This window comes from Fringilla coelebs (assembly GCF_963513975.1).
Source record: "Fringilla coelebs genome assembly, chromosome: 1".
NCBI classification, from domain to species: Eukaryota; Metazoa; Chordata; class Aves; order Passeriformes; family Fringillidae; genus Fringilla; species Fringilla coelebs.
This window is the reverse complement of record NC_140028.1, coordinates 132,967,650-133,094,409: the sequence shown is the minus strand read 5'-3', so window position 1 is coordinate 133,094,409 and position 126,760 is coordinate 132,967,650. Positions and strand designations below refer to the sequence as shown.

General features: G+C 37.9%; 3 protein-coding genes across 3 annotated transcripts in view; all 3 read right to left on the bottom strand.

Annotated features, from left to right (window-relative positions):
- Positions 1-8,670: 8,670 nt before the first annotated feature.
- On the bottom strand, positions 8,671-39,450 carry LOC311163456 (macrophage mannose receptor 1-like). The gene is made up of 30 exons (XM_084222310.1): positions 39,316-39,450; positions 37,164-37,562; positions 35,741-35,914; positions 34,698-34,862; positions 34,284-34,400; positions 33,901-34,044; positions 32,373-32,555; positions 32,031-32,185; positions 31,148-31,261; positions 30,330-30,445; positions 29,406-29,554; positions 28,778-28,980; positions 28,282-28,403; positions 27,461-27,548; positions 26,650-26,794; positions 26,158-26,193; positions 25,900-26,069; positions 24,945-25,012; positions 23,478-23,578; positions 22,109-22,251; positions 21,064-21,178; positions 19,671-19,819; positions 18,012-18,114; positions 16,977-17,209; positions 15,759-15,924; positions 14,611-14,763; positions 14,218-14,334; positions 12,634-12,801; positions 10,630-10,671; positions 8,671-10,232 (listed from the first exon to the last, which is right to left on the bottom strand). The coding sequence occupies exons 1-30, from the start codon at positions 39,374-39,376 to the stop codon at positions 9,994-9,996; spliced, it is 4,338 nt and encodes a 1,445-aa protein (XP_084078436.1). The 5' UTR covers positions 39,377-39,450; the 3' UTR covers positions 8,671-9,993.
- A 4,747-nt stretch (positions 39,451-44,197) lies between these two features.
- LOC311163446 (macrophage mannose receptor 1-like) lies at positions 44,198-94,728 on the bottom strand. Its single transcript, XM_084222299.1, has 30 exons — positions 94,620-94,728; positions 90,469-90,870; positions 88,832-89,005; positions 84,885-85,046; positions 81,788-81,901; positions 79,267-79,413; positions 74,721-74,903; positions 71,530-71,687; positions 68,774-68,887; positions 67,368-67,483; positions 65,902-66,050; positions 65,095-65,294; positions 63,736-63,860; positions 62,504-62,591; positions 61,455-61,599; positions 60,252-60,293; positions 59,971-60,134; positions 59,000-59,067; positions 57,924-58,024; positions 57,362-57,504; positions 56,548-56,662; positions 54,706-54,875; positions 53,161-53,263; positions 52,042-52,271; positions 50,911-51,076; positions 50,415-50,567; positions 49,441-49,557; positions 47,820-47,987; positions 45,267-45,326; positions 44,198-44,880 (listed from the first exon to the last, which is right to left on the bottom strand). The coding sequence occupies exons 1-30, from the start codon at positions 94,678-94,680 to the stop codon at positions 44,630-44,632; spliced, it is 4,389 nt and encodes a 1,462-aa protein (XP_084078425.1). The 5' UTR covers positions 94,681-94,728; the 3' UTR covers positions 44,198-44,629.
- Positions 94,729-109,542: 14,814 nt separating this feature from the next.
- STAM (signal transducing adaptor molecule) overlaps positions 109,543-126,760 on the bottom strand; it is a 22,525-nt gene continuing 5,307 nt past the window's right edge. Inside the window, exons 2-13 of the mRNA XM_084226989.1 lie at positions 125,345-125,420; positions 125,164-125,259; positions 124,488-124,634; positions 124,118-124,208; positions 122,937-123,129; positions 122,511-122,605; positions 121,190-121,278; positions 119,510-119,597; positions 116,918-116,972; positions 116,422-116,575; positions 115,732-115,907; positions 109,543-114,589 (exon numbers count right to left, since the gene is read on the bottom strand). Of these exons, the coding sequence (XP_084083115.1) occupies positions 114,340-114,589; positions 115,732-115,907; positions 116,422-116,575; positions 116,918-116,972; positions 119,510-119,597; positions 121,190-121,278; positions 122,511-122,605; positions 122,937-123,129; positions 124,118-124,208; positions 124,488-124,634; positions 125,164-125,259; positions 125,345-125,420 (1,510 nt within the window). The 3' untranslated portion in view covers positions 109,543-114,339. The remainder of the gene's footprint in view (positions 114,590-115,731; positions 115,908-116,421; positions 116,576-116,917; positions 116,973-119,509; positions 119,598-121,189; positions 121,279-122,510; positions 122,606-122,936; positions 123,130-124,117; positions 124,209-124,487; positions 124,635-125,163; positions 125,260-125,344; positions 125,421-126,760) is intronic.

The window sequence follows — 126,760 nt, the reverse complement described above, 5'->3', positions numbered from 1 at the left end:
ATGTGGGAAAAAAAAAAATTATCTGTTCCCAGCTCTGCCCTTGTGCCACCTATCAGGTGCTCCTCCCTTGCACAGTCAAACCATAAATCCTCTAAGTTTTGCATCTGCATAAAATGATCGTGTTGTGAAGTCTATATGACAACTAGAAAAATGTTTTCAGTTTTTTAGATACAAGACCTTGTGTCATGGTACACTGCATTAGAAACTGCTAGGATGATCTGAATTGCCTCTAGAAGCTGGTGAGCCTTGGTCAAAGCTTCAAACTCAAGTCAGAGCCAGCTTCCAACTAAAGAATATCCAAGGCCACATTATCTGCAGCCAATGTCAGGATTTTTTCAGTCACTACTTTTCTCTAAATATTCGTCAAAGTAGGCACATCATCCATCAAAGTAGGTTTTTTTTGGATGCCATTCAGATCACTGCATGTACCCTTAATTTAGCTGATTTTCCATATTATGAAGCCAATGTGCATTTAAAATGAGTTGGAGTTCTTGCCCACATTTTCAATAATCTCACACTTTTACTTGGCAGCATCACAGTCTATCACACTTAAGTCTGCTCTGGAAAGCTTCAGTGCAAGAATACATTTTTCTCCTCATTTCACATGAGGCAGTGTTGCTGCACTCATGAGCTTAATGCTTCCTACCAAAACATAGCATGCAATGTTTAAACAATGGAAGATAAGGAAATATTTGCAAGACCTTTTCCTATACCAAGAGTGTTCAGTTTACACAAAATGTGCCCAACTCTGTGTTAAACAACTGGATAGATTAAAGATGAAAACCTAATGTGATGTTTGGGCTGCAAAGAAAGCCCATTTTTTGTTTTTTGAATTTGATTATTTTTAACTCTTAGAGACAAGCTGTAATACTTGGAGGAATTGGCAATACTCAGCAAACACTGGAGGAAGCTAGGCAAGGTTTAAATGTATCAAAACACCAAGGAATTATAACCCAGGCAGACTAACTTGAATTCCTGAAAAAGTAATAGAAAAAGCAGTACCATTTGCTAATCATGAGATGATGACTAGATAATAAGGAGTCACAGTCCTAAAAAAAGAACAGTAATTAGTAGCTTATGTTGAGTTGGCAGGTGTACTGACAAGGGTTTTATGGAAAGATTTGGTGCCATTCTGTATGTTAACAGCTCAAATAATGGGAAAGTGTACTTAATAAATTATTTAGCTTTATTTCATGGTTTAAACCCAGCAGGTAACTAGGTACCCTTAATTAATTTAAATTAAATAGTACTCAGGAAAAGGCAATATTGCAGGGCTGTCTGTTCTGTAAATGAGTGCAGGCATGTGTCCTTCACCCATGATAGTGAACACTTCCCCAAAGGGGTTTCAAAGTGCTGTTTGGCAGGTCCAGCATTCCAGGGACCCTTCCCAAGAAGCAGGTTGAACACAGCTGGTGCCAGCCTGCTCTGGGGCAACCAAGAGATTATTTGGGCCACTCTAGCCCAGCTGTGCTGAGGAACCAGTGACACAGCAAAGCACTCCAACATTATTAGTACAGAAATGTTGGCAAGGCTGCCCCAGAAAGAGGTGAAATCATGGTTGCTGTTGGAAATTTTAAAAGAGGTGCTGGATCTTTCAGCAGCTGATCAGTTTTAGCTGACACTGCTTTTGGGCAGGACCTTTTCAGTTCCCTATTTCTATTATGCATATGATTATAGGTTCCTATTCACAGGATATACAAAATTCAAAGACCTTCAAGCTTTAAATTACATCATGCCTTGTATTGTGTGCTTTAGCATTTGAAAAAAGAAATGGCATTCACCCTTCTCTTTCAGGGCCAGTCAGAACCATAGAGAGCACACTTTTTCAAGCATCTTCAAAATCCTTCCTAAATTAAAAATAAGGTATTTTGAAGCTTAAAGTTATGAAGTGACACATTGTTTCACAATACAATTAGTGTGACATGGAAGTAACACATTCCAGGAAGATAACACACTGTGTCTGTGGACTGGAGATTTATATAATGATTATTTTTATAAGAATGTAAATTAAAGTGCAAGATAGGAACTTGATAGTTGCAGCACAATGACAGATTGGCACAATGCTGTTTGTTAGGAATTATAATTGGGTTTTTTGCAATTGCCTTGCTGAACTTCACATTTTGAGTGTCTTGGAGAAAGGATGCTCCCACGTGATGCATCATCACCAACTTTTCTGCACTCACCAGGTGAAGCACCTTCTGTGCTTTCCTCTGCTTCCTCTGTCTATTCACACAAACAGAAATTATATGAAGGAAGAGACTGGATCCATATGGCAATTTGCTTTTGCAGAGACCAGTAGGGAGTGGGCACTCATTGAGGGGCCCTGCACATCAGTCTCTTCATGAAGAGATTGAGGAAAACAGTCACTTACAGGAGTTAAGGTACTAACAGGAAGCAGAATACTGAGAGGCAGATAGAAGTCTTGGAAGAGAATCTGATTCTGGGAGACAATATAAGTGACTGCAGAATGACAAACAGGTACCCACAGCCACTCAGAAATATGAGGAGGAGGAAAATAGCTGCTTTTAGCGCCTATTTCATTACTTTCTTTTCACAAATGATTTCTTTGGATTGTTTGATTGTTGTGGTTTAATTTCACACTTGCAATATAATTAATTTCTTGAAGAATTGGGACCCCAATTTCTTGAAAGCTCACATCTGGTTTGGACCTTGATTTGGAATGCAACTTTTACAACCTACTGGAAGCACTCATCTACTTGACCATGGGATTTAAATATATGGGAACATCAACCCAGCTTTCCAAATGGGTTAATGTAGTAAACACAGTGACAGGATGAGTATCTGACATAAGACATTGTCCAAAGAAAGGTCCAGTGAAATATAATGAGTAAAGATACACAAATTTTGAAATTAATATTGTTTTATAAGCATCTCTCTCAGCTGCTAAACAAACAAAACAAAAATCTGTATTTAATACTTGATAGAAACTGTATTTGCCAGTGGTGGAAAAGATAACCCTCTGTTTGTGGTACCCTGATGACAAGTCTAGCACTCACCTGTGCCCTGAGCAATCTGGCTGTGGTGCCAGGCACAGCTTCACTGCCAAGCTGCTCTGAGCAAAATGTCTCACAGCAGCTGGGGAATCCGGACTTGCACATCTGTAGTCTTGTTAAGGACTCCACTCAGTGGTAAATAAAAGATGTTGCATCTCTAAAGTGCAGCGGCATGTCAGGCAAGCTGCTTGGGGTCCACATGCCAGAGCCATTGACCCAAGCTGGCCTGGGATCACCACACTCCTGTCTGCAGCCAAAGCCTTGTGCCCAGGCTGACCTGCTTCAAAGGGCAAGGAAGGTGCCAGAGACCCTCTTGTGCTGTCCTTGCACCTGCTCTGCCTCTGGAGAGGCTGGGAATGTTTCTGGTTGATCCCGTGGGCATCTCAGAGCTACAGCAAAATCATTCACTCACTAATGCAGAGCAGACAGACAGCTCTCCCTGAACACAGTAAAAATCAGGAGAATATTTCAAAGCATAGAGTAAGGAATTCCTTTCTTTCCCTAGCATCTCCATCCCTATTTCAGCAATTGCAGGACTCTTCCTAAGCACTACCAGCGACACAGAACCTTTAGGTTGTGTTGTTTACAGTCACAAAATAGGATGGCTCTTCCAAATTTCTTTCATTCTTACTCTTTATCAGTAACTGTACTTAATAGTCATACCGGCATGAATGTGGCTTTTCATTTCAGGCATTTTCACATATGAAAATGTAAGTGGACTATTTTCACCACTGTTTAGAAGATGTCCAGTCCTGCAGTTTCTAGGCATGTAAACTTCCTGATAAAGTCCAAATAGTGGGGAACAGAGTGGCAGCAGGAAGCATCCAAAGACTAAAATACAGAATGAACTTCATAAAGAATGTACAGTAACTGACTTGAGTAATTAAATGCAAAATTGAAGATTCTGAAGTAAGGAAAGGAGTGAATCTACATTTTATTCCTCTGAACTAAATTATAATAGTCTACCACTAGGCTATTTAGAAAAAAGAAGTGTATTGTTCTTCAGAGATATTTCTTTTAGAAGTCATCAGTTGGAAAACTATGAGTCAAGCTGTGTTGGCATGAGAACAAGAGTAAAATGCCGTGTTATGTTGAACACACTAAATGTGAGAACAGGCAGAAACCATTTATGAAATTCTCTGAATGACACTTCAGTTGTCTGAACTATCAAACACCATTAGAATAATTGAGGAAAAAAATAACCTGTGAATAGTTGGAGTTATAAGAAAATACTAAACTTCTGGAATTGAAATTATTATAGTAGCCAATGCAGTTTTAGTCAAATTATAAAAATGCATAAGAAGCAATGGAAAATTATTAAAAGGAAGAAAATTCATAGACTGTGGTTTTCTCTTGTGATTCTTTAAGTCAATGCAAATGTCTTTCAAGCAAAATTTAGGATTTCCTTCCTTTTTATCTTGCTTCCTCATTTGTTTAAAAGCCCTTCCTGATTTGTGTCACTATGCTAAGATTCTATATCATTGTATTTCACATATGCAGTGAAGTAATTATAATGTAGCCATTTCTTTGTGGCATAATCAATTCCTTTTCATTTGTAATCCAACTAAGAGTAACAGTTTCACTGTTATATGAACTAAATGAACCTGCTTTGGCAACTAAACAGTCAAGAAGATAAATGGCCTCTTCTTTTCCCGGCTTTTGTTATCTTTGCAACCTATGGAGATCGCACATTTTTAATTTCCTACTTCCTGTTAAAATTTTGTTGCAAACAGATTTAACTCTGAATAGACCCTAAATTTTGTGCACTTTTAAATGTATGATTAAGCCAATGTACAAAGCAAATCGTGTCTTTGACAGAAGCTTACTTTCATAAGCAGCCTGAGAACCATGACCATCTCGTGGGGTAGCTCTGAAATGAAAAGGACTATTATTAGGAGAAGAGTTCTGTTCTGTACTATTCCCACTGCCCAGAATTTAAAAAAAAATATTTTCTTGAAACATGGAGTGGAGGAGAAATCCTTGGGCAGATGGGAGATGTGTAATCAAGCCTCATTTTTACTATTCAATTTGCCCTTTGACAGGTTATTCATACCCCTCTCTCCCACACTGATTACAGGCCAATATACTTTTTCTTTTGACTTTTGTTCTTGTTTCCCAGCACCCACTGAGAGTGAACCCCAAGGGGGACAGATCCAGCAGGTTGAAATATCAGCACCTTTTCTCCAAGCTGAACGTGTTGCAGAGGGAACGAACAGCAGGGGGTGTTTGTTCTCTAACAAGATGTTTATAAACAAATGTCTCCGCTTTTCGCAGTAACTTTGCAGAGAAAGTGCTTGCTGTAAGCTTTCTCTCAGTGGCTTCTTGGATTGCAAAACAACCCACACAGTTCCTCTGTAGCACTCTAACAAAACCCTCTTCCTTTCCACTGCCCCAGAGGCTTCCCCACAGGTCCACTTTCTGTTCCTCTCAGGAAAACCCCGGGTTCCCTCCCAACCTCTGCGTCTAGCAGGATGCTCTGAAGCATCAGTCACATCCTTTGCACACTCACCACTCTCAAGAAAGAAACCATCTCCTCATTTTTCTAGATGGCTCTGCCCTGTGAAAGACATCAGGAGCCAGGGCAAGGGGTGAGGCATCCTGCCTTCATCCCTGATCCCCAGCTGTGGCCTTTCCAAAGAACACCCAGGCAAATAGGAACAAACATACAAAGATCTTACACTCTCCAGCCCTTCCCCATCCTCACACACACTCTTTCCTGGTCTGAACAGTGCTCCTGAGGCAACAGTTCACTTTAGGCACATCAGCTTTTTTTCTCAATTCTCATATGCAAAGTATATTCAATCCTCTATTCCTTCCCCACCACCAGAAGTCTTATCCTCCTGCAGCATCTGCATCTCCCAGACCTCTGCTTTGCCATGCTCAGCCTTGCCTGTCTCTCCTAGGAATGGCCAGCCCTTCTGACTCAATTCAAACTCTTTCATTTCTAATTCAACCTTTCCCTTTCATCTCCTTTATTTGGACACTTTCCATTGCATTTTTGTTTGCCATCCTCTTACCAACCTCAGCCAACGTTTCTCACTGCAGAAATCCTTTTTTTCTCCTGATTACTGAATATCATTCCCTTCTATGTCTAGAGACTCTTTGTCATCATTCGCCTATTCTGGTGGCCAATAAAACAACTGCAAGTCCTCCACATATATTTCTGATTATCAACTATAAAGCAAAATTATATCAGTCAGTTCTAAAAGTAGGTGAGATAGATCTCATCTAGATGTCTAGATCTGGGTAAAAAGCCAGTATAATGGTTGCACTGTATGCATTCTCCAGAAATGAGAGTAAATATTTCCTCAGAGGAACCAGAACCACTAACCACATCCTTAAAACACTAACCAAATCCTTCAAAAGATTATATAACAGATAGTGAATAGTTGTGCACAGCAAAAACTTGTGCCCAGAAATCTGGATGTATTAGATAAGGACACAGCTGAGAAGAGACAAAACGAACACTAACTCTTCCTCTGTCAGGATGCAGGGACATCGGGACAACATTCTGTTTATGGAGCAGTTTACACCTTTCCTATTGACCCCGGAAAATCTGGCTCTTGCCCATTGGAATCTGGCCTGAAGGCACTAGCTCATTTCACAACTATCTATCTATTCTCTTTGTATTTATAGAACTTCCTTACATTTTGCTCCAAATTGCTCTTCACTTCCTTTTTCAGTCCCCTAGCTTCAGAAAATTAAATGACAAAAGTAAAGACTCATAGTTCAACAGTTTCTTTTTAGATTTTTTGTTTAGCCAGGGGCCTGAATCTAATAGGTACTGGTATTGATATTAGCAGATTTTCCCTGTAAACTGGTATTCTTTTGGAGGAGGAGGCTGCTCCATTCTTCTTTGTATGTGTTACCATGACGCTGTCCAACATTAGAGAAAGTCACAATGGTGAATTTTTCCACGGCTTTTTCCTTTCTTAAAGGCAGTTACATTATAATAAGTTCAAGCAGAGAATCAATTGCTTTTTCATCCTTGTGATAGGCTAGGGATATAATGAAAATAGGTGAGAAAAGGCAGGACATTCTCTCTAAAATACCATCCTAACATAGAGAAAGCAAGGGCAAGCAACTGAGAAAGCAGGCATCAACATCTTTGCAGAGGCATTTTGCAAATGGTATTTTATTGCATGTAAGGCCAAACCCAGAATCTATGGGGAAGCAGAACAAGTTGACAAATTGCGTTTTCCACATTTCTGTTTATAGCAGTGTAACACCAAAGGTTCCTAGACCTGGTAGAAAGAGTGCTTTTACCACTAATTTCTGTGTCCAAGCATTTGATGAGTATCTCTTTCCTACATCCACAAAAGTAGTCTGTAAACTAGGTACTGGACCTGTCTTGCCTGATGAGCATTCTTGGAGTTGGTCTATTAGCTAGGATTTGGTAGGAAATAGTGGCAATGGCAGCTTTCCTTCAGAAATCTAGCTGCAGGAGACTAATTTGTAATAAAAAAACCTACAAGTAACCATGAAGTTTGAGAAAAAAATCCATCCAATTAGGATGTATGGAAAACTAAACTTTCTTGTAAATTCCTGCTTCACTGGTAGGGAAGAAATGCAGATCATAAACTGTGTTTCTTAAAACAACTTGTTCTGTTTGTTTGGGTTTTTCTCTAACAAGCTGTTATTATTAATAGAATGAAGCTCCTCTAATAACAAGCAGGTAAGTATTCACACAGCACATTCACTTGTTCACTCCGAGAGTTCACTCACAGGCAATGATCAATATTGGTTGGACCAATATTCTGAAACTAATCCCAGCTGTACTCAGTTTCAAAGAGCCATACTGGCACTCCAGATAATTCTCAGGAGATGTCTGGATAGTTCCTCAGAGGGTCTTACTTTTCATCACCAAGCACCAGCCATGGCTGTCTCTAGTACAGTCCAAGAGACACAATCCTCTCTCTGCTGATGCTCGTGGGCATTAGAAACTCTGTACAGACCTGGTGAACTCTGGGTTCAAATCTCACAAATGCATCAGGACTGCTAAGGCTTATCAGTCCTTGGAAACATTCACTAATTAAATTCTCATTAGGCATATTTCCTGGGTTTGGCCTATTGTTTTCTGGTACCCACTTCTTTATCCAAAATTATGCATCCTGTGGAGCCAATTCAGACAAGCCAGACAGAAGGCTCCTTTATCCAAGGTGTTACAAGGGTGGATTAAATCTTTTTTATCTGCTCAGTGCAGCGAGGATCTCAGCTGAAATGCCTTATCTGCTGGTGCAGTGCACTGTCAGAAGGACCTACATACCACAGTACAGGGTCTAGAGGGGAACAGCACAAGGGATGAGAGACCTGGAAGATGCAGCCAGTGAAATGCAGAAGGAAGAGCCAGTGTTGCTATTAGCAAATATTGAGAGGAGATATGAAAGAGCTTTCAATATATAAAACCTGTCTCAGAAACTACTAGAGCAACCAGCTTAAATTACAACACTTTCATTAGAAAATAAAACCTTCAAATGTTACAGATAAAGAAGAAATGAGACATAGTTTCACAGATTGGTAAGGAGCATTTAAGAACATGCTAGACTAGGAAAAATGGATGCTCATTTGTGTATAAAAATTTAAGAGCCCCATCCCTCCTTTCTCTTTTTTCTGTTATGATAAATTGTTCTATTTAAGAAGAGACACACACTTTTACTTAGAATCAGCCTTTAATTCCCATTTAGTGAACCGATGCAGAATAAAAACTTATTTACATGTCTTTCATACACACAAAAAATATTTTAACTTAAACACAATTAAAACCTGTCAAAAGATTAAAATATCAAAAACTATCAAATTAAATAAGGACATCCACTGCACTAAGAGCTTTGAGCCATTTGGTTGTTTGCATTTGGCATAAAAGACACTCAGAAAGTGAAAATGAAAAACACCTGTATGCGAGCCTATTTTAAGGTTTATGAAGCCTGAGAATATACCAGTAGACCAGTAAAAGATGCAATGTCATAAGCTCCATCATGATGGAAGTCTAGAATGAGACTCAAAGGTTTAAAACAGACTTGGACAGGTAGAATTTGGTTAGAAATTAGAACAGACTTTCTAAAGGTAAGTTTCATTAGGCTTTGACAAAATAGCCTAAAAATTTACGAAATCTACACTGGCATTGGAGATATCAAGAATACTTTTTATGTCAATGTTCAGGTGTGAATTAATTATAATTTCTTTTTCCTTCCCACCCTTTTGCAGCATCCTTTAAAATCCCTACTTGACTGTTTAAACTACTTGACTGTTTGTGATAAACCACTATATTCACAATACCTTCCCACCTCTCATCACAGTTGATCTTTCAATGCATACGTTACAGAACTACAGCAGGAGGAATACAAGTTACACTTTGCTTTTCATCAGTCATAAACAGAGGAGGAAATTTTGTTAATTCTGATATTATGGGCAACAGAAAAAGTTTCTGTGGTACCTCAGTAGCAAAGAGAAGACGTGGACACACAGCAGCACTGGAGCACTTGCCTGGCTGAGGCTAGGACCTGGTCTTGCTTCAAACAGGGATCTGCACCAGGTGAGCTTGGACACCCTGTACAACCTGTGCAATTCTGCCAGTCTGTGCTGGACACCAACAGGACACTTTCAGGGTTCCTACAGGTCTGGATATACTTTTTGGAACATGCTAAGGACCACATTCTCACAACTGAATATGATGAACACAGTTCTTGTGCCTAAAGATGATGCTGGATGTGCGCAGTGGCTGGAGCTGCCTGGGTGTTGGCTGACAAAACATAGCTCCAGGTCTGTGTGAAAGCTCAGCAACCCTCCCAGGTGCTAAAGTTGGTGGGCAGATCTCTGCATCTGCCTTGCAAGTTTGCTTGTTCCTGCTAGTAGAGAAAGCAAGAAGCACCCCATGCAAAATTAAATAGAATTTCCATGGGAGAAAATTGCTTTCCTTAAGAATTCTTGTATGCCAACACTTTAATTCTTTTCAAAATCAAGCCCTAGATTACCCAGCCTATTAAATTGTTGCCTGCTCATTTTCTTCAATATTGGTCACAAGGCAATTTGATTCATGAGTTCCAATGTCACCACGGTATATGGCGTTGTCAAACCCAGCTGTAAACATCTGTCGATCACGTCTTCTTTTATAGAAACAATACAGTGTGAGGCCAGTGCCAGCCAGCAGAAGGAAGATCAGTACAAAAATCATCCCACCTAAACCACTTGATGATGAAGTAGGAGCTTTGTTTCTTGATGCTGCAGAAGACAAAACACAACAATTGCTACAAATGCCCAGAGAGTGCTGTTGCATACAACAAATATCTCCCTAAGTAAGCAACTGAGTTAAAACAAAAGTACTGAACAATCATAATAGCAGTTAAAATTGATGCATATTCCAGCTAAATAATGCAAAATTTGGTTCAATCTGTTCTAAGGAACATTACGTTGTACTACATAGACAACTTGTAAGGAAAAAAAAGACATCCAGTTTGAGAGAAGTGCTCTCATTTTAAACAGATATAAAATAAAATAATCATGACAGTTAAATGGGTATTTAAATGAAAATTTCTGGAGGAAATTCCACTTGTAAATAATGAATGCCTATAAACCTATTGAAATTTCTGTTTATTTGGCTTAAAAGAAACCAACTTACCATTATTGACAGGTGAATCATGGGTTGGCTCAACTTCAGCAACTTCAAAATTAAGAAATATGTATATTATACAGTTTGAAAGCAACAGTTCAATAAGTAATGCATACATAATTTTTACTTTGTGTTCATAACAAATTTTAAATAATCATAGAATCATAGAATGGTTTGGGTTGGAAAGAGCTTTAAAGACCATTGAGTTCCAGCCCCCCTGCCCTGGACAGGGACACATTCCGGAGACCAAGTTTCTCAGAAGCCCCTACCCAACCTGGCCTTGAACATTTCCAGGGCTGGGTATCCACAACTTCTCTGTCCCAGTTGCTCACCACCTTCACATTAAAGAATTTCCTCCTAATATGTAATCTAAACATAGTCATTTTTATTTTAAAGTCCCTTGTCTTGTCACTACATGCCCCTGAAAGAAGTCCCTCTCCAGCTCTCTTGTGGGCCCCCATTAGGAACTGGAAAGCGCTATAGGGTCTTCCTGGACTCTTCTCTATCCAGACTAAGCACAGATTTCATACGAGGTCTCTCAGCCTGTGCTCGTATGAGAGGTGCTCCAGCCCTCAGATCATCTTCAAAGTCCTTCTCTGAACCAAGCTGAGTCGGCTTTTAAAAGTAGGTTATTTCAAATAGTTTTAAAATTAGGTAATTTCTAATGGTTTTAAAATAATCTAGTTGAGTTTTTCTTGTGCTGGGGGCCCCAGAGCTGAACAAAGTATGTGCACATGAAAAAATATATGAAAATGTATTTTGACAAATGATGCTGAATCCATGAAATGTACTCGCTAAAAATATTTGTAAAAGAAGAAAACCTCAAGACATCATTCATTGCTTTGAACACTTTTTATGTAAGGCAGATTGTGTTCAAAGTTTTTACTCTTCCACAGTGTAAAGCTTAAGACTTCATAGTAAAGAATTCCAATTTTTACACTAGCAAAAATGAAAATCCCAGTTGTACTTAGCACTTTAGCTGTAGTTTTAGGCAGGTTCCTTTTCCTCCCTCCATTTGCTTGGGGGTTATGATTCAGTTAATTGCTTGCTGGACTGACTGGCTGGACCCTAAAAAGTTCATGGATGACTCCATTGCCAACTTGCCAACATGTGAAGATCCACAGGCAGAACTGGTCCCCACTACATCAATTACATTTGTGTGGTGGATCTGTTTGCCAGCAGCAAATGTGGCCTATTCCACACTGTCTCCCAGCTGATGTGTGCAAGCACAGCTGGGTCTGTGCACACACATTGACCCAGAACAGCTGCATGTGTGCAGATTTACATCCTGCATGTTTTATGCAGTGCTGCTGTGTGCACAAGCAGGACTTGCCCCAGCCTGTGACACTCAGATTTCTCATCAGCTGTGATCTAAAACACCACAGGCCCACAAGTAACCATTACAAATGAAAGCTGTTTGGTTGTCCTGACCTGTCTCACTGTGCCCCTGTCAGCAGAGAAACAAACTGGGCCCCACTGCCCACCCTCTGTTGCTTTCTCCTCGCTCACCCAGCAGATCCCAGCACAATTCACCGTGGTGGTAGTGTCCCCACCAGCAGCACCTACCTTCTCTCTGCAGGAGCTTTTGCACAGGTTTTTGCAGGTGACTTTGCACTGCTTCCCCTCAGCTTACCTACCAGGAGAGTATCTGCCTTTCTTCTCAGCACCCTCCAGTTTAATCATCTGCTCGTCATCTACTGCTCCTTGCACTCTAACCATAATATCCATGAATCTTCTCTGCACTCTCAACAGATGATATGTCCTTCCCTACCCCAGGGCCCAGTAAATGCCCAGAAGTCAATGCTTTTAAACTGAGGGAAGGGAGCAGTGACTCGGATTATTCTCCAATATTATTCCTCACCATTTTAAACAGAAATTACTCTTGGTTTTGATTCAAATGCACATGCATCAGCATCAATGCATGAAGTGTACCCAATGTCTAAACACCGATGGCCTGATGTATATCAACCACGTCTTTGAAAATAAACCAAAGCACAGAAATTCAAAACTTACTTTTGGGGATTTTGCAAATAAAATTCTGGTCAACAGAGCAGTAATAGGTCCTCCAGGTTCCGCTTGAGACATCCATGTCAACACAGTGTTCATCAAAAAGTACTGTAGGCTCTCCTTTCTCCCAGTTGACATATTCTACAGCACTTCTGTCCATCCATATCCATTCTCCTAAAATCAAATGTATTACCTAGTGAGTGAATGAAGTGGAGAATAACTTCTAGTCTACTGGTCACAATGACAGATCAGATCAGATCTGGGATTTTTTAATTGATTCAGCTGGTATCACAGAGCACTTATTTCTCATTCTAAAGAAGTTATTTCTCACTCTTTTAACACCCAGCATTTTTCAGGTGGGAGGGTACCAAATGCAAATGCTCACAAACTTCATTAGTGTTCTCAGCTGTCACTGATGTAAGGAAGACCTGTCCAGCTTCCCAGGGACCTTTAGCTGAGGCCTGCACCCAGGACTGTCCCTGGGAACCTTAAGAAAAGCAAACCACCTGTACAAGGCAGTATCAGCAGTGCCAGCACACAGAATGCTCAGGAAATTTTCTTTATGTGCATATTCAAGATCAGCAAATAACTACTTTATTAGAGCTGGATTAATTAATTATCTTTGCAAATTGAATTAGCTCTCTCTTTAATCATCTCATGTGCTGACTGTCATGCATCTCTCATCAAATAGGAATCATAGCTATCTTCCCTCCCTCTGTGTGTGCTTTTGTGGCAGCATATCCTGGTATACCCAGCGGCCTCAGTGCCACATCCTCTGTCCCTCCCCTGCAGCTGCACCTCCCTCCTGCCCCTGATTGCACTGTAGGGGACAGGTCAGGAACAAGTCACTGCTTTTGTAGTGCTCATTTTCAGCTAGAACAGATCAACCTGGCCCACCATTCCTGGTGGTGAGAGACACAGACTTGAGCAAAAGTTGGAGCCCAGTCTAGACTCAGTCTGGAGGTTTACCCTCAATGTCTGCCAAGAAAAACTGGATTCAGAGTTATGATGATATAGAATACAGTACCAAATTTGCAGTTACAGCAGTTAAAAAAAAACAAAAAACAAAAATCCAAACAACTCCATTAAATATATTTGGAAAAGAATGAAAGATTCCACCAAAAATTTATGGAAAAAACCACTGAAATTTAGATTAATAATTTTTTTCTAGGCAGCTCATATGAGATGCTATGCTCTATGTCATCTAGAAATAAATTTTAATTTCATTTAACTCAGCATTTAATGACAAGACAACGTCACAATACTACAGTGGTTAAATGTCAAGTAATTTGAGTTTAAAAAGGCAACAGGAAACATTTTTAGTAAACTACTGCAGTGCTAAGGTAAAACCTTTTACAGACAAGTATACTCTAATTGCAAAAAAGATACAGAAAACACAGACCTCTTGGTGGTTTATGTTTTACATATTTTAGCAGAAAAGCTATTGAATGTTTATAAGGTTTTTTTCACTGATTACTTATTAAATATTTTGCATATTTGTACTTTTATTTAGTGAGTTAGTAGTGCTCAGTATTCCCTCTGTTTACTCAGTATCTATTTTCATCTCAGTATGCATTGTGAAATAATTACCATCAATATTTTTGAACAATCCTATCCAAAACTTTCTGAAGTCACTTGCAAGTGGAGACAAGTAAAGTAAGAGAAAATTCATTTCAGCCGAATCTTCTATGGAAACCAGAGAGGCACCTAAAAGTATAAATTAAAGATTACATACAATTTCAGTGAGATTTTTCATTACAAATTAATTATATTTCATAATAAAATAATTATCTATTATAGTGAAAAAATCATTACATACTCCATAATCAGCATTGCCAAATAGCAAAAAGGCTTGATAATAAATTTAATTTAGGTGTAGCTTATAATTGATACACACATTAAGTATTATTATTTTGGTTCTGGATTAAAAATCCAAAAACACAAACAACCTGTAAAATATCCTATTTTAAAAAGGGCACTTACCCATTTGAATACACATCATGGAAGCATCAGGCCAACTTTCCTCAGAAGTGGTGTGAACATAGTAACAGTGCCCACGGAAGGGAATCCAAGATCTACCACGCTTTGGTTCAGGACACTTCCCAGGAAGCTGAGGTGGCTCACTAGGGATTAACTCTATTAAGAAGACACACTCTATTAAGAAGGTTTCAGGGGAGTTTTAAAACCTAAGGGAAATATGTACTCCTGAACCACACATCAACCCTACAAGTACGACTTTTATTCCAGGAAAAGGAATATCCCATAGATTTAACTCATTATGAAGTATTGAATTAAGCTTCACAAACTAGTAATAAACTATCCTCATTGGAGCTGGTTCCCCAGGCTGCTAAAGGAGGCTTACACCAGTCTAACTGCAATTGTCTTCAACACTGCAATTTTTACCTAAAATTTGTGAAGCAGAATGAGGAATGAGTCAGCATACATAAGGGATCTCAACACCACAACTCTTGTGGCTTGTATCTAGCCAGTTTCTAGAAAAGTCAGAGAACTTGTCTGTACCTGCCCTTGTACATCATACAGCCTAATCAATGAAAAATCAGAATTTATAGCCTATTTCATCACCTTAATAAAGACAAAACAGAGCTTAAATTAGTATAAAATTTCCTGTGAATTATGGTGCAGAAATGATGATTTTCGTATATAATTTGTAACATGTTTGAAAATTGCTTGCAATATTTGAGCACTGAAGTATTTGGGCAGAAGCAACAAACTAATTGATGTGGCTCCTACATTGACAGAAGTTTCTTAACTCACAATATTTCAAAAGATAGTTTTAAATGTGAAAGCATATCATTAATATATTTATAGTTAGGCTAAAGTTGATTGAGTCTGTAGTTCTTGACAGACATGGATGCAAAAAACCACTATGGCATGGGGCTTGAAATATTGCAGCTGTTTTTATGCTGTGCGTGTATTGACTGATCTGTGAAATGAAGTGTCTGGAAATCACACGAGACAGACTGGATCAGACTGGATCTACTCCTTAAAAAAAGTAAGAGTTTATCACAAGGCATACACAGTCTATCACAACCTTTGCATATGCGGAAAAACTAAATTCAAATAAAGACATTAACTCAAATTCCAACCTCCCAAATCACATTGGAACTTACCATTGGATTGCTTACAGAGGGATAGAAATGTTTCATTGCAAGATGCTGTCTTCCAAAAACCATCCAAATCTAAATAGACACAGGCTTTGTTTTTATTTGGTTCTCCACTGCCCCAGTTAAGATACCTGCTCCTCCTTCTGTCTGACCATACGTATTGGCCACCAGTCTAAAAGCAAATCACAGTTATGATTATGTCACTCACATACAAGAATTAGGTTGGAAGAACATTAAGATTGCACTTGAATGCATGCAAAAATTAGGAAAATATAAGAATCATGGTTTCTTGCACAAGATTATGTAATGAATATGTAAGAAACTGGTCCATACTCCCACTCTCCACAGCAGGTGGTAGGTGGACCACATCTGTGGTCCTACAGACGTTTAGCATGCAGCCTACACTATTCAATTCACACCATTTGTCTCATGGCCTAAGTGGGCAAAAGGTCTTGAGGTAATAAATGTGAATATACAGATGAAGATTTCATCAAATGAGTCCACATATGCACACAGATCAAACAAAGATTGCAGAGAAACTATTCCTCTAACACAGGCTTCTCTGGGTATTCAGAAAGCAAAGAGGAAAATCTGAGATTTCACTGGAGAGAGAAAACTGATGAGGTTTTCCTTGGGGCTGGACCCCAGAACTCTGCCACCAATATTGACTGGGCTTGTGGTAATTTTGTGGGTCTCACATGGGCCAGCTACCCAGAGATGAGCTAAGCACAAGGCACCGTCTTCAGCTCCAAAAGCCAGCCTAAGGAGTCCTCATTGCCACAGCCCTGCTCTCTCCACTATTGCCCAGCATGAGCTCTTGTACTGCTGGGCTGTGAATTGAAACAAAAACTTGAACTCACATTAAACGGACTATTTTAACCCATTTTTTTCCTTTCGTGTGTTCCACAGTGTGCCTTCAGAAACAGCACTGCTCCACCACAGGAGCATGTGGTAGACCATGGAGGAGGAAGTGAGAGCTTCATTGCTGCTTTTACCACTGGAGCCACTCAGGGCTGCAGCTACATCCTTGCTGGTCTTTGAAGTGTGGGCTGTGGCAGTTCTTGTTCACACAATGGACAAATATTGAGATGTGCAAATCCCCTCAAGTGGAGGGAAGTCAGGAACCTCTGCAAGACTTTGATTCCTGTCACACATCTATGGATCTGACTAATAGCTCATCTAAGGTAATGCTACAACTGTCACAAGCAATTGGATTGGACTCACTATGTTGCTGTTAAGGCCAATCCATACGGGCTCCCCGTGCTTTAATATTTGCAGCCACAGGAAAGATTCAGCATAAGGATCCAGGATACTGGCCAGTTCTGCAGACTGGTCCCTGCAATTCTTCTCTGCTTTTTCCCAGCTCATTTTGTAGTTGATGACTTCATAGCGGTCATCACCGTAATTGTTAAAGCCAAACTCCGGAACTGTGGGTTGGGAGTGCGGCAGTTTGGGGTCTGTAACAAGCAAAAGAACAACCAAAAATCTAACTTTGTATTGGCTCAGACTTATAACCCTGAGAGAATATCTAGTATACTGGAATTAAGAGAAACTGCAATATCAAATTCAAATATATCCAAAAATCCCTGCAGTGATGAAAGCCGCATGTTCATGTACTGTGACAAAATTTTCTAATACTTGTCAGAATGACTTTTTAGCATAAGCATCATGCCCAGAAATACAACTGTTAAGCACAGACCTACTTAAATCTTATTGTACCATATGTAGGGCATTAAAGAGAACAAGTCCTTCAATTTTTCCATTATATATTGGCATTTGTTGTATTTCTGACAAGGAACAGGGTATGAAAAACACACCATGAACAAGCAGAGTGATGTGACTGCTGCTGCTGAAACTGTCTGAGAAAGAATGTAAAGGAAATCAAGCAGGGCAGTTTTGAAAAATAAGGAACTTTCAGTGTTTTTAGTATACCATTAAAAAGTCCAGTTTTGAAGATGTAAAGACAATTCACTCAGCCACCTTTGATTGCTAAAAGTAGTAAACTACGTGATGATACATAGATCTATTTTTGCTGTTGTTGTTATTTACTGGTCTAGTTTTTGAAATAGAAAAAATTAAGATATTTTTTCCAAAGAAATAAAATGTGTGATCATCTTGTTAAAATGGTCCATAGTGCATGTGATACTGTCATTAATTTCAGTTAGGTTAGGGGAGCATTACAGGAAAGTCACTTTTAGCACCAGTTTGAAATTACCGCAATAAATCAGGTCTACTAGAAAGTGGCAAAAGAAAACTCACCAGAACTTTTTTGGCAGATGTAACTTTTGCTTGCTTTACACCCTTCATCTTTCCATTTCCCTGCCTGTTCAATGGGGTTCTTCATCAAAAAGACACAATCATCCTGCAAGACAAATGAGATTAACAAGAAAAAATATGTGGATAGGGAGGAAGCATTCCTGCTTCTGGAGACACAGACTCATGCATCACATGCAAACACATACAGGGGAATAACATGAAGTTCATAAAACTCATACATCCAATGGTCAGGCACATTGTATGGCAAGAAACCTTTGCAACTCAGCCCTGGGAAAGTCTGCCCTTGGATGATGGAGGGAGTTGCAGAGCACAGCACAGAGGCAGGAGGATGTGTCTGGGGGTGCCTGGGTGTGCATAGCTCTGTGCATGGCCCCGTATGTGTGTGCCTGCGTGCCGGCTCCCGTGGGTGCGCTGTGGCTGGCCCACAGGTCTGCTGCTGTTTTCCTGGAAGTTGTGGGGAATTGTCCTCAGCACTGAAGCTTACCTGGAGAGCTGAATTCCTCCTTCTGCCCCAGTTCAGGACTAGGAAGCAAAGTGGTCACCACAGTGCAGCAAGGTAGAGGTAGTTTGTCAGAAACAACCTTTTGTTGGGGAAACTCCCGCACCCTTTCTGCTGTGCTTCAGACCCTATACCTTCCTCCTGTCCTCCCACAGCTTGAGAAGGTGTGGCTTGGCCTCCTGCTGGGGGAGGCAGTAGCTGTGTCCCCCTTACCTCAGTATAACCCCCAAACCCCCTTCTGGCACTAGTCCAAGTCTTGTCTGCAAGAGACAGAAGTTGTATGTGCAGTGATTTCTGGAGGGGAATGGTCACAGCCTTCTGCAGAAAGCATAGGCATGTGTGAGATGGGGAAGCCCTGGAGATCGTAAAACACAGCTCTAGCCTGATGGAAGCTGGACCTCAGAGAACATTTTTCCATTTTTAATTGAATGTGAAGCAATACTCTTAATGAAAAGAGAAAAGCTTGGTAGAGCTAGAGCGGGGGTATAGAAACAATGCTATTGGGCAGTATTCTACACTGGCCATTTCACAATTACTGAGTAACACTATGTCTTACATTATTGTAACACTATGTCTTACAATTACATTATACAGTCTTACAATTACACACAAAAGGTATAGTGATGCCAGAATTTCAAAGCATAGAGAAAGCATTTTTCAAAATGAAGATTAGGGGAAGATAAAAATTAGAAAGCAAGACCCAGACTCCCTCTTTTGAGTATTTCATTCAATGCATTTATCTTGACAGGCTCAGTGCCAAGAACTGTCAATGCATGTAATTATCTAAGTATTTTCATCAAATCTAAATAACACTCACTGCATCCCAAAATTATATCGTTTATGCTATGGTTAATTTGAATATCCTGATGAGTCACAGTAAAGTGAGGGAAACTGCTCACATGTCTGAGTTTTGCATAATTCTTGCAGACCTCTGTCTGGACTCATATAGAACCATGACAAATACAGAAGCTGAAAAAAAGTGTGTAGCTACATCTCCCACACGGATACTCTGCTTTTAAAAAGCAATGAGACCAGTAAAAATCTTCATAAAGGAAAAGACAGAAATAAAATTGTAGCTACATACATTTTGTTCACCTACCAAAGTTTTAATGTTTAAGTGACAAAGAGAAATTGATGCTTACCATACTATAATAACTTCTGGAACCTTTTGCCCAATTTGTATAGTCTACTGGGCTTCCATCTGTCCACAAGTAGGTGTGCTCTTGATTTATGTCATTCAGTCCAATCCAAGCATCAGTTGCAGCATTTTTTAAGAGGGACATAAGGAAAGCTGAAGGGGAAAAAGAAAAATTGTATAAGGAAGGAAACTGAATGCACTCTTCCCCAATGCTGCAGACTTTGGAGTGCCTGAAACCAGGATGATGAGTTTTCTCTTTATAATAAGGTGCCAATCTCATGACAAAAATAAAATTTACATATATTAATGGATATTTAGCATCAGTCATCTGAAGTTAAAATTGGAAAAAAAAAGTGTATACAAATTCAAGGATGGGCAAATTTTTAATGAAACAGGAATTTATTTGTACACTCTTCTATGTTGTTCATCATCTGAGGAAGTATGGAAAATGTTCTAATATATTACAGAAATTAACATGAGTACACTAAGCCTTGGCACATAGAAATGCACTGAGTGTGCACTCCCTTTTCTTCTTTGGTTATTTTTTTTTATTCTGACTTAATAACTTAATTTCTAAACAGGCATAACATAAAATAAACCTTACTTAGTAACCAAGTACATATGAATCAAGTATGTATGAACTTGTGGAATACCAGATGCTGCTCTCCTTAGTTCCTACCAAGACTGACTTTCCACTGAAATAATCTCCTTCCTCTGCTGCAAAAAAGAAATTTAAACCACTGGCATTGATGAAGTGAGGTAGGAGATCCATGTACATTCCTTAGGACCTGATGCAGCACATCTCCCAAGCACGACATAAGGCCTCTTAAAACATTTGCAACATGCTGAGCAGCAAGACCAGCAGGAGCTGAGGTCCAGCAGAACAAGGGGAACAGGGGGAAGCTGGGACTCCAGCGCTGGAGCCTTCTGCTGCCTGAGGAGGTGTCCTGCACTGGCACCCACAGCATCTGGCTCAGCAGCTAGATGCCAAGTGATTCGGGTTTGGATATTACTCCTTTTGTGTGCCATTTTGGCATAGAATCATAGAATCATAGATTGACCAGAGTTGGATGTGACCTCAAGAATCAGCTAGTTTCTTAAAAAAACCCCAAAAAAACAAAGAGGACATTGAATTATATGACAAGCCTCTAACAAAAAATCTTATTATTTAAGCAGTATGTCCTATATTAACATCCAAACTATGATTTTAATATTTAATCAAGACACTAAAACGTGTGCAAGCATTCTTCCAAAGGTGCAATTTCTCATTCAGCATAAATTTGTATTAATATTGAATAAATAACTGCATATGTGGCAGAAGGTCTAACACATTTTTAAATCTTTTTATCAGAAATTACATAGTGTTTCATCGTTGTCAAAACATTGGCATGTTATACCTTGCTCTTCCTTTTTTGATATAGTAGCCAGATTTCCTCCAAGATCAATGCAGTTGTTTCGTGCAGCATGCCATGTCAATGTATCATTTTCATTAAAGCCAAAGACTTTAAAACACTGAAAAAGAGAAGTGTGCCAAATCTGAATCCAGATGCTGTTTTAATTTCTGATGAAAGCATCTCTGTTTGTAACAAACAAAATAAGCTGGATATTTTATGTAAAAGGGGAGGTTAGCTAATTTAACAATACTTTCTAGCTTGTCTTTAGATTTAAATGACTGATAAGACCTGTAGTAGAAAATTACTATAAAGGCCAATATTTTGGCATATATTTAAAAGAAGGCACATGTCAGTCTACTGATCTCAGCAGAAATTGCATTAAACCTTCTGAGCATAATTCTGAGATGTGACCATGACAGGAATGCTGAAGACCTCAGAAAACAAAAAAGGATAAGATATATTATTGAAGCAAAATATCTCATCTTCTGTTGCCCTATTTGTCAAACAGAATTTGGTTCTCACAGGAAAATCACAGAGAGAAAATTATTCTGACATTGTAAAGAAAGCCATGAATTTATCATTTCTTGTAATATGACCTTATGATCATTAGACAGATTTGTCAGAGTCAAGCAACCCAAATGTGCTATGTAAAGCATGTGCCCGAAAAGTTAAGCAGTTAATTTGTGGAAAAATTGAGGAAAATGGAAGGTGAGCAGAAGTGGTATATAAACACTAAGGGAAGAGTTAAGGGAAGAGACTTTTAAGCTCCTCTTCCAGGACGTGAGGAAGAGAGAGAGATTTTAGCTTGAGAGAGCATCATGAAATGGAAGACACCGAGTTTGTGACTTTTCCTCAGAACTGAGAGAGAGAAGGAAAAGGAAGACAACAATCAGTGGATCTCAAACAAAGGATCTTTATCAAACTGAAATATTTTTGCACAACCAAATTTGTGATAACTAAAAACCCTGCTACTATTGAAAAACTGATTCAAAGATTTTTTTCATTCTGCTCTTTTAAAAATACAATACATTGGCATTTCATACTGCACCTTGTTATCAAAGAGGAGCCAGTCTTCCATACACCCACCCTTTGGCGGTGGTGAAGTGGGAGCAACAGTTGGACGAACAGTATTGTTAAGCCTTTCACAGATGAATAACTCAACACTGCCACAGTTGATATCATTCCATGTACCTGAAAGCAACTTAGAATTAGAACAAAACAAAACAAAATGCAAACAAGACTGAGATAAAAAGTGTCCTTTGCTAAAGAAAATCCATTGTAGGAAGTAAAACTAGTTACAGCATTTATATTTCTCTCCCCCGGGAACAATAAATTATTGTATGTCTGTTTCTTCAAAATATTCATGTTTCCAGCAAAATTTAGAATATAAATAATTTGTGTAGAAACAGAGAAATTTCAATATTGCAAAACCATTGCATTGACAGAGGGGAGTTTCAGTTCAAATGCTTAAATCTCTTGAGATCTGTAAAGTCTCTGGAATCACTCTGTCCATATAAGGCACTCAGTCCTGGGTACCTTCCTACCTGAGCTTCTCACAGTCTTAGAGTTTACTGGTATATTTTCTGCCTATTGGAGTGGGGTTTAAGATGATAACATAAACATCATCATCCCCATTTTACAGATCAGGAATGAATAAGAAAATTACATATGTTTCATTGGCTGCAGGTAACTACCTACAGCAGAATTTTCCACCCCTAATGTTTAATGGGGGTACTGTCATTTTAATTCAGAAAAGTTAAGGACATGACTCATCTTATCTGGAAGAAGGTTTCCAAAACAGGACATTATATTTACTCCCCAAAAGTGTCCATATCCTTCCATTCACCTCTAAGAGAGCCTTGGAAAATCACCTAAGCTATAGATTTTGAGAACAGAAATATTTAAAACTAGAAGAGATTTACTGATCCAAAAAAGGACTAAGTTCTTGGCTAGTATAAACAAAATTGCTTCCAGTTCTCTGTATTAATGGATATTAAATAATATTTTCTTTAAATATTGTATAACATTGCTTAATAAAAATCCAAGCCATGGACAAACCCTCAATTATTAGGAACTGCAGAAATGAAAGCAGATAGCTAATATCCTGGGGACATGGGCATAAAATGGACAGAGGTTAGAGGAGAAAAAATACTGACTCTCTCTGCCAATTGTCTGACACTTACCTGATTTATTTATTCACTTCAAAATTTTCTTAAAAATTGCAAGTGTAATTCAATGTGTTAGCTACATTGAGTTCAATTTTTTTTAAAGCACATAAATAAAAGAAGAGGCTAGAGTTTATTTTCCTTTGCTTTTTGAACATTGTGAAACTGTTCAGTGTGTTAACCCACCCAGTCCACACAGCCCTCCCAGGCCTAAGGCACATTCTGCAGATTGAATGTTGTTACAGCACACACCTGTATGGGTATACATGACCACACAGTTTTCATCATTATTCGCAAAATTGGGTTCATTTGGAGCCCAGGCAACATAGTTCACTGATGTTCCATCCATCCACCTGAAAGAAGCAATTTGAGGAAATTATAATTCTAAGTTGAAGTAGTTAATATTTCTTTGCAAAGGATTCATTTGAGTTTTGTTTTTTAAGTTTCCTGCATCATAGCTTACAAACACATGGTTTTCTCTGTTAAAAGGAAACAAAGACATTCCACTTGGAATTTGAGAAAAATATTTTCCTATCAATTGCCTACAGTGTCAGACCAGACCAGGTCTGAACAAATTATCTTTACTGGTGGTCCCAACTAGTCTAGGTGTCTGAGCACTTAGAGTGTGCTGGAAATGTACCAGTCTAGGGCTGGATTTCTCTGGAGCGCAGAAACAGACACTTGAGCTTGTTCTAGCAATTTCCTGGGTCAAAAGCAATGATACAAGATCTTGTAGGGTAAGAAAGAGACTTCAACCACATACTGGGAACCACTTGGAACCATTTTGTTAAGCATAGGAAATCTTTCATGTTATTTACCTATTTGGTATTTTTTTTTCCAATTATGCATCAATCGTTTCCTAGCTTGGTGATTTACAAATTTATTTTCAAAAAATAGCCAAGAAAAAAGTGAAAAGGCCTCAGTGTGCTGGAAGTCAAGTGATGAATCAGACAAGACTGACAATCTTCAGGCAATAACACCTCCAGGACAATCCAATGTTTTTCCAGTTTTGGAGACCCAGTAAAGTGCATGCATGTTTTTGGAAATAAATTACAGATTAGGAGTTCATCAGGATGCCTAGATGCTTGCAAACCTCCTGTCAAATTAGAAAAACCAGTGCATAAAAAACCAGGAGAAAGAATACATCCAAGGCTCCAGGGGACATTCAAGATAATTCCAGCACACTTTGTTTCCAAAAATGTTTGTAGAAGAGTAACAACTCCATGTCATGTGAGTCAGTCCTGCCCTGAACTCCGAGAGTACAACTACCTGGAAAACCAGACAAGGGCTATCCAGGATTGTTATTTCACCTCTAAAAACCACTTTGGTGCCTCTCTCTGCAGGTTTCCAGGGTTCTTTTTCTTTGATCATTTCAACATGAATACCTACAAGTACTGTCTGGACTATGCTGGAGACCTCCAACCAAATTTTTCTTTCATCTAACAAAGAAAAGAGGATGACGCCTCACTTACAGTGATACAACATCTCAGCCTCAGAACAAAAGCAGGGTAAAGAACCAAAAGAGGTAGAAATAGATAGTGGAAATATGATGGGAGAAGTGCTCAGCTGAGGAGCAGAATCCCATTTTCAAACTTTATGTGAGGACATAAACCTGTCTACAGGTTGTGTTAGTCACTGGATTTCAATTGTCTCCTAGAGCCAACCATGTCAAATGTGAATACATTATGAGTCTGACAAAATTAATTTGTTTTTACGTACCGGAACGATCTGTCAAGGCTCACACTTAAGCCAATGTAGAAGTTGTTCCCCCAGTCTTTATAGAAAATCTAAAACAAACAAACAAATGTACTTAGTTGTAATAAAGCAGATTTCAAATAAAATTTTAAAAAAAGTTCCAAATATGCTGTAGTTTCTGTTGCTCAATTGCATAGTATGCATTTGCTGAAATTATGTGCTCAAACTGCAAAATGCAAAATTTTCCTCCAATTTTCAGTGTATAACTAAGGGAAAGGAAAAACAACTTAACACAAAAGCAAAAACGAAAACAAAAAAACCAAAACAAAACAATAACAACAACCAAAAAAAAAGGTGCAAATTGTCTGAAAAAGAAATTGAGAAAAAAAGCTATGTTAAGAAGGCAAAAATGACCTCTTAAACAGGCTTATAACAATATTTTTGAGAGTATTAGGAAAACATTATGAGAATTTGCTGAAACGCTCCCAGTTAATCATGGGGGTTTGTTCTTAGTCATGTGGAGGAAAGAATGTAATAAAATTGGATTTTATTTTATTCCAAAACAGTATATCATCACCAGGCCATTCCTTTGCTATAAGACAATATCCTAAGTTAAACCTTTTGCTGCAAATATGAGATCTAGTTTGACAAAGAGCTTTTATTGAATTCTGTGAAAAGAATGAGTTAGAAAAAAACATAATTAGTAATTGCAGTTTTCAGTTAAACAGAGCAAAGTCTTTGAAAGTTGAAACCTGAGAACATTCTTGAAAGGAAGCTGAGAATTTGTCTATGTATAGCAAGTTATTAAATAATTATTATAATAAAGCTTTTAAGTAGATAAGCCAATGAACGAATGAAAGGTGGAACTGATTTTTTTTTTTATGATGGGGACCACTTTCTAATATTTCACAAACCAGCTGAAAAAATGTGCCTCAATTCACAGGAAATGGTACATTTTTCAAGCAAACATGTTTCTTACATATTTCCAAAGAAAATTTTTTTCAGTTTCACTCTCAATGACAACAAGGTCACCACCATTCTTCTGGCAAAACCCTCTGGCTCTTTCCATAGACATCGCTTCTTTGCTGAAGTAGTATTCCTTGTGTTTGTATATTATCCAGTCATCTTCACCAACAACATATTCATAATCTGCAAATAAAAACATTAATTACCTATAATAGAAATTAACTTCATTACAGGTTAATTAATTTTTTTTCATTGGAAGCACAAGACTTACTGAATGTGGAATTAGGCTCTGGTTTCGGTGAGGTTCCTGCAATATAAATCAATATTTGAGTATATTATGTTTCTCAGCTCTCTCTCAATTACATTTTCACAGTAGTCAGCATTTTAATTACAATAATCTTAAGGGTTACTCAGTATATGCTTATTTTTGTCACAGAATTTCTCAGAGTATCTGAAAAAAAAAGGGCTACATTCAGCAAACAGCATGTTAGAGCTCATCATATGTTAAGCTTACAGAAACTGCCCAACTTTAGGCTGTTGTGGTCCTCTTCCCCAACATACTGCATATACCTTCCAAACTTGCCAGTGTATTTCATAGATTAATTAATAGTTTTCAACTGCCTTTACTGAAGTTATATATATAAACTGTTTCATTGAGATTGATGGCACAGCTGTCTCTAACACATGCAGATAGTGTGATCTGACCTGGGAAGGATGTTCTTATCTACCTCTAAAAGTTGCTAAAGAGAGAAAGTTATCTTACCTTTTTTAATTTGGCAAACAAAGTCCAGCATATGTTCACAAAATAAATCGTTCCAGTTCATATTGAGATAGCCAGTAAACACGCCACATTTTTCATTCCCATCATAATTGTTTGGTTCTCCATGTGACCATTTTTCAAAATTTACCTGTAGTGAAAACACAACTTTGTTACATTTTACTTTTAAAAGGAAACAATCATTCTGTTAAAGAACACACTTCATTCGATTTCATGGTTCATCTTGTTTTGTAACACCAGACCTTTTATGGAGAAGTCCACGACACTAGAATAGAACAATAATGAATCTGTGTGTTTTTAAGCCATGTTAGTAAACCAGAAGTTCTTGCCCCATTTGTTAACAGGAGAGTTGATGTTCTCCTGTCGAGCTCTAAAAAGAAATATGCTCTCTGATTTTTGGGTTGTTTGTCCTGCTCAGATGTTGCAACCCAAGACAATCTGTTGGCCTTGGGCCTGGCAGATCTTGATCTACTTAAGACAATGAGGACAGCAAAGCTGAGCTGGTGTAGATGTACCAAATTATTTATTGCAGCAAATGATGAATGGGAATATAGAGATTAGCACAATCAGACTTGCTTGAAACAGGAGCTAGACTCCATCACCTTTCATTACTGTAAATTCTGTATTTTTATCTATAACTATGAACTTTCAGAAGATTTAACGCTAATTCCTACAAAGGAATCAGGTACTAAAGACTTAAGGTTACTTGTATTTTATGTAGGAGTTATGAGAGCTTTCTGCCAGAAGAGACATAAAAAAAGAGTGAAAAAGCTGGAATAACAAATTATTTACTCACTGGTGAGCCATCACTCCATGTAAATCCACTATCAGAGTCCAAGGCACTTAAACCCATCCAGTAAGAATAGTGAATATAACCTCTGTCTCTGAATGATTACAAATAGAGAGAATTAGACACACCATGAACCAGAGAAGGGGAATGTATAGCACTATATTACTGTCAGCACACTTGATACTCTAAGTATAATTTGAGGGAATCATATAAAGTAATCATTCAATTGTCATATGGAGAAAAACAGCCTGGCACTATGTGTGCCAGGAAGCAGTGAAACACAGAACTTTATGGGAAAGGTCACAAATGCCATAAGTCCACAAAAACTGAGTGAAAAAAAATATATTTAAAGGTCTTGGTTCCACTAAGTACTTAGTCATTCAAATTCAGACCTGCCTGCACTCATGGATTTGATTTAAACATGTATACAAGCATATCAATAGGTCAGGCTTTTCTTAGTCTTTCAATTACTTAAGGTAGGAAACCAGCACAAAACATTCTTTTAATCAAGAGTATTTTATCTACTGATCAGCTACAAATGAGATAAGAAAATCTCTTTGAATTAACTTCAGTTAAAACCAATTTTGATGATACTTCTTTCAATTTTGTTTATGTTCAGGCAACTTTAGTGCATGGCACTACCTTCCCAGAGGTGTGTCAAGAAAACTCTTTGTTCACCACTTTTTAGCCCTTTTTTTCCTGCCAATATTTACACCATCTTTGTAAAGTAGAAATTGATCATCAGAAATCCTTTATGTCTTTCAGAGAGGCATTTTAAAATTTTTTTTTCTTTTTCTGTTTAAATGATGGACTTTGCAAATACTTACAGTCTAGCTATCAGGTTTTGTTCTTCTTCACTGTGGATACATGCGAGATCTCCTCCAATAGTTCTGCAAAAATCTCTTGCTTCAAACCACGTTTGCATTTTTTCCCTTCCTCCCTGAAAAATCTATAGGAAGTGGACAATTAAGTACTGTATTGTATATTACAGATATTTAAAAACACAAATATGGGCTTCCATCTTGCTTCTGATCTTCTGGTCTCATTCTATCACTAACTATTTAATGGTTTAACCATTCGACCTGTGGCTGTCTATCAAATTTGATTATTGCTTTTCCTGTCAGTTCAGAGTTCCTGTGGCTCCAAACTTCATACACATACAGTTTTTTCCAACATTTCCCAGCCATACCACTTGGGGATGGCTGGAGACATGTTACCACAGACTGTCTGTCCAATAGGCAGGTAAAATCCAACTTCCCCACATGAACAAAATATATTCTTATTTAAATGGCAAACATTTGCATTCAGAAATGAAACACCTACTTTGAAGCAGAAGCTGCTCTGAGAAACAGACTGCCATCCCTCTGGGCAAAACAGGACAGGGGATGTTGTTGGAGGAGGAGGAGGGGGAGTGATTCCCTCCACCAGCTGCTTGCAGAGAAACGTGTTTGTCTCTTCACAGTTCAAAATATCCCATAATCCAGCTGAACGCCCTGTTGCCATGGCCACGCAGCCTGACTCCTCTCCTTCATAAAACATAAAGTTGTTAAATCTTATTGATGACTACATCCTCTCAAAATATCTGCTGCTTATTTAGGAGTAACCTGTTCCCACTGTGTTTGGAAACCAGTAGCTCACAATAGCTCATATGCCTTCCTATTAATCATTAAATGATTTTTGTAATGTAAGTTTATTTTATGTTATGCTAGGAGTTACTTAAAAACACCCATCAAACAACAAAAACCTAATGATACCAACAGACATGTGCAGTCCCAAGTGATCTTCTAGAAGGAGTTACCACAATCCCTGATCTCTCCCTTTAGCACAAATAGAAAGCAGCATTATCCTTTCTGCTGCTTTAAGTCAGAGAGTTTCTAAACCCTTTTCAGCTTTTAAACCCTCACCTTGCCATTCCCCAGAGCAGGAACCCAATGGCCCCCATGGCACTTACCAGGCATTCCCACATTCCAGTGAGTGAAGCTGACGGGATCTCCATTAGCCCACCTGAATGTCCCCGGTTCTTCCACATCTGAAAGACCAATCCAGAAGTATTTTTCTGGTTTGAATCCAATTATGGAGGTCAGAAAAGCTTGTTCATATCTGTGAAGAGTAAGCACCAAATTGTTGTATCATATTTTATCAGAATTTATTCATTTCTTCAAATAGTTCATGGTAGCAAATCTGGTAAATTTAAGGTGATTTGTCAATACATAAAAAAATGAAGCAAGGGTAATTATCTTCTATAGTTCCAATTATCATAAAAAATAATTTTTCCTTGTATTTTGCCAATGTAAATTATATCTAGAATTCAGGATGATTCTATTCACCTTTTATACTGTGCAATGAACACAAGCCAAACAATATTTAAGGTAATGTGTGCATATTTCTCATTCTGTTTGAATAAGAGCTACATTATTTTACTGAGCTTTATGATAAGTTAAATCTTGTTACTGTGGGGAAAAAAATTTTATTCTAAATTTTATTCTAAAATTCTTTCAGATCTGGCTGTTGCAAAGAAAGAAATAAAAAGTTTGAACCCAAGAGAAATAAATAGTTCCATGTTTATCTGTCTATTTTAATTCAAAAAGTTTGAAAACAATCTGTCAATCTGGGGTTGTTGTGCAGGTGACCCAATTTTTTAATTCCCACAGGCAACAACAAAGTGTAGTAGCAATAGCCTGAATGTTTGTATTGATGACCTAAAAGCCCCTGATGTATTATGCAATACTTCATCAGCTCTACCTTAAATTTTGCTGGGAAAGAGTGGTCTTACACTAAACAGACATTATGAATAACTGCTAAGTAAGAGGAAATTTCTGTTTAACACTTCCATCCTGGTTACACACATTACAGGACAAGAATTATTTTTCCATACCTGTCTCTTACAGTAGCCAGGTAACCTTTGTTTTCTTCACAAACTTTTTTTGCATCTGAAAATGTTGTTGGCAGCTGCACCAAGGAGTAACAGTAAAAGCCATGCTTCATCCAGCCCTGTCAGTGTAGAAGCAGAGATGTGCAGAGAGGCTGTCAGATTGCCTGGCTTTGTGCACTTCCAAAAGCCACACTAGTACCACACCTCAAGTCAAAACTAATCCCAAAGGCCATGAAAGCAACCAAGAGGATCATCAAACATAGCTTTTGTGACCATGACTCCGTGTCTTGTCCCTTGATACAGGACACACAAGGGGTCTTTGCAAACAGTGAGCCATGGTTATGCCTTGGGGCTGGCAGCCACAGCCACTTTGCAGCTCCCTGTGTAAAGCTTGCTCTGCCTTCTCGGTGCATAAGTAGCTGTTACAAGAGTTTACAACCTGCAAAACAGTCAGCTCAAATATTCCTGATTCCTGTGGCAGACTGATAGGACTGAGGAGGCATGCAACCCTTGACACCTGTGTTAGACCCTGAAAAGATTGCTCTGCAGAGAGTGGCTTTTATGGGTGCAGTGATCAGTTCTGCAGCAGGAGAGAGCTGAGTGAAATACACTTGTAAGGGAATTAAAAAAAAGTCAATCTACATTTCAGTTAAATAAAGCAAAAGTTTCCCTATCTGTCTAAGAAGCATCAATACATATGAAATTAACAGCTTTCTAGGTTCCAGCAAGAACAGTCAAAATAATTTACTTCTGTCATGGTTATTATCATGGGACTGAAAGTAATACACAATCATCTTTTGCTGCTTTTGTTGTACACTTACTTTCTGGCAGCCTGGGTAAGTAACTTCAGCTTCCCCGGGTTCTTCAGCCAAAGCTTTCCTTTTACAGAGGTAGCCAAATTTCATATCACAAGCACTGTCAGCCCAGGATCCATCCTAAGTATGGTAAGAAGAAACCACAAAGAGAAGTGAAAGCTAGAGACAATTCAGGTCCAAGAAGAATACCCATCCTCAGAAAGAACCCTTCTGTCTTCCTATGGCTGAGACTGTTTCATCTCTCTTCCTTGCCTTGGTTTTTTTCTCCAAAACTCCCAAATACACAGAGTAAGGGCCACGTTCCTTCAGAGGTGTGAGAAAATATCTATTAAAGATTCAGGGACTGATGAGAGCAGGAAACATAAAGTTCCTCTCTATTCTCACCAGCATAGCATCTATTATGGTCATATAACCAAATGACTGTGGCAAGGAAATGCTTGATAAACCAAACATAAAATATGAAAAAATGCCTTGTGTCTTTTTCCACAACATTACCCTTTTCTTTTTATAATGAGTAGAAAACAAAATAAAATCTGGGTTTGTGCCTCCAAAGTAACTCTCAAACCCATATATTTTAGTAGTTTTAGAGAAAAAATAGGAAGTCCATGCTCCAAGAATCTATTAGTCTATGATCAGTCATGTTCCATGTGGATGATGAGTGATTTCAACCAATTTCAGATGGGAATTGTCTCAGAGAAGACAGTCTCCATGCAGTGCACAGCTTCTGGTGCATCAAACAGCTTCCTAGATATGGTCTCGAGTATCCCTCCACAGTAAGATATCCTAAATTAAACCAAATTCATATTTTTTTTTTTTTTAATCATGAAGATTTTCATTTCAGGAGGCAAAAGGCCAGAAGAAAGTAGGAGAGTGAGGAAGGGATTTTTACCTGTCCCTTCATAAGGACACAGTCTGCCTTATTCCAGGTGTGGGTTGGCTCTCCATGGTGCCATTTGGTGTAAGTCACAGGTGTGCCATCACTCCATTCAAAGTACATTTGAATCCTGAAGTCATTTAGACCAATCCAGAGTTCATCATCTGGCTCTGGGAACACAGAGTTAATTTTAGGTATGGATATATCTTATGATGGAATAATGACATCTCACACCCACTTTTCACTTAAGAACTTAAGAAAAAAAAAATAGACTGTGGTTACAATGATTAAATGAATAATAGAAACAGCATAATCCCAGATTAAAAAAAAAATAAAGTGATCTTCATGAATACTCACTGTACCCGAGCTGTGACAATGTAAAACTGTACTCTTCAATATTATGAATGCTTGCCAGCTCTCCATCCTCTTTTCTACAGGAAGACTGGGCTTCTTTCCATATTTTTGGTGTTCTATAAATTCTGTAGCAATGATCTGCATAGGCCACCCATTCCCTGGGGCATTTAAAATGCTTTGAATCACCTAAAAGAATTATGTTATTAATGAGAAGTTCTATTCAGTGTTTTATTCACATCTAAAATAAAATTACCTGTGCCGATATGAATTTGTAATACTGGAGCACATAGTGAAAGAGGAGAGGAGCCAAAGTCTGAGGGTACAAAGGTTAAAAAAAGAATTTTTCCCTCCTATTTGTGCTTGGAGCTCCCAAAAACCTGCTTTACAGGATTAAATAAATACTGAGTAATTTGGCATGTAAATGTACAGGGCACAGCTCCACATTAAACCCCTCACAGTGAGGCTCTGGGTACAGCCAAGTTCTACAGAAAAGAACCTCTTTTCCTACTCAGGGACTCTATCTTGGTGAATTTTGTAGCTTTTTATATTTTTTTCACTGGAAACAGCAGGTGCTCAGGAGCCAGTCAGAGCTCCTACACAGCCCAAACCATATATCAGAGAGTCCAGACACAACCACGTATATCAGAAGTGTTATACCAGGATTCCAGCTGCACAGAACTGCCACACGCTCTGCTCAACACTGACTTCTTTGGCATGAATTCAGTATGGCCAGCCCATTTCCCATTGCTGGGAAAGTTCCCATGCTCTGCACCCACAGAGCAAACTGAAGGAGGAGGATGTGTGGAGGTGTGTGCAGTGTGGGCAACTGCTTTGTCTGATGCTCCCTGGACATGGTTTGGACCTGGGCAAATTGCATTCCCCTGAGCAACATCCAGGCATGGTTCGAAGGTTAGCAGGGTCAGAGACTTTCCAAGTGAGCTGTCTGGATACAGCCGGAAGGTACAGCATGTGCATGCTCCCCTGAGCTGTATAATCCCATATACTCAAATATATCGGGGGAGGGAGGCACTGTGAAATCAGTTACATGCTGGGAATTCCCAGTTAAGCAACTGCACATCTTTTTCTTCAGCTAAGACCTAGTCTGCCTCAAGTAAAAAGAGCTCAACAGGGCAAAGGTTCCAGATGCATAGTCTGATTTTTTCCTTTCAGAGTAGAACAAAAAGGGTCACAGAGAGCAGGGGAGCATGAACTCTGGCTCACATCTTTTAGCAGGACATATGTTTAGAGTATATATGAGAGTAGAGGATGTTTATCAGTATTTCATGATCCGGGTAACATGGCTAAACACCTAACCCTGCCTTTTTCAGTACCCTGGGTTCTTTCCCAAATGATGAACAACATTTAGACATCATCTTTAAAATGAGCCAGATAATTAAAATCGTCTCAATATTTGACACAGGTCAACAAGTCTAAGCCTTTTGTTTTGACAATATATTGCCTTTTCATGTATGACATCATCCCAATATTTCTCACTGACTATAAAAGCAGCCTTAGCTTTTGACTAGTGTACCTGAAGGAATGGTGAAAGAATCCAAGGAGGTGTTTCTCTTTTGGCAGATATATCCCAGTTTCCGATCACACACCTGGTTTTCCCATTTGCCATTCCTACCTTGGAAGGTCCCACATATTTTTCCAGATTCCACAGAGGGATTTCCTTTAAAAAAAAAAGCAGCAGAATCCCTCTGTTAACAATGAAAATTTTCACCTCTTCACAGGAGGGAATGTGCAAGACCTTTGTAGCTGCAAAGCCACAGGGGTATTATTTTATAGAGTGATAAATCCCAAGAGGTGTGACAAGGGAGCAGCACTGTGATGGGGAAGGGAGAGGAGGAGAGAGAAGGGGAGGAAATTTTGTCCCAGATATTGATCATCATTTAAGAAAAGTGCACTTACCTGGAGCCCAGTTGAGGTATCTGAAAGGACTTCCCCCATTCCACTTCCAGCCACTGTCAAGTGCATCATAGAGACCAATCCAGAGCTTGGCATTAATGCCCAGGTCACTAGTGAGCCCTAAATGGCCAAAAAAACCAGCCAGGTTTACAATGATTCTGATTTTTTAATATTATTCAGTAAAACTGGAAATAATATTTCAAAGCATGAGGGATATGGTTTTTTAGTATAAGTTAGATTATTTCCATTATTTTAATACAGGGTTTTGTGAGAAAGGGAAAACTCTTTTAAGAATGTCACTGAGACCTATTTTTATGGGATAAATACAAATATCCATGTTAAAGCCTTGTATCTTACATTTTAAATAGTGGGGGTTTTTTGCCTTTTTTTTTTTTTTTGAGGGTATTTTTACTTTACCTAATAAATACATTTCTTCACGAAGGTCTGTGATGCTCAATAATTCTGCATCCTGCTGCTGGCAGCTTTTTCTTGCTTGGTGCCATGTCAAAAGTGACTCTGAGTTTATCTGATAGCGTGTTTCTGTCACAGGATTTGTTTTCCAAAAGTTATTGTGGGTGGTGTCTATAAAAGATGATACCAGCAATTTGACAAGATAATCATGTTTACTAACCCAGAAAATAAAATCTTTGATGCAGACAAAAACTATATAACTTCGTGATTTGATAATTTTTAAGTAGCTTTTGCCTCACATATACAGACTTTGTCCATTCAGTATTAAAAATATTTCAATCACATAAGGAATTATTTATCCTTACAAACATAATTTTTCTACATTGACCCTGTTCCTTTTTATTTATGTAGCTCACCTATTTCTCTCACATTTCAGTTCACATTAACCCACTCACTGATAAATTCTACATCTGCAAGCATTTCTCTCTTCACCATATAGAAGTTTTGGTCTCCACACTCATTTCTTATCTTCAGATCCATCTTATGCTCTTCCAGACCACCCAATAAAACAGAAATTGCCATTTCCACACAATCACATCTGAAGTGGGAATGAAGGGGCAGGGAATTTGTGTATGGAAGCACTGAAGGTCACTGCCTTTAGTGTGTTCTGCACCCTTCCCTTCACTAAAGCCTTCCTGTTCTCTCCTCCATCCTACACCCAGTCTCCTGATAAATCTCACCTTCCTCATTCCACTGCACTTTCTTTTGGCTTGAAACCCAGTCCTAGGGGGCTCCTCTTCCTTCATCCTCAGTCCCAGTCACCACCCTCAGAACACTCCCTATAAGTACCAGTCTTGGGGACACTGTAGGACAGTGGGAGTGCAGAGCAGATGCCTCATGTCCTCGTTGCACAGCTCACCAGTGAACTACGCAAGCCAGAATTCAGCTTGCTGTCCAATGCCTCTTCCACATCCCAAGAGCATCTTGACCAATGCAGGGGATGACACTTTCGCTTAACAGCTTTCCTGAGATTTTTATAAATAAATTACCTTTTAGTGGGCAGTTTCCAAACAACTGGTCTTTATCAAAATCTGGAGAAGTTGCACACCAGAGAGAGTGTGCATCATCCCTCCGAGGGATGCATTCAGCATACCATTTCCCCTGGTGCTTAAAAGGGAACACACAGGGTGCACCGAAGGCATTTCCTCCCAGGGTATAGATATCTATGGAGAAAAGCAGAGACCAATACTCAACAGTCAGCTGGCATCAGGTGCTCACCACAGTGACACTCATAGCCAGTTTTCCATGGACAAAGCTGAGTCATGCAGGGCTCAACACAGCAGTGCTTTGTTACCCTGAACCTCTAAAGGGCTGCTGTGCCAGTCAAGTATGACTATGGCAAAATATTCAAACCTTAGACTCTCAAACACTTAATTGAGCCTCAAACTAATTTCTGTTTAACTTTGTCATGCCATTGCTTTCTGGACTATTGTGTCAGACGTCCCTGTGACTCAGCTTCTCCCATGGCATACATACTTCTGTCCTTAGATAACGTATGCATTCTCTTTTTTTTCCCCTGAATGGTTGAAAAATACTTGGAAAGGAGGTATCACAAATATTTTTATTAGTCTTCATGAGAGGAACCTACATCTTAAATTTGCAAGGACTCTGCTAGGAAGTGACCCTTCCATCACTGTCCAGTCTAATTTGCTGTTGTCTGTACAAGATTATAACAAACTTCATTCCTGTGCAACAGCTGTAGTGTACAACAAAAATTTATTCAATTGTTATTTAAATTGCCAACATACCAGTGTCACAACAGAAAGGAGATTGATTACTTGATCCTGAATGCCCCCGCTACACACCCCAAGAGCCATAAAATTGTATGAAAAGGAGATCTTGCTCTCTCTTTTCAGGATGATAAAACATTGCATCCTAAACCATTATGCACCATTTTTCCTTTCATTTTTTCTACTTTTTTGTTTTTACTAGGCCTGGGAAACACTAGGTAAATAATGTTAATGGTGGATTCTGTCTATCTAAACTAGAAATTCACTTCTTAGAGATTATTAGTGGTCAAACCAAATAAAAACAATAATGAAAACAAAATATAACACAATCATCTCTTCTACAAATTGATCAGACATATTTTAAAACAGTCATAGATTTCCTTTTGCTGTTGTACAAACAAAATTCCCATTCTTCCTTATGTTTGTATCATGGGCCTTTGTAATTTTATGCTATCATTTGAAAGAATTGCACATCACAAGGTATGCAGAAACGTATACGGCTATATTTGCTGAAAAGTACACAGATATATTCACCTTTAATTTCCATATCCTATTTATAATTAGCTCCTCTGCTGATGTCACCCTAAGAAAATGGTTGCTGCCTGTCAAGCAGGCAGTGGCATGCTTTGTAGGAAGGGGCAGTCAAGTTACCAAGAAATAGAGGTGGAATTTCAGTACTCACCCTCATAGTGCTGAGAGCACAGGCTGTCTACACTTCCATGGATTTTCCACCTGCTTCCTTTGCTGGATACTTTGGACAACCTCATTTTCTTCCCCTTCCCCTTGCCATAGTTGAGAAATAAATCCTTTCCATATGTTGCAAGTGTCTCATTTCTGCACTCCCACCACTGGAGTTCGTTTGTCCTGTTGCAGGGTTCCAAGGTGATGGCAGCCTCGTCGTCCTTGGCGAGCACACCCAGGCACAGCTTGAGTGCCATGCTCAGCAGCTGTGTGGGAGAGACCCACTTGAACTTCTGAAACTCATCATGCTCATCACAAGTGGTGGTGATGACTGAGCTAGAGTTCTGAGCTTGGGCACAGAGCTTGTTATCTTCATTATAGATTGAAAATATTCCCCTACCTATGAAATTAAATGATAATGCAAACAGTTGAGGAGAGATTTCTTAGGAGATAAAGGCAATTAGTTGCTGTATGACAGTCTGCTACCCCCAAAAAAAACCAAAAACCAAACACCAAAATAAAAAAAAAACCAAAAAAAAACCAACCAACAAAACCAAACCAAACCAAAAAGACCCAAAACAGCATCTATAGTTCATAAAGAGATAAATCAAGGGAAGTTAATCATTGGTAGGAAAGATATTTATGAAAATTTTCTTAAAATGAGAAAACACAAAAGCAGAAAACAGAGCTCTTTCAAGAGAAATTTCTCTTCTTCATATCCCTCTTGAAACCACTGTGGTCTCAAAAAGCATGTCAAAAATAACCTTCATTACATTTCACCATTTCTTCCAAGTTCCAAAATATCATCTTTAAATGGGCTTTAATTCTGCAAGTAAGAGTATTTTTTGCTTTAGAGCTATTAAAAATCATTTACATACTCAAAATTAAAAAATTTTTATATTTGGCCTAGAACAATACTGTGGTTTTCAGGTCACGAAGAAAGTGGTGTATTTTTTATTTTTGGTTAATTATCTTGGAAAAATTTAGCAGCTGTGCAAGAATTAATTTCTACCCAGAGTTTTATTTGGAGGTTTCTCAGGAGGGAAGCTACAACTTGCAGCATCATCAGTTCTAAGAACAGTTAAACTACGCCAATATCCTAAGTGCTATTAATAACTGCATTTGTAAATAGAAATGTGAGACACTGGACATCAGGGGTTTTTTTTCTTAAGATCAGCTTCAACAAAAAGCCTCCTCCAAATCTTTACTCTTTTTGCATCTCAGCTTGCATTCCTTTGCTCCCTTTTAGGTGACAGGCAGCATCACCCAACTCACTCGGCAGTGCTTTGACTTATACCCAAGGTTTCTTGCCAAGGCCAGCCTACTTAACTGGGCCTTCATAACCCTCCCATCCCAAAGCTGACAGGGAATGGCTGAACAGCCTTGGTTCTGTTGATCTGAAAGGCTACAGACCAGAACAAGCCAGGTAATATTTTCCCTGACAGAGCTCTCTGGCTGCAGCTGTTCTTGGGCAGGTTAGCAGAGGATGGGTTAGAGCTGGCTTGGTCTCACCCAAAAGCATGCCCAAAAGAAATTGCCTGTGGTGGATTAGATCATTGGTGCATTGGATGGTCCCTGCTGCCATTCAAGCAATAGTACTGACTTCCAGAGCTCTCTAGCTGGGAACTTGCCATGGAAAAGACAGTGTCATTTCTTTTTTCTCTCAGCAGTAGGAGGGTGTGAAATCTCATGGACAGGGGGGATTTTAAAGTCCTTCCTAAAGTTCTCAGCTTGGAAATGAGTTTTCAATATGCACTGATCAGTATGCTATGGTCTATATGAGCTGCCAAGAAACTCAAAGCACACATCAGCCAGTAGTTCTGTGCATGCTGAGTTCTCTGCTCTGTACTGAACTCTTCTAGCCTCCGACGGAGTAAAGTGAAATCAGATTTTGTCTGTTTCCTCAAGAATCAGCACTGCCAAGGTTATGGCCACATCTGTTGGCATATACCTTTCACTCATATACCACACTGAAACCTGGGTTTAAGGAAAGAGAATGCCTATGCAGATATCACCAAACTTCATGCTGAACATAACATTTTCAAATCATATGCTGTGACTAGATCTAGATTCACTGCCCACTAAGGGAGATAACTAGAACACATGTTAAAGAACTTGAAAACCTCCACACTAAGGAGAGGACAAAGACTTACCAGACATTTGAAGAGATGTGCTAATGGAGAGAAGAAAAATCAGGGGCAAGTAGAGAGACATGGCAAATATTTCACTCCTTTCTTCCCTTCACCTCGTATTGATCCTAAAGACCAAATCAGTGCCTTGCACGAAAACCCCACTGCACTGAAGTGGATTAACAAACCCTTTTTAAGACCCAACAGATACAGGGAAGTTCTGAGCTTCAAATAAGGAACTGTGTCATGTCACATGAGTAATTTTGAAATAATACATTAATGAGTAAACTTTGCTTCCTAAGCTATTTTTTCTACGCATGAAAGTTTGCCATGGAAATATAAGATCTAACAGGTAAGATTTTAGTGTGGATTTTTTAAGGCATACCTTATAACTCAGAATCATTATTTTTACCAAAAGGTGAGATTACTGTCTCATTTGCAGAAATAAATAAAAGAAGTAAAAAAGAAGAGAAAGGTTTGTCTGTATCAATACATGATGAAAAAACCAGAGCGCACTGCAGTATTGTGAAAAATCTGCTGGGACACCACACAAATGAAGTAACTATGACCTTGGAGTCAGAGAGAAACAGAATTTTCCATGCCTGAAATTCCACAGAAGAGAAAAGAAAAAAGGTGAGAAAGTCAGATCTGTATTCTTCAGGAGACACCTATTCTTTCTTTTGCTCCATTCTTGGCTATATGCAGTAATAATTACCCAACTGACAGCAACAGCTGAAAAAAATGGGGACAGAAAAGACACAATTCTAGGAAGAAAAGAACGTGTACCTGGAAAATACTGGATTTTCAGTTATTGCTAGTGAGGAAAACTAAACTGATGAGGAATACTGCCTCATTTTTCATGCCACTAGTCTGTGAAAGTTTGCACCCCATAAAGTGTACACCATACAGGCATTCTGACAAATTCACATGTTTACTTTGATAAAGTTTTCTCCATGATAGTTTAAAGAGCTCAAAAATCTTAGAGCACAGGGACGAGAAAAGGGACTCTGGTGGAAGCTTTGCATCAGTTTGCACATAGACTTTGAAAAGTTTCATTTCCCATACCTCCAGGAGAGGCTGCTGTGGTATACCTTCCCCAATATTGCATCTTCAGCAAAATTGCTGCTGTTGAAGGTAGTGAAAACCCTGGACACCCACATGAAGTTCTGGGATTTTGCTTCTCTTACTCTGACTCAGATGTAGATGAACAGCTGGGTCTGATAATGTATGCAGGGAATTGGAGTAGAACAAAGCCACAACAGTGAGATAGAATGGTGGGACCTAAAGGCCAGCAGACACAGCTAGAGCAAAGCCATGCAAAGAAGGCAGCCTGGAAAGGATACTGAGACCTGAGCAAAGAGGAAAAAATGAGCACTGCTCCACAAAGCAGCAGAGTCCAATTACTCACTGAGTTATGATCAATATGTAAGGATGACTGCAGTCAAGCATTCTGGTACTCCCCAACACCAGAGTGTTTGAACATGCAACCTCAATTTTCCAACTTTCCATCCTTCCTTGGTCAGGAGCAAGACTAATGTGTCTTGTGGTTCGGCTGTGTAAAACATCTCAGAATATCCAAATCTACCAGGGCGTAACAAGGATAATTACAACAGAGAAAAGGAAACTGGTTCTGTTCTGAGCAAGGATCAGTGGTGGGTGAGGGGACTGGTATTGATAACTTGTAGTAAAACATACTAAAGTCAGCTTTACCTCAGGGTTTGTGTGTTTGAGCAGATTGCATCACAGCCCACAAAGCGGGAAAGAAAAGCAGAGGGCTGGGAAGACGTGCTCCAGGATCTGCCATTTGGCAAGGCACAGCCTGACGTTTTAAAAGTGGCGAGGAACAAAAGCTGCTGGGTTTGTGTGGAGTCAGCATTGTTCCCCTGGCAGTCTCTGCTCCCGGGCAGGAAGTTACACTCACAGTGTGCACCACCTTTCTTCTAAAGTCCAAACTTTTTCAGAGAAAAGGGGAAATGAGAATTAAACACAAGTGTATCAAGAAACACAGCAATGTGAAGAGACAAAACTATTGAATATTACCATCAAGTCATTCCTCAGGTGCTCACAGAAATGGATGGGTGAGGCCATCTGGATTCAACTGGAAGCTTCCCTACGTTCATTTTGAAAAATCCACTTACATTAAAATAAGAAAGTAATTTTGTGATCATTTAGCCTGCTATAACGATATAAGATTTCAATCCAGAATCCCCACACACAGGACAATCACAGTTTCCAAGCTATAAATATTTATTTCTTTCAAAAAAACCCCATTCTAAACTTCAGTAGGAACATTCTAGCTTAAAAAAATTTTAAAAAGGGAACAACCTTTCAATTTTTTCTATTTTCATGTTACATAATGAATGATTTTTTTCTGTTCATTTTTCTAAACAACCTGATCAAATGTAAGAAATCTTGGCAGCATCAGAGGATTATAGATATAAACTAATAGGGATCCATTAAAACATTTATTTACTTTTCTGTTCATATTCCCTTGTTCATACTATTAATCATCTTGTTTTTCAAGGAATTATTTTCCTTGTTTTTACAGCAAGTATGTTTCAGAAAAGCAAGAACCCAATTCCTCTGTGAATATAGATGATATAGAGATATATATGTATGCAAAATACAGCCTGAGACCTCCCCTAAGTAGTGTCGTCTACTTGGCAGATAAAGTAAGAGATCACAAGGGCAACAGTTTGATTCTAAGGCACCTGACCAGCCCCAATATGAGTAGCAGTCAGTAGCAGAAAATGGTAGAAAGATTTGGTGAAGGATCAGAATATGTAAAATATAAAATTAGAGTGTGTCCATATGAACATGACTCATTTCCGGTAAGATGCATTTCTTTTTTCCAGTCAAATAGAGAAGGATATTTTACTTATCTCTGTTCCTAGGTAAAAGCTTTCCATTTGATCTTATTTTAGTTAGATATTGTTTAAAGGGTTCACGTTGGTTTGTTTCTCGACCTTCTAATAAAAAATTTCTGTTATAGTTTGTGCATAAAGTATCAGCGCTCATCTTCTGCTTATGACATGGAACTGTAAGGATTTCCTGTGCTGTAAATGCTACTGTTTCTATATCAATCTTTTTAATGGGAAATTTGCTTCAATTCCATTGTCTTGAAATAGGAAATACTGTAAGCCATGAGGTTTAAATTTCCTCTTCTAAAAATCTTTCAAGTCTTTTTAACTTACACTCTTTATAAAATGAGCAGGCTAAGCAGCTCCATCTTCAGAGTTCCAAATAAGGGCTCCTTATTTGGAACCTTCTCTATTTTTTTGTATACCTGTTTGGACAGGAACACAGAACTGACGTAGAAGCACCTACATCTACTGCCAGCTATTAATGAGCATGGCATTTTTAATTCTCTTCCACTCAGACACGATGCTGGATTTCAGGAAAAAGAAATGAATGAATGATCTCAGAACTATCCAGGCTCCAGTGGCTGGATTCCCTCCTTGATATTTTTTAGTGATGTACTTTGTAAGTATGGCAAAGAACCAGAAATGAGATATCCCCTCTATTTTTGTCTTTGCAACCATACCTTTGCATACATCATGGGAACAAAGGTTGTCTGTAAGAATGACTCAGTGTACAGACACCATTTTAAGATTGTGCAGGGCCCAGAAGAGGATAGAGCTTCTTTTAGGTGAGACTGCACCTGTTTGTTGTTTGCTCAACAGCCAGCACAGTGAGGCTGGGATTTCAGTCAGCCTTTCGCTGTCTGTTTCACATAAATTTCTACCTGGCACCACTCCCCCATATAACTGAAACAACATGACCCTTGAGCCACATCAGATGGCATAAAAAACCATTAGAGGTACTGATCCTTGAAAAAACATGCTTAAACAACTGCGTATTAAAAATGGAAACAGCAGTAGGAACAGAGCAAGGAAACAGCTGGAAGAAAGAGAGCAGAGCCAGAGAAAAGGAGTTCCTGGACAAATTTTCCCATCTTACCTACATATGTATGTTATTTAAGACTTTAACTAAAGCCCCCAACTCACATTTTTGTTTTGTCTTTAAGCAGATTTAATCCTGGGACAGATTCAGGAAAATATGGTTAATATAATACTTGATAACAACTTTTGCCAGAATGTATCCCCTGTGGTATCATCTCCTTTTTCACTTTATCATGTTACAGTGTCTTATATAGACGAGACTATAAAATGCAAACCTATTTTAAAAATCAAAGATAGTTATTTTTATTTCACAGAGCAAAATCTGAAACCACAAAATCAATTCTTGCAAACCTTTGTAAGCAAGTGAGGAATCACGCATGATTTACATTTTACGGGAATTCCAAAAATTAGGATTATAACCTCCTTGGGGAATAGAAGATGTCCATAAATAGTAACTGATTTAACCATTTTAGAAAGCAAATAAAATCAGTAGTAACTATTATCTGGGTAAAGCTAAATTGTTCTTTACTTGCAGCACACATCCCACAAACCTATGCTACTTATTGAGAAGCTGTAGAGCAGTATTGTATTGAGAGCAGTACCAACATGTGATCACCATAAGAGCTATGCAGAAACCTTCTGCTCCTAGAAACCTTCAGAACATGCACAGACAATCTTCCTCCCTCTCCTCAGTAACTGCTGCTTGGTAAGAAGGAAGTTTTGCCATGACCTCCATCACCTCTCACCAACAAACCCCCTTGTGGCAGCTAATATCAACCCCATTTTTCCACTCCCGAGGTCTGCCTCCAGATTTCACCTGATGAAATCCTAGAATACATAAGCTGCAAGTACTACATTCTTGGTTTTCTGTCTTGTATGAAGTTGTGGAACTGAAATATCACAAAGGCCTTTTTGCCCATGTGGTCCAAAGGGGAAATGAGCCCAAAACCAGACCTATTCTCTAGTGACTACACCTGTACTTGAGTCCATGGCAATACATGAAAGATGGTAAAATTAGAAAATGTTTACTGAATAGCTTTGAGTATTTGTTCAATAGCATGGTTTGAAACAAATCAGATGCAGAAACATCAAATCTTGTGTGTGTTATTCAAGGGGCTCTTGGATTTTACTTTATTTTATCCATTTCTACTGTTCCATTTAATAATTAGTCAACATTGTCACTTTCCTTAAGACCCACATTCACCAGCGTGATCATCAAACCCTGAGACCTGAAATCTTTCACTTTATATAATGGCTACAAAATAAAATAACTGCAGTGTATGACATTACACACACACAGAAACAGGCTAGTACAGTAATTGCACATGAGAAAATACCTTTGGCTTCATTCTAATTGCATAATTTTAATAAAACAAGGCACATTTTATTACATTACATTTTATATTACATATTACATTACAGTTCCTTTTGTTACATTACAGTGTTGCGTGTTCATTCTGCTCTATGTTGGTCACAAGATCCTTTGTGTCACTAATTCCAGGAACTGCATCACCATTAAAATACAAATTATTCTCAAAGCTGTCATTTGTTGGCAAGCAATTCTTTCTTCTTTTGTAGAAGAGATATCCTGCAAGGCCACTTCCAACTAGGATGATGATACCAACAATAACTATAACTCCTGTTTTGCTGTGGTTTAGGGTAGAAGCCTTCTCATCTTTTGTCATTGCTGAAAAATAATAGGAAGAAATCAAGAGAATGCTACAGAAGTCTTTATCTGATTGCTGGAAGAAAGTTCTTTGAAATGCATGGTCTTCTGAGAAAAAGGGGTTAATTTGTTTTGATGTAATGAGAAGAAGAGGTAGCAACATAAAATAACATGATTTTAAATCACTAATATTGCATGCCATACCATAAATTATTATTTTTTTTACATCTGCATTTGGAGTTGCACCCAAATAGACTGTATTGTGTACTAATTGAAACAGTGTCATCCTAGGAAACAGGGACAGTACTTTGGTATGACAGAAAATTTAAGAGACATAATACAAAATATTTTTGGTTTATGATCTTACATGGGACTAGTTTTTTCTATTTGAAAGACAATATTCTTACCCATTGTAGGTATTTCAGCTGGTGGCATTTCAGATGCTGGTGGTATTTCAGTTGCTGGAACTTGAAAATATTTAAAAAAAAAAATTTGTATTATTATTTGTTATTTATTTTTATATCTTGGAACATACTGAAAATCATGCTCAGATAAATATATGGTAATACAAACCACTAAATACTGAAAACACCTGGGTTTAGTTCATACAAAATTATATACACCTAAGGCATAGCACAATGGTTTAGTGTAGTGTATTCTGGTCTCATATGTAGCTATTTACACAAACTAGCAAAAAAGGAATATCAAAAAGCTCCATGAAGACTGATCCAGACATCAGAATGAAATCAAAAGTAAATCTATACAGTATCTTGAGGATAGACATGGTCAAACATAATACTCAATATAAATAAAAATTCTTCCAGTACCTGTTATATAAACATTGAAAATATAATAAATCTGGTTTTCCAATAGACATTTATGGCTTACCAGCATAGACACTTGAAATCACTCATGAACTTCACAGTGCCCTAGCAGGTATCATAACTGAACTAAAAGGTTTGTAGCTCATTTAAATTTTAACATTAGAGCCATGAAATCTGGCTTGCTGGGTAAATGGGCCATCATTAAAGATGAAGGTCTTTATTTTCCCAGGTGGATTTAAAATCAATTTATTATTAAATCTTGAATCAATGCATCATGTTTCATTCTGATAAAGGTGAGCTCAGGAATTTAAATTATTTTTACCCGTCCCCACTTACATCTTTTCCATAGTTCCGCCCAGGGACAGAAGAGAGGGTGTGGGCACTACCACTGTGCAGCACAAAGATGCTCTCTCTGAATATTAGGAAACACTTTTTCACTGTGGGGGTGACTGAGCACTGGCACAGGCTGCCCAGGGAGGTTGTGAATTTCCATCCTTGGATTGTCACTAGCCCTTATAAGAAGTTCCTCTCCAGGTGTCTCATGACCCCCCTTTAGGTGCTTTAAGGTCTCCCTAGAGTCCTGTCTTCTCCAGACTGAGCATCTCCTCACTCATGAAATAAAGTTAGGTACTTTGTGGAATAGAACCGCTACAGAACTCTCAAATTACTGTGGTAAAAATTAGCTCAACAAATGAAACAGAAAACAACATCTATTCTATGGGAAGGCTTCTGTCATGTTTATGTGTTTCAGTCTCTTCAGAAAACAGCAAACATAGGCAGCAATAGCCAGTGCAACTCAGTAAAGCCATGCTTCTAATGCTCCATTTATTGGTCTGTAGCTATAACAGCTTGATTAAATTCTGCACATTGAGTGCTGCCACAGTTCTGAAAAACTGTGCCAAAAAAGCTGCATTTCTTTGACAATGTAGGTCGAGATTGTGTCCTGTTTTGGGGTGAGTGACTATACAATTCTTGCATTGACACTGGAATTAGGCTGAATCTGTGGCATTCCAGATTAGTAGACTAGACTGGCTAAAGCTTATCCTAGGAAAAAGTAACTAGCTTTCATCTGCTTCAGCTCTTTGGTCAGCATCAAAGGAGGTGAATGCCAGAAGCAGCACAAATAATTGAACTGAATGGTCAAAAAGGAGTAGTGGTGATTTATTTTAACACTTGGTACTCATGTCTATGAATTTTTGTAAATGACAGTACAAGAAGATTGATAAATGGACTCTGAAAGGGTGGATGTACTGATATGTTGCAGTACTTCCTGTAAAAGACACAGTCATCATTACAAGCATTTGAGTAAGTAAGAATAATTTTGCATGAGAACAAATTTACAGAAAGGATAGCAGAATTTCTCTCATTTCCAGTATCGTAGAGGAAGTCAGTATATTGCAGCTACACATTTCAACCTTCTTCTTACTCATAACTTAGAGATTTTGCTATTGCAATGTATGCTGAAAGAAATTATTATGATGACTTTTAGGAATACATATACACTAGATGTCCTTATTGTCAAATTTGCACATTCAGTTATTTCAGAACATGTCCAGTTTAGCAGATCCAAACTTTGCTTTGCTTTTCATTCATTCATCTTTTCACAACAGGAGGACACAGAGACAAAAGATCCCAAGCTGTTAAATAGGTCACGCTTTATAAACACTCAATTAATAGAAACACTATATCATACTCAGAAAACACGGGCACATGAGACTGGCAGAGGGAAATAAACAATGGCTACTCCATGGGCAGAGCAGAGGGGATACCCTGAGGAGTATCTCTGCATATAGATGAGACAGTTTTGTGTATACAAGGCATGGCCCTCACATTGTGATTTCTCAACCACTGTCAATAGAAAACACGCAAACTTGTCAAGTGTATACACTAGGTACAGCTAAGATATCAACAGAGTCTTCTAAAAGAAATTCTTAAGGAACTTTGCTACTGTCCAGAACTACTTTCTGAAGAGTCATTCTATCTTTTTGTTGTCAAGGAAATGTGCATCCTTTGGCATTTCCAAAAACTCAGAACTTCCAGCTGAAATGCATTGTGTGTAATGACCATCTACTAATACTAGCTTACAGAGAGCATATTCCATACATAAAACATAAAATTCATAAACGCAGCACTTACTTTTTGGCTTTTTACAAATATATCCTTTGTAGGAAGAGCAATAGAAATTATTCCAATACCCAGAGTCTGCATACATTTCAACACAGTGCTCATTTTGCTGAGAAGAAGGTTCTCCTACATTCCAGTTGACAAAATTCACTGCACTGCCGTCTAGCCACAACCATAGCCCTAATTGAAAAAACATTGAATTGGGAAAAAAAGATACTCATAATTTCCATACTTTCACATGTTCTATATGTATTGCCTTCCTGAGTAATTTACTTGTCACCACTTTTGGAGACAGACCCCAAAACTATTTACTTCTGACACAATATGTTGCCCCTAAGTTTTTATGTAAATGATATAATTATCAATGTTTGGAAAATAGCAGACAAATCTGGCTTATGGTGTTGCAAAGGCAAATTCCAAGAAGAATCTCCCACAAGTGATAGCAATGGTGTGATATCAATTATTTATTCCATTTATAGAAAAAAGTGGTGTTAAAATATAACTTCACCAGAATGCTCTTTATTTCAGTAATTTGTAGGAAGGTTTTGTGTTACTCTTTTCAAATCCCACACCGAAGTCTTTCTAGGTCCAGTTTTATTTCATTTGTTTTCCAGTTTCTACTCCTTTCCACAAGCTTTAAACAGGCTATTTTCCTTTTTATAGATCTCCTTCCAAAATCTTGTGATCACTGTTGCTCAGCTCTGCTTGGGACTTTCTGCTTCTTCCTTCCGGTTCCTTTTTTCTTTCTTTCTTTTAATAGTGCTATTTATTTAGAATAAATGTACTCCTTGTGACTGTAAGTTGTACTCAAGCAAATTCTTAGACTCAGCATGAAAATTGTATTTTGATTTTTATAAGATTCTACATATTTTGCATTTGTTTTGGTGTTTTTCTTATAATTCCTGACACCCTTTGTGTGAGGACTGGCAACTGAATACAATCTGGATACACACATAAAGGTATGAAATTTAGCTATGCAGTTATGCTGAAATTGCTATAATCACTATCTAGAGTGATAATGAAGAGCTGAAGAACTCTTGTGTTTATGATCACTGTGAGAAGTGTGCTGCTCTACACTGCTCTAGAACCACTTTAAGAAACCCTTTTTGACATCAACTGACCACGTGAGTAGACCTCAGCTTTCGTCTATGTGTCATGCATATAAATGACTACCCTCAAATTCTTTCCTTCACCAAAAATTTTCACTATTCCTGGTTAAGATTGAAGCAATGTAATTGGAAAGTTGTCTTATCCCTAAGAAGTTTGTCATTGAAGTGCTTGGGTAGGCAGTTGTAAAAATAATCTTCCAAAACTCAAGAAAACCCCACCTCAAGTCACCTGAACTATTTTGCCACCCTGCCACTGACAGTTATACTGGTATTTTTACCTGAACAGTACGAGACTGTACTTTAAAGTCTATCATAAGGATAGAAATGTCTATCTAATTGAATATTAATTTCATTAATGTGAAAGCAATAATCATTAAATATAGGATTCAATTCAAGCAGCCTCTTGCCTATTCTGTCTTGCTTTATCTTCCTTATCACAGAATTATAATATAATATAACACTGATGTCAAAAAGCTTGCAGTAATTATTCACTAAAAAGAAGACATTAAAAGTAGAGAAAGTACCATCCACATTTCTGTACATTCCTGTCCAAAATGTTGATGTTTTGCCTTCAAGTGGTTCAAGGTTGTAGGTCAGAAAGCTGGCTTCAGCTGAGTCTTCAACTGAGACCAAAGAGGCACCTAGAAGACACCGGGAAAGAAAAATCTCAAGATGTTTCACAGGGGAAAATATTCTCATTAAATATTCTCATTGACAGTTTGTCCTGTCAACAAACTGCTTCAACAAACTGCTTCAACCTGAGTATCAGAAAAGAGAGGGGGAATCTTCTCACCCAGTACCAGGTGTCTACATTTGCCATGGGTTTCACTGGTAGGTTCTTATTGACCACATGACAATATATACTTCCAGTGAAGATAAAGCCATAATAAATTCTGCTGGAGAGTGAATGAATCTCTGCATAATCTGATGGGAAACCAGACACCTATGTCACATTACCACCAATGCCATAAACAACAACGCTACAGACTTATGAAGTCCATCAAAATCAATTTTCATCGCTTTCCCAAAGAAGGAAGTTGAGAGAATGAAACGTCACAGCAGCCCTGGTTTATTCATATATTACCCAGACTAAAAAGCTTTCACTCCAGTGGTACAAAACTGCAATAATCAAGGGAGAAATTAGATCAAGAATACAAAAGATGTAAATTCCATTAAGCTTTAGTGACTGCTGTGGATGAAGCTGTTTATCTCCTATCAGGGTCTGAGTACAAGATTTCTATTTTCATGATCTTCACTCCAGGCCACACACCTCCTCTCATCCCTGCTCCCACATGCATGAGGCAGTGTGGGCCATAGGCTTTCCATTACCTCTCAAATTAAGGCAATAATTGGATGCAACTGTGTTGTCCAACACTTGGACCATCCTTGAACTCACAAAAACACATAACACATGTTCAGCTTTCCGCAGTTAGGAAAACAAGTAGGTTTTGTTACTTGATACTTTTGATACTTGTTTTAGGAGAAGTAGGATACTCACCTAGTCGAAGGCATTCTAAAGACGCCTGGGCCCAGTTTCTTGAAGATGAAGATTCAATGTAGTAGCAATGACCTCGGAAAGGGATCCAAGATCTGTGTCCTTCTGACTCAGGACACTTTCCTGGAAGCTGAGGGGGCTCAGTGGGAGCTTGAACTGGTTAAAAATAGTTTAAAAAAAACCACGTGACTACTTCTTTACAGTCACTGCCTTTTGATTTTTGCAGTTTTTGACATTGCAAGTTTATTCAATAGGAGAATAAACAGCAGAATAGTGTGAGTCTTAGCTTTGCAAAATTTGTCTAACACTACTGATATAAAGTGATAGCTATTCACAGTCACACTAGCTCTTTCTTACTATGTGTTTGCCCTAACTTTAAAGCAGCCCAATTCAACCTAAGTAAATTCTAATGATTTCATCTACTTAGCTCTGGAAATAAACCCCAGCATCTCTAATGAGATGTTTATTAAATTGCAATGGTCAGATTTCAAGTTCTTACCATCAGATTTTTTGCAAACAGAGAAGTAACTTTCATTGCAGAATCCTGTCTTCCAGACTCCAGTAATGTCCAGATAGACACAGCCCAGTTTTTGCTTTGGCTCCCCTTCAGCCCATTTCGTGTACTTCATTCTCCAGTTATCAATCCATTCATAATGGCCATTGGTCTAAGGAAACAAACCATCAGCTGGAATGATTAAACTCTATCAATCTACTCTATCTACATAGTACTTTGTGCTAAAAGGATTGGGGCTCTCTTAGAAACCAATAACAAATACAAATGGCTCAAACTTTGACATTTTTGTTGTGACAAACAGATATTTATTGAGAAATACAGCAGTGCAACAAGTACTTCTCAGCAAAATGAAATGCAATGTGACATTGAGTTAATGTTGAACTTAACAATACCTTTAATTTGGGACTAATAACAATTTCATTTAAAATAAATTGTGGGAGTGAAATTCTGATGACTAATTTTTGCACTACCTCTTTCCCCAGAAGTTTCAAGACATGAAGATTATTTTAACTTGAAATACATTTAAATCAGTAATCATTTCCCACCAAAACTGGGTAACTCAATGATTTATCCTGCTGATTAATGTTAGAGGCATCTTTTGATTTTTGGGAAGTGGTGTGCTATGTTCATGTATTTGGGTTTTTTTTCATTTGCTCAGCCAAATGGTGTGTGTGGGACAAGTGTCTTTGCCAAGAAGAAATCAAATACTGTATTTAGATATGCAAATACCAAACAACTGAGAAAGGGAGACAAATGCAATTAAACTTGGTAAACTAATTAATTATTTTGCTAAATATCCTCAAAAATGTTAAAATATTCATAGCAATAGCACCTTCTTATACTTCTCAAAATTAGGCATAATTTTTAAAATAGATGTTTTCTTCTGTAAATTCTAAAGTATTATTATTTTATATCACATATATATCACACTTATACCTGAAATATATAAAGAGATATTCCAAGATTCTAGACTAAAATGCCTTATTTGGACGTGCACAGGGTGGAATATCATATCAGAAACAGTGTGAAAAGCTAAAGAGAGATGATAACACTTTTCAGTTCCTGACATGCCCATGAGAAAAGCAGCATCATGTTCAATTAGTTTAATGCTCTTACCACATTACTGTTAAGACCAATCCACACAGGCACCCCATACTTTAATATCTTCAGCCACAGGAATGAATGACTGTAGGTGTCTAAGACACTGGAAAGGTCAAATTGATTTTGTTTGCAGTTTTTCCGTGCATCCTCCCACGTCATTTTGGTGCGGATGAACAAGTAACTACTGTTCCCAAAACGGATAATGTTGGATGGGGATGAAGTTGTGGAAGGCAGAAATTCAGCATCTGTAAAATAAAGGATGAAAAAAGACCCATGTACTTGTTCAAAAGGTGGGTATGAATTTACAGTGGTTGCAAAAAGAACGAAACAGAAGTCTTCCTTATTTCATATTCCCTGGTTTATAATCAGCATGGGTAATATGCACTATGCTTTAGGCCAGCAACAGTAGTAAAATTCAATTACAGAGCTGTAGAAAGGAAAAGAGCTGCTTAAAGCAACTTCTGATAAAGAGTAAAGGAGCATTCTGTATAATCATCAAGAATAGTATTACTGAAATTACTTAGGATTAGGTCACGATTTTTTTTTTCATAAAATCTTTTTTCATCAAATGAAAATGTTTGCAAAAACTGTTTGGTTTCCCAAAGATTTTTTCCCAAGGAAAAAAATGGTCACAACAACAGAGCAGTCCTTAAAAATTACTCAGATACTTAAACACAGGATAGATTTAAACACTTTCAATCTCTTTTTTGAAGGCAATTTTTCTCAAGTTCCATGTAGTCAGGTTACAGTCTCATTCCAGACAGTTTATGCTACATGTACAAACCAGTATTTTCCATAACATGTTTTGAAAGCCAATGTGCTCAGAAAATTAAAAAACTATGGAACAAATGTCATATCAAGGGTCATACTAGACACAAAGATGCAGATACAAATTCCAGTTCAGGAAAACAGCAACACAGCATTTGCTGGAAGGGTCAGATGAGAGCAGTGACTAACTGGACTTCTGACACATTCAACTATTTGACCCTTTTCTTCCTGCCTGAAGAACAATTTGTGCATTTATCTTTATTGGAAGCAAAATCATGTTTAAACCCACATATTTAAGCAATTTCCTGGGGGAAAAAAAAAAAAAGAATAAGAAAAGGGTTTGGTTTTAACTAAAAAGAAAATTACCTGCATTAATTTGGCATATATATCCTCTGCTGTTATCACAACTCTGATCAGCCCACTTCCCTGCTTCCTTGACAGATTTGTTTTTCATAGCAACACAATCAGCCTCGAGGCAAAGAGATACAACATCAGTTAAAAATAGCTAGAATAAGCATTTATGAAACTTTTGACCCCCATTTGCCTCTTCAGACACAAGTAATGCTGTAATTTTAGTCTCATATCTTTTTAAGAGCACAAGTTTTAAGCTACACAAATGATGTGGAAGTTCTATTCCTCTTACACTTCCCAAGTTTCTTTGTTACTTTCCATTGCACTACACTGGGGTGAGTAAGAGGACCAGAGGAATTCTAGTATTCTCAATCCCCAGGCGTACAGCATGGAGAGGAGTCACAGACAATTTAAAGAGAAATTAGATCAATCATTGCAGAAAAGACTGGATAACTTTGCCCCAGAAATAAAACAGAACTCCAAATTCTACCTAATTTTTTTCCTCCTTTAAAGATAAAAGGTGCTCACAGGTGCTCCTTTCAAAGACACAGAAAGGGATATTACACATAAAAATCAAATTTCTACATAAAAACATAATTCAAGAGAAATACAGGTAGCACAATCAAGTGCTGTAGTTCCAGAGTACACACACATGATCAGAGAGAAAGGAACTCTGTGACCTATCAGGCTTGACAGAGAAATAGAGAAAGTGATCTTCTGGTGGTTCAGGGTTTTTTCCCTTGTAAAAATTGAATGTCTGTCTTTTTTATATAGAGTTGTGTCCTTTCTGCAACTGTGACTGGCAGAATTTGCTGATGTGTAAGACACCTGTGTCAGGGGAGTGTTTGTAAATGCCCCCTTGCAAACTACAAGCCAGCTGGGAAGCCTGCCAAGTTCAGGCACAGCTGCCACCAGAGGACGAGGAGGATGTTCTCATTGTTGTGCTTTTGGGAAAATGCCATGGGGCAGGAGAACCACTTCCCTCTTTACACAGCCCATGAGAGAAGACAGGCTGAGCACAAAGGCTGTGTAGTCCTCACAAACTGAAAACTGAAACAAGTCTGTGTATGAGCACTCCACGGATCCTGCCACCAGCTGATACAGCAGCTGCACAAGGGCTCAAAAGCTTCACTCTACCTGGATTTATATCCAACATGTAGACAAGTATGAAGGTACTAAGTCCAGCAGTGACATACCTAAAATCCCCACAAATGCATGAATTCAGTCTTAGGCAAGGTGGGCACTGGTCTCTTTCCCCTTGTATAACAAGTGACAGGACAAGAGGAAATGGCCCAAAGTTGACATAAGATTGGATATTAAGAAAAGTTCCATCACCAAAAGAGTTTTCAGGCTTTGGAACAGGATGCCCAGGGAAAAGTGTTTCAGTCACCATCCCTGGAGGTATTTAAAAGATATGTAGATGCAGCACTTAGGGTCATGGTTTAGTGGTGGCCTTGGCAGTGCTGTATTAACAGTTCAACTAACCATCTTAGAAGCTTTTCCAACCTAAATTATTCTATAAAATCAAATTTCAGTGAACAATTTGTGATTGCTACTTACCTGGCCGCTGTACGCATATGAACCCACGTGTCCCGACGGGAAGCCTTTGGCCCAGTTTGTAAAGTAAACCCCTGTTCCATCTGTCCAGAGGAACCTCATTTCATGATTTATGTCATTTAGTCCAATCCATGTCTCAGAAGGAAAATCTTTTAAATGGAAGGTAAGGAAAGCTAAAATAAAAAAAAATGAAAAGAGGAATAATTTTAATATAGGACAGTTGAAATATTTGGTCTCACTGAAATTGGTGATATTAAATACTTTCTCTGAAATACAGAACATTCCACTGCTGATAACACAAGCAGGTGAGATGAGACTTAACAGAACTATTAAACACAAGCAAATCAATTATCAGTGCTTTGCACAGTCCAGGGGGGTGCTGATGTGTCTTAGCTAAGGTGGCAAGCTCACAAATAGAGCAGGCTAGGCCAGCTGATATTCATCCATTATGAACATTATGAATTATATTCAATCTGCTAGTCCATGATACATTGAATGTGGTGATAAAATGAATATACCATGGCTTTTGCCAACCAGTGCAGTCATGGTTATGAATGTTTTTTCCTCTGAAATGAGTGAATTAATTTCTGCCTGCTCTAATTAATTTCACCTTCCTTCAGCATTTTTAAATGTATGCAGCTTACTCCTCCAGGAATGAAACCTGTAGGTTTTTTGCCAAACATTTGCATTGCTGGTCTGCCAAAACTAACAGGAACTCGGGCCTTTATGCCTGCACTTCCTGCAATGATAATAGTTTTGTGCTAATAGCTCCATTCCTCATTTCTCTTTTACCTAGAATTCAAGTCCTGTACATGAATTAACCACTGCAGAAATTATATATTATATATTATACATTATATATTATATATTATATATTATATATTATATATTATATATTATATATTATATATTATATATTATATATTATATATTATGTTATATAAATATATAAATTATAAATTATATAAATATATAAATATATATTATATATTATAAGAATATAACTGTTTGAAAAATGAAAGTTTGATTCTTCAGCTCTTCACAAGTGGAAAACATAATTGGTACTAAGTTCTTATCAGCAGTTTAAATTAAAACTATTTAATTGCTCAGACTTCAATGCATTGTTTTACAATGGTTGAGTTTTCAAGGTGCTCTCTTGAGCTCACAGACAGTATGTGTTTTGCAGCATTTGTTTTTCATCACATTCATATGTAGGATAAAACACTATGGCTAAAAAAAGAGTCTATCTATCTAAGTCAGTCTAACATCTATCAAGGTCTTCTCCCATTTTTAGTTTGGACATGTGCCTTGTTTATTCAAGCAAGGGGTAGCTTTCCCCCTCTCATCTCCCTGGGGCATGGATGCAGCTCTTGGGTTCATTGCATTAAGCTCCTCCAGTGAAGAGAGTGGTATTTCTGTGTGGAGAGCTCTGGGTTTGGGTGTGAGCACTCAAGCCTGTTTCAAGCTGTCCACAGGCAGGTTCTCATCCTAAAGGTGTTCTACCTGGTTTAAAAGGAAAGCCATGCAGCAAGTTAATGCCACCTAGTGAAACCACATTGTTTGGATTAGAAATTGCAGGGTCCACCTGGCATCATGTGCAAGCAGAAAAAACCACTACTTTGGCTGCCAGGACAATATGCACGTATATATCTCCCTGAGCCAACACTAAAATTTGGTAGATTCAAGTGAAGACCTCATTGTAGATTTCTAAAAATTATATGTTTTGGAACAAAAATCAAATATTCAATCATTATTCAAATCTGTTTGTATTCAGAGAAAAACCCCAGCCAGCCTGTAAGGATTAAATGTCATTTCATCTAGCTGCTACAAAACTGTGCACAGTACCTTGCACTTGTTCATTAGGGATCGAGGCCAGGTTTCCTCCTAAATTCATGCAAGCTGTTCGTGCAGCATGCCAAGTAACACGTTCCTCTTCTGTAGATCCAAATATTTTGTAACACTAAAATATGAACAAATTATATATTATCTTCACTCCAATATCCCTCAATTGGTAATCACTGTTTTAAATAGAGCAGGATGGAAAAATGGCAGTAAAATAATGCATTTATCTGAAAAAATAAATTCAAAATACATTCAACTTTTGATGAACTTTTGTGTTGGTCCTAGTTCTATAGAAAATTAGAAGTCTCACTAAAGTGTTTTGCTCAAAAACTAGATTTGATATGAAATCCCTAGAAAATAAGCAAATCCTGACTTTTCTATAGACAGCTAACAGTGCTAAGTTATGCATGACTGATCTTAGTCTGCCTGATCATTAATTTTACCCTACAACACATACCATGTTAGTAAAGTTAAGGAAGACAAAATGTAGTCAGTAAAAGGGATTACAGTTTGGTTTAAAAACACCAAGATCAAGGCATCAATACTTTAGGAATTCTGACTAAAGGTGTACCAAAACATTTGAAGAGCTGACTAGAGAATTGTCTTTCATCAACTGCAACTGAATTTGCTTCATTAGAAACATCAGAAAAGCACTTTTCCTACAAAACAATGGATAGGCAAACAAAGAAAAGTGTGCATGTGTCATAGCTCTCTGAATAAAACTGTTTTACTAGGAAACAGTATGATTTAAAAATTCTCTTGTTTTCTGTTTAATGCTTTGCCAAACATCCAGCTCAGACCATATTTGTTATGGTACCTTGTTACGAAAAGAAAGCCAGGTTGGACGACATCCTCTTGGACTTGGAAATGTTGTTGGAGGAACAGTTGAATTGATGGAACTGTTGTGCCTTTCGCATATGTAGGGATTTGGATAGCCACAGTTTATATCATTCCAAAATCCTGGGTGTAAGATAAATGGGGAACTGTATGACACCACATCTCAAGCTGGTTAATGGAAATCCATTTCACACATGCTCACATATAGTGCTTTTGGTTGAAAGATAAGATCAAAGCTGTCTCTCAGTTTATTATCATTCAATATCAGTGTCTAGGAAAAAATCTGTCACTTTTTAGCTGCAATTGCATAAGGTTAGAAGCTTTGTAGAACCAGGTATTAGACATTTCATAGCGACACATTAGGTCAATTTTAATAAAAAACTATTAAGTCCTGTAAGTAATACTATGGTCTACTTAAATAAATTTTTGTAAAAGAGAAAAAAAAAAACAAAAACAGGAAGAAAGGATGCTTCACAGAAGAAAAAAAGTTGTGACACAAACACACAAATAATGAAATTCACGAAAGAACATACAAAACTCACCTAAATTCTTATACATAACGACACAGTTCTCATCATTATTTGCAAAGTTAGGTTCATGTGGTGCCCATGCCAAATAATTCACTGGAGTGCCATCCATCCAGCTTAAGAAAAACAATCCAACAAAATACTTCTTTAACATAAAATAGAACTTCTTCCATGTTAAAAAAGTAACTTTTTATTGTGCTTAATATAGCTGCTCATAGTAAAAGGTTTTTTGTCCAAATTGCCTCTTTACTAGTTGCAGTAAACTTACTCTCTGCTCAAAGACATACAAGGTAAAATATAAACAATGGAAAAGCTGAACATCCATGTAGATTAGGCAATGAGGAACAAAGCTGTAACCAGGAAAATTATTAGGACACATCTTTCTAGTGGTCTGCAAGTGACAGAGGTGCCCAGGCCCATCCTTCAGACACATGCACAAGGTACTTAAAAGTATATTCATCTTGGGGTCCCTAAAACACCTTTTCAGAGGCTCAACTAGCACCCTAATTATCCTCTGGAGGTCCCTCATCATTAGTGTGGACTATTAGGAGAACTGTTGTCACTGTGGACTGTAGGGAGGAGAACTACTAGGCATCTATCCAGGCACTTCAGGCGCAGACTGAACTGAATCCAGGCCTAAATAAACATCACATGCCAAAATCAATATGGTGCTGCATACTGACATTCAGAAAGGCTTGCAGAAAACCTGCTTGACCTCACAGCGTGACAGCTATCATTGTTCTACAAAAAGAAAATAGGCTTAATTTTGTTCCTCTATTAGAGTCTGTTCTCAACAGTTAAGGATGGGGTAAAAGAACATTTTTATCTACAAAAATCTTATATATTTACAGCTAGAACATCTACTTACATTTTCAGTATATAAATCACATAATAAAGGAAACTAAAATTCCTGAATAAAAATTCAAAATACATTAGCTGCAGTGTATTTTTTTTGTCTAGCTTTGAGTGAATTTTATTTAGGAAATCTGCAGCATTTCTTCTGGATAATCAAGAGCTAAATTAAGATGTAATTAAACCACTTGAGAATACAATCATTTTTAAATTATGACTCAAGACTGGGTGTGACCTACCTCGTACGTTGGTCAATACTCAGTTGTAAACCAATGAAATATGCATCCTCTTTGCCATTTTTCAAGATCTAGAATGAAAAAAATAAAATTGTACAAATGCCCTCTATTGTCATATAAACCTATTATGTTACTGGTGAGTAATATACCTCAAACTGACAGAGGATATGAACTGGATACATATCTAGCTACAACATTTAAGTTAAAGCAGCTCACACCTGACAGTCCACAGTCGAACTTCACCAGAAGGTGTGGTCACTGTATCAACACTTCTCACCTTTTACTTAAAAGCCACTTGAAATCAGCACCTATTGCAGAGTCTCTGCAGTGGACTTTATCTGACTCATTTCTTGCAAAGACCAGCCCCTTCTTACATTTTGGATATAAATTGATACATGTCCTTGTGTCCTCTCAATGTCACTCTTCAGCCAGCTCAGGAAATGTTCTATGTAGTTCAAATATAACTTTTAAGCATATTCCTGATTAAAAATAAGTTGACCTCAACCGGCATAAAAAGCAACAATTCCAGTTATATAGGAAATAAGATTTCAAAGTTCTTTCTCATGGCATAATCCATGTCCCAGTTTCTTCTCTCTCCAAATTATATTCTCACAAGAAGGAGACAAAGGAGCAAACTTGAGGACCAAAAACAGACTAGGTAGACAATAGCTCAGCTAAACGCATAAGATTTAAATCCAATGTTCTGAGTGTTGCATGTAAGTCAACTGCTGCTTTGATCCACTACTTAAGATATCCTACAAAATCATAAATCATCAGTGTAATACTTTTTTGCTAAAATGAAGCCACAGATCCCTTAAAAGTTAGCATTAGTTCGTTCTTCATACTAATCTGGCTTAGTACAACTGCAACTTCACTATCAAAACTTGTAGGGAGAACATCATGGTGAAAAGGACCTGAGCCCATGCTCACTTGCTTTGGATGGTTTATTCCATAGTATTAATGATTTTTCTTACATATCGCCAGAGGAACTTTCTTTCACTTTCACTGTCAATGACAGAAAGGTCTCCAAAGTTCTTTTTGCAGAACTCACGTCCCTCTTCCATAGGAACAGTCTCCGTGCTGAAATAGTACTGTTTGTCTTCGTGTATGATCCATCCATCCTCAGTAGTCCTGTATTCTGTAAGATAATTGCCAAGCTAACTGTTCTGCTCCTGAGATGCAAGAGTCCTCCTTAACAAACTTTTAATGCTTTTGAACACAAACACACACAATGAGCAACAGCAGTAGCACCTACCGGGTGTAGGAGATTCTGTTGGTTCAGGCTTCACACTCGCCCCTGTGACAAAAAAATATTTATTATGATTGTATACTTTCTGTCTGAAGAGAAGATATTTACTGTGTCTGACAGGCATGTTTTAATATTGACTATCATGGTTAGCAATGGATTTAACACCAAAAGGCAGAAGGAACTAAATAACCTAAATCTCTTTTTTTTGGTATAATATTCAATTTTAAATATGTAGTCTTATTCCCTGAGGCTATTCCTTACATGTAAAGTATTATAAATACCTTGAACTTTACCCAAATCAAGTAACTTTTTTACTCATTGGAAGCAGTAAACCTTATGTACCAAAGCATTAACTCTGTTAAGACAGTTGTCCTGGATCTCCATCTCTCTCTCTCTTCTCCAGGCCACAAATACTTGAATTCTGACTTAAACCAGAGGCAGCAGGAATGCAGGCTGGGTTATCATCTGATGGGGTGCCCTAACTACTACAGGGTGAGGTTCTTTCCATCTTTCTCTGGTTAAAAGTAACTTCTACCTTGATCTTACAAATTTCCCTAGATAAAATCTCACTGGAAAAAAAATCCCTTTTTTTATTTTTGCTATGGCATCATGGAGATGGGATCTTGAATGTCATCATTAGTATCTCAGGAAAGGAATTTATTATACAGAAAAACTGTCAGTTTAGGCTTACCAATTAGCTTTTTACTAAAATCTCACTAGTAATGACATTTATTAAGAAAATCTATGCCTAAGAAATTCTCTTACCAATAAAAGGCAGAGGTGATATTTGTCAATAATCTAATGCAACATCTTTATTTTTTGCTCATCTCCGTCCCACTATAAGAATGCAGTAAAACACTTAAATGTGCTGCACTTTCTAAAAAGGTGAAATTTAGATAGATGCACTGTTAGTGAAACTCAAGTGTTCCCTAAATTATAAATATTTTCTTGATATCTTCAGTAAATAAAAAGCATCCAAACACATATTTCATGAGCAAGTAATCAACATGTGAATATAGAAAAAAAGTATCTTGAAACAGGCTTCATCCTCGAACTACACATTCTTATCAAACAAAACAGCACCTGAGCCAAGTGAAGGAGGGAACTATTCTTATAAAGAGGTTTTGAAATTTTTTATTTCTTACAAGTAAGGTAAAAGTCAACCAAGACCATCTTCTTATTACACTAATACACAGGAGTAAGGAATACCTTTTCTTATTTGGCAAATCCATCCATACATATAATCACAGTGCCTGTCATTCCAAAGCATGCTGGAATCACCACTGATCTCTGTACAAAGTTCAACTCCTTGATAATTATTTGGTTCTCCAAAGCCCCAGTTTTCATACCTCACCTATGACAGAAGAAGTTTTGTGAAGATTCTGTTATATGGAAATAAAGTAAGGGAGAGAGGGAGGAGACAGCATCAAAGCACAGACCTACAAATTGTTCCTATTGTCAGGTCAAAAACTGAGGAGGAAACGAGAATCCTCCTGTGCAAATGCTGACACTTCAGATTGCAAATGGATTTCAGTTTAGGTAACAGTTGTTTTTGTACACACTTAGAAGAATATGAACATTTTTTATGGGACCTAAATTCTTTAAAATACATTTAATAACAATGTTGGGGCATGCTACATATTGATATTAAACTAGTTAAATATACAATACGAGTAGAAGAGGATATTATACAGATGCAATAAAAATGTTGGCGTTTTCCTCAGAAGAAGGCAAACTCCTATTACTGCTATTATAATTTTTCTGTATAAAATCCAGTTTCAGGTTTCTGTACCGTAAATACCCATCAATATATCTTGACCAACCTTGCATCAAGCACACCTACATCTCCAAAATCACTTTCATCTCTACAGTTTTATACTTTAGTTTAAAGTGCAATAAGTCAAACTGGCATTTAAAAAGCGTCTTCATCTCCATGGAATGTAAGCCATTGCAGAAAATGAGCAAAGAAAAGAACAACTAAAGAAGGACTATTTTACACAAAAAATCCTCACATTCATAAGAATATCCTTTCAGCCTGCATGTATTTAGTTTCCTTGTTGATTCAATGTGTATCTTCTTATCAAAAATCAGTATGTTTTAGCCAAAAATATCAAGCCATGAAATTGCTATTCATTAGCTTTCCTAAATAGTACACAATACAGAGGGTTATGATTGAGCGTAAAAATACACATAAACTACACATAAATAAGAAGCACAGGGAATGCAAAATAACAGCTGTGGAAAATTAAATTACTCACTGGAGATCCATCACTCCAAGCAAAGCCATCATCAGGATTCAAGTAATATAAGCCTATCCAGAAATTCTGGTGGTAATAGCCATTGTTTCTAAAAAAAAATAAAGTACCAATACTAATAAAGGCATTACAATCTTTTTAACAATCTATCATTTACTACAGTTAACATTTCTCTAAGGATAACATAATGCTGTTAAAAACAATAAAAACCAAGGTGGAAATAAATTAAACATAATGCTGTTAAAAACAATAAAAACCAAGGTGGAAATAAATTAAAATGCAGCTGCTTCTAGCTGTTATCATTATGCATTAACTCAGATTGAAATACAGATAAGAAAATTACCAGATACAGCTCCTGTACATAAAGTGGCTTAATGCCTTTGTATAATGGTTCACTGGCTACTGTTGCTCCATTTCTCAACTCCTCCTTTTTTCTGTAAAGGCACTTACAGCTTTCAAACAGAGAGTTACTTTATGTTTGCATTTGAATCGCATTTTAAAAATATCACCTTCAACTAATCCTTGTCTGCCAGAAGACACACTTTACTGATTAATCTGAATATATTCCGTTAATTTGTGGCAATGATGCATCTGAGCCTTCTTCCTTACTGTAAAAACACAGCAGGGATTCTAGTATGGTCATTGCATTTTGCAGGGCCATGATGTTTCAGTCTTGCTTCCTGGTTAGCCAGGTTAGTACAAGATCCTTGAGCCTGGTTTGTTCTGGGCATATTGCAAGTGTTAGCTTTTATCTTATCTAGAAATCTCACACCTGATTATTGCAGTTCTACGACTTATTAACCTTATTTTCCTTTCTAATGTAAGGAAAAAATAATCTGAAGTTGCCTCTGCTTTTTTATTAGTTCATAAAAGTGACAAAAATCAACATATTATCCAGATTTATTAAACTGTTACAATTTTTGTACACTTACGTGAAAACGACTGGCATCTGTAGTAATTTTATATTATCAACAACTCCACAGTAAATAGCTTTACTTCAGATGATAAGTGCTGCCTTAACTAGATGTCTTGCCAATGCCATTTCAGCACTAGGTTTTGAGGTTACTGCTGCTAGTCATACAACCACTTCATCAGCTCTACGCTTTTGCTGCGTGTTTGACACAGACAGGGATTGCAGAGCAGTTCATACAGCAGCAAACACAAAACCAGCTAAGCAGAAATATTTCAGGGCGCCCCGGAGGCGGCGGGGTGCCCCCGGCCCCGCGGACACTCACGCGATGGAGCGCCAGATCACGAACTGCTCCTCCTTGCCGTTCACCGAGGCCAGGTCTCCCCCGATGGAGCGGCAGAACGCCTGCGACTCCAGCCACGTCCTCTTGTGCTCTGCTCTGGAAAAAGGCTAAGGAGAACACTTTGCCATCAGACCATATAGAGCACAGGATCAAGAAATATTAGCTACCCAAATGCAATTGATTTACAAATGTATTCTGTGGGGGTTACAGAAATTCTGAGTACAGGGCTTAGGAGTGTTCTCTGTGAAACACAGGCTTGGGATGAACTCTTTAAGTCAACTTAGCACATTGCTGATAGGAGTGTCTACTGCAAGACAACAACCAGACCACAAACTTGCTAGAACTGGAATTTAAGAACAAAAGGTCAAACCTGAAGATTTGTTTTTAAAAAGAATAAACAAAACTGTGAGCATTTCAGTAGAAAGGAAGAAGACTTCTACATATAATCTGGAAAAAAGATTATGAAACAATAGGACACACATATGCCAATTTTTCTTGGGATCACAGAATATACTGTGTCGGAACTCAGGACATCCCTCTGGGTGTCCAGAGTTGCCGGGACCCCTGCCAGGGTGCTCAGAGACCTTGGCACAGAGCCTAGAACACCTGTGGATTCAATTTTGACCCATGGAGCGAATTGCCAGCTTTGTATGAAGACCTGCAAGCCACAGCAGTTTAAGTAGTGTAATAATAAAATTATCACTGGGTGAAAAAGTAGATTTTTGGGGTTTCTAGAAGGGAGGTTTCAGGGACAAGATGGAGGGATTTGGGCGTGTCCAGCCTTTCTTCTTCTTCTTCTTCCCTGCCTCCACCTTCTGCGGTGATGTTGGCACTTTTAGATTGGTTTAGAGTAGAAACTCACTGTCTAGTATAGGTGATAGGTATTGGAAATAGGTATTTAATTGTAGATTGTAGATAGGTATTTAATTGTAAACATGTTACACGCAGTTTTTAGTATAAAGAGATAACACCGCCCCGGGGGCAGGCAGCATGCCTGGAACTGTCCTGCTGGATGGACCTCGGCAGGGCAGGAGAAAATTTTTATAGATAAGAAGCAATAAACATCTTTGAGACCGAGAACTAAAGAACTCCCACTTCTTCAAGCATGTGGGCTGAAACAGAGACTTTTCATGGACAGGGTCACAGTAAATTGCACCTTTCGAGAATTCTGAGTTGTAAGAGACCCACAGGGATCATCAAGTCCAACTCTTAAGTGGGCCATAACGGGATCAAACCTGCAACCTTGGCATTATAAGCACTATGCTCTGGCAAACTGAGCTAACCACATGTATGTGAAGCAAACAGAAAGTACCTTAACACAGAAATATCCAACATACTTACTTTGAAACAGAAGCCAATACGATTGCTGGAGTCCCAGCCTTCTGGACAGCGGGGGATGGGAGTTGTGGTGGGAACAGGTGGAAGTGTCACTCCTTCTGCCCACACTTTGCATATGAACTTTGCCTTTTCTTCACATTTTATTACATCCCATAGTCCACCTGCTATTCCAGTCCTCATGGCAACACAGCCTGGCTTTCTTCCTGATTGTCAACAGGAATGCAAAAAAAATGCCATTTAGGGTCTTATAAGTGAGAAAATTTCATGTTCCATCCTGGCAGAAATAAAGTCGTGGTGCAGAGTCAAAAACGTTTCTGTCAGAGCAGGTCCCCTGGAGGACCTCAAAAATGAACAGAAGGCTGGAACACCTCTCCCACAAAGAGAGGCTCAGGGAGTGGGGCTGTTCAGCCTGGAAAACAGAAGACTCCAGGGAAACATTACTTTAACTACTCAATACTTAAAGAGTGCTTAAAAGGTGAAGAAAGACTTTTTACCAGAGCTTATAGTGACAGAACAAGAGACAATCATTTCAAAATGAAAGAAGGTAGATTCAGATTGGGCATAAGGAATGAATTTTTTTTAGTATGAATGTAGTGAGTAAGTTTCTTCCCAAACTCATACTAAGTATAAGCTCATTTCAGCACTAGGCGGGAACTTTCCAGCCATGCTGGATTCTTGGGGAGAGCAGTCTGATGTATTTGAAAGCCATTGGGCATTATGTCACCAAGAGAGAGCTAAAGAAAAATCTTCAAGCAGTGAGTGACTTATTTCGGGCCTTGGACCAATTAAAGAGCACAGAGTCATACCTACCAGGCATTTCAGAATTCCAGTGAGTAAATAAGACAGATTCACCATTAGACCACTTGAATGTTCCCTTTTCTTCCACATCTGAAAGCCCAATCCAAAAGTATTTTTCTGTTTTCAGTCCAACCAGGCTGGTCAGATAGGCTTGTTCATATCTGTTAAAAAGAAATTAGTCAATAAATTAATACTGGTTTTTTGGGTTTTTTTAAGCTGCAAAAGGCTTGTTATTTTCTCAGAATTAGAGCTGCATCTTCTTGAAAGCATAGCTGGAATGGATTTTCTTTAGCAAAGAACATAACAAAACCATTAAATATTAGATATTTTGTAAGCTTTGATATCAGAGTATTTTGCTTTTTCTCAGATGCCCAGTGAATAAGATGCCCTAATCTTGGACTGACAGGAAATTGATGGTAAAGAAGAAACCTGAAATGCCTTATGTTTTATACCACTTATTTTGTGAGTTTCTTGTACTCTTGTATTTTATTTCTTGCTTCAGACAAATCCAAAACTGGAAAAGGAATCTCAGCATTACTGAAGTTACAAAAAGTAGAGGCTAAAGTAGTATGATACTAAATTATAAAACTAAGGAACACTGCAAATTAGATCCAATGACTGGGCAAGACAAGTTATATTTAGCAAAGAAACCTATTTAGAGGCAAAGCCTGTCATAGTTCACTATGGTGTTTAAACAAACAGCTCTTAATAAATCAGAGGAAATAAAAAAGTCTCCTTCTAACAAGGTGTGGTCAGAAGGCCACATTAATGTTAAAACATTTTTATGGCAGCTGCCGTGCTGTGTTTATGGAGCAACCATTTGTGACAGCTGGAGCTTTCACAGTAGAATATACCAATTTTGATTACATAGAAACAAGAGATTGTGTAAAGCATCAAGTCATCTGCAAGAAAAATATTTTGTTTCTTAAACTTTTTATTTTTCCTGTATTTCACATACAGTAATGTGCACCACTTCTCCAGAAATTTTGCACACACTGAACCCTGGCTTCATTGTGACAGATTTTCGGGTACCAAGCACTTTACATCATTTGATTTCTCACTTAATTTTTAAAAGTTCCTCAATTCAAAGACCAGGTAGTTGAAAATGATATCCTCTTGCTCATTTTTACTACCTTTTGAAAGGAATTCAGAGCCATATCTCTTCATTTAGTACTCAAAATTGGATTCTGTATTCCTCACTCAAGTTAGCCACCACAATTAAGTAGAAGATATAGTTCTAGTTTTCATTTGACAAAACCATCTATATCAATACTGATTTCACAGCCATGACCTACTTTCAGTATAAACCAGATTCCTGGATTTAAATTTACATGTAGAATCTGTGAGAAGTTCTGTACTGACAGATAGCTGTCCTCTGAAGCTAGAGGCTTGCCCAACCAGAGTCTTTATTCTGATGTGCAGGTGCAGATGAGTTGAGTCCTCATGTGACCCCCTCAGACAATTAGACATTTACATACCTGTCTTCAACTGTTGCTAAAAAAGCCTGATGCCTTCCACAGGTTTGATTTGCTTGAGAAAATGTTACAAATGTATTTCCAATGAAGTAACAATAAAAACCATGTCTTTTCCAGCCCTGTCAAAATAAATGTGAAGTGATCACAAAGGGAAAGGGAAAAGGAAAGGGAACCAACAAAACAGAAAACTGATTTATCCCACCATCACCTAACCACTAGTCAAAGGAACAATGTAACTGAAAAAGTCAGAGTGGAAGTAGTTTTTTAAAATTTTGCTTTATAAAACAATTTTTCATATTTAATTATTTTCAATCAATGAATTCCACTCACAAAGGGATGAGAGGCTTTGCTGTGCACCTTTTGTGCTCAGAGCAGGACTGCAACCAGCACATAGGCATCATGAAATCACGAGGACAGTCTTGAAAAACAAACTTCAGCTTGAATTTTCAGAAAGGGGATGACACCTCAAACAAGTTTTTGTTAATTCTTAGCTAACATTAAAACTCACTCCCAAAGTTTTGTCATTCAAATATAGTTTACTCAGAAACATGCTCTCAGAGAAGGTTGTTGTGATCAGCCACAGTCCACAAAAAATTTCCTCTGGTGGTTTTTAATTTCTCACTTTTGAGAGACTTTTTTTTTCCTACAGGTATGAACTTCTTCTGTAGGCAATGGTAACATCTGTAATATGAGGAACCCTTTATTTCCTCCAGCACTTCTAAGGATTCCAGATCCTCTTTACAAATACTGGGAATAATCATCAAAGACTTTTTCTGAAGCTTTGTAAAACAGACTTGGAAGACCAGGCAATTTCTTCAAGGAAAACAAATAAGATTTCCTACGACATAATAAATTTCAGTAATTTTTTATAATTACTGGGTGTTATATCATTAGAAAACAAACATGTAAAAAATAGATCTGCTGGCAATTCAGAAGAAGCACAATAGATTCATTTTATTTGGCTGGTGGTAATGAGTTATTCAAAGTAGAGAGCACTGCTGAGACCACAGCAAAGCCCTGAGAACAGTATTTAGACAGGGACACCCTTTCTGCTATGAACAATTTTGTAGAAAACTGTAGCCAGAGCTGAAGTGAAGCTGATGATAGAGGCAAACTCTTTAGGGAAGCTTGAATGCCAATCAAGGATAAATGGTCTGCTGCAGGGATAAAAGGTTTGAGATTCGGTTTAAGTTCCGGAAAAAGAAAGTGGGTATCAAGAGCCAAATTACAGTCATAGATTAGTTTTAGTCATATTTAGTCATTCTGCCATAGAAATGAGAAGACAAACTCTTCTGATTATGATGAAACAGAACCTATTTTTCATGTTTTTTCTGCTACCTAGGTGACAGTTTCTCTTTTTTATCATTCTTAGCAGCCTATTCAGATCAAACAGCTTTTTCTTCACTTACTCTCTGGCAGCCCATGTCAATAGTTTCCTCTTCTGTAGGAGCATCTGACATAGGTTTCCTTTTACAGATGTAGCCAATTTTCTTTTCACAAGAATGGTCTGCCCAAAATCCATCCTGAACATACAAACAGAACATCAGTCAACTGTGCTTTATTCTCCAAAAGAAGCTGGTTTATGCTTCTAAGTATTTAATATTTTTTTGCTAGCTTTCAATGGAGAAAATCCTTCATCTAAGTTCAATACTTAATTCCAACATTTTATTCTTATCTCACTTCTTCTGGAGGTGATTTACGATTGACATACACGTCCTTTGATTATCTGCCCTGCTGAAAAGCAATCCCTTTGAGAGTGACTGCAATATACCATCTTTACAAAGACTGCTGATTTAATAATCCTGGAAAGGGAGATATCAGCTATCCCCAGAGAAATACAGCTCCAACAGCAAAAAAACAATACCAGAAGACTGCATTCCTTAGTTAATATTTACACAAAACTTTGTAGATGGGAAAAGTTTTTTGTCAAAGTTAGAAATAATATTTTTATTCCTCATACTGCAGGTCCTCAGAAGAAACAATGACATTCAGTGGGAGTTGTACTGGAAGTAAGGAACAACACACCATGTTCCCAAAATATTTTATGTATATTTGGCTGAACAGATGAACTAAGATATTAGGAGACAAAAGGAAACTTGTGCACCTTCACCTATTCACCTGTGCCTTGAAGGCTACACCTTTACAACCGTAATTTCAAAGCAGTTGATGGCAATTTCTTTTTAATTTTTTTCATTTGTTTTATTCTTTCAAACCTCCCTCCCCACCAAAAATGTAAAATAATGATCATGTTAATACACAGACGCTTGTGCCACAATATTCCAAATTCTCAAGACATTCAAAAAAACTGCTTCCAGCAAAAACTCTCCCAAAGCTCAACACTTTTGCCTATAACAACAAAGCCTTGGACGTCACCTGGTGCCTGTGTCTGTCCTGTGCTTAACTGCAAGGAAAGTCCATTGGTGGCTGTCACATCATTTCCTACCATGTCTTTCTCATAAGGTTGGCAGACCCTTCAAATAATCACCAAAATCTCCAACCTTCTCAGTCTGGGAGAAATCAGCTTTGCAAAACCTTCAGACTTCTTCAACACCGAAAAACGTTCTCTGGAGCTGTGTGTCTCTGTAGGCGCCCAGTTTGTGGTGATGGGATGGGGCTGCAGTGGAGCCTCATCCCCAGTGGGCACAGCTGTGAGCAGCAGGGGAGCAGCACTGAAGGCAATGAGCCATGGAGTGCCCAGGGGCACTGAGCAACCCCCAAAGGGAACAGAGGGCACTCAGGGGCAGGGCATCAACATGAGGGGGTAAAAGGCTGGGCTAAAGAACAGGGACAGATGCTTGAAGCCTTCTGGAGTGGTGGGCTGTTACTCTGTACAGGCAGATGCCTGGAGCCTTCTGATGAGGTGTGGTGTTACTCTGTGGGTTGAAGCTTTCTGATATTGTATGATGACACTCTGTGTATTGTGGCCATCTCAACTGTGACATGTGCTGTGACAGGTCTCTAGTTGCAGGAAGATCACTTGCTGCCATTCCATAACTCATAACTATATTTTCAGAGGAAAATCCATACAGTAATTTCTAGCTACTTTATACCATGTCTTATGAGCTGCCTTTTGTGACTATATCTCTGTTCTCTTACTTTCTCATTAACTAAACCCAAGCACTTCCTTGAAAAAGGTGGTGTTGCAGATGGGGCAGGCTTTGTTCCATAAAAATAAGTGATAGATTCAGATGGCTTCCACCTAGAACTGATCAACCCAAAAATATCAATAATGGAAACATAAATATACTTAGGTAGGTAAATGTCAACAAACGGAGAAGGTCCTCTTATAGTTATGCATTGTTAATTTTGCAAAATAAGAAAATACCTTTGGTATGTGTGCATGCTTTTTTCCCTCCTGATAAAATAGGCAAGCTCTAAAGAAGGTGGTTAGTTTAATTATTTTTTTAACTCTCATAAAAAGGAAAAATGTAACATCAACACAGACTGATTTCTATGCCCACTATTATCTCTCTTCCTGTAATATCCCTAGGTCACTGATCATTGCTAGACTCCAGCAGACAGCCCTTTCAAAGCAGCCTTTAAATTGTAGGGATACAGTCACTTCAGGAAAGGCTTCCACTAAATACTTTACTACTTTTCTCACAGCTCTTCATGTGCAGTGGAGATACATGCATAGCAATTAAACCACCTAGATCCAAGATTTATAAGATCTAGATATATAGAAAAACAAAATTAAGATTTTTATTTTCTTCTAAAGCGATTACTTCTCTCTGCCATCAATAAAAATTTGCTAGTGCAATTTTTTAAGGTAAATCCCACATTCAGTCAAAACATACAAAAGCCAAACATATCCAAAATGTCTTTTTAGCTTGCCGAAGAAACACATTTACATGTTTGCCTGCTTCCCGGTGTAATTATATGATTCTTTTAAAAGTCCACATCCACCAGCTGAAATCCAGAACTAAGGCTCTTGAGGGGCAGTTGCCACTACTTGTCTGTTTTTCAGGGAAGACAGTGAAATTTTGTGGAAACCTCAAACAGAGATCCTTCCTCAAAAAACTAATTCCTGACTCCAAAGTAGGCTGCTTCAAGCAGTAATATCCCCATTTTTGAAATTATTTTTTATTATTTGCTCTTGCATGGAAAAAGCTCAAAACATAAGGGAAATCATAAGACAATTTAATCAACAGCTGTGTGACTTTACCTTTCCCTTCATAACGACACAGTCCTCTTGCCTGTTGTTTTGGTGAGTGGGTTCTCCACGGAGCCACTTCGTGTAGGTGACAGGTGTTCCATCACTCCATTCAAAATACATCTGAACCTTGAGGTCATTCAACCCAATCCACAGCTCATCAGATGGTTCTGAAACATGCAATTAAAAATCCTGTCACATAATGGGAAATTTCTTCTTTGTGGAAATGAAAAAAAATTTATTCTCAGGAAGTTGAAAAGGCAGCCAGGAAATCAGGGTTCTCAGCCTCATAGAGGACTGATTCTCATATACCCACTCCAGTCATCAGGAAAGGCCACTCCCCAAAGTGGCAATAAAATAAGGGTGTTCAACTTCATAGAAAACTACCAAAATACTCCCTTTTGTGAATTATGTTCTGATTCAAAACTCTTTTAACAAGATATGAATAAAAACATAAATTGAATATTACCTCCCCTTTTCCTCCTACTTATAGTATAGTGAAGAAAGAAATGTCCTATTTCCTGATGCTAAGACACTCAGTGATGTCTTTTTGGGCTGAAAACCAGAGTACTTGCAAGTTTTTCCATTATATGTGTCCTATATTTTATTTCATTTCAGAGTAAAGTGAAATTAATGTGGTTGTTGGATTTTTTTCACTTTACAGTTAAAGGAGTTATCTGTTGGCTTTTGGCTTGAAGGAAACGGCAGGACTGGCCAAGGAATTTACTTCACAATATCTGTTTCTGAGGGGGTTCCCATTCTGGCCAACGGAGATACTGCAAATACACCCTCCCATCTGGTCACTTGAGTGACAGAGACAGTCATTCAGAGTTGTCTGTCCTTTCTCCTTCCCTCCCTTGACTCTCTTGCCTTAATTACACCTAAATGTGATCAGCCCTCACAGCTCATCCACAGTTTCCTACTGTCTCTCCACCCCTAAGCCCTCAAATTCACAGGCTCTTAGGCTCCACTTTCAAATACACACCTTCACCCTTTCTTGCAGACTGTGTTTTATGCTCAAAAGTCTCCCAAAATTATATTTCAGTACCCTTGTTTAAACTCTTCTGCTAACACATTGAAAGCTGATTCAATTCCACTGCCCATCATGCTCTCATTCCTTCCTTGCTCGTTGCCATTCATGCTCTTTATTTATTATTTGTTCAGTTACCTCTTAAAATCTTTGTCTGTGTTTACTGAGCATTTAGCACAGGAGAGGCATCATCCTACAGTGAGCTCCTACAGTGGTGGGCTCACACCATGGCAATATGAGCAATAAACAACATTCTTCAATAAAATAACTGCATCAAAGCCATCTAAAAAAGCCATGTGAATCTATGGAGTCTCTTCCTACACAACATTTTTTCCCTCACTAGAAGAACAGCTGCTTTTTTGCAATCATCTCTACAGCTGCATGACTAAATACCGAGAGGTTTTTTTTTCCAGCAATTTGTAAAAGCTGCTTCCCATTCTCAGTCATGCACTGGGCCACATTTGTGCCATGTCACATGCTGGACTTCCGTGTAAACATCCAGAATGCACTTCTTTATTCTTCATGTTCCTCTCTAAAGTTCTCCTTTGTGGGTGATGCCAACAAAAGCTCAGCTACCATGACAATATTCATCTCCTTGTACCCCTTCTTCCTTTGTTTTATCATGGGACTGTGAATTGTTTGGCACAAAGATAGACTTTTGTTCTTTCTGTGCAGCACTGCTCTGATGCAGACAAGATTCTTCTAGGCACTGCAATACACGGTGTTCTCCTCTCAGTGCTGAACAAGGGTAATCTGACACAGTCATAAATTGTCGCAAAAGGCTCCTTTAGCTGTTCCAATTTTACTCCTCTGAAAAGAACGCTTTCAAAATAGTCTGTTGCAGCTAGTGTGTCATTTGTGAGAAGCCTGGTTTCCTTCAGGATTATTTGCCTTTCAAAAACACTCAGTTTTACAAAAACAGAAGAGCAGTCAGTTCAGGAAAGGTCTTTGGAGGAGGTATCAAACTATGAGATAACCTAGTTTATATATGTAAGGTGAAAATACAACTGGTTTCCTTTAGAATCTAACTTCTATTAAATGTCCTGATGCCTCATCAAGAGGTGCCACCTTTTCTAAGAATATCTTCTGAAAGAGTAAAAGTTTCATGAGAGAACAAGTCACTCTTTCAGGAATGTGAAGATAAGCACAAGTTGCTGTGGAGGTAGCTAGGATACAAAAGTAAAGCATATCAGCTGTTTTGTGGCTTCTGCTCCAGGACTGCTGCTATGCTGCAGCTCAAAGTTCACGGCTACATTTTAAGTGAAGGATAAATTAACCCATATTTACCTGGCACTGAAAGCACACACAGGATCAGTCACTGCCAAGAAGCATGTATAGATGTGAACCTGCTTCTTCCATCAAAAAGCAGTTAAGTGTTCCTTCATGCAAGAGCAGGTTCATGTGAAGCAATAGCAACCATGAAATTGCCTCAGAGTCAGCATGGCTGCAATCTCCTAATAAACACATCTTGCACCTGCTGATTAACTTGCCTTGCAATGTGTGCTCAAATGTGCTAACGTGCTCAAATATGGGCTCACAAACCAAGCACATAAATACTGTATTTGATATGGGACACATCTGAATCCAGGTACTGGGACAGATGGATTCTTTTTTCAGGAGAGACACAACCAGCATGACTTGAAATGTAAGGACATGGCAGTGCTAATAACAGGACACAGAGTTTCCCAAATTGTCTTGGACCACTTCCCCCCCATTAATTTTTGAACATTGATTGTAAAATCCTTTTATCTTATGAAGAAGTTTTAAATTGCGTTTACCTGTGTAAAAGGAGAGAGGAGAAGCAGACCCTAAGAAACAGGAGTATGAAGATAATGCAATTTGCATCACTGACCACAGCTTTGTAGTGGCAGTAAAGCCTTTTTGGGGTTTGTGCTCCTATTTTGTGTTCTTGTTTTCTCTAATTTTTTAGTTTAAAACTTAAGTCCTTTTGCGCCCTGTGGTCAGGACAATTATAGGATATTATTGTATCCTATTCTGTGTTTTTTCTTCCTCTGATTTTTTTTAATTTAAAATTTAATTCCTTCTGCACCCTGTGATCAGGACAATTAATATTTTTAAACAGTCTCCCCATTTTATTAACAGGTAAGACACGTTCAAAACACCTTCTTTACTTAGTATACAAAGATACATGTTATTGTGAAAAAATACTCACGGTACCCAAGTTGAGAAATAACAAAGCTGTATTCTTCAACATTATGGATGCTTGCCAGATCTCCATCCTCCTTCCTGCAGGATGTTAAAGCATCTTTCCATATTTTGGGGTCCCTATGAATTATGTAACAGTGACCAGCATATGACATCCATTGGTGAGGACACCTAATAGGCACATTAGTCTCTGAAAAGAAAAATTGCCGTGAAGAGTTTCAGAATTCTGTTCTCAACTAAAGACTAAACATCAGATCAGAAAATATTTTTTAAAAATATTTAATCGCATATTTTCTTCACAAAGAACAGCAGAGATCAAAAATATGTACAGTGATGCATAAATAATTGAAGGTTGAAACTTTCACACTTAAAGAGCACTACAGCTGCAAACAAGTGTTTGCGATTTGAGAAAAGACAATTAAAGACAGTTTTGTCTTTTATACTCATGTGTATATGCATACTAAAATGCAAGGTCTGCAGAATGGTGCTTTATAAATTTTCTACACTGATGTCAGCACCTCTCTTTAACCCCCATGCTATATGTTAAGAACCTGACTTTACAATACCTATTTATGAGAGTAATTATTTTTCAAAAAAACTTAAGCACTTCTGCTAGACTACTGAAAGAAATAACTGATTATACATAATCCTAAGAGAACCCAAATGAGACTACTGCATTTAGGAATCCTTTTTAGAAGCTTAACTGAGGAAATTATGTTGTCAAAGTAATTATTTAGGCTTAAAACTTGCTTTCAGTAGAAGAGCACCAGGGTATTGCCAACAGACACATTACTGTTCAGCAAACAATTCAACCTTGGGAGGAGTGCCACACAAACATGTAACAAACAGAGTATTGCTGTTGTAGAAACAAATTATGATTCTTGCAGCTCTTTATTTATAATCAGCAGATGGGTTTAGCAAACACCAATATATAGAGTAGAACAAGGACAGCAGGTTTTCAGAAATTCTGCTGGCAAAAAAACTTGTATCTATCAGAAAAAGGAGCAATGTGTTTGTTTAACAGTGCAATGTATCCTGTAGAAATGTTTAAATAGGTGCCCAAACCCATGACCAGTCAGGCCCCTGTTGCAGGCACATATCCTGTTTCAACTGGATGACACTGATGATCAATAGATACTTAGCTTCATAACACACATTTCTATTATAAACAGTACCTGCTCTTTCAGACCTGCAACTAAAAAGTGCCGTCACCTTCTCACAAAGTTCGAGTAAAACTAAACTTTATTCCCCAGGACAAGGGGTTCAGTGCTTGGTCAGAAACTTCTCAAGTCTGCCAAAGGGGAGGAAAAGGTGAAATAGAGGGTGGGAGAACCCCAGGAAAACAAACTGAACGTGGGTGGTGATGTTGGGAGAAGCAAGCGAGCGCAGAGGGGACACACGCTGTTGTAGGAGTTGGTCTGACGCTTCAGAGAGCCGCCTAATCCATCTAATGCCTGCTCTCAGCTCTGAGCAAATGCACTTTACAGTGCTTTGCCATAAACCAGAGAACACTCCACACACCCTTCTGCAAACTACAAACACTGCAAAGAACAGGATTCAGCAGTTCAGACATAGCCACAGAGAGCCACAAAGGTATTTATGTCTCAGTGAGTTCATCTCTTTTTCGATTGGATGCCGACTGTGACAATACTATTCACTAAACACTAAGCAGCTATGGCAGGGCAGCAAAACTTTTTCTTGTAGACCCAGTAACAAGAGGGAACTTGTTGCAGGCCACAGAAAAGAAAAAAAAAAAGCTGTTGATGGTCTAGTTTCTTTGGTGTAAGTCTTATTGAATTACATTGCTGGGGATTTCTTAGTACAAGAAACTCTTCAGTTCTTCATTTCAGCTACTCAGCAAAAATTAACTCTGTGCTTCCCCATTCTACTTTTAAAGAGACTTCTAGACAACTCATAGCTATCCAGTTTACTTGTCCATCCTAATGGAAACAAGTACTACACCCTGGACATCATTTCACTTAAACAAAAGAAGCAATCCAAATTATCTCAAATAAAAGGTAAAAGATAACATTACATTAACATTCAAACAATATTATTCCAAATGTCAATGATAAATGTATTGGCCTGTAACTGTAGAATAGTTATTCCTCAAATATAGAGCACGTACTCTTGTGAAGCTGACTTTCTTGTAAGCTTGACTTTCTGAGGTCTGAAAACTCTCACAGTGCTTGACTTGTGTGCCTAAAAGGGTGAAAGCACTAGCTGAAGTCAGTCTCATGATTCTGAAATTCAAATTTCTCTCTTAGACCCATCCTGTGTGTTCTGATAAGACAGATGTACAGCATCTCAGCAATAACAGTAAGAGCATTTATTTTTTTCCAACTGAATATTTAAAGAACTATTTGTAAACAGTACTTTAGGATTGCCACACTTTGTTGACTTGGGATAAAATCTATGTTGGCAGTCACTTGGTAGAGTGATTGGTTGATAGATAGACAGACAGCCTCTCCTTTCAGCATTTTGAATTTGAAGTTAATACACTTCTATTAATATACTTTGCTGGGTCACAGAACAAACGCTCTGTAGCCCAAAGATACTTTGATGTACAACTTGATGTGGCCCCCTGCTGGAAAAAATATTTTGTTACAAGAAGGAAAAACAAAAACAAAACAATCCTGCAGATGTTTGCTTTGTGAAAATCCATCTGTAATGAAAACAAATACTTTGTAAAGATTTTTCCCAACTTTTTTTGAACACAAGCATGATTACCTTCGGTTGTAAAATGGTCCTCTGTCCCACATACTTCCCTGTTAGACACAATTATAATTTCTAGGGTCAAAATTTCAAAGGCTTTTCTTTGTGTTTAATGTCAGGTGAACAACTAAAGTGCACGTAAGAATTTGCAATTAATGTATTTCTTAACTCAGGAAAGCATAACCTGCCATGAGTTTTCCTCCACACCTTTAGAAGCTGAGGGCACCAAACACCTTCCATGATTCCATGCTTACTCCTTTTATTACTTCCCCCCATGGGACATTTTGGAAAATATTTTAGCAAGTGAACTACTGCCAATCTCTGGTTAATTTGTCACAGTGTTTACTCAGCAATTTCTGTTTAATTGAAAACTTTTTTCTCTTCCTTCAAACTGGAGGGTGGAGGTTAGGAACAAAAGCCAAATGCAAAAGACGGTAATGACCATTAGACACACACCTCCGTCCAAAAAAAACCCCTGAATTTAAATATAAATAATATAGCTGCCAGTCTAAAACTATTATATTTATAGGCATCAGTGTTTCAGAACTGATGCATGAAACCTGAAAAGCTGAGCAGTAGCCAGCAAAACAACCTAAAACAACCTATATAATTGAAACTATTTGGCTCTCACCTGTATACAAATACTAACAAAACTTTGCATCTTAAATGAAGAAATAATTTTAACATGCATTGAAGTCTTTCTCAGCTAAGGCAATGAACATGCTTGGTTTCAATACCAAACTATCAATTTAATTAATTAATTAATTTGTATTTCAATATCTAACTAACGAGACACCAGCTAACTCTTGTGGTTTTTTCTGTTTGCAACAAAGCAAAAAAAAAAGAGGCAAAATTCTCTGTCCTAAGTGTTTTTAACAGGACTGATTCTCTATTGGCAAAAGCAGGAAAAATATTTAAAAACATGAACTGTTTTTTAAGCCAAATGTCAAACACTGATTTTCCAAAACTCTGCTTTGCAAGTAGTGATGCATATTATAAATGACCTGGAAATCTAGTTCCAGTTGAGCCTTGTGCTTCTAAAGCCTACACAAAATAATATCAATGAATTTAAGAGACGCAGGTATGACCTGGAAAAAGAAAGGAACTTGGAAAGAACAGAAGGAAGGAGTGATGAAACAAAGGAGTAAGTGACAAGATGTTTATAGTACACAGAGAGATGACAAAGAAAGAGGTCAAAATAAATCCTATCACTCTTCTGTCTTTCTTAAGTATGTGAGGCAAGTTCCAGAGTTACATTTCTTCTGAAAAAATGTATATTAATATATATTTTAAATAATTTCTTAAATAATTGTATATGCTTTTATATGTATACAAATAAATATTTTTATATTTCTAGATAAAGATTTCTATATTTATAAGGCATGTAGATACATTAAAAATATCTAATTCAAAAGAATTTTAAAACATTGTTCTACTCCCCTACTGACTTGCACCAACTTATAAGAAGTAAAAATTACAGGAAGTGGATTAGTTTCATTGTGTACATGGGTTTTCAGACAATTACATCATTTTAAAAACATTAAATTCTTTTTTTATTATTTTATAATCAAAATCAGACAGTTCTGCTTGTTTTTGGAAAAGAGTTCTAAATTGCAAAATTGTGGAGTTCTCAAGATGATTGAAGATTATTACACAGGAAATAGGGAGGCCAGAGCAAAAAGAAAGTACACACTGTTTACTTTTAGAGGGAATCTTGGTCAAACCACGGTCTCCTGAGTCCTTTGCTTGGTTTTACCTCATGCAATAACACCTATTCCAGTTACAGATACAAAACATTGGTCACAAAGAATTTCTTCAGGGTTTATTACCAAACCTACCTCTAGGAATAATGAAAGATTCTAAAGTAGCATTTCCTCGTTTACAAATGTAGCCAAGTTTCTTATCACATTCCCAGTTCTCCCACTTAGCACCTTTGCCAGGATTCAATGCACCACAGATTCTTCCAGGTTCTGGAGAGGGATGGCCTTAAAAAACAAAACAAAAAAAAAAAAAAAAAACACCAAACAAAACAAAAAATTACCACCATAAATCTCATCCACAACAGAGTATAAGCACAGCATGGTTACCCTCCCAACTCTCACATTCCCTTCCTGGTCCATACTTCCACCATAAAATGCATGAACACAAAGACAACTGTGGCACATGAAAGTCCTTTAGCCTGAAGGGGGAAGTTCATTCCCTTAAGAGAAAATTTTTCCACAGCAGCCACAAGTTGCAAATTTATAATTTAACAGACTTTTTACATATTCAAACTCCTGGTAGAAGGTATTACAGAGTATGCATTTATTTTCTTTGGGATTTTTTCCTTTTCTAAATAGAGAATGTCTAAGCTCCAGAGGACAGTCTTCAGGTAAAAAAACTGTTCCATAAGCTGGTCAAATTCTGTACTCAATATAAGAAAAATAATAAGCAATTATTTTGCTGATGTGAACTTCATGTGTCTAAACAACATGACAATATCAGGATATTGGTATATTTTTGTTATAGCTGGTTAGCATTAACACTAACAAAAACACCTAGAAGAAAAGTAAAAGCTGTAGAACAGAATAAATTTCAGCAATAAACCAGATGAACTTTTCAAGACCTGACATACTGCTATTAAACTTTGCATGTTTTTTCTTTAATTTCTGACCATACACCACTATACTACATGACGAGCATTGGTACTAAACAGAATAAACACAACAGAACAATATTTTTAGAGTCCAATATTGTTCACTGAAATTTTCTTATATCATTATGATTTCATTACTTTAGATTAAATATAGTCTTATATTTGCAGTCGTGTTCTATCTTCTTCCCATCAGAGAAATAAATATTATTACTTCAAAAATACAATTTTAAATTGTTTTATTGCGCAAAGAAGTACAACTATCAGCAGTTAGACATTTTGGGGACCTAAGCAAAATCAGTTTTGTTTAAACGCTGATAACAGTTCAATTTTTTTCTATTAATTTAGGGCTAGTGTGATGGAAAAATATGAAGTTTCCACAAATTCCCTTAAAATGTGTTAGTGAAAAAACAGCCAGTTCTCAAGCATTCAGTGTAATGGGGTGAGACAGGGAGGCAGTGCCAACATAAAGTCATGAAGGAGATAGCACAAATATAAAATATGTTATATGGACATAAGAGCAGAGTGTTACCTTTGAATGAAATTAAGGACTGTAAAGAGTTAAGGATAAATGGAGTCCATTACATCAAACCCCATCTAAACAATTTAATTCTTTACAGTACCACTGAGGGTTGTCTGCAGTTTTAACAACCATGAAGAGCTCCTCTTGCTGCTTTGGCTCCATCTCACAGCTGTGTTTGCCCCAGCCCTCCTTGTGTGCAGATCATCATCAGTGCACTCGGATGACAGACCTGTAAATACCTCCACAGCAACCTGCAGCTCGTCTGTTGGCCTGTGTGCTCACCCCACTGGAAAGCTATTTATAAAGTGGCTCAATTCACTCTTCAGAGCTTGACTGCTCAAGAAGTTTGTCCACCTAAAACGTGCTTTTGGCCTTATCTCCAAAAGGAAGGCCCTGGGTGAGACACTGGAGCGTGCACTTATAGTTACTGGTGATTAAACACTCAGTGAAGATAAAGAGCATTTACACTGCAGAACTTCAGACACCTACTTTAAATTAGTCTCCAAAAGATCCCTGAATAGCCAGTGCAAAGGTACAAGGCAAGGGTCCTGCAAAAAACCACTTTTCCATAGGCACTCTGAATAGTCAACTGGAGATGCAGCCCTTCACCATGTGCACAGATGGCACAGAAACTTTCTAATGATGGCACCAGAGTTCAGCACTGCAGCCACAGCTGTGGACTAGCTGGGCTTCTGTCAAAGTAGTCTAGCCTCAAATGTTCCTTTTGATAAGTGTTACTCTTGAGGGTAGGTTAATCCCAAATGAAAATTAAAAGCTATTCTTGAAGCAAATAAAAAAAAAAATTAAAACAAATTGGAAAGGAATTTGAAGAAAAGGAACAAACAAACAACCCCCACCACCACCACTGATCACTCTAATCTCACAAATTAAGACTTCTACAACACTTGATTTGTTCTGAATTAAAAAATAAAATAAATCAGAAAGATAAGAAAATGAAGTGTCAACAGATGACTTAAAACTTTCCTATGGATTTTGAGCCTACCATTTCCATTATGAATGATAAATTAAGCCTGGGGCAGATGCCTAGCATAAGGGTCATTACTCACAGTGTTTATAATGACAATCAGAATCTTTCAGCATCAAAACAAGCTCAATAATTGGAGGAGAATAGAGAAAAGATACTTTTTACACAATGACCAAAGTTGTTGCCTTTTGCACTGAGTAGCAATGCATTTAACCTTACCTGGAACCCAGTTTAAGTACCGAAAAGGAGCACCACCAACCCACTGCCATCCACTGTTGAAATTCAAACTGTTGAGGCCAAACCAGAGAGCTGAACTCAGTGTGCGAGTCAGACCTGGGTAACAGAGACAGAGAGAGACATTGCAAGTCCACAGCAAGAGAAAACACTCCTCAAAACTTGAGAGCTGAATCCTTGTTAATCCTTCTCCTTTTTCCTAGTACAAGTTTTAACAGTTTTTAACAGTCTAGATAAGGTGGTTATGCTAAACCTGATAAACCAGTCATCTTACATTGGTCAGTTTAGTTTTAGAGTTTTGACATATTTATGTTTGGAGAATTTTATTACAACAGAAAACGACTCTGCTACCATTAATAACAAACATGAAACTTGTTTTTTTTCAGAACTATAAAATATTAAATGGGTAAAGTTGCAGAAAAGGTCACAAAACGAAAAATCAGTTTTCTAAAATGAAAGATAAAGTTTCCCAGTGTGTATTTTCTCTTCCATAAAATTAACAAGAGTGAATTCCACAGTGTAAAAACCTGTTCTTATTTATCAAAATGTAATCACTGCAAACACCATCTTTTTAACAGCATATCTTGTATATTTTTCAGACTGATCTGATTTCAGTTCTTTAGCCAATGTTAAGTCAGGCTTCAAAAAAAAACAGTTCAAACTTATTCCTCAAGCTCTGAAAAGCACTTAGAAATATCATGCTCATGTATGGCCCTGCTGAACATTATAGTATAAGGCTTGGAAGAGCAGCTGGATGCTTGCTGTTTTTTTAATTGAAGTGTGTTTCTGCATAATTCACAGAAAATCATTGTGCAATATGTATCATTTGTTTCTGCTTCTATTGATGGCATCATGCCAGGATGTTGCAATTTCTTTGACACCACAATGATGGGCAGCACTTGAAGCACGGCAGACTTAAAAGGAGAGCTGACTGGAAAGAATTGGAATCTCAGACCTGGTTTTGCACCATTAACATGCTCTATTACTTCTCCTGGACAAACAATTTATGGTTAGGAGAACTGAGAACTAAGCATGACAGGAAATCCTAGTACTGCTGGGGTATCTGTAAAATGAAAAACTGATCTTCACATACACTGAACAGCCATATCTATCAATTTGCAATTAAAACACATCAACTAATAATTATCTTCTGTGCCAGCACCAGTTTGCTCCCTTGAGCATTAATTTCAACAAAAATTTTCACAGTCATTTAAAAAGCAACCCATGTTTTGACCAAATCTTTAAATTGAAAACAGAAGTTTAGACAGAACAAACTGTTCATAGCATTAAAAATACATTTCTCATTCCTCCAAAATGGAGAAATATGGATTTGATTAATGCACTACTAGATGGATAAGGAATTGTCTGGGTGCCTGCATCTAAAGAGCTACAGTCAATGGCTTAGAATCCAAATGGAAACCAGCGAAAAGTGTTGTCCCTCTAGGGTCTGTGTTGGGACCAGTGTTATCAACACCTACATCACTGACAGAGCAGTGGGACTGGGTGCCCCCTCAGCAGTTTGCAGCTGACACCCAGCTGAGAGGTGTGCTTGGCTCACTGGAGGGAAGCAATGGAACCAGAGGGGCCCTGACAGGCTTGGGGACTGCGCCCATGCCAGCCACAGCAGGTACAACACGGCCAAGCCCAGGTCCTACCCCTGGGTCATGGAAATTCCCAATGTCAATATGGCCTAGGGGATGAATGGATGGAGAGCAGCATGGCACACAGAAGGACCTCATGGATGAAAAGCTGGACATGACCATGTGCACTCACAGCCCAGAAAGCCAAACGTGTCCTGGGCTGCCTCCAAAGCAGCGGGGCCAGCAGGGCAAGGGAAAGGATTCTGACCCTCAGCCCTTCTCTGGGGGATCCACTCGGAGTGCTGTGCTCTACTCTGGGGTCCCCAGCGCAAGAAAGGCATGGAGCAAGTCCAGAGGAGGCAGGAAAAGTCATCAGAGGGCTGAAACATCCCTCCTGTGAAGAATGGCTGAGAGAGCTGGGTTTGTTCAGCCTGGAGAGGAGAAAGCTCTGGGGAGACCTTATCACAGCTTTTCAATAAATTCAAAGGACTTCTATAAATTTGGAGGAAGACTTTTTACCAGGGCTTGCAGTGACAGGACAAGGGGGTAATAGTTTAAAAATGAAAGAGGGCAGATTTAGATTGGCTATAATGAAGGCATTTTTACAATGTTGATGGAACAGGTTGCTCTGAGAAATTGTGGATCCTCATCATTGAAAGTGTTCAGGGTCAGGTTAGATGAGACTTTGAGCAACCTAGTTGAATCCATGATGTCCCATACCATGGCAGAGAGGTTGGACTAGATGATCTTTAAATGTTCCTTCCTACCCAGACTATTCTCTAATCCCCTTATTCTACAAATTTAGAGATCACAACATATAGCTTATGGTATAGAATATTTTATCTTTCAACTGATGTACCATATTCAAAATATTTTCCAATCTATTTAATAGATGATTCAGTGAACTATTTCATGTTTGTACACAGGCTGAGGAGGTAATAAAGAGGAATTTCTTAATGAAGTATGTAAATATATTCAAGTAAAATTTAAGAAATTTCTCATAGGAGAAGTGTGGAAACTCTTTCCAAAAACATTGAAGGAGATGGAAACTAAAAGAGAATATTTATGAGTCCTTTTGTTTATTATTTCTTTTTCTTTTCATATTTTAGGATATACTGAAGATGCAACAGTTTTAGTGAAAAAAGCAAAACTGCTGACTAATACACACTACAAGAAGGGTGCAAAAAGGATGCAATCTTGGTGTCTACATCTTCAGTTTACAAACTACTTTGCATTTTTCTGCATTCCAAAATTCATTCTTTGTTGCCTACATTACTTTATTGTTGTAGTTTTTATGTCATTATTAGTTTATGGACATATTTAATCATGATAAAATAAATAATATCTGTCCTATATTTCCAGATTAATCATTCAATATAACTATTTTAATTTACTAATTACCAGAATTGAACAAATACAACTTCAAGATGGAACATGCCATATTAGTGTCACTGTTGCAATAATACACTTTTTTAAGGAAACGATGGATAATATTAACCTACCTGTCAGGTATGTTTGTTCATGTAACTCCGTGATGCTTAATAACTCTGCCTTCTGCTGCTGACAGCTTTTTCTTGCCTGATGCCACTTCAGAGCTGTCTCAGAGTTTATCTGGTACTGGACATTTGTTAAAGGGTCCGTGTTCCACAAATCATTACTAGTAACTACAGGGAGAAATGAAAATGCTGTAACTCATCATAAAGATAGAGCCAGATAAAATATACCAAAAAAATTGCATAGCAAAAGACAAAAAATGCCTGAATGCTGCTACAGGCAAATGGTTTGAAAGGAATCCTGAGGTTCTCTAATGTAATAGTAGATCCAGGACAGTAGACAGGGTATGAAACAAGGTCACTGTTTTCTCTGATGCAAAAGGATCTGCTGGTTAAGGTAAACAGTAAGGGGTTAAAAACGTGCTAAAAGAGTGGATTTGTGAAATGGGAGAAAAAATAAAAACTTTCAGGCTGATTCTAGCTAAGGTGTATATCAAGCTGACCTTTTTTCTGAGATAAACCCCAATTTTTTTTTACTAATTTGGGTCACTGTGTAAAGCGGCAATGGATTTTCTTACTCTGATTGTGGTAATCTGACCAAGTGCTGAATGCAAAGCTGACATCATCAGTATCCATCTCACATTCCCCTGCAATTCCTGATTTCTTAAGCATGTGTCTGACATGACCTGACTTTCTCCCCTGCCACAAAGCCTGACTGAGCTCCTTGAATGCCTGAATTGGCACTTTCAGGCAATGCCAGTGAAAGCATCCCCCAAAAGGACCCAGCAGCAGGAGCTGCCTCAGAAGGTACCACACTCTTTACACTGCTGCAGTCTCTCCTGGCTCATCTCAACTGTTTCTCCACAAACAACAAAAAACAGTGTGATCTTGATCTGCCAAAAATGGAACCCACGTGAGGTCCCAGCACTGAGCTAAATATCACATAAAGGGAATAAAGTTGCATGAGTAAAGCAGAACACAGCAGAGATCAGTGCATGTCTGCCAACAAGAAAAAAAAACCTGAATTCCTGAAGCCTTTATCAGCTTCTCAAGTTGCAATCTGAAAAAATTGAGAGAAAGAGGTCTTATCTAAATTCAGAATGCTCAGAATACTTCAGTCTGCAAATAGAGGGAAACAGTACAATAAACAAAACTCAAAACAAAGCATGATACATGTTAAATACCAGGAGGTCACTTACCAGTTCCACTTTTTCCTGTATTAAATCTGACTATTTAAATCTGACTATCTATAGATAATATAAAGTGCTTCTTTTCACATTATCTTTATTTTTAAAAGAAATAAAATATAACCTATTGTAATAATGACATTTCAGTAAAAATGCTAACTTCCATGTGATTATCATTACCCACAAATCAGCTTCTGTCCAAAATATTTATAACTACCAAAATCAAAACTCCTTTGCCTCACTATGTTCTAAAAGACCATAAATCCCTGTACACAAGCCTGGGATAAAATTAACATTGCAAAAATAGTAAAATCTATAATTCAGTAAAGAAAACTGGTTCTGATTTGTGAGTAAGGGGTTTATAAATCTTGTGCAATTATTACAGAGAAGAGGTAAACAAGTCTTGGGCATTCATCCAACCTTCCACCTCAGTTCCCCTGTCTCACAATTTATAGCTGACTTCCATATGGTGCTCTCTTGTCGAATTTTGGCCTTTCATAAAATTGAAACTCATTTCTAAGTCTTGGAAAACTTCCTTTTGAGATGCCTGACTTTTGAGAGCTCAAATGCAGGATTGCAGAGCAGGATTTTGGAAAATCTGTATGCTATTGTTTAAAGCTCAGTTCCCCCAGAGAAACATAAAGATGAAACACTTTCCTGGAATAACATATTTTAGTGCCTAAGCTAAATTAATGTTAAAAAACACCTGTCCTCAGTACATAAGTGGAAAATTAATAAAAATCTGAATTCTATCCCTACACAGATGAATTCAGCATGCATTTCTTTTCTGCAGGTTTTGTTTCTCTCCTAGTCACCTGTATTTTTATGCATTGCTTAATGCATAAAAAACCCTTCAGAAGGGTTTCTGAATCCTTCATCCATCAAGAGAGGCCTCAATGGAATAGACTTATAGGTACACACTGAGTACCTCTCCTGATGGTTTTACACTGTGCAACTTGTTTTCTTCCCAGCACCTTCTCTGAAGTGCAGCATAGAGTTCAAAGACATGGTGTAACCTATAAAGAAGCAGCATTTCCCAGGCTACTAAAAATTGTTTGCTCTAGCAACACTGCTCAGTTCCTTTCCTTAGGGTTTAAGCTTCTGCTGTTACTGTCTCAGCATCTCTTTGTAAATCACCAAATAAAGGTTCATAATCTCAATTATGTCACCACCACTGATAAAATTTCTCCACCTCTATTGATTATAATTACTGCTGCAGGAGCAGCCTCATGCCCTCTTCATTTTGGAGAACATCTGAAGTGGTTTTGGTCACAATGAGAAGTGACTGGGTCAGCCACAGACATTTCACTGAAGGTCCTGGCCCCAGTAGGAGCAGCTGCAAGACTTTTCATCACATATTTGCATGCTTGCACCCTTGATCCGTTTAAGAAGACAGTTTAGGAAACAACATTTTATTCTTAGTAAATAAACTTTAACACACACAAACTTAAACTTCCTATTTTGAAAGGTGTTGCTGAAGTTTATTAACTTATCACACTCTCATATCTCATTCATTTCTCTTTCATAGGGATGACTAAAACTTCTGCTACTATGGCCTGTCTCTCACTAAAATATATGACCCAAACCTGAATATTTTATAGCTAGTACTGAAGAATCAGGAAGGAAACATGCAGGCAGTCAGCATAAAGCAGCTTTTTCCAAAAACAATCACTGCCATCTGAATGGATTTCCTTGAATTATGCCAAAGAATTAAACAAAATTTTAATGATGCCTCCTATTTGTTGCACTCAAATAATACTAAGCAGGGAGTATTCTTAAGTCAGCTTTGCATGTGCTTTATTAATGGGATTGATATTCCCAGCATGTTTTTATTGTCCAGAAAATGATACCATAGAAGAAAAAAAAAAATGCAGTTTTTATTTTCTGAAATACTGAATGCAACATTTATGGAAATCAGGCAAGGACACCAGTATTTTGTCATCAAACCAGTTAAGATCAACCCAAACAATTTTCTTCACATCAAAGGAAAGGCGTATTTTTCTCCTTATCTCTGCTTGCAGTCAGTTGGAGCTTTACAGCAAAGCACAATAATAAAGAAGAAAGGAGGGAAAAGTGCTACCCTTCTCAGCATGACAGAAGAAGCAGCTTGCAGATAAAGTGTTTAGTACATATTTTACAGAGGTCCAGAGAAAATTCATTAAAATCTAAAAGAGTTCAAATACATGCAGGCATAAAGTACTCCCATTTACTTAAAGTAAAATCAACATTTCTAAATAAAGTTCTGCATTTTGATAGTGCTGCATTTTAAACACCAAGTATATGCAAACCAGGGAACTTAGAATACAAATACTTCTAACTGAGTTAAAAGACAGAACTGAAATATAGTACACAGATTTGGGAAACACTGGGATGTACTAAAGAGTTCATGAAAGCTCCCTCATGTCTAAAAGGCAACTCATTCTCCAAAGTAATTTTAATTTTCAATTAAACTGTATTCTAGCTTTCAGTTCCACTTAATAGATTTCTACTTTTTGACCTTTAATATACACTACTTATGCTAATGTAAGCATCTAATTCATTTTCTATTTAAGTAAATGGTGTACATAGAGATTCCAAGATTAAAATACTTTCACCCAAAAATAATTGGGCAATGTTTTTTATTCTGGGTCCTATATTTGGATATTTATGTTGCTCTTAAAAGAAAAGCAGGCTCAACAGAGACATTTCAGACTATAAAGCACATGTTATGGGCATATTTTCAGGCAGCTGAGTAACAGCACAGCAGAACTGTGAATGTAAAAAGCTTACTTTTCATTGGGCAAAATCCATACTTCCTGTCAACATCATAGTCTGAAGTGGTTCCACACCAGAACCAGCCATCTGATCTGCCAGCATTTGTGCAGTCAGCATACCATTTACCACCAAACTTAAAAGGAAATACACAGGGGGCTCCATTGTCATTTCCTTTCACTGTGTAGGTATCTAAGGAGACACAACAATTCAAAAGTGTACAAAAATTAATAAGCATGATATATAGGAGTTTGTCTTTAAGATCCTATTACAAATATTATAGCAAGGAAAGCTTGCTAGCTTAGTATACAACTGACCTAGAATTGGAACACTGCTCATTTTACTCTTGTCTAAGCTGATACACATGTTCACAGTGAGACAAATTTTTGTGGCTAAGGGAAACAACAGACCACAACTGACTGAGCTAAGAGAAGTACATTCCCATGCTAAATTTCCCATGCATAACAATCAAAAGTACAAAACACACACACTTTATGCCATTTTTTAAAGTGCAAAAGACTGTTGAATTGTCTGTCAATAACCCAAAAAACTGCTGACCATTTTGGACATGGAAGAGCATGTCCTTGTAAACTACAAAGATATATGCCATAGAGTAACTCCAACACATTATGGCCAAATAAATTTCATATTTGCATGTAAAGATACTTTTTGTTTTATCAGAAACCTGCCTCAATGGAACTTATGAAAGTAACTGAAGCAGCTTTCTGTGTGTGCACGTGTAATGTACATTCATTGATGGAAGGACATACAGGGGAACTGGGCTTGACAAGGATTTTTGGAGAGGTGACAGACCAGGGTCACTGTCTCACAGAGCTGCTAAAAAACAGAGGAGGAAGGAATAGCAGAACATTATTACATCTCCTCCCTGCCTTCTTTCACATAATTTGCTTTGCTAGGGTTCTTCTATTCTGGCTTCTGGCCAAGGACTAATACTGTAATCAGCCATAGTGTAAACGACAGAACCTGCATCCTCTGTGACCATTTCTGTTAATCAAAGAATACTAAATGGGAAGTCAAATATATTTCCAGATACTTATCATTAATATATATATGGAGATGAATGAATATATAGAGAGATATATTATACATAACTTTTTCAAATTTAACTATGTAAAATATCTCTCTTCTTTGTCTAACATTTTAGCACCAACTCTGAGACTCCCTTCAAACACATAGGAAGACATCTGCAATACAGTGGAAATTAACATATCAAGAGTTAACTAATATCTTACTGCCAGTTAATATTTACACCCCAAGGAAAAAAAAATATAACCAACAGACTAAACACACTATGTCTTTCTGTACACATGTCATAAATAATAAAAGCTATCATCAACTGTTGTGTAATAGTTATACACATGCTTTGAATAACCACAGAATTTTTTATTCTCTCCAAATGAATCACTACCATGGATGGTTAATCATCTATCAGCACTTTAAAAAGTTGACAAAAAACAAACTGAAGTACTCAAAAAACAAAAGGCACAGCCACTCAAGTATTGTTTATTTCACCTGAATTCACACTCACTGATCATTAATAAAATTAAGGAAATTCTTCTACACTTATAAAATATTTTAAATATCTACACATAAAAACGAGTTTGAAATACAGAAATTAATTTTCAGAACTTTACCTTCATAGCCTCGAGAACACAGATCGTCTGTGGTTCCGTAGACTTTCCACCTACTCCATAAACCAGATCCCTTGTACAGCATAATATTCCTTTCCTGTTTGTTTCCATAGTTGAAAAACAAATCTTCCCCTTGGATTGCAAAGAGAGTCTCATTTCTGCATTCCCATCGCTGAAGTTCGCTAGCCTTGTCACAAGGATACAGAGTGATGGGAACCCAGTCTTTCTTCGAAGGCACTCCCAAGCACAATTTGAATGCTATGCTCATAAGCTGGTGATCTGAGACCCACCTGAATTTTTGTGACTCATTTTCTTGAATGCAAGGAGCAGTAGTCACTGAATTAGAACTTTGAGCCAGTACACAGCGTTTGTGATCTTCATTGTATATTAAGAAGATGCTAGTATCTGTACCAAAAAAAAAACAACAAAAAAAAACCCCACTGGAATGACTTGGTTTGAAGTAACCTTACCTGCTATCTAAATGAAATATGAATCTGGACATCTTGGTGTGAAAATCTCATCATCTGTGCAGCAAAAGCAGGTGTGGATTACACCTAGTCCTGTTGAAGTGGCTGTATGATGCAACTAGTTCATGTGAAATGTGAGGGCATTTCACCTGGTTTGTGTCAGTGACACACACAAGAGCATAAGGCAGCAGAGGTGTAGACCTCGTGTCTCCTGTAGGTTTAAAGCATGGGTTAAAGTGAAGAGAGAAAACACACTCATGGTGTTAGTCCAAGCTGCACCCACGGGAATTACTGAAATGAGGGAGCATGGACACTGTAGAGAGCAGATCCTGACACTGAACTCCCCTGCAGCACTGGCTCCCAGGTGTGGGGAGATGACAACAGTCACTAAGGTCTTCCATTTCCTCACAGTGGAGAGCTCTATTCCCAAAAGCCCTGCAAAAATCTTTAAGGCATTAACTGAGGAGAAGAACATGTTTTTAAGGTTTATACTCAAGCTTCTTGTAGAACATGTTTTTCAATTCAGTAATCAGTGACTTCTCTCTTGCATCTCTCCATTATGAATGAAATACCAACAGCAATGGGATTTGCCATCACCAGTTATGCCTCTTCATGACTTATGAAAACAAACAAAGCTCTTCAGAGCTTCCCAGGTAATTTCTCCCTCTTAATAAACAGCACTTCACAGCATGCATTTTCACATATTCAAGGTTGGTTTCAAAGCTGTAGCCACTTGAAAAGTTTTAGCATCTTTTGCATGTGGATGTGCTATGAGTGCAACATTTCTGAGCCAGTCGTGCTGAAAGACTGTAAATTTCTCCTCCCTGATCCACCTGAGATACCTTTTGGCACAGTAACTTTATCATGCTCTTTCGCATAAGATAACAGGATGCACAACATTTTAAAGCTTTCTTTTAACTGGGCTATGAGATAGGAAGGAGAAATATTAATTTATGTGACTCTGGGGATGGAAGCTGATTAAAATACTATTTATTTTAGCGTATGATTACCAAACTAAACAAATTCTATTATGGAGAAATAGTTAAGGGGAAAACAGGTTAACCACAGAAAGTCTTCCCTTCTCTGCTGAGGCTCTAATGTGGAAATGATCATATTTTTCTGCAAAAGAACAATCTGGGAACAAATAACCTCTCTCTCAGAGAAACAGCTGACCTAGACGTATCTCATCTATAGTTCAGCTTCCTTCTCTTGTCCTTTGGCTTCCAACTCACTGGGAAGTAATGTAAAACTGATGAGCACTGGAGGCAGAAATTGTTGTCTTTTGCCAATCTGTTTTACTCACAGACAATACAAGGAAATGTATAATTATCACTGCTGGTGACAACTTCTTTTTATTCTGCTTTTCTACTAGCATTTAGTACAATGTTATTGTAAACTGATATATGCAGTGCTTGCAACTCTCCTTTTCCTGAAATCATGTTTAAAGTTTCTGGATAAAAGAGATGTCAAACAATTTCACATTTGTAGAAAACACCGCCTGATTTTTCAAACAGCTAAAATTGTATCTCTGGCCTAAAATAACAGTCCTTATTTCATGGTTCTTGTGGTGTTCAAGAGAAGATGCTATTTCACATGAAAAAAGTATCTCTAAGTCAAAGGCTTGGATTACTGCATCCAACCATGAGAGGGTGCAGAGTTTTGGTTTCAAAAATGAAGTTAAAAAGCTGAACAAAGTAGTGTGGCCAGTGGGGGTGGAGAGGGGCACAAAACTTAGGATCTCTACTATTCCGACGGTGCCTTTACAAAGCCTTAGAAGTGTGCAAACCCAACCCACCTGCTTATGCAAGGGCACATTCCCAAGGCAGGCAATAGTACATATGCGAGCAGCTAAAAGGCCAACTCAGCCAAGGAGGCATTGAAATAAGCTGACACCAAAACAGGAGAATGGAACAAGAGGGAGAAGGATGCTGGAGCAACTGTGGCTGAGGCTGAAATGGCAGGATTTCCTTTCCCCCGGGGTTGCTCTTCTCTCATCCATGGCCATTGAGCAGCCTCGTAACTTAGTGCTGTATTGCTCAAGTTTACAGCTTTATTTCTGTTTATTCTGCCATCCTGCTCATCGATGGGGATTCCCATATAACAGTATCTGAGTGAGTAATTAGATAGTCTAGAAGAAACCAGCCAGGTATCCGTGCAGCACTTCCTCTGTCCTGCCAAGTCCTCTCTGTAAACACTGGATACCACTCTTGCCAGCATGATGAGCTGTATCTGTAAAATGGGCTGAGCAGAAGCACACATAGCACCATTAGCTGTGTTCACTGTTCTGCAGTGGCATTTGTTATAGAGCTCTGTAACAGGTGCCATTCTTCACCACAGATGAACCGTGGGCGGAACACTGCGAGGTCCACCACAGTGTGCTCATGAGTACCACAACGTTAGAACTTTGAATTAAACATTTTCTAACAGTAATTCATATTTTGAAATTTACTCCTGGGAGGAAGGTCTTTAAAAGGCATAAGAACATGCCAGGCTAAGGAAACAACTTTGCCACGACCAGTGCACAAGCAGCCATTGAAGGACATCTAGCATCTTTTCCCTCAAATGTCCCAAGTAGATCCCCAAAAAAATTTTCTCACAGACCTTCATTTTTCATTACTCACCACACTGTGACTATTTGCCATCTATCTCTGGCCACAAGTTGTGTTTGAGCATTGTGCCAAGTACTGCAGAATCTCACTGGACAGTATCATTTCCATGGTAGAGATTCCAGAATGTCAAACTGACTTCACACTCTGCAGCATCCCCAAACCATCACAGATTATGCGATTGTAAATAAGGAAGTAATTTGAGCAGCCAGTGAAGTGCTACCAGTGTTAAACACTAATGGAGAGCACCAGAAAAACAGACCCAAAGACAGAAGCCAAAGAGGAAAGAGCAAGGAGGCAGATGGAGGTAGGACGACTGTTTTCCTACACAGGCTCTTGCCTACCAGATGGCCTAAACTGATTGCTGCTAGTTGCACAAAGAAAGGTTACAAGGCAGTGTTACAAAGATCTGCATCGCTAGATCTCAATCCAGAGAGCAGAGGATGCTGAAAGGTTTTCAGAAAGGGCAGGTGCAAAACATCCGCTGAAAAGTAGCTGTGAGCTGGAAATCATAGTAAATCTCAGAGTAAGCGGGTACAAACTCCAGGTATCACCAAGCAACACAACTTCCCTCTGTTCTCGCGCCTCTATCCATCCCAGCACCTCAGCTACCCTAACATTTCCCCGTGAAAGCCATCTGTCAAAAGCAGGGCCCTTCCAGGAGGGCTGCGGGACAGGCAGAGCCCCAGTACCTTCTGCAAACCTCTGCCGTGAGCAGGTCTGCGAGGGAAAGCTGGTGATGGCGTTAAATCAATCAGGGACTGATCGGAGCGGTGGGGGAAACTGAGGCAGCGCCGGTGACAGCCCTGTTCGGCGTCCACAGCGCGACGGGCACCCACAAGTCAGCCCTGCCAGGCAGCTTTGCCCGCCGGGCACCTCTGGATGCGGGCGAAGAAGGGGTCCCGAGGGCGGCCGCCTCCATCAGCCGCCCGCCCGCCGCAGAGAGGCTTTAAATGGTCGTGGGCTTCACCTGCACCGCGGCTCCTCCGCACGCCCCCCGCCAGCCCGAGAGCAGGTTCGGCTCTGTGTGACCCCTCGATTTTCGGCTGGCCTCGCCCGCACAGCCCCTGCCGGCACTTACCCAGCAGCGGAAAAGCCCGGGGGAGAAGTCCGAGGAGCAGCAGGAGCAGGGACGGAGCCATGGCCGCGCTCCCGCGGGCTGAGAGCAGAGCGCGTCCCGCCGGGCAGCTCCGCCGCGCCTGGGGAGGGCTGGTGGATCAGGGGAAAACTCTGGGCTCCAAATGATAAGGAAATATCCTGTCACATGGGGCGTTTTGAAATAACAGGAATTCGCTGTTCAAACTTTGCTTTCCTAAGCTGATTTTTTTCCCTTAGTGGAGGAAAGAGCCTTCTTCCAGGCATGTGCAGGTGATAAAGCGGTGATAGCTGAGAGGAGCGCTGGATTTTTTGTTGTTGCCGTGGTGCGTGGCGTTTGTTTTCTTTCTTTTATCCCCTTTGCGACTCTGACAGCGTTGCATCTGGGTCAGTGGTTCGTCTTTCAAGAAAATTACCCAACCCCGCTCGGAGGGAGGAGAATATCCCTCTCCTTTTCTTCTGGGGTAAGGAAAGGAGAAGGATAAGGGGTAAGAAACTCAAGTCTCAAAGAAAAACCCCGCTCGAACGCCCGGCTTGCTCCTCAGAGCGGGGACTGCAGAAGGAGCCGAGACCTACTTTGGGCAGCGCGGGATCTGGGCTGCGCCCCGTGCCCATCCCTCCTCCCCCGGGCACCAGCAGGTCGCTCCGCCGGGAGCGGAGCGCGGGGTCGGGGCTGCCCAGAAGGGGACGAGGGGGTTTAAGGACCCTTAGAGGCATTTTCTGAAGCCAAATAAATGAACTTCAGCTTGTTTGTTTGTTTGTTTGTTTGTTTGTTCTGCCGACAGTGATGGCACTATCTGCTGTTAACGGGACTCAAATCTTGCTCGTGAATTAGTGCGGGAAAGGCAAAACCTTGCCCGCTAGCTGGGTTTCACAAGCTAAGCACCTGCCTGGAGTTAAATGACTTTTCTGAAAAGGTGCCTTTAGAGCATAGTCATCCTCGGTGATTTTACAGCTTCTTGCTGTGATGGATACAGACCAGCATGCTACTTCTTTGAGATCACTATCAATGTACAGGCTGAAGAGTCCCGAATGGATTGAAAACACCAGTCCTACTGTTGCTTTACACAGAGAGGTTTTATAACCCATGGGACTTACTGGGTATTTTGATGGGGCACACATGAGGCTCAGGGAGAACCTTGCTGCTCTCTACAGCTCCCTGGAAGAAGGGCTTAGTGAGCTGGGGGTTGGGCTCTCTCCCAGGTGACAGGACAAGAGGAAATGACCCGAAATCGCACCAGGACAGGTTTAGACTGGATATTAGGAAAAAATTATTTGCTGAAAGAGTGGCCAAGCACTGCAACAGGCTGCTCAGGGAAATGGTGGAATAACCATCCCTGAAAGAGTTTAAAAATGAGGAGATGTGGTGCCTAGAGGCATGGTTTATTGGTAGGCTTGGAAGAGCTGGATTAATGGTTGGACTCAATGATCATAGAGGTCTTTTCCAACCTTAAAAGTTCTATGGTTCTGTGAACCATCAAACCCACAATGTGTATAAAGTCTGTTGTGCAGCAGGCTGTACCCCTGTGTTGTCACGAACTTGGAAAGCTCTGATAAGTATTAAAAACTCACCAAAATCCTCCTTGATGGAAGTTCTGTGTGGGAAAGTACAGCACATCCAGGGAAACATCAATATCAGGTTAGTATGGAAAGAGGCAGAGCCGAGTAAGAAGGTACTTTGACACTATTATAAGAGAAGAAGAAACAATGGAGATGAAAAACAAGCTCATTTGAAGTCAATGAAACTCCTGTTAACATTGGAAAGGATTCCAGCTGGGCACTTCAGCTGTGCTGGGTCGTCTTGGGGGCTACATGAGGGGAGCAAAGAGGAAGGGCTTCATAATTTCTCTCAGCATCTGTAGAACCACAGAAAGGTCGGGAACAGCCTGGCCCAGGGACAGGAGGTGGGAAGTATTTCAGCCATAATCAGCAATGTTCTGTATTGTTGTGTTGATGAATTGTCATGTAGGAAACTTAATCTCTTGCTGCAGTGTATGGGAGATATTTATTTTTCCCTAATTATTTGCAAACCCCAAAAGCCCAGGAAAACATCTAGTGTTAAAAGGAATAAGTCAGAAGACTCAGAAAAGTGCTGCTGCCCTAATAGAACACTTCAATTTCTAAGACAATCACTGAAAGTTTGGGTATTTGTGGATTCTTCTGGCTCAAGATAAACAGAGAAGGGAGATGCTGCTTGAAGTTCAGTCCCAATGTAAAAAAAAAAAACTGCCACCAAAGTCTTTACATGGTTGTGTAAGACTGATTATATGATGATTATGTGCAACAAAGGCTGCATGTAACTTAAGTGAATATATGTGTTGCACAAATAGGCAGAAAAAGGGAATTAAGTAGATGAGAAGTGATACCTCTAGCTGTCAGTGGCTTTATCAGGAATGATCTATTCCTCTAAGTGACAGAAGAAACTGTTTTAGGCTATTCTTGGAGTTTCTCAGAACTGAACTGGACAAGATACTGAGCAACCTGATCCAAGTCAGCCCTTCTTTAGAGAGGAGGCCGTGCTAGATCACCTCCCAAGGTCTCTTCCAACCAAAATGAGATTTCAGAAGAATTACTTCCAAGTGAAGTATTGCAGCCTCCCTTCCTGATCTTAAAACCTTTTTCTCATTGTCCCTTACACCCACTGGATATATAGACTGGAGATAATACCAGTTCAAAGCCATTTTGACCCAGATACATGTGATACAGACCTATATGTCTATGTGTGTGTACATATGTTTACACATAGCCCCTGTCTAGGGCAGCACAGCCTTGATGAGCTTATCCACGTAGCCTCTGTGTCTCATCTGCAGCACACTCATCAGTAATTATATCTGGATCTGGCTCCCTCTTTCATCATGAATCATGTATGCTGATCTAATATAGTCAAAGGGAAAGATTTCTCTCTTCTGAGACAAAAGTATTCAGCAAAGTCTCAGGCTGCAGTGATTTGAAGGCAAAAAGTTACCAAAAGCTCAATCTGCTAAATAACTAATGACAGGGTACATGTCCTAGATAGACATATGTTTCCATCTTTCCCGTGGGTAGGAAGCCAGCTGACATTCCCACAGAGCAGAAAGGTTTGAATTCCTGAGACAGGTCAGACCCTCTCTTCTTGTGGCACATCCAGTTCCAGTTCCAGGTCATTCTTCCTGGCAAAATATGTTGAAATCCTGGAGCCACAGTGGCCCTTGACTTTCATAGCAGACTGGAAAATGGAAAGTTCAGTGCTAAATGAAATCATATCCAAACTTGAAGCATAATATGTGTGGAATAATTGTATGTGTGGAAGGAAACCAAGTGGATTACTATCCATGCTTTTACATTTGCATCCAAGAAGTTTTTTGATTTTTCCTGCGGGAATCTGTATCTTTCAGATAGTATTCAATAGTTATCTACACATTACTAATATTTGCATGGGTGCTGCAGTGGGTTACCTGCAATGGAAGCCTAAAACCATTTTTGTATTTTGTTAGTCAGAGTGTTTAAACAACCTTCTCACGCTACTGAATGATTTGGGAGAGAGAGCTTTCTAGAAGACTGTACTGTTGTAAGAAGATAATTAAAATATAACACTATACTGGTTTTGACTGGGATGGAGTAAATTTTCTTTGCAGCAGCTCAGATGGTGATATGTTTTGGGTTTATGACCAAAGCATGCTGATAACACAGGGATGTTTTAGTTATTACTGAACAGTTTTGCCCAGCCTGAAGGCATTTTCTGCTTCTCATGCTACTCCATCAGCAAGCAGGCTAGGATGGGCAGAAGTTGGGAGAGGACACAGCCAGGACAGTGATCCCAGTGGATCAAAGAGATATTCCACACTCTATGATGTCATGCTCACCCAGAAAAGCTGGGGAAAAGGAAGGGGTGTTATGGTTTGGAATGGGAGGAAATTTAGGGAAGTGATGTAAAGTTTTTTGACCTTTTGGTTTTGGTTAGGTTGGGTGGTTTTGTTGTGGGTCGGGTTCCTGTTTTTCTTTTCAGGTTGTTCATCAGTTCCTTTTATTGGTTTTGTTGTGGGTTGGATAAAAGATGGGGAGGTTGTGGAGTCTTGGTCGGAATAGCGTAGGTTGTGGTTGTGAAGACTTTGTCATCAGGCCCTTTTTTTAGTGTGGTTGAGACAAGGGACTTTTGTAGTTTGTGTAGAAAACTAAAGATTCATTACCAGGTTGATTTTGATATAGTCTGGTTGTAGCTTTTTGTTATAAATTATTGGTGGGTTAGGTAGGCTTTAGGTGTGATGTTAATCGTTTTTTGTGTTGTAATTTTTTTGAGTGAGAGAAAGGAATAAGATGTAAGTATGTAAAGCAATAATATGAAGATATTGAGGTTAGTGAGGAAGAAGCTGTCTTGGATGGGAGGGAGTGAGGAGATATTTGGATTTTGGGGTTGAAATTTTTTTGTAAGTTATGGAGAAAAGACTTTTTTTCTTAAAATGTACTGATATTATGGGGAGATCAAAGTGTTCAAATTAATATTGAACAAAGGTTTTTATGTTAAGTAGATGCTGAAATAGTTGTGATTTTATGAGAAGTTTGAATAGAGAAAGAGAGAAGAGTAGTTTTGTGTTTTTAGGAGGAGAAGAAGATTTTTGTTTTTAGGGATGAATATGATAATGAAAATTTTTACTTTAAAATAACTTATCTTTAAAATAACATTTTATAAGTTGACATAGTTTATTGATAAGTTGTGGGAAGGCTTGTGGAAATGGGAAGGACTTTATGATAATAGGGTTCTTTGGGTGGCTGTTATTCTTGATGAAATAGAGATTTACAAGAGAACTGTTTTCTTTGCTCTTATGGAGAAGTCTCCATAACCTTAACAAGAGGAACTTCTCTCCCTAAGTGAGCTGAAAAAGACTATTATAAAAGTAGTAAACTGACTGGAAATTTTAGGTTTAGTTTCTTTACATTGTCAATAGGAATAAAAAGGTTGTAGTGGGAGGAGAAATGTTCAGAGGGGTTTGTTTTGATTGTTTCCCTTTCTTTTAGTTACTTTTAATAAAATTTTCCTTATACCCTTTTAAATTTTTGAGCCTACTTTACCTTTCTCCTAATCCTGTCTCACAACAAGGAGTGTATTAGTGATTAACCAACACCCAACCTGCCACAAGGGGGGACGTTCAGAGTCATGGTGTCTGTCATCCCGTCATCCCGAGGCCCTGATTTCCTTGGGAAGTAGCTGGACACCTGCCTGCCACCGAAATGTAGTGGAAAAAATCCTTTTTTTGTTGTTTTGTTCATGTAGCCTTTTGCTTTCTCTATTAAAATATCTTCATCTCAGCCTACGTGTTTTCTCACTTTCACCCTTCTGTTCTCTCCTGCTGCAGGAGAGTGAGTGAGCAGCTGTGTGGGGCTGAGCTGCCAGCTGGGGTAAAACTACAACACACAGATTAAAACATTACTTATTAAAATGGTTTCAATAACTTTAAAATTCTATACATTCTCATTAGTATTTAGGAGTGATTTTGTTTTTCATTTAAACCAGAATCTTTCAGGATCAAAAGGAGTTAAAAGCTAAGAGGAAAATGCCAGAAAACGGACAGAAATCTTAAATTTTCTCAAAGAATTTTCAATGACAGTCAAACTAAATGTATCTATCAAGCAATTGTTTGAGGTAAAATTGTTTAGCTCTTACAGCGTTGTGTATAAGCTAACAGAGCCAGGACACAAACCTGTGATGCTGGGTGTGGATCAACAGCCACCACAGTTGAGTTCAAGCGCAGCTAAAGCTGAATCAGACACATTTCCTCCATTCAGGAGCGAGTAGAAGGAAGAGCTATGAACACTTTGAGAACTTTTCCATCTCATTTCTGGCTTTGCAAGGCTTAAGCTCATCTTGTTGATTTCAGCAAGCACACAACACAGCTAATAGGAACAATGAACAAAACAACACATAAGGAGGACCCAGTCCAGCACTGGTTTTACAATACCATTATCTTAACAACAAATTGTGACCACTGGTGAGAAAAAAAAAATGCAGTAATACACTGACAAAAAATCAAATTCATCTATAATCACTCTAAATCCCACCAAAAGAAAAACTAAAAAAAAAAAAAGAGAGAAGGAAAATACACAAATATATTCAGCTCCTACATGTCCTAAAACTGCAGCACACTCATCCTAACCTCCCTTTGCTGTCAGTAGATGGAGCAATAAATAGAGAACCAATTTAGATGTCACACTTATGCTTGGTCTTACCTAACTTGAGCATGAGCCTGCGTTCCTGAACAGGATATATACATAATTGTGCTAAGTAGTATAAAAAAATAAATATTAAATCAGAACATCTTTTCATTTTTTTTCCTCAAGACAACACCTCAAGGCTTTATTGTGAAACCCTACATGTCTTCCTTTTTTAAAAATACCTTTTCAAAATTATTATAAATCCATACTACAAATTCCCTACAGCCAGAGGGCAGAAAGGCAATTCTTACAGTAGAAGCATTTGTTGATTTTCACAGCCTATTCCACTTCCTTTCTCATTCTGTCGTAATAAGTCACTCTTAACTATCACTGTGGGAATTTTTCTTTAATTATAGTGTTCTACATGCAAGAACAATGGGACCCATGGCTCTGTTACCTACACAAGAGACAAATACTGGACTGCCATGTCTTTTTCGTCTAGGTACAATAAGCCTTCTGATCAGACTACTTCTCTAAGGTCATAAATTTGTGAGAGCACCAGTGGTCTATATGATTTCTCCAAGCATAAAAACCACAAAGAATCAACAAGTTTGGAAGAGACCTTAAATATCATCAAGTCCAGCCATCAAAGTAACACCACTACAATCTCCACTAAACCAAATCTCCAAATCCAGACATCTCTTGAATTCTTCCAGAGTTCGTGGAAGAGTCCATCACATCCTTGGCCAATTATACCAACGCCTAACCACTCTTCCAGGGAAAAAAATAATTCTAATATCTAAAATTTGGAACTCAGTGAGAGTAGAGCAGGACACACTTGAAATTAAAATAATGCCATAACCTACTTATAACAGTTACTGCCTTGAGTTGTATGTTCATTTCCAGTTGTTTACCATGGTTAAAAGGAGATACAGGAGAAGTGTTGCAGTAACTAGGTGAAACAGTGTTTTCTAAAGCTTGAAGAGGAATAGGTATTTTAGAAATGGATGGCAAAAGATGATACATGATAGAAAAAAGTATCAGATAAGAGGAAAAGGTCCAGAGCTGATTTGTATTTTCTATTTGCCATATCACAAAGAAAATATGCCAAAGAAAATCCATTTTAATTCAGAAACAACAGTCTTCACATCCGCTGTCATTATCAACTCAAAATGGAGCCATGACATGAGCACAGAGGTCCTTCAAGAACCTCTGTGAGAGAAATAAAGCAGTAGGAGAAAGCATTTGAGAAGAAACATCCAAGAGGGAGGTTAAGGGATCAACAGGCAGAACATCTGGGCTTTCTTTGCAGAGAAGAGAGTTACTTAGACATTTGTTTGCTTGGGCTTTTTAACTTCAGATAATCAAATTTTGGATTAAATTATAGACCACATTTCTTAACCACGGATTTGATCCTGTCTCACAAGAATAGTAATACTCTGGCATCCCTGTAAGTATTAAGAGGACACCAAGAAATCTTTAAATCATTCTTTTGGCAAATCTTCTGTTGAGCTGTTGTTGAGCAATGGTTTAATACCCTGTACTATAAATAATAGTCTACAACCATGATCAGTATGCCAGTAAGTCTATGCCAGCCTGAATACTCATTCAGGATGGACACAGTAGCAAAATACCACACACCTGACTTAAGACAAGGAAACAGGTTTCAGTGTAATTTCCCAAAGGACTATGAAATTAAACAATAATATGAATTTTAAAAAGCATGCATTTTTAAAACAGATTATACCATCCCTAATGTCAGTCAGATAATTTTTACAAATTGCTGCTAGCCCCAAATTCATGAAATGTTACCCATTGTATAGGATTTACCCATAGTCAGTATATCACATTTTTTAATGGAAATTTACCTAATTTCAGTAAAGGCACTGAGAGATGCAGTTTCATATATGATTTAATATTCAAGCATGTCTGATTCAAGAATTCTTTACATTTACGCTGTCTGCATTTTATAATTTTTTGCAGAATTTTTTTTCTCAGAAAGTTAGCAAAGACTGAAATATCATGACTTATAATGTGAACTAAACAGTCACTGAGTACACATTATTGAAGCTTCAGCATAGTAGGAGGGGAAATTAAATTTTATTTCACAGATCATGTTTATATTTCATTCTAATTTTAGCAACAGGATTTTCATTTTGGCAATATCTCCTGCAGAACAGAATAGAATTCCCATGCCTCAGTGACTTCCCTTTAGGCCAGCCACTACAGCTCACCTTCTGCTTTACTCATAAATGCACTGGGTTTGTCTCTCCTGTGGCCAAGACTGACAATGATGTTTTTATTTGACATTGTTTAGTCACCAAATAATGTCACTTTGTTTAGTCCAAAATTGTTTATGCCCCCAGATGCAGCTCATCAGAGCTGTTTGGAGAGTGATTGTCGTGCTGGCTTCATAAGCAGGGGTGATCCTTAGAGCACAGCAGGCTGCATCAGGACTGTGCAGAGCCAGGAGTGCCTCTCACAGAGCATTTCAGACCTGCAGCACGAGTCCTGTCACTGCAGCATCACCCAGGAACATCAGCAGCCCCAAGAACACCCAGAGCTGAGCATAAAGCCCAGTCCAGGTACCCAACCTTGTGATCCCATGTTTAACTCATCCCTCAAATGACACAGTTACTACCTCCTTTCCCTTACTAGAGAAGCATATGGGGTGAAATGTATATTGACTACTCAGTATAATGAAACTTATGAGCCAAAGTAGTTGAGAATCCCAAATCTGTTCTCCCCCAGCCTAATTCCAGTGAAATAAAGGCCATGTAAAAACCTGCAGCTTGTAGCCTAAAGAGGCATGTGTGAAGGAGAGTGACCTGTGAGACAAGGCTGGAGGGAGGGAGGCTGGTTCCACCTGGTGTGTGGAGAAGCTCTGGTAGGGGGAGCAGAGCTGCTGGAGGTGAGGAGGAGCTATGGTGCTGCTGAGTGCTGCTGTGAGAAGGCACGTGCTGAAACATGAAGCTGGAGCTGGTATAAAGCAATTTTAGGGCTTAATCCTTCCCTGGATGTCAGGAGTTGCAATAATAAGCCTTTTCACTTTTTCCTCCATCTATTCCTCTGTAACTGAACTTCAGGGCAGTGTGTGTCCAAGAGATAGACAGTTTAGCACTTCTTCTTGATGTAGTGTGTCCTGCACAAGGCTTAGTGGGACAAGATAAAGAGAAAACAGAAGGTTAAGCTGCTCTCTTCCTCTTTTGGTAACATGGAAGGGGTGAGTCTAAGTCTGTCGATAATAATTTCTGTGAAATTCAGCAGTCTTGCCTTGAATTTTTTTTTTTTTTTTTTTTGCTCCAAAGTTAGTTAAAAATGTAGCAGTATGTTAAATACAGGTAAGCACTACACCACCCTGAAACACTTGCCACCTGAAAAGTGCTGGGTGAGCCAGTACTGAAATGACTCAGGCCAGAAGCACCCAAGTAAGGGACTCAGGTTCCATTTCCCTGCATGTTCATGGTACATGGCAGTCACCACATGCCTACATGCCTCGTTTCTCCAGTATAAGACATGCCGATGCAGTATCCTGTGAAGGTCTATCAATACTTGCAGGATGATGGTGACTCCTGGGTGAGACAGTTCCATCATGATAAATCTTGTTTGCAGATGGAGCAATTAAGTACAATCATGAAAGCTTCCCTCAGAAGAGCAGCGAGCCAAAGACCAAAACAGAAGGCAGCAGCACCTGGATCCTACTTGAAAAATGTCTTGTCCAATAAAACTATTCAGGATACCATATTTCCACAGTATTTTCTGTGATTATTATATCCTTTTCTGCACCAGCAGTGGAGACCAGCCCTCACACATGGGGATATTGACAGCACTACAGGGCTGAGGAGCCTCATACAATCTCCCCATCTCTCCTACACAATAGTCCTGTACCTCCTCCTTGACTAAATAGCAGCAGTTCTGTTACCAGGAGAGCTTCATCTCCTGTTTTCATACAGATACAGGTTGTCTACAGTGGGCTAAACTCCAATTTCTGTTGGTATTTCCATAGAAAGGATCCCGAACCAGACAAATTTTGGATTTGGCATCTGCCTTTCAGGGTGCCTTGGCTAATAGCAAGAGATCAGACACAGTTGTGGCAAATTTATTTTGATGCCTCATTTCAGTGGGAGTTAGGTATAATAACTTTGAAATTATGAAACCTAGATGTTAGTTTAATCCTGAATGTGAAGTTGCAAGACTGATTAAATGGCAGTTAAATAAGAAAAAAAAAATCAAATGAAAATAATTACTCTGGTAGGTTAAGAATAGTTTCCTGATAGGGTAGGTATTTGCCTTTTTTGAGATTTATTTTGTCAATAGCTTTGTCAATTTTCCATGTCCACTATTTCATATAAGAAACTTTTAAATATTTCAAATTACTCCTAAATAAAACAAACCAGATTTTCACTGATTAGTAGCCAGCTATGCTATCTGCATTTAAACCCAAGCTGGGTTACCTCCACCAGAAATTAGATATCTGCAGCATTCAGTCCAGTACAAGAGAATCTCAGTCTGTTTCTGAAGGTACAGCAGGAACTGTGCCATTTGTTGTTTCCCCCAGCACAGTGTGTAGCCACTCAGGCAGCCCCACGGTGGCAGCCTGCCAAGCAACCCAGACAGCCACGAGACAGCAGCTTCATCCTCTCTGTGTTTCATTCTGACATTGTCACCTTATCTAAGATTTCTGTAGAGTAATGGGTTTGAAATCATGAACAACTCAAAGTATCTGTATTTTCTGAGAACAGCTTCCTTCTGCAGTATCAAAACATGACATTTGCTTTTTCTTCCTAAAATAAAAATACTCACTTCAGCTCTGTTCTGCATGCAGGATTTTAATGGACTATTCTTCTTAGGGGCCCTAGCAGCTCTTCCTGCCTGTTATCTATAACCAGAAGTGAGCTGATCCATCAGTTTTCACAGGAAACCAAATCAGCAAATGTCACACAGGCAGCAAAGCAGGATATAGTAAACCATGCTCCACATATACATCCTGAGCTTCCATACAATTTTAAAACTGAGACCCAAGTAGCAAACAGAAAACATAACTATAGGGGGGGAAGAAAGCTGAAGAGCTTCATAAATCATAAAATCTGATTCTCTCTACAAACTAATCAGTGCAAATATAAACAACTGAAGGTGAACATTAAGTGCTCAAGATACCGTATGCCATTGGAGTCAAAACAAGGTCCAAAAGGCTTGCCCTAAACATCCTTAAATTTTGTTTGTTTTAATAATTCTTCTGGGTAAGATGTTCAACTAGTCCACCCAAAGTACAAAACTTCTGTAAATCTCTTGAAATTACAGAACATGCCAATCAGAACTTTGATTTCACTCAGAGGCCTGATTTATTTTTGACACAGACTTAAAATACTGCTTGGTTTACAGAAATTGAGGGTTTCTGTGGATGAGTCCTTTCTGTACAAAGCATGTGTATCCTCCTGCTAACCAAGCTTTATTGCTAAAGATTATTTGCACAAAGTCTTCTTCCTTCTTTGTCTCTCCTAATATCATCATTCCCCTCAAGTTCTTTCTTACTTGTTTTCTTTCACCTTCTCCACCTTTCTCAGTTCCTAGATACCCTGCCCCACATGTCATGCTCAAAGTGAAGCCACATTTGGAAGTAAAGCACTAATGATAGGGACTAAAACCATTTCATTATGGTCTCTTGCTTGTCATTGCTATTCCAAAGTAGAACCTTACCCAAAAATATTGACTAGTACATTCCATATTTTGCCAGAGTTACCTTCAACAGCTGCCTCTTCTGTTCCTTTCTGCAAGACAAACAAATGTTACAAAGAAAAGAAAAGACTGAAAACCTGCAACAAGCTGTGGAAAGCCTGTCAAGCCAAGTTCAGCTGAGAAATTCAAAGTATTTCTGGGTAATTATGACAGACTGAAGCTGTAGTCAAGAACCACTTAACAGCACAACGTCCCTTACAGTTTCGTATTGGGAGTCACAATCACTGAAAGATTGAAAAATCAGTGAGGGAAAGATTACTATCCATGCAAAGCATATGCCAAAAGGTGACATCTGTATCAATACCTCAATACAGCATTCTCCTACCAAAGACAAAGATCCTTTCTTACCCCTAAATTAAAATCACCTACCTTAGCAGGAAGAGGTTTAAAAATTACGGATGCAATATCCCAGTGGATATAGTGGAGTGTCATTAGCCACACAATCAGATAATATAAATACTACTCCAGAGATGCTGCAAGAAACTGACTAAAAAGTGAGATTGTGGACTTGAATAAAGCAAAAAATTCTTCACTAATTGTTTTGCCTCACTCCACCAGGAGGAAAGAGAGTTCTCTAAACAAACACGCCCCTAACAAGAGTTTTTTAGACACCACCCATAATTCTCTAAAAAACAACACCAACCAACTTCTTAGAAAGTTTCAATAGCACATTTCAGTGAGATGCTTGCTCCTGACCCTGCGTTCAAACTCAGGTTCAGAGAACCATGACTTCTCTGCCATTCTTTGGAGACTTCCATTTGTTCTTATGTAAACCAACATATTTTTATGAAAATTATTGTATTACCTATAAATCATCAGGCCATATGATTTTTGCTGAAGGATTTGCATAACCATTCTACAGCATACACTACGACAGTGTTTCACAAGGCAAAGAAAAAGTCTAATTTGGGGAATTTTTTACAAGTCTAAAAGCCATTAAAACAAAGGGAACTAAGTGTTCACACCCCTTTAAAAGGCACAGCAATTTGGGACAGTCTGGCACACTGACTGCAAAATAATACACATCTGCATAATCAACTAACACCTGAGGATGCATGAGTCAACAGGGGTGAGCCATCACAAGGGGCCAGAAATAGTGTGATTTCAGTAGCAGTCAGTGTCATTAGCAAATCAAGATTCAAAACCGTGAGTGGTCCAGGTATGTATGTATTGAAGGCTTCCATTCTTTCAGATGTATTCTTCCTGTACCAGACAGTGATCAACAGAGACACTGACCAGCCAGTTTTTGGTACTGAGCAGTGTCCCAGTGACAACTGCCAAGCACCCTCCACCTTCCTGCTGCGCTCTGTCCCTCTGCGAGGCTCCGAAGCACAGCTGCTAAGGCAGGGGATGTCACCAGCATGGGAACATGGGGAGTAGGCACCAAGCTGCACTCTTTGTTAGCAACCACAGCTGCATGCAGAAGGCCTCAAACCCATGCTGAACAGTGTTGAGCAAAGCCAAAGCAAAATATTAGGTGACAAAATTACCATATTCTATATATTATAACAGAAGATTGTATGCTAAAAAAACATGGGTATTTTAGCCGTATATGATTATCTTCATTAGTGTGTGTTGTCCATGTACACTCCCAGGGTTGATGTGAATTTTAAAAAGTAAAAATCAGCCTTAATCAGTGGAAGTTCTCCCACAGGTTGTCTCATAATGGCTTAATTCTCATTTCTCACAGAGATCACAATCAGTATCAACAAAAACTTGACTTAAAAAAAAACTTGACTTAAAAAAATCTAGAAATTTAAATTTAAAAATATTGTGAGAGAGAAAAATCTTTATCCTGCAACAGGGTAGAATTAGATTTCAAAAACTAGTTAGATTAATAAGACAATTCATTAAGGTCTCCAGCTTCATAAATATGATATGAACTGAGTGCTATGAAGAGATGAACCAGTTCTTCAAATGTTTAAGAGCTGGTTCCAGCTCCTTAAATACACTCATGCTTATCTCTTGTCCAGGTTCATGGCAACAGATTTTACAATAAATTTTAAATGCTATGAAACAAACTCTAAAAATCTATTTTTATCATAGGCATCTCAACAAAAATGCTTTCTATCTAAAAGAGATAGGCAGTAAAGCAAACTCAACATTAATTACCTCTCCCTGATCCAAAACAGAATGAGTTTCATTTCTACACAATCTGCAGAACTTTTAATTCTGTCAACTGAATAGATATTCTCTTGAAAGACACAAATTATCCTACTGAACTAACCCACAATCAACATAACCTATTGTCCTAACAGGTTTGGCTCACATTTTTAGGAAGAGATCCTAAGAATAGGCCAAACTGATACTGCTCACTGCTCCCAAAGTCCCATGCATGGTGCCTACATCAATTTAAGCAAGAAATTTATGCTTAACATTGTTTTAAGAACACAGCGTACAGCTGTCAAGTCTATTAAGCTTCAATTCTGACAGCACTTTAAGATTCATAAACCAGGTTTTAGCCTGATCTTCAAGACATTTCACATCGATCAAAAACCAGGCTCTACACTACTTTGTGTTGCTGTCATCAGAAATTGAATGAACTGTCAAGCTACCATAGAATCAGCTTATTCATCTGTAACCAAGTATATATATCAGACAGTACAGACACAGTTGTTTCCATTTGTTCTTTAAAATCCCTTTAAAATACTGATGCTGTATTTAGCAAAAGATAGAGGACATGCAGCATACTTGAAATAAGGTCTACAATGAATTATCTGGGTCAGCTGATGGAAATCAATGACAGATTGTGTTTAAAAAGATAATTTAATTTATGTGTAAGCATCAATCAAGAACAAAAAACCTTCAAGTCCTCCCCAACCAGAACAAAAACCCCACCTCCACCCCATCTGAAACCAGAAAATGTAAGTACTTCTAACAAACCTTGCTTATTGTAGCTCTAACTCTTTCCAGCAAAAGAAGTCCTTTTCAGATTATTCTTCCATAAAATTTATAAATTGACTTTGCAACATAATGAACTAAATACTCCAACTTTAATATTTTGCATTCATACCAAAAACAATTAACAGTTTTTACAAATAGTGTTATTTACTAAAACAATTCTTGTACAATAGTGCAGTATATCTAAATATATACATATGCCAACATCAAAGGGAGCAACAAAACAAAGCCAAACAAAAATGCACTTTGCTACTGTGTACACTTTATTAAAACCAAAGCAGACTGCAGCAGGATTTTCTTTTTCATGACACAGACAAAAATTATTTGGATTCCAGAAGAACATGCAGGATAGAACAAAAACTGCTACCACCTTTTTGCCAAGGAAGCAGCATGAAAAGGGAATTTTAGATCTGCAATTTACATAGTAGCAAATGGAATGTTTTTAAACACAACCATCCTAATTTAAGAAACAAGGCTTCAAATGCATGTAGTGTTTTTTACATACTGAAACAATAAGTTCAAATGTCAAGGCCTTCTCCATGTTTTCCTACAGTGTTGGACAGTGTATGTATGAAGGTCAATATTCCTCACTGCAGCTGAAAATCAGAAAGGAGTAGCTGTAGTGTGGAGTTGATCAGCTCTACTAATGCTGAATAACAGAGTAAAAAATGATTCTGCGTGCTGTTGGCAATGGTTTTTGTAACTTTTATTCTACCTTGATCTTTAAAAATATCGCTTCCAGTTCTTAACTGGAAAAATTATGCTCCCTTGTTCTTCAAAACAGATACATACATGTTCTCCAAAGGAAGGTGCAGTTGTGTAATTCAAAGTGCCAGTAGCTGCTCTAACTAGAGATGCCTTTTTTCATTCTGTGAACCCCAGCAGAGAAGGAATAAGACAAGACCTTTGTATATAAAGACTGCACAGATATCTTTGAAATACAAGTGAAAAATAAAGTAAGTGATATTAGAGAAAAAAATTGGAGAATGAGGTATTAAGCAGTTCTCCAGTGTAAATCTGATGTTCCTGCCATCTAGAGGAAATCAGAGAACTATAGCAGCAGCCTAGAGTTGATCAGCAAAATATGCATATGGTATTAAAAGCAAATCTCTCTGTTACATCTAACCATTTGCAATTTGGCAGAATTTTCCGAAGTTCAAATTTATTTCAGTTCTCCCTGCCTCAAAATTCATGAACAGTATTTTGACATCAACATACTGTGACATGAGGGCAGTATGCTGCTCCACACCTCTTGAGAAGCATGCAGGAGTTCTTACATTTTGCTCCTTTTTACTGCTGTCTCTATGTGCTTTGGCCAACGACATTACAGACACATCTACACAGAACCAGTTACTAAACAGAGTTGGACAAATCTATTGTGACTGTTCCTGCAGCTGCACACTCTGGAGAACACTGCCATGATGTCAATAAAGAAAATTTTAACACAGTGCCCCAGTATTTTTCTTGAGAGGTATTACAGTAAATCTTGACCCCTTTGTTGTGCCCACATAAATTGAGATGATACATATGGCTAAAAAAATTTTGCTCATAGAAGTGAAATGCACAGAAGGCACTTTCCAGAGTTTGCTCCAGTTCATGCGCACCAAGACACGGAAATGCCCCTTCTGAAGTTAATTAGCATTTTTGTATTCCTCAATGAAAGGGGTAAGTAAAAAAGTGTTCTACAAACTATCTGGAAGACATTTTAGCCTTAAACTGACAATTTACATTTAAAGAAACAAGACATTCAAAAATCAGGTCTTCTATTGGAATATGAATAACATTTCCAACGATTCCTTACTTTCAAACATTTTACATTCTGACACTTTATTTAATTGCTAAAAAGCTTTTCCACACAGTAGCTGTACGTGTGCTTTCCCCTGCTCACTAACATTTCAGTGTTCAACACCATAAAAAGGTAAAACATAAGTGAACTTGGTCAAAACAATGCATGAACAAGGAATCTGAGAAGAAATCATGGCAGAGAAGCACCAGCAATGGCATCTCCAGGTTCATGATAACAAACCAGCAGAGAGGAGGTGAACTGAAGTATCATTTTGAAGCTGTAAGAGTATGAGAGGATGACTGTATGAATTCATGCAGTGACATCTAGCAAAGTAGGAGAAGGTATCACTTCAGTGTATCAAGCATACAGGGCACAACAAAGCAGAAAGACATTTTCTGATTTAAAAAAATCAACATGAAGTAATACAGCTCCAAATTCAATTTAATCCAAAAATTGCACGTGAAATGGAAAATGTAGGTTGCAACAGAAACACTAAGACTTGGAACCTAAAATTATAGTGACCTACTCCACCAGTTATAGACAATGAACTCTGATTCAAAGTCAACTAAAATTCCCAGCCTGCTATAGGAGATACCTTAGAGCAGTGACTTTAATAAAAGTATGAAGGAAAATAGAAAATGTCTATCTTTTTTCACAACTTTCATTATATTGAATTTAAAGGGGCACAGAATTTTAGCAAGTGGGTTTTTTGTCATGATGAACATGAAAGGTGATTATTTTAATTTTCATAAAAATGGATGAATGACCAAAATAAGCAAGTTGGAGAGCAGAAAAACTGTGATGCACATAAGGGTTCAGTGTTCAAATGAGAAACCAGGATCCAGCATTTCTGTAAATCAGGGAAAAACTTCAATAGTTTTAAAAACAAAGATAAATTACTAACAAAATGTATTTTTTCTGGGTCATTTCTGTAGGGAAGTTCTACATGCCCTTATTAGGGAACATGTGATACAACATGTGAAAACCTAAGAATACAATTGTTAATATCAAAAAGACTATCTTGATGCTTCAAGCTTCTCCTTGAATCAGGAACTAAGAACAATGGAATAAAAAAATTATTTTCACTTTTGTGTATAAATTATACATTTCTACACATTGACTATCTGATTTTGGAATAAGATACCTAATGCACACAGAAAACACTATCTAAATTATACTACAAGTCCTTTCTAAAGACATCACTTCTTCAATCCGTAAAAAGTCATCCATGACACAGTATGTCAGATTATTATTTTTTTCTTTAGTAGTTCCTTTCAAATTCCACAACCTTTTGTGATGACACCAAGTACTGAAATAATTATTGACAGTTTGCAAGGATGCTTAAAAATTTTAGAGAAAACAAATATGTGAAAATCCTAGCATTAGATCAAGCAGCTGGCTAGAACATCCCCAACTGGAACAGATCAACCATGGGCACATTTTGTAACCACCCCAGTCAGAAGTTATGCAAAGCAGTCATCTGAAAGTATCTGGCAAAACACTGATGTCAATTAAAATAGTGAAACAAAGGCATGTTAGGTAACTGTGAACAGATGCAGGAGTACATGGGACAACAGAGTTCATTTTATAGTATAGTGTACAATTGCAACATTTAATTCCAGAAGCATCACACTAAAATATAGTACAGAAAACAAACAATTTCTGACATACACACAGGACTAAAACCAGATCTGATGTTAAAGCCACCCAGTATTGCTCTAGTTGAATTAGAGCTGCTGGAAAAGATGAAACAAGGATACATTACAAGATGGAATACTAACACAAAGTAACAACAGTCTTTGTACAAGAAACTCTGCTCAAGCACACCTGAAATGCTGCCTTCCATTACCACATTTCTTTTGCAGCACTTCATCCACAGAAAGAAAATACCTTGCTTTACAAAGCCATGTGGCTGAGTTACTGAGGAGCACAAGGGTTTGAAACACGCTAATGCATGTTGCTGCAGAAGAGAATTTAAAGTAACCTAGAAGTGGATTTAGATGAGATGCCCATGAACTATTCAAATTATAGAAGGGCTAAGAAACTCAAATGGTACAACTGGAAATTGAAGACATTTAAGGCAGAAGTGTTTGTGTTAGAACAGTAAACAGAACAAATTGTTAAGCAAGGCCACAAGAGATATAATGAAGCCCTGAAGGTTTGTTCAGCAAAGTGATTTACATGTCCATAATTCTCCATGTTCTAATTAAGAAGACTTGAATAAAATAGTGTAATTCATGTTGTGTGTTCCAGTTTAAAATTCCATTGTTTCACTTTCAAATCAATTCCTCTGTCTTTCTTTGGTGTAATCTCTACCAACACACATAGAATACAGTTCTGGTTCTCATTTTAAAAAACAACTTGGAAAAATAAATTACATGCTTCTCATGATAAAATGCTGTTCTGTTTCATGGTCCCATGATATATTTAGCAGCCTCTGAATAGTAGTTTTAAGTTAGTAATTATGTCCGAAGCAGAATCATAATTTGCTGTTATCCCCCCAAATTATTTACTAGTTAACAAGTTTACTTTGGTAGATAAGCTATCTAATAATCATGATACACTTGTGTTCAATTCAAGAAGTAGTGAAACTTAGATAAGTTTATAAATTCATATATAGACCTTAGCTTGTAATTGTAACCATGATATGCAGAAGTACTGGTTTTCCCGCACTGGAAACAGACATTGCATCTGTCTTAAAACTAGGCAAAACTATGAAATGGTTGTCAGTTCATGATTAAAATAAAACAGTAAAGCAAATTATTTTTAAACATTGTGTTAAATATATTCACATGACCACCATAGTTATACGAAATGGGCACTACTGCAATCACACACTATATGTACATAACATATATGCCACAACAGTTTGCAATGGTTGAGTTTTCACAAACTAGCCAATTTAACCATACATAAATAATCTTGTACCAATTTTAGGCATTTTAAAAGGAATTAAATTTCCTAAATATATCAGTTCTTCCGCAAAATTAAAAAAAAAAATCCTAAAAAGTCAGTGCAAATTGAACTTGTTCACCAAGAGAGATTCTTATTAAGCTGAGGATAAACAAAGTTTAAGAGATTAAATGAAGGAACTCATAGAATCGCCAACCGCCTTCAGCAGAGGTTAAAGAAGATTAGGAATCAGAAGTCCTGGATCCTATAGCAGAGCCTTCTGTGAGTAACTGTGCTGTGGTTGTTGAGGTGGTGGAGGCTGCGGTTGTTGTGGAGGTGCTTGCTGACTGCCTGCTGTCTGTGGCAGAGCTGTAGATGCTAAGTTATAGTTTGGCACCTGGGACATATTAGTTCCAGCATTCTGATAAGCAGCAACATCAACAGTACCAGGTGGTGGACTATACACTGAAGGCTGGTTAGAGTAGGTACTTCCAGCAACAGAACCAACCATGGCACTGAAAAAAAAAACCAAGACAACAAAAATGAGAGAAACAATATTTAAAGTAGAATTAACAAACAATTTAACAACAGAACAAAACTTCATTGCTTCTTCAGTTGTTCTGTTTATACACACAAAAATCTTCTAACTCTGGACACATTGCATATTTAAAACTGTAGCCAATGAGTATTCCCATTAAACTCAAACACACTCCTCAGATTTAAACATAAAGTAGACACTCCCCATGGATTTAAAATTAGACCATGTATCTGTATTTCTGATTTATTTTAAGGTGCAACCTGGAGTACCATCTATCTTCCATTCTGCTCATAAAAAAAAAATCAAAACCCAACAAACTGTTTTAAATAGCAATACAAGTCAGATGATTATGCAGAAACTCACTTTATCATTGTATGCTTTGCTATCCCAAGTAAATACCTCTGGGGACAAAGACTAACAAATACCTTAATGACTCAGATGGATGTGTCTCCCAACTTTTTAGAATAAAATTACTTTCCACAGAGAGTAAACAAAAGCAAAAAACCCAAACAAACAAAAACCAATTAACAAAAACCCACAAACCTTTCCACAATATAGGTAACAACCAAAACTTAGCATCTTTGGCCATCCAGCCAATGTAAAAAGCCTCTTTTAGCTTTCTTATTTGGGCAAGCTGTACAAGCTTTAGTCAGTATTCATAGCCCATTTACTTTCCCAAAATGAGCAGAATTCTACCTATTCTTCTGTGGTAAGATATTTGACAAAGGAACAGTAGAATTTACACTCTCAGAATTTATGCAGAGCCAGCAAGAGTAGCATATAATCTTCATTATTAAAACTATATAAAAAGTTATTACTAATACTACTAAATCATGTCTGTACAATTTTTCTCTAAGTTTTATATAAAAAGTATAAAGCTATATCAATTACATATTTTGTACACAGAAAATTTAAAACTATATAAAATTTAAAAAACAATAAAAATCTTAAGAAGTTTGTCAGGAATTTTTACCAAATACATGACACCAATAAAAAGCACTCTGAAAATGATTGCACTAAAGTATCATTCAGTTGTGTTTATGATTATACTTCTGTAATTAAAAAAAGAGTCTCTGTTTAAATTGATTTAAACTTGAATAGAAAAATATTAAAAATTACTTTGTGTAAGACGTCTGTGCAGGCTGACCAGGAATTACTGAGCTGGCAGATGGTGTAACTGTGCCTTGGCTGAGAGAAGGGAGCTGTTCTGGAGGAAGATTGTAACCTTGAATGTGGCCCATCTGTGCACTCCCTGCCACCAAATATGCATTACCTTGAGTTTGCCCTGGATAAACCTAGGAAGTTAAATAAAGCAGTATTAGAAATAAAATACAAGAAAATTTGCTATTTAATATCTGACTTTAGAACCTAAAGACTTCTCAAATATTTTTGTTTCCTTTTTTTCCTAAATATCAGTGAAGAGTATTTAGCATTTAAATTTCTAAAGTTAAAAATGGCAATGCTTTCATAACACCATTTTCATGTTGAATTATCTATGAGTAGATAGAGATAAATTGTACTCCTTTGGCTGCTTATTTTCTTTGACCCACTATGCAATGCCCTGGCAGTTTTTTTTAATTTTATGCAATTTAAAGCCCAGGAAGGGCTTTTTCATTGATCAAAAGGATATGAACATAAAAACACTAAAAGCATTTGAACCCATAAAAGAAGAGCATCCAAAGCTTGTAGCTGAAAACAAACACTTTTATTTTTATTTTTTTACATACTGTGCAAACAAACTAAGAGAAAACACAGCTCAGTCAGTGTGAACTTGATAAGACCAATGGCTATTAAAGGTTACATCCATACCTGAGAGCCAGAAACACCAGATGACTGCATGTAATACTGCTGGTTTTGTAGTTTTGCATACATGGAATACATTGGGTCCTCATTCATCAATTTGTTATACAAAGAAAGAGCCTCCATTGCTTTAACATTGAGCTCTGAGAGTTCTGAATGTTTCCTAGAAAATATATATTACAGTTATAATACAGTTTATTTTACAATTTAGATAACTTTATTATAGGACAGACAACACAGAGTAATTTCATTAAGTGTGTTAAGAGACTTTTATTTACTGTGAAGTGATGCTTGACAAATGCCAGAAAGTCAAATGGTACAACACTATAAATTATTATGTGATTATGGGAAAAAAGATCTTTAGACCTCTTCTCAGAGACACTACTAATAAATACACATAATTTCTTTGCCAGTATTCACAGAAATTAAGATATTATCAAGTAACAACTCTGGTTTCTAAGAATGAATTTTTATTTCAGTAAAAGCACAGGACATTTCTTTTTACCTGTCTATATCCTCCAATTTTTCATCTATGAGAGGTCCCATCTGGTGGCACATTGCTAAAATAGAAAGACATTAAAATATATCAGAGTAATAAACATTTCCATACTGCAAATTCAGAAAGCAATAAAAAAATTAGATAGAAATAGATGCTAGTCCAATTTTGTTTTAATTCATTACTATAATCTGTATGTCAAAAAATTTTTAATAACAGAGGTAACGTTATGAACTCAAGAATGAGACCCAGCTAAAGTCTTCAGTACTGGTACAATTTAAAAAATATATTTTAAAATAAAATAAAACACATTTAACATCCAGAAAGTATAAAACTGAAACTACTTTGCATAAAAGGTTTACATGAATTGAAATCTCTTCTTAAAGGAAGATTTGGCACTGCAACCTAGATCATGTGCTCATCCAACTTTACCACAAGAAGACTATGAAAACAATGAAGCAGAAAACTGGTTGCAATGATTCAATCATCTGCACATCAAAGACACTAATAGCACATTAGTCTCACTAGAATTCTAACTGGGGGAAGGGGCTCTTTCAAACCAGTGACTTGTGCAAAAAACAACACCAAATCTTACCAGAATCAGAATGAAAAAGCATTAAAATTAACAAAAATGCACCCCATGCCTCCTTTCTGCACAAGGACATGGAGCTCAACTACCTGCCAAGCAAACCATAGCTAATTAGCAGAACAGCAGAGTTTGTCAAATGTAAAATAAACAGACACAGAGGCTGAAAGACAAATTTAGGATATTAGAAATGCAGAAGGCCCTGAAAACATCTGAGCCATGACAAGTGAAAGGACATCACTACTGAGTTCCTTGAAGGCAACTCCAGGTGAAAGAGGAGTTGTATGAGAGGTACCCATCTGCTTCTTTGAACCTGGGATCAGTAATACATTGGCAGAAATGCTGGGAAAAGATGTAAAAGCTGTCAAGGTTCTGCCTGCTTTTATGTATAGCACAAAGTGTGGCAAAAAGCATGGCAAGGATTATTTATATGTCTGTTAACATGATGATTGCACTGCTGCCAACCACAAACTCTAGGCTCCTGAACACATTAGGATGAGCTCTCCAGTTCAAAGACATTTGTGACTGGACATGTGGATGGCAGAAGAAAATGAAGTGGTTTTTCTGTCAAATTTTTGCTATAGATGTGTTTTGAGTCCTTTGTTCCTACCAGTGGTGGGAGATGCTGATCAATATTTGACAGAAAACCACTTCATTTTCTTCTGCCATCCAGATGTCCAGCCACAAATGTCTTTGATCAGCATCTGCCACCACTGGTAGAAACCAAGGACTCAAAACACATCTATAGCAAAATTTTCAGAACCTATGCCAAAAACAGTAGCTCACCAAAGCCTAAGTAAGTGTAGAGCAAGTAATCTTGAATTAGCATTGTAGAACTAGATGTAGCCATATGTTTGGCAAGTGCTGTTGCAGGTAGCTGAGGAGTAATCATCTGACCATACTACTGCCTGCAGATTCTAGGAGCAGTCCCATGGTTCAATATAAAATTCAGCATTGCTTCAACAATCTCAAAATGCATTTTGAAGCAACTCCTAAAGTAAGTCATATCTGTAGGCTGGTTGACAAACATATATGACATCTCTTTCCATGCTTTAATTTCTCTGCCTCTGTCCTGGATCAGATACAGGCAATCTGCTTCTTAGACAACAGCCTCTATAGCTATATTTTGGACTTGAAAGAATAAAACCAGTCATGTTTCTTTTTACCTCTCTTTAGATTCAGTGGAACTAGAATATTTGCAGACATTGCTGACGTGAGTTTCTAAAAGAGGATTCATTTACAGACATGATGAAGCAGATGGTTGTGGAAAGATGGGAGATATCTAAAAGTTTACAAACCTATGCTTTTTTTAATTATTAACTTCTAGATAAATGTAGAAACTGCCATTTTCTTGACAAAGTTTGGTGTCATCTGAATTGTCAGTTTAAGCCTATGTTCTGTCTCGTAATCGGGAATTCTCTTTTCTTCCTTTTGCAAATTCCATTTCAAAAATTTTGGTGCATCAGCCTAGGTAAAATGATCTATAATGTCTCTATGAAGAGGTAGTCCAAACAATGACTCAAAGAGTAGGATAATTTGTAGCACTCTATGAGTTATTTGTAAATATTCAACTCCTCCAGAAATACACATAGAAGTGAAAAGCATGTTGGACACCCACAGGTCTATTCTAAATCTCCCTAGTATTTCTGCTTCCTCTCATGGAATCTTCCCGACACTCCTTTTGCCACTCATGCTGTGCTACTCTGTGAAGAAAAAAAATGATGAATAAATATGACCAAATTAAGTATTTATGTACCTTGAAAAGGGAAAAAAATTTAGGAAACAGTTTTATTTAGAGAAAAGAAGATTTGTTTTAAGTTAACATTTTTCACTTTGGTCTCATAGATGTGGGAAACAAGAAGTGAGAAGATAGTTCTGGCTCAGGCATTTTTCTCAGGCATGCTTCTCACATATACACAAAGCTGAAGTAGTTTCAGCTTAATTTAAATTTGTGTTGATACAGAAAATTACCAGTGAGGAAAACAACAATGAAAAAACTCATTCTTTTTTGTTACCCTCAAGATGAAGCAGTTCTGGGAGGTCTGGCTGGTCATCAGATGGATCAGCACTTTGTAGCATCTGCAAGAGTTGGTCCATTTTATCCTGGAACACAAATTGTATTATTAGGGCAAATGTGGCAGCATGGGAGTCAGCACTTTCAGGATGGTAAATTAAAGCAGCTGTTCACAACAGCCATTTTGATCTCTTGGCACTTGAGAATCAACTAGACTAACTTTAGGAAAATGCAAGTTATACACGCTACTTTACTTGAACAAGGAAATGCTAAATGAGAAAAAATAGTGGTAACAAGTGGAATGTGCAGAATACTCCTTTATTTCTAAAAGTCCTTCTAACTATGTATTATTTTCTGAGCAGTTCCTATTTTTCCAGCCTAGATATTACATATGTAATACCACCACCTAGTGGGATTAGTAGAAATGTTTTGACAGAATACATTGAGAAAGTACTTCAAATTCACTGAAAAGCAATTTTAAGTGCATGAGGCCTATTCAGTACATGAGCCATGTCATTACCAATGTAATGAAGTGCTGTTTTAAGATGTTTGGAAGCATTCTGAAGTAAATCCCAAGATAAGTCAAGCTTAAGTAAGGAGTTTAAATACAACCCTTTTGTAGAAAAACATCAAAGGTTAGAAAACAAACAGGCATAAAGTCTTTGAAAAATATGTGTCGGACTGAATTATATTGGGTAAAGTACCAAAAACATTACATGCAAATTATTTTTAATCATTTATTAGCTGAGCACTATCAAAGAGCCTTTTTCACATTGAGTTATATAGGTTGTATGAAAGAAAATCATGCTTTGCCCTCCTTAAACCATGGAAAGGTTTGGAAAAGTCAAATTAACTACTTCCTTAAAAATGATACTGTGGCCTATTTAAAAACAAAAGAAGGCACTGAAACAAAAATCAACAATGGACTCACAGAAAACAAAAGCTGGAAGGCTGAAAGCTCAAGGCAGGCCTCAGATAATCTATTTCAGCAGGTTACAAACTAGTATCTCCTGGGAAGAAGAGTTTTTGAGGTGGGATTTAAATAGGACTTGAAGAAGGCAGTAACTGATTTCTCATTTCAAAAAACAATGACAGAACCCAGGTTGAGGTAAAAAAAAAATGGGGAAAAACTTCCTGGATTGAATGTTCCTGGAAACCCTACACGATCACTGTGGTGAGATTGTAAATATCTTACAATCTTATCTACAATATCTTGCAATATTATCTAAATATTACTTACAGAGGAACAGAATTTTGGACTTTTCAGGGACAGAAAGAGATCTTTCAGTCTGAGGGTAGACAGTGGTGGTTACACTGGAAATGAATCTAAGTGAACAGTCAGGATGGGTATCTCTATGGTATCCTGAAGTACTTTAAGCAAAATTTGAAAGTAGATGTACCACTCAGCACTAAGATTCTAGCTTGGAGGTAAACAGATGTACAACCCTCAAGTAGGGCCCTAAATGGAATACAGTTCCAAATTCAGTTTCAGAAATTCTTAAGAACTTCAAGACCCTTAAACAAAAGAGAATACTGAAGATTTTATTTATTACTTGAAAGAAACCTCTTTCCATGCTCTTTTTATCATATTTTTGAAAAACGAGATGAAAGGGTTAAACATCACATATTTAAAGGTCCCAGCAGTGCATTTTATACCAATCAGTATTTTTGCCATGCTTACTTCATCAATATAAACGGGTTCTGGTTCAGGTTCTATTGTCTCTACTTGAACTTCATCACTGAACTGCACTGTTTTCTTCTCAGCTTTCACTGTAAGATAAACAGCCAGATTTAATTTTACAAAAGAAAAAATAAACAGTGACATAAATATTATACAACTAGTATAGGTTATAGGTTCCTTGCATTTGAAAGATCTACAGTGAAAATTTAAAAAATTAGTATTTTATTGACATTTGAAAGCCACAGACCTAAAAAATTTTCTTATCTGTAAATCACATTATAAAAAAAGAGATAATTTCACACAAGCTCAGCAGACATGTGTTTTAGCAAGCAAATGGCTTTATCATAGTCTCCCTACACATAACGTATATTAAAAGGTCATCAGGATAAAAAACTCAGAAAGAGTGATTGGAAACAATAGGACTAACAAGTCAAGTTTAAGATAAAACTGATAAAATCATCTCTGACAAACTGAGCCTTCTTTTCTCCAAAGCGAAGTCCACAACTGAAAGGTCTCAAGATTCTCTATTCCTTCTTCACCAAATCTTATATGCAAAGCATCTCATTATTCTGTAGTGGAGACTAGCACGAAAAAGCTCTTTATTTAGCAAAAAAGCCAAATATGACTCTAATTAGCTAGTCTTAGCATAGCACAAATGACTGGGACAGCATGTAATTCTGCTGACCTGCTCATACTTCTAGCACCCTCAAATTGAGAGCACAGAAGATTAATCTTGCAAACCCATGAGATTTACAGAAATCAGTTCTAGAATCTTGAAGGCTTATCTAATATTTAATAATTTTATTAAATATTTAAAGCAGATTGGATGGATATAAACAAGCTGCATGTAGAAAACCCTCTGTCCACTATGCACATGTACATACCTACAGTAGGTAGGTTTCTTGAACTATTTGAAGACTGGTAATCTGTCTCCAAGCCCTATCTGCCATGAGGCCTTCAGTTTCGTCTCAACTAGATATACGCCATTGCAACTGGACAAAAAGGCAATTCTGAAAAAAAGCTGCTGCTGCCCATGTTTATTAGGTGTCAACAAAGTGATTTCATGAAGTGATTTCACAAGTCTCAAAGAAGCTGCTGACAAAGGCAGCAGCAGACAGCAGCATTTTTCAGCAGAAGATAGTTTGGGCAACCTTGGTCTGACTGTTGTTTGCGATAGCATAGCAAGGGCTCCTCAGTTTTGCTTCAATTATCACATTAACTTGCAACTGAACTCCATCATAAGGGGAAGAAAATCACCCATGAGCCATGGCAGAGTTAAACATATATATATATATATATATATAAATATAATGTTACTTACTCATTTCAGGCTCAGCAGAAAGATCAGCTGTTACAAAATTAGATGGAAACAATCCTATACCCTGATGAGTTTCACCTTTCCACCAATTTGGATCACTGAAGATTAAAAAAAAAAAAAATAGTAAAGCCCCCATGCATCAGAAATCCCATATTCACATGGAACTTTCCTAGGAATTGCACAGAAAAGGCTTTTATATTACTAGCACATAAATATAACTTGCATATATGCAGAAATCTCTACACAGGAATTTTTATGCAAATACATTTATTTGTAAAAAAATTGAGAAGATAACAAAATAAAGTATTAATACAAAAATATGTTTCCATGTATTGTATTTCAAGGTATGCTTCTACATAGAAAATATAATTATTTCTAATTAATTTTTACAGTTTAACATAATTCTAGGAGGCTTTCTATATAACTTACCTGTCATCAAGTATAGTTATAAGTTCTCCAGCTTTAAAAGTTAGTTCATTATCTTCAGCAGCCTCAAAATCGTAGATTGCACGAACCTTTCGGCCCTCATGCTTGTGGTTTGTTAAAAGGCTTGAGGTGCTGGGATACAAACTGGAAAGTGTTGTCTGCTGTTGCCTTTGTTCTTTTAGTGACAGCTCAATAGCTACAAAAGAAGCATTACTCAGATGAAAATTCCCTATAAAAATGGGTTGATGGATATGAAAATTTAATTCTGTGAAAACCTTTAGTATAATTCTATTCCTGTTGCATTTTAATGACTTTATGTCCTTCTCTTAGAATTAATGGCAAATAACAAAGAAAGCAAAATTCTACCTATGGATTTGCTGAGGCTTCCAACATGGACAGGATGAATAAATAGCATTTAAGAACAAAGAGAATAACTCCAAAAAGTCATCTCATTTTTATTATATTATTGTTACAGCCTTGAACTGATGTAAAATATTTACATTCTTATTTTACATTTCACCATGTTAAACTTTTCCAGATTGCTTGAAACATTAAAAAGATAATCTGTTCCAGTGCACACTGGTTCTCTGTTAGACAGAAGCCCTTAGCCTGGATTCACAGAATCAGATTTACACAGATTGGCTGAGGTTGGAAGGCACCTCTGGAAGTCATCTGGTCCAATCCCCTGTTCATTCAGGGTCACCACAGCTGACTGCCAGTGACAACATTTTAATATCTCCAAGAATAAAGACACCATGACATCCCTGGGACACCTGTGCTAGTCCTTGGTCACCTTCACTGTAAAGTCCCTCCTTAGTTCATAATTAACAAAATGATATTTGCTTAAACAAGCAAAAATTTGCTCCTTCCTTTATTTTCCTCCCAATCATTCCTTAAATAATTTCACATTTCTGGATCATTTTCAATTAAGTTGACTGAGCAGAGAAGTTTCACTCATATTAAACTTAGCTCCATTTTGCAGAAAAAAATAGATCATATTTAAGAAGGGGCAGCAAGGACACAAACATTCTGAAACTCATGGAGATATGCTTTTGAGACAGATCTCTTTAAAAGTAGACTTTGGTGGGTTGACTATTGAAGAAACCATTAGTAACACATCCATATTGGCTACTGCTCATTTAAATAAATCAATATGCATCATGTCAGCAAATAAATGCACTCACCTTTAGCTAAATCCTCCTCTTCCTTTTTGGTGGCTACTGTACCAGGATCTTTGGCAACTAGAGCTGGACTTGCTTTTGCCTGTTCAGCAGCCTAGCCAAAAGTAAAAAAGTAAAAGATGTAAAAATGAATCCAAGAAAAAACTGACAGTGCATTAAGTTCACCATTTTGGTTTTTATCCATCTGCTATATAAAAATCTAAAATAATTTAGAGCATTTCACTCCTCAAAGAAAAGTTTTATTCAGACAAGGTAGCTTTCATTCAGCTTGCCAAACATTCTAGAATTCAAGACTACAAACTGTAAAGTACAGAGCTGAGGATAAAAAGAATTTGTGACACACTTTGAGAGCAACCACAAAAATTTAATATACCTGTGAGCCAATAGCTGGGAAAGTAACTCCTTGCTCCTTAAGATTTTTTATCATAGCGGATATTAAACTAAGCTGTGGGTCATTCTTGAATTCATCAGTCCATTCCACCATAAGGGCTTTCAGCTTTTCACAAACTTTTGGATGACCCTGCATGGACAGTAGAAACTAGTTAAATAATGTAAGAATCTGATCTTAATTTCAAGTAATTGCATGTTACTGTCAATATAAAACATATAGATACCTTACTTTGTAGTCAAGTTTAGGACTCAGTCTTTATTAGAAAGGGAGAATAATATACCAGCATTGTGTTTGTGCCAGTACAGTATGTGCTAGGCCCAAAATAAAGTAAAATAAGATTATGTAGAACTCCCTGTTTTATCTCCATTTCATCATATTTGTATTTAATGTTTTACTGATGTTATTTAAAGTGAAAATATAGTAGCTTATTTATAAATTAACACACCACACCTCCCCCAAATGGAATATCTATGTTAACTAGTATAAAGTGGCATTCAGGAAGTTCTGAGAGCCACAGTCTTTACAGTAATCTTCTCTCCTTCCCCTCCCCTGTCTTTCCAGTCCTCTAAAAGTAGATTCCATTCCACTTTCAGATTACCCCAATTCTCTATCTAATTTCACTTACAGGTGAAACATAAAAGTCAATGCAATACATTACCTTATTCAACACATTGCTTACTTCACTGGCAAAATCTCTTGAACAGACTTCTAAATGAAAGATTTTGCCACAGTTTGATACACATGCTCCTAGAAGCTAATGAAAGAAAGATTAAAACTTAGAAATTTTTTTGCAATATAACTTTTCAGGAAAAAAATGAACTACATTAAAAAGAACCTACTGTTAATGCTTGCATAGCGACGTGTGGATCTTTATGGTTCACTCTCTTCATAATAGAGCGGAGGCAGTCTTTAGGCCTAAAAAACACAAGATAGCCTTAAAAATATGGAACGGAATGAATATTTCCTACTGCACACGTGACAATGCTGACAACATTAACAGATAGCAAGATCTCCTGAACACTGTGAGTAAATTATTTAGTAGCTTATAATTCAAAACAAGAACATTTAAAAATAAATTAAACACCATAAACAGTTATAGCCATTTGTATCAGTAGGTATCAAAACTTCTCAGTAATTTTTATTACGTCTTGTACTTCGAGCGAATTACTATAAATACTCCAGAAATGCATCAAATCCCTTACAATTAGAGAACTGGAATGCTCTGTAGTCCATGCACCTACTCCTCTATATTTCACATATATGTGTAAGAACATTTCCTTACATACTGATTTATCAACATCCTTTTGCTACTTTTTTTTTTAATTGCCACCAAATTCCTCAGAGTCTCTTTTAATCTACAGAAAAACATTTATAAAGAAGACACGTAATGAACCAATAATTTATTAAAAAAACCTGTTAGACAATCTACATCAAAGTTTCAAAACAATTAAATACAAAATTCAAGTCTTACCTATGTTGTGGTAGATAGAAATAATATGAAAAGCAACTTCAACAAAGAATTTGAAAGGGGACTTCAGAAACTATAGCATATTAAAATCTATGTGACTTTCTGATACTTTGTTCCATCTATAAAGTAGAGGAAAGCTGAGCCAGGCAGAGGTAGGAATTAAAAAGGGCATACAATCATTATCTGTTGAATAGCCTTGGAAAGATAACCCTGGAAGAGGGTAAGTAGAGAAGGAGGAAAAGAGAAGATAAATTTAAACTAAGAGATTTTACACACTTACGGAGTTTACACATTTATAGCATGGTTGTCTTTGGAAGCAAAAGTATTTTTCTGTTGAACTGATATCCAAAAACTAACATGAAACTCAGGTATAAGTTACACTACTGCTAGGCTATACTATATTTGGCAGTGTCCACATTTTACAGAAATGTCCACCTCATATTTAGTGGCACTAATTATAGAAAGTGCTGTCACACAGCACAAGTATATATCATTCAGTGTATACCTTCATATACCAATTATTACAGATGATGGCTTTAAGGCAAGTACTACCTTTTATCTATTAATTATCCAAGATTTCTCACATGTCCATGTCAATTGAGAAAGAATACAGGCTAAAATTGTTAGAAATAACTGCTTTCTTTAACCATTGGTTTATGAGAAGGATTAACAATGTGATATGATTGCAAGCTCAAAAAAGTGCTTGCCCACTGTGAAGCCAGTATTTCTAAGGCAGGGTGCAGGATCAAGAGCTTAGCAGTTCAGGAACAGGATCATTAGCCTATGA

What these genes read in the sequence shown, in the direction of transcription:
- LOC311163446 (XM_084222299.1), bottom strand. Translation starts at nt 94,680, where the DNA reads ATGGCTCCGTCCCTGCTCCTGCTGCTCCTCGGACTTCTCCCCCGGGCT. An exon ending in TGAACAAACATACCTGACAG is followed by an intron (nt 81,902 to 84,884) that starts GTAGGTTAATAT and finishes TCTGTTACCCAG; the next exon opens with GTCTGACTCGCACACTGAGT. An exon ending in CTGGAATTCTGAAATGCCTG is followed by an intron (nt 65,295 to 65,901) that starts GTAGGTATGACT and finishes GTTGACAATCAG; the next exon opens with GAAGAAAGCCAGGCTGTGTT.
- LOC311163456 (XM_084222310.1), bottom strand. Translation starts at nt 39,376, where the DNA reads ATGTCTCTCTACTTGCCCCTGATTTTTCTTCTCTCCATTAGCACATCT. An exon ending in ATACCTCAACTGGGCTCCAG is followed by an intron (nt 34,045 to 34,283) that starts GTAAGTGCACTT and finishes TTTTTTTTAAAG; the next exon opens with GAAATCCCTCTGTGGAATCT. An exon ending in CATGGAGTGATGGCTCACCA is followed by an intron (nt 26,795 to 27,460) that starts GTGAGTAAATAA and finishes TTTTCACTACAG; the next exon opens with GTAAATTTTGAAAAATGGTC.